Source organism: Carassius carassius, chromosome 35 (genome assembly GCF_963082965.1).
Source record: "Carassius carassius chromosome 35, fCarCar2.1, whole genome shotgun sequence".
Taxonomy (NCBI): domain Eukaryota; kingdom Metazoa; phylum Chordata; class Actinopteri; order Cypriniformes; family Cyprinidae; genus Carassius; species Carassius carassius.
The window spans coordinates 13841137-13985315 of record NC_081789.1 but is presented as its reverse complement, the minus strand read 5'-3'; the positions used below and the strand labels follow the sequence as shown (position 1 = coordinate 13985315).

General features: G+C 38.3%; 3 protein-coding genes across 5 annotated transcripts; 2 read left to right on the top strand and 1 right to left on the bottom strand.

The window, feature by feature from the left end:
* Window positions 1–57822: 57822 nt before the first annotated feature.
* Window positions 57823–64474, bottom strand: LOC132116011 (suppressor of cytokine signaling 6). Its single transcript, XM_059524519.1, has 2 exons — window positions 64104–64474; window positions 57823–59637 (listed from the first exon to the last, which is right to left on the bottom strand). The coding sequence occupies exon 2, from the start codon at window positions 59504–59506 to the stop codon at window positions 57947–57949; it is 1560 nt and encodes a 519-aa protein (XP_059380502.1). The 5' UTR covers window positions 59507–59637; window positions 64104–64474; the 3' UTR covers window positions 57823–57946.
* Window positions 64475–71529: 7055 nt separating this feature from the next.
* On the top strand, window positions 71530–133860 carry rttn (rotatin). 2 transcript variants are annotated; one of them, XM_059524516.1, is made up of 49 exons: window positions 71530–71683; window positions 72717–72904; window positions 73166–73361; window positions 73587–73664; window positions 74731–74821; window positions 74918–75032; window positions 76993–77140; window positions 77870–78035; window positions 78818–79002; window positions 79128–79243; window positions 80493–80663; window positions 80933–81145; window positions 81762–81874; window positions 81982–82108; window positions 83290–83415; window positions 83684–83800; window positions 84251–84390; window positions 84928–85090; window positions 85262–85361; window positions 85870–85958; window positions 86679–86796; window positions 88749–88845; window positions 89799–89864; window positions 90028–90219; window positions 91024–91263; window positions 92155–92299; window positions 94963–95135; window positions 98914–99133; window positions 99389–99517; window positions 99730–99840; window positions 101117–101275; window positions 102197–102274; window positions 102449–102626; window positions 102906–103003; window positions 104313–104409; window positions 104524–104719; window positions 105216–105303; window positions 107283–107433; window positions 107525–107662; window positions 108251–108447; window positions 111706–111811; window positions 113550–113647; window positions 114340–114417; window positions 114908–115034; window positions 131001–131209; window positions 131414–131690; window positions 133107–133210; window positions 133437–133506; window positions 133639–133860. In XM_059524516.1, exons 1-49 carry the CDS (start codon window positions 71653–71655, stop codon window positions 133719–133721), a joined length of 6696 nt encoding a protein of 2231 aa, XP_059380499.1. In that variant the 5' UTR covers window positions 71530–71652; the 3' UTR covers window positions 133722–133860. The 2 variants fall into 2 exon arrangements, with proteins under 2 accessions (XP_059380499.1, XP_059380498.1); XM_059524515.1 differs by having other exon boundaries at window positions 114337–114417.
* Window positions 133861–133978: 118 nt separating this feature from the next.
* On the top strand, window positions 133979–141842 carry cd226 (CD226 molecule). Of its 2 annotated transcripts, none has more exons than XM_059524518.1 (6): window positions 133979–134277; window positions 135339–135665; window positions 135837–136193; window positions 137263–137359; window positions 139450–139504; window positions 141412–141842. In XM_059524518.1, exons 1-6 carry the CDS (start codon window positions 134211–134213, stop codon window positions 141436–141438), a joined length of 930 nt encoding a protein of 309 aa, XP_059380501.1. In that variant the 5' UTR covers window positions 133979–134210; the 3' UTR covers window positions 141439–141842. The 2 variants fall into 2 exon arrangements, with proteins under 2 accessions (XP_059380501.1, XP_059380500.1); XM_059524517.1 differs by lacking the exon at window positions 141412–141842 and adding an exon at window positions 140705–140883.
* The last annotated feature ends 2337 nt before the right edge of the window (window positions 141843–144179 follow it).

Sequence of the window (144179 nt, the reverse complement as noted above, 5' to 3'; positions counted from 1 at the left end):
AAGAGAGGCTACACGCTACAGTTTTCTCGACGCCCACCGTGCTTTTCAGCGCGCGTCGAAACTACGGTCAAAACAGAAGTAGCACACATACTTCGGGCCGAAATATCAAAACTGTTGAGCAAAGGGGCTGTAGAGCCTGTGTCTCAAAGCGAGGGGGGGCTGTACAGCAGATACTTTCTGGTGCCCAAGAGAGACGGGGGTCTCCGGCCCATACTGGATCTAAGACAGCTGAACAGGCATTGATGAAACGCAGTTTCAAAATGCTCACGACCAGGAAGCTCCTCGCGCAGATTCGCAGAGGGGACTGGTTCATGTCAATAGATCTGAAGGACGCGTATTTTCAAATACAGATAGCGTTTAACCACAGGCGATATTTGAGATTCGCCTTCGAGGGCCAGGCATACCAGTTTGCAGTCCTGCCATTCGGCTTGTCCGTAGCTCCTCGTACGTTTACGAGGTGCATGGATGCAGCGCTCGCTCCTCTTAGACTCAGAGGCACACGAGTGCTGAATTATTTGGACGACTGGCTGGTTCTGGCCCGATCATGAGCGGAGCTCATGGACCACAGAGCCGTTTTACTCGATCACCTCGAGAAGCTCGGCCTCAGTGTCAATTGGGTGAAGAGTTCGCTGAACCCCAGTCAGACGATCCTGTTTCTGGGTATAGTTCTGAACTCGTGTTCCATGACGGCGCGGCTGTCACCACAGCGCGCGATGGGCATTCAGCGTGCAGCGAGTTCTTTCCGCTGTGGCGCGACTGTGTCGCTCAAACACTGTCAAAAGATGCTGGGTTTCATGGCCTCAGCATCTCCGGTTCTGCGGCTGGGCCTGCTCCGCATGCGCCCCCTGCAGTTCTGGCTGAAGGCTCGGGTGCCGCGCAGAGCGTGGGCGTCTGGCCGGCTGCATTTCAAGGTCGATCAGAGCTGTGTTGCGGCTCTAGCACCTTGGACAGTGAACGGCTGGTACCGATCAGGTGTAAGCCTGGGGACTTCCCCGAGTGTGAAAATGGTGTCGACGGACGCCTCCACTTCGGGATGGGGAGCGCTGCTCGAAGGCAGACCGTCCTTTGGCCTATGGTCAGAATGGGAAAAGCTCCATCATATCAACTGCCTGGAAATGCTGGCAGTGGAGAACGCGCTGACGCGCTTTTGTCCCCATATCAAGGATCACCACGTCATAGTCCGTTCGGACAACATGTCCGTGGTGTCCTACATAAATCGCCAGGTCGGTCTCGGGTCCCGAAACCTGTGCAGGCTGACGGAACGCCTCCTGATTTGGGCTCAGCGCAACGTGTGCTCGCTGAGAGCAGTGCATGTGCCTGGACTGCAGAATCTGGGTCCAGACAGGCTGTCCAGAGGCAATGTTCCTACGGGCGAATGGTCTCTACACCCGCAAACAGTCCGGCTGTTGTGGCAGAGATTTGGCATGGCGGAGGTGGACCTCTTTGCGTCCCACGAAGACGCTCACTGCCCCGCGTTCTTTTCCAAGAACGAAAGCGCGCTGTCACGGAGATGGCCGTGCTGCCCGCTTTATGCGTTCCCTCCTGTCTCCCTCCTTCCAGAGGTGATAGAACGGGTGAGAGAAACGAGATGTTCAATACTGCTTGTAGCACCTCTTTGGAAGAACCAACCATGGTTCCCAGATTTGATGCAGTTAGCAGATGTCGCCCCGTGGCCGGTACCATTGAGGAGAGACCTCCTCTCGCAGGCCAGGGGCTCGATTTGGCACCCTCAACCGGAGTTGTGGTCCCTCTATGTTTGGTCACTCAATGGTTACCCGCTGATCTCGCAATGAGAGTGCTAAATACCATCACTCAGGCTAGAGCTCCGTCGACACGACGTCTGTATGCCTCGAAGTGGTCGGTGTTCTCCAGCTGGTGCACAGCTCGAGGTTATTCACCCCTTAGTTGTGAGGTGACGGAGGTCCTCTCCTTCCTTCAGGAGCTGTTGGATAAGGGCAGAGCCCCATCCACGCTCAAAGTTTATGTGGCTGCCATCGCGGCGTTTTCTGAAACGGCGTCCGGTCAGTCAATAGGAAGGAATGATTTAGTCATCCGGTTCCTCAGAGGAGCTAGGAGGCTGAATCCTCCCAGACCTCCGTCAGTCCCTATGTGGGACCTCGCGGCGGTTTTGGAGGCCTTGAAAGGTCCCCCTTTCAAGCCTATCCAATCGATTAGCCTTCAGCATCTGTCGTTCAAGACAGTATTCTTGTTGGCTCTCGCTTCTGTGGAGTGTGTGGGTGATTTGCACGCGCTCTCGGTGAGCCAGTCGTGCTTGGAGTTTGGGCCCAATGACTCAAGAGTCATACTCAAACCTAGGCACGGTTATGTGCCGAAATCCCTCAACACACCGTTTCGGGCTCAGATTATTGCCCTGTCTGCCCTGCCGGTGTCAGGGGAGGATGGAGACTCGAGTCTTCTTTGCCCTGTCAGGGTTTTAAGAGCTTATGTGTCTCGCTCTGCTGCCTTTCGGCAGACGGAGCAGCTATTTGTCTCGTTCGGTGGGTGTTCCAAGGGAATGGCTGTTTCGAGACAGACTCTATCCAGATGGATAGTTGACGCCATAGCGTTAGCTTACGCTTCCAGGGGCCTTCAGTGCCCGTTGGGCGTCAGAGCACACTCCACAAGAGGCATCGCCTCGTCGTGGGCGTGGTCTACTGGGATCTCCTTGCAGGATATATGTATGGCGGCAGGTTGGGCCGCGCCGTCTACATTTATCAGGTTCTATAACCTGGAGGTTCCCGCCTTGCAAGCAAGGCTGCTGTCGGTATAGGCGAATCAGGGCCCTGAGGGGAATTCTGAGTTCACGAGCGCTATGCGCTGCCGACTGTTATATGGGCAGTATTGCGTAAGACCCGCATTGCCACATTGGTCAGGCCTTGCCTCGGCTGTGTGACGTCATATTGCCGCATCTACGGATGCTGCTAGATATGGGACGGAGGGCTTTTTCCCTTTTCTGTCCTGGACTCTCTGTGAGTCCCTCAGGTGACTGTGCACTGTAAATCCTGGGCGTTGCTTCAGGTTTATTGGTGTGTGATCCCTGCGCGCACGGCGTTTTACATTGGGTTCCCGTAGCGTCTTAGCTAAGACGCAGTACGAGAGAGCTCTCGTAAGAGAACGTACTCGGTTACTAAACGTAACCTCGGTTCTCTCTAGAAGAGCGAACGAGTACTGCGTTCTCTGCCGTGCGCACGATTCACTCTGGTTCGCTTTGGCGATGAAATAAATCAGGTGAGTCAGCCTTTTCGAGCTCCTTTTATAGGTTGGGCCACACCCGTTTCGGCGGGAAGTGGCAAGAAGGGCGCGAAGCGCCCTTATTGGTCTGATGTTGCATCAGCCCGCGCTCGATAGGCTGTGCAGTTGCCGCAGAACAAGCCAATGAGCGAACGAGCCGTCTCGCCTATGGCTGTGTACTGCTGCAAATGCGCTTTACAAAAATATAAAATTAAGGATAATTTTTTGCTTCAGTATTTCGTGAAAAGAGACTTTTCCCGTAGCGTCTTAGCTAAGACGCAGTACTCGTTCGCTCTTCTAGAGAGAACCGAGGTTACGTTTAGTAACCGAGTACGTTATTTTTGATGAAATCCGAGAGGTTTCTGACCCTGCATAGTAACGCAACTACCACATTTAAGGCCAAGAAAGATAGTAAGGACATCATTAAAATAGTCTGTGTGACATCAGAGGTTCAACTGTAATTTTATGAAGCTACGATAATATTTTTTGTGCACAAAGAAAACAAAAATGACAACTTTATTCAACAATGTGTTCTCTTCCATGTCAGAAGACGCATGTTTAAAAGAGTACCGTTTTTGGGTGAACTATCTCTTCAACAGATTCAAAGTCCTTAATTCAAGCAGCAGCTAGCCTATATATTGAGTTTATGTATCAAAAACCTGAATTGTTTTTGGCTCTAAACAAATTATAAAATGACACAATTGTTTGGAAATATTTGAAAAATATTCCAAATGTACTTTAATGTAGTAGCAATAACTGCTGGCTTAATTGTAGTTAATTTACCGTAGCGTGAAGCTAAAGCGGGATTTATACTTTCTCTTGGCTCCGCTTCGCACACCTTCCCAAACGGACAAGGCTTTTATAATTGTCGCGTTTGCCATTGTAATTGTATTGAAATGACAGGGGGCGACGAGGAGTAGTCGGGAATAACCGATGAGAAGTCATCATTTGCCGGTATAAGTCTTCTCAATGCAGCTGCCTGTCCATACAGTATACCCACACTTGCGGTCTTGGCCACTTGAGAATGCGTGTGCGTGACAGGAAGTAAGTGCACAAGACTGTCCAGATCTTGAAAATACCAAAGCACAGTGCCCTTAACACACACTAAATCCACATCTCAAATACCACTCCAGAATTAGTTTCTAAAGCAATTATTGGCTTTTTTTCGCATTTAAAACAAGACAACTTAAGCAAATAGTGTATAATTAGTATCTAAATGAATTCCAATTCTATTTTATACAATTACTTCAAATAAAAAGCCTTGGACAAACTGAATTTTCTAATTGTTTCCATCAAAGCATCAAAAAGCACCTGATTGAGTTTGAACTTCACATTAAACTGCTTCTGTTTCACACAAATGCCGGCACAGACATGCATGTTTGGCTAGAATCGCCCAGGGGAGCGTTTCCCACAACCATAGTTGCTAACTGAGTTAGCAACTTTGTTGGTTGCAATACAATTTCCCATTGCCAACCAACTAAGTTGCTAACAGGTTAGCAACTATGCTTTTGGGAAACGCACCCCTGAACTACATCTTTAGATGCGGAGCTGTGCGGAAAGTGACAAAAAAATGCCATGCATTTCACGCACACTCAAAGCAAACTTTTGGCAACACCGCAATGTCATATTTACCATGTGCACCCAAGCGAACTTGCGGACGTGTGGAGTATAAATGAGCCTTAAACCAGCCTGCCCAACAGAGGTTTATTTGCTCTATAGCTAGTAGAAACGTATCTGGCATGAACTGTGCTATAACAATGCATTCTTCCAAAAACAGTAGGGTTGAAGGGATATGAACAGTAAGGAACCCATCGTATGTCAGTGAAAAGACAACATCTCATTGAGTTTGAGGAAACTGTCATATGCTATACTGCTCATTTGTAAATTAATGAAAATATATATGGATTAATCCACCACTAAAAAATTCAACTAACTAAATAAATAAAATGTTTTTTTTTAAGCATAAAACCTTTGCTGATTAATGCTTAAAGTAAGAATCAAAATTTGCAAGTGGTATGGAAAAATAAACTTAATTCAAGTTTCTGAAAATAAATCTTAATATCCCATGTAATTTCACTTATGTAAAAACACTATCTAGTATCAAAGATGTTCTGATATTTTCACTGGAAACAAAAGAAAAGGGAAAAATCACAATATGGGATGGTTTACCACATTCCAACCCTGGATGACTTTCATCCTTCTGTGGAACACAGAAATAGATATTTAGAGAAATGTCTTAGGCGTCATATAATAAAAGTAAATGATCAACAAAATATTTGGTTACCAATATTCTTTATATCTTTTTTGTGTTCTCTAGGGAAAAAAAAGAGAAAAAAGAAAAGAAGGCTTGGGAAAACATGAGGATGAAAAAACGATTTAAGACATGGAACAAAAACAAATTAAAACTGTACCGAGCTGATAAATCACATGATTTTAATTCTTCATTAACTTCTTCCTGGAAGGAATAAACAGTGTGGCATTAAAATTCACTATATTGATCTATGAATGCACGGACTTCTTGGAAATTAACTTTCCCCTCCTTTTCACCTGTCTGCTAATTATTGAAAACAAGATTTGCTTCTGATTAAAGCAAACAGTCATTACAAAAACACATCGACATCCTGGTAAGCAGCTGAGCAAGCACTAGGTTCTTTTATTTTTGGAAATAAAACATTAATTGAGACACTTCCCTTTATTTTCTACTACATTGAACTGACCATGGTGTTTTGTCTAAATGAGCCAATTATGAGTTGTTTTGTACAAAGGCATACTGAATTTTTAGGCTATTTGTACTTTATTGAGTTAAAGCAGGCTGAAATTATATTTTCAGCACTGTAAATAAGGCAAAAATCATCACTTCAAAAGTTGATTTTAGGTCAGAGCAAAAGGTCATGCACTACTATGAACATGCCCTGCATGTACTTGGAAGTGTTTGTCAAATTATACAGAAAAAAAACACACACAAAAAAAACATCCTATTTTATAGTGACACAAATGCTTTATGTAAAGTCGAAGGCTATCCAGCAACCCTGTCTTGTTCCGGTGAAAATATCATGTCTTTCAATCACCCTATCGGCTGTAAGCTGTGATGAAGGATTGACCTTTTCCTGTTCTTTACCTTCATTTTGCTCAGGTTTCTGCTGAAATGAAGCTGATGGTGTGATTAAGACACACAAGTTTAGAATGACGAATCCAGACAATTCTGGGAAATGGAAATTGACACGGCAGCCAGAAATGAAGATGCTCTAATTGGACAGAGGACAGACCAGATAAAAGAGAGACTTTAAACATTGTAACTATTGTATTATTTATACAACAGTTAAAGCTGAAGTGTGTCATGTCCTGGATGTTAAATTACTTTTTCCTATCACAGTTTAATACACAATTAAGAGACAACTATTATTTAGCCATTGTGTGTGTTGATTCCCCTGCAAAGTGAAAATAATGTGTCTTTGTGGCATTATAAAAAGACTGAATATTGCTGTTTGTTTAAGAATGATGACCAGTTCAGCATAGCAACACTGGCTCAACCAATAGCGTGAGCTTAGGGCAGGATTATCTGAATCTGTCCAACCATTTAGAGACAGGACAGTGTTTAGAGTACTTGTTTGAAAACAGTCTTTTTTTTTTCTTTTTTTTTTGGTCTGGTGACTTTTTAACTTTAAATACTGACACAGTAACAGACTAAAATTTCATTTTAGTTATCTGTGGAAAACATATATGTATGGAGTCAATATAATGCCACATACAGTGTTGGGGGTAACGAGTTGCAAAGTAACGAATTACAGTAACTATATTACTTTTTTGGGTAATGAAGTAAAGTAACGCATTGCACTAATAATATTGGTAACTACACTACTTTACTAGACTATAGGAACGCGCTTTCCTGCGTTACACATGCCGTGTTTGCCTGTGTGTAAAGTTTCTGGGCCGGGCTTCCCAATAATGACTGATTTTAGCGCTTAAGAGTGTTTTCTACGAGTAATTTTACGATTGTTCGTTTTTGTTTGACGTGCGTTTCCCAACATTGCACGTAAAGCAATCGCACAGCTGTGCTTCAAGTGCTACGTAGGAGTCGCTCTCCATTTGTCAAGTGCTGAAATGTCATCTTATAGACGGTTTCATCGGGCGCACGCGCCTGGCCCTATAAGCTAACTTCCGGTCTGTGTTGCGTATATCGGTCTGGCCACGGTGTCTTCTACAAACGCAGTTAAAGTTAAGGTGATGAGTAGACTGAAGTTGGGCTCAGGTGGTTGTGATGTGGGATGTGTTTCCCATACATTTATTTATTTTTGGAGACTCACCACGATTTTAAAACTAACAGATTTTCCAAAAGGCTTTGTTTACAGCTGTTATTGGGGAAACCTCTATTTCTTGCGCTTTAAAGCATCTCCTGCTTAACATTTCTTCCATGTTTTATTTTTAATAGTAAATCACCTTTGTTTACCAAAAAATAAAGTTTGCTTAATTTTCAATATTTAAAAGAAAATCTAAATGAATGTTTTATGCCTTCATTTGATAACCAGAAAAATGTAAATACACAACAGAATTTTTGAGGGGAAAAAAACATTTCATAAGGCTATTTTAAGAAAAAATGAATAAATGAAGTTGTTTTTATGCATTTAAATAATTACACATGCTAAAAAAAAATCAAACATATGCTGAAGAAAAAATAAAACATTTCATAGGGCCCTAAAAATGTTTTTTTTTTATTTATTTATTTTTTTAATAAATTGCTGTGGAAATGTATAAGTGTTATGATTTAAGTTAATTAGACATGCTTTTTGATTAATACAATTAAATTTAACCATTAAAAAGGAGTTGAGAAAAAAATAAAACAGAAAACGGAATTTGGAAAAAATTCCCTAAAAAATGTAAAAAATAAAGTAAAGTAATAAGTAGTGAAGTTACTTTCAAATGCAGTAACTAGTAAAGTAATCTCATTACAATTTACAGAAGTAACTAGTAACTAATTACAATTGTTGAGTAACTACCCCAACACTGGCCACATATATATGCAAAAGAATAAAGTTTTGCAAAAGAAAATAAAGTTTTGCGAACGAAAATGAAAGTATTGTGAAAAATTAATGTGCTTTTTGCAAACAAAAAGAAAGTTTTTCTAACAAAAATAAAGAATTGCGGAATATAAATGAAACCGCGCAAAAGCAGTGATTTTGCAACACATATTTTCCATAGACATATCTGATAATTTTTTTGCAATGCTGCATTTATTTTGCATTTCAGTCAAGTTTAGCTTGCGATACCGTTTTCCCCTTTGAGCTTCACGTTTCACCTCGTCTCAATTTCTGACACTTTTTTGACATGGGGGTGGAGTCAAAGGATGGGGGCGTGTACAATATGCCTCCATGGAAAGTGATGTCATCGACCCGAGACACAGGTCACTGATCCAGGTAACCTCATGAGCAGAGGCATGCAAGTGGACTATTTCCTTTTATTCACTAGCATTAAAACATGCATGTTTTCGTTTTAATAAAAAAAGTGTATTAGCAGCGTTTGCTCAAGTTAAAGAAGTTGGTAACAAACATCTGCTGTTTATGTATCTCAACGTGCACTCTTTTATAGCATTAAAATGTGTATTGCTTCATTTAGTTTACTAAATATGCATTAATATTTAGTTTTGTGTGTGTTTATGTGCACTTTATGAATTAATTAATTAATTAATTAATGATGCATTTATATAGCACTTTGTGTATTGTTGTACACCCAAAGTGCTTTACATTCATGATCTGGCATGATAAAAGTCCTTGTGGAGATGGAAAGAATGCTATCTTCTCCTGTTCCGTTGTTGTCTCCTTTTGTAGTTTTACATAATGAATTAATTATTTGATATTTTTTTGCCGCCGTCCCAGCTATAATGCTTCTCTGACGAGTCGCTTCTTCTTCGGCTTTTGTCGTTGTACTGCAGGTTACACCAGCAACATGCCTGTGGACACTGCAGACTAGCGGTTTGCATGTGTATTGTATGTCGACGTGGACAATGACGTAGAAGTATAAACGAAAACTGATGCATAGCCTACAGCGTAGGTCCGACACAGAAGTATAAATCAGCCTTTATCCACCCATCTCATCCTCCAAGCCGTTTCTCCAAGAACACTCAACTCATACTGGACTGCTTGTAACAGTTTCAAAACCTTCTATTCTCACCACAAGCTTCAATTTCCTGACTTCTCTCTCACAACTGTTTCTTCTGTGAAATTTTAATTTTTTTCTTCTTAACCTTAATCAACCTTTCCACTACCACAGCAGTGGTTTTCCCTTCCTACAATATTTTAATTAAACAATTCTCTTCCTTTGTCACTACAGCAGTAGTGTCAAATCCTTATCCACACCAGCAACGATTCCACTCGCTGTTAACCATTGCCATTTAGCTATTTCTCTGCCGCAGCAGAGACTTTCTCTCCCACAAAATTTTAACCACTTTACTGCCACAGCAATGAGTTTTTCTTTCTTTTCTGAATTGATCTATTTATCCCAATATCTAACAGCTCATCACTGCAGCAGAGAGTCGTCCTTAAAACCCTGCAACCTTCCTTCGTGACTATCGCAGTAGTGACAAATCCCCAATAGCTTTCACACATCAGCAGCGATTTTCTTTTGTTAAGCTTTCAACTTCACAATGGAAGAGTTTTTCCCCATCGCATTTTTTGTCATTAATGCGTTAAATAAATCTTTTGGGGGGGTGAAATCAATTTTTATTCATTTTTTCTCCGGCCGGCTACGACCTTGCTGTCCTTTATAAGCCTTTTTTGGGGTTTTCTAACTCCGAGCTCCTTTCAAGCCTCCTTCACAGACAGCAAGTTCGTTTTACCATTACCTGGCAGGACTGAATGGGCAGACATTTAGACTCATGAAACATCATCTAAAGTGAAAAGTGTTTGAAAGGAAAAATCCCTAATCCATAATACTGCTTTCGCCAGTGAAAAAAGTTGTCATGTCTGAATCAGGAGAGAAAATGCACAGATCATGCACTGTTTACAAGTGAAAACATGTTGGTATTTGCTTACTATAAATAATGGAATAGCAGTATTTTGTATTTGTGGCAGAAGTTATGGTTTAAAGGCATTGTGATGTTTTATTAGCTGTTTGGACAGCACCCAATCACCGCAAAGGATCCATTCATTAAAAAGTGACGTAATGCTAAATAATAATAACTATAATCTCAAGGATACTAAAATAACACTTTACGCAAGTAAATATTAGTCAGATTAACAGTGCAGCTTCTGCACAGAGGTGGAATGATGGATCATAGAAAATGTTATTACAGTGTTACTGTTGTGCTCCAGTTGCAAAAAAACAACATCATTACATTTCCACAATTTCCAAAAAAGGAAAAATTAAGAGAGAGATGGATAACGGCAGCCAGAACTGAGGAACCTGCCAAATGTACTCTCGTGGCAGTACATGTGTTCGTAGCCAGCATTTCGAGCCTGAGGAGTTTTATCTGAAGAAGGGAAGAAAGTGAACCACACTGAAGAAGGGATGGTTTTCATCATGTTATGTTTGGAATAATTGGGATTTTTTTGTTCTATCTTAAAGGATGCAAGAGTTTAAACCTTTAATTAACAATTGCATGACCAACCTTCTGATCTTAAGACCTGTGTCTATAAATGTATACAAAAGGTGCTGAAAGGTATGTAACTGTTGTTACTTTTTGTCATCAATTTAACATCACAATTTATCTCAAAACATTAACATAAGGCTTAACCATTCATTCAGAAAATAGCTGACAAGCTAACAAATAAAACAACTAAATATTTAGTCACCCTCTTATTTGAAAAACTTAATATTAGGCAAAGTTTTGACTCTAGAAACACCACCGCAGCAATGTTGTCGCTAATCATGCTAAATTCTTGAGAAAATACATCAAACTTTGTCAAAATGTATAAAATCTATAAACTGAGACATTATTTAACTAAAGTCAGCAGTTTTAACAGTTAACAACTGTTGGCACAGCCTATAGAAAGGAGTGCCTAGCAATTAAAATTGATTCCGGTCAAAAAATTATGTGTGCTCTTATAGAACTTTCTAGTTTTTTCATTAGTAAACTCCAAACTTACTTAATTCAGTGCAATTCTCTATTGATATCCATTCCAAGAATTCTCTTCATTGACTGTCTTAAAATGGTGGTGCTGCTAACCTTTTGAAGCCAAATGTGGAATCTACATATGATTGTAGCCCTATACATATTTCTGATGCCAAACGTCAATAGAGTCAGAGATTATTGCTCATTATATATTCACAATATCCTGGCTTTTTTTGTTTCTTCCTTCTGCTATACTGAATTGAGGCATCATGGATACAGTTTATCATTACATAATTTCTTTTTTTTTCTCTTTATAATTTCTATCCTTCCCATACAGCACAATCCACCATTGACATATACTGAGTGCAAGTACTGTCTGATTTCAATAAGCTGAACTCGCTACAGCATTCAGATACATTCGCACAATGCTGGCATCAAAAGAAAACCCAGAACATTTTCTAATTAAAGTGCCAAGGACCTACTTGCACCTGCAAATGATTAAAACAAAGAAGCCATAGTCTGCCTAATTTGCACAGTCACAGATGTATTAAGATCATCTCTGTGGACATCTGCATATTCATAACACGCCATGACTCAAGGGAAATTATAATGTTCCTTAAATGCAGACATTGCAAAATTTGCACAATTAACAAATGTGTGTGTAGAATCAAGGTTTAGTAATATCAGAGAGAAAGCTGGGAAACTACCCTTGTGAGCTGTGTGCTGAGATTATTTATAGATACCATAAAAGCTGTGCACTAGGGATGGACTACATCCCTAATATTTATTTTGATCCCGTACCAAGTACTGTGAATGCCAATATTGATACCAACACTGCTAATAAAAATAAAGGAATAGTTAAACTAAAATGGTAATTTATTGAAAATTTACTTAAATGGTTATCCACAATGTAGATGAGTTTGTTTATTTATTGGAACAGATTTGAATGAATTTAGCATTTTATCACTGGTTCACCAATGGGTGCCGTCAGAACTAAAGTATAAAACAGCTGATAGAAACAGTAATCCACAAGAAATCCACACAACCCCAGTCCATCAATTGATGTATTGTGAAGTGAACAATCTAAATTTGGCATCTATCATCTAACAATGCCTTGAAAAAACAGTTAATTAAAAAAAATAAAGCATATATATATATATATATATATATATATATATATATATATATATATATACCCAAATAGGAAATAAATCAGTTATGGAATAAGCATGTGTCCTATTCTCCTAAATTAGTCCTAAACTCCTGAAATATTGGTTCTCTGTCAATACTTCACTCGTACTATGTCTTGATTAAAGGACACTATGGGAAAAAGCTTTTTTCTCCTGAACTGAAGGCTTTTTTCAATCAGGCAGTGAAATGTGTTGAATGGGCAGGGCCATCTGGCTATATAAGTGGGTGTTTCACCAAAGGATCCTCAGATTTTTTCTCCTTCAGTGACGAATGCTCCCACTCTCTGCTAATCCCAGAAGCCTGTTCGCCATTGATACTCCTCACAGTAGACCCTTGCAACCCCTGCAGCAGTTCTGGTCCTGCTTCCCCTGTGGCCATCCGGCAACTTCAAAAAGAGCTTTCTAAAAGAGCTTGGCGTTGTTTCAAATGCCGCGCCATTATTGCAGTTTGAGCAGGTGTCCCCTGCCTGTCAATGATGGCCACAGCGAGTGCGTTTCCTGCTAAGGGAAATCCCACGTGGAGGCCGTGATCACAGTGACAGACTGTTCTCATTGCAAGAACATCAGTCTCACCTCTCTGCAATGGCGGAACGCGTTCTTTTCAGCGTTTGATCGTGTGCGAGCTCACCTCAGCTCAGATCCCACTTGTCTCACCCACACCACACAGAAAGGTTTCCTCCGTCCTCTTCACCCAGCCTGACCATCATCCCTCTACCAGCGCAAACAATCTGGTCTCGTTTAGGGGGAGTGACAACGAGCTGCCCAATGACAGCATGGACATAGAGGAGCTGTCAGGCTCGGTAGCTGACCTGGCTCTCTTGCCATCGTATGCGCCCAGTGCCGCCAAAGCTGGGATGGATGCTGAACTTCTCTGTATTCTCTTGAAAATGGTTAAGGAGCTGGGATTAGAGTGGCATTGGCTAGAGAAGCCCTCATGCAGCCGTCTGGACAAATAGTTCCTGCCAGCGCTAGCGTTCATCGCCGTTCTTTCCAGAAGTCTATGATGAGCTCATGAGGTCATGGCGTGCCCCCTACTCCGCTCGCCTCTGTACTTCCACTTCATCCGCCCTCACTATTATCAACAATGCTGAAGAAAAGGGTTACGAGAAGATGCCTCTCCTAGACGAGTCAGTGGCTGTGCATCTCTGCCTGCCCATGGCTATCGGCAGGTAGGCAAAGGCTGTCCACCCTTCCAACCAGTGTAGGACCACTTCAGCACTCGCTGGATGCTCCTACTCTTCAGGTGGATAGGAGGATTTGGCGCTCCATTCTATGGCTGATCTCCAGGTCTTTCAGCCCAAGCTTCTCTCTTCCATGGACAGTCTGACCCAGCCCTGTGACTCTCAGAGAGTGAAGATTGCAAACCTGGCTTTGCAAGCCACCAAGACCACCGCTCAGGCAATCAGGAGGTCCAAGGGCCAGCCTTGTAGTACTTGAGCGCCACTTTTGGCTTATGTTGACCAGTAGTGGAAAGAGTACTGAATATTTGTACTAAGTACAAGTACTATTACATTGCTAAAAAATAATACTGAATTACAATTAAAAGTACTGGTTTCAAAATACTCTTGTAAAACACTACTTAAAGTACTAGTTACTTTTAAGCCAGCGATATTTAAGTAATTATCAAAAATATGCATTTATATCAAAGATCTATGTGTAAAATAGACTTTGAACAAAACCACTTTTATCTTATTGACAAATTACATGAAATCGGTGGTCACAATACAGGAATTTTTACTTAAAAAAAAATTATTATTAAAGTACCTGTGAATGGGAAGTTGCAACTGACTTCAGTGTTGTGATGTATTTCCAAGTGAAACGTAATATTGAATAAAGGGTGGGGTTTTATTGTGGTGCACCTCCACTCCGCCTCTTACTCACAGCAGATTCACGGTTGGATAGGAGTGGTTAGGAATATCTGCTTGTTACGTCTGACATCATGCTTCACCGCTTCTGGGTCCTAATGCTCTGCCAGACGCCCACAAAAAAACAACAAACTGTGCTAATATAAACCCACAATGACATGTAATACCGAAAAAAAATCTTTATCTCCATACTGAAATCTCAGATGGCCTGACAGTGATTCAGCTAAAATATTGGTGTCTGACACACTGTGAGCACGGAGACTGTAGTGTGCACAGCAAATGTTTAAATGCTTAGCTTAAATTTGTAATATTAAAGAAATAGTGCTCATAAATGGCTGTTGAAATAGTATTTGCAAGTGAAATGAGTAGAGGCATGGACCCGGAAACAGTAGTCCTTACATCATGACTTAAAAGGATTCTCCAATTACCACTGTTCAACCCCGGTAGCAGAGGGAAATGTGTTGAATGGGTCACGGGGATAATAAAACAAGGTTTTGAACATGCTTCAGCAGCATGGTCTCCAACTATAGAGATGGTTTCCTCAGCTCAGAGCGAGTAAGGCTTCTATAACCATTACTTCCTCATCCCTAAAAAGGATGGTGGCCTCCAGCCCGTCCTTGATCTCGGACACCTGAATGTCCGTCATTCAGGGTGACTACGCTGAAGCAGATCGTCTCGCAGAATCGCACAGGGGACTGTGCTTTTCTCTGGACCTGAAAGATGCATACTTTCACATCCAGATAACCCCCGTCACAGACAATTCTTGAAATTCACCTTCGAGGGAGTGGCTTATCAGTAAACGGTCCTTCCCTTCTGGCTGTCTCTGGCTCCCCTCACTTTTATGAAGTGCATGGACATGGCTTTTTCTCCTCTAAGGCAGATTGGAATCTGCATTCTGAACTACCTTGATGACTGCCTTGTTTTGGCCCAGTCTGAGGCAGAATTAATATCCCTCAGAACATGCTCTGGCCATGTGGAAACTCGTGGCTTCCTTTGAGATCTGTGCAACTCACCCTCTCAAAACATTTCAAAAGATACTGAGTCTCATGGCTGCAGCACTACAGCTGGGCCTGCTTTGTATGTGGCCCCTTCAGCGCTGGCAGAAACCGCAGGTTCCATCCCATGTTTTGTGTCACAGATGCCTACATATCAGGGTGAGCCAGACCTGTGTAACAGCCCTTGCCCCTTGGAAGAACTCTCACTGGATGGAACAGGGTGTGGCCATGGGAATGGTTTGCAGGAGAAAGCTTGTCACTCGACAGAAGCCTACAAGCCTTCCAGAGCATGTATTAAACACGATTTCGGAAGCTACAGTCCTGTCTACGAGACACCTCTGCACCATTAAGTGGTCTGTTTTCGCCAGTTGCCTGAAGGGCCCTCCTTTTGAGCTGCTACAGTCTACTAACCTTTGGTCATTGTCGCTAAAGACTACTCTTATTCTAGCACTAGCCTCGGTAAAGCAAACAGGAGACCTGCAGGTGTTTTCCATTAGCCCTGCCTGCTTGGAATTAGGGCCCAATGACTCCAAGGTCATCCTGAAACCAAGGCATGGTTAGGTGCTCTACACTCCATTCAGAGTACAGGGGGAACTGTCAGAGTTCCGAGGATTTACATTAGGAGTTCCGCCCCTTTTACGCAGTCGGAACATCTCTTTGTTAACTTCGGTAAATGCACCAAACGGCATCCGGTCACAAAGCAGAGGCTTTCTAGTTGGATAGTAGATGCCATTTCACTAGTGTACTCTTCCTTGGGCCTGCAATGCCCCATCAGAGTATGAGCCCATTCCACCAGAGACATCGCCTCATCTTGGGGATGGTCTAGCGGCGTCTCCATTACAGAGATCTGTGCACTGGCCGGCTGGGCCTCGCTGTCCACATTTGCTGGCCAGAGTCCTTTCTACTTAAGTTGGCACACACTTGTGCTATGCAAAACAGTTCTGACAAAGAGTCCTTGACCGTAACACACTCAAGCTTTTCAGGTCAGTTTGCTTGTATGTTTTCTGCTAAGGGAGTGCCAAAGTTGTATGAGTCTTCCGGAACAATTACCCAGGTCGGGCGTGACCTCAGTGAGTTTAGCCCGTTTTAGACTTTGAGAATGTATAATTCCCTATGGGCAATGGATGCTTAAGGAGGTTATATTATGCAGCCGTTGCTCTACCATAGCACAGCGTGATTACACTGGGATCCCATAGCATCTTTTAACCTTTTCAGTGGTGGCGTCTACAATAACATAGTATGACAGAACAATCGCTTTTATTTAGTTTTTCCTTTTTATTTAAAATATTCACAAACTTACATAACATTTTATGAACAATCTGATATTCTGATTCATAAATGTGTGTAAATGAGTGTGTTTTATTGTTTAAAAAACTTTCTAAATGATCTTGATCATGATCTGTAATGTGAGATGGGCGCCGCCATGTTTGTTCACGCTACAGTGCAGAGAGTCCTGTCAGTCAATTTACAGCACTCCCGAAATACAAATAATAAGTGGCGGGTGAACTGGATGAAGAATAGAGTGAACTTTATAGTAACTTACACCATGAATCTGTTATGAATAAAAACAAACATCTGCAAATTACATTTGAATGGATTGTTATTGTTGCTTCAATAGACATATATGTGTATTTTTTGAACTCTAAATGTATTGTTTTACTAGTATTTATGTGTATTTAAATGTCTGAAACCTAAAATATGCATTATGTGGTTAATAACACTGCATAGTGATAATATGATGAGAGCATTGCAAGTCTGTCTCTGGCTCATCGCCAGCCAACGCGCGAAAACGCTGTTTGAATTTGGCAGTTATATGACGTCAGCGAACATTCACCGGGCACGGAAATAAGAATCCCATGTGTGGGACCGTACCGCTCAAAAGGTTAAGATGGGGGCAAAGTATCAATTATTTTATTATATTATTATTAAATTAATTTATTATATTAATTAAAAAATATATTATCAAACAATTATTTAAACTCTGTGTATATCAAACAAATGTTTTCTGCATAAAGATAAGGGTAATTTTTGGATTTGGACTAGAACAAATAGCAGAAGAGCTTATTTAAAAATGCAAATGCATTCTCTCTTCATTCTTTTGATTTTCGCCAGGAATATAGCCATTTCTACAGTAACCACAGTAAACAAAGCAGCGTAGCACCTGATTTTGCAACTTGCAGTGCCCATATTTAATCAATTAAACAATAGCTTTTTGAAGTGTAGGCTATATCTCAATTTGCATGAATATTTTTTTTTCCAGCTGATTCTTCTCCTGTCCCATTTCTACCAGTGATCCTTTCCTTCCCACAGTACTCGTCATTGTTGTAGGTTGCCAAGTTGAGGGGACAAATGGGTTGAAATTTGTATGTGTCAATTGTGTGAGAAGGATGCATTTCATACAAGATCTGGCAAATGGACAACCTTGGATTTTGTTGACGTGATTATTCATATAATGAGGAAAATATTAAAATGGAATGATAGTGGGATAGAATGGTAAAATACATAAGACTCCCGGGAAAAATGGGAGGGTTGACAGGTATGTGTTGGCCGTGCTATGTAGTTGCATGAAACGCCCCTTTCTGGCGGGCTCTTGCAGGCTTTTCCGCCATAGGCTTATGCTGCTCCGCTATTGTTTCAATTTTTAATACACTGCATGAACCAATGGCTGTGCAGTTTCACTGCGTGATTGAAAAAGGCATCAGTTGACAGCTGCAAAGAACACAGAGCCGAGCCAGATAATGAACAAAAGACTGACTCGTTCACTAGTCAAGAACCGGTTGCATCGGTTTTCGGATCACCAGTAGTTCTTTCAGACAGTTCGATTCAATAAACAGGTTGAAGAAAACGGTTCACTGGTTCTTTTGCGCTCGACATAATGGCATCATTGGCGATGATTGCCCTTGATTGCTCTCAAGCCTTCGGTTTAACAGCGCTCATAACATTAGCACAGAATCAGTTCAGAATCAATCACCAAAAGAATCAGTTCGGTTCAGACGCTCTGTGTGTCATTCTGCTTCACGCTGAATCACACAACACATGCGCAGTGTCATCAGCTCCTCGGTTCTCGAATCGGACACGTCTGACAGAAACGGTTCTTGACTCGAGAGCGAGTCAGTCTTTCGTTCATTATCTGACTCATCTTCAGTTCTCTCTTCACAGCAGTTCAGTCAGTGTACTGTTTGAGTAAATTAATTACTCCGGGATATTGGTTTGTTTGAACTCAGAGGGAGTGTCAGCCATATTAAAAAAGTTAACAGCTTAAGTCATTTGTGGATTAATGCGTATTGGATAGATGATTCAGTTCGATTTGGTGAACTGGTTCAAAAAGATCCGGTTACATAGAATGATTCGTTCGCGAACCGGATATCACAAACTGCTTTGTTTTGAACTCTCTCACAACAGACACGGAAGAGAAGACAATGCTGAATAAAGTCGTAGTTTTTGCTATTTTTGGACCAAAATGTATTTTCGATGCTTCAAAAAATTCTAACTGACCCTCTGATGTCACATGGACTACTTTGAAGATGTTTTTATTACCTTTCTGGACATGGACAGTAGAGCTGAAGATCTTTACCCGAACCCGACGGGACCCGACGGGTTCGGTCGGGTTCGGGCTTAATTTATATACTCTTACGCGGGCTCGGGTCGGGCTCGGGTTTGCGCTCTGGTTTGTGAGGTAAACGAACGGTCATGTGATGTGTTTCGATTAGCGCGAGAAAGATGCGAAAATGGATGCTGAGTAGGTGTAACGGAGGCTTGCCTCTGGCTATTACGTTTTGGTTGCACCAGCAACTAAAGCAAAGTCTGAGGTGTGGAAAAGTTTTGACCATGTTTATAATGAGAATAATGACGCAGCATCAGTGAGCGCAGGAACGCGCTGAAGACATCTACAGTGGATTCAATAATTTTCCTCCACAAATACATGCAGGTTTAGCCTAATCTCTGTTAGTAAAGGTTTTCAAATGATAACTAAATATTCACTGAGTCTTAAATGCATAATGTGGACAGAGTATTTACGCTAATGTTGGCATTCTTTTATTAAATGTCAGCTACTAGTGGCGAAGCAAATCCGGCGGAGCCTTTATCTTAATTTCGTTATTGCCAAATACCAATCTTAATTTAAAATTTATCTTAATTTAATTTGTTTAAAAAAACTCATTTTTATTTGTGCGTTGGTCTATTTATAAGTTAAATGAGCCTATGCCTATTTAGAGTGCTGAGATGTTACGATGTTACAGAGGACTTATTTTATTTCTTTATTCCAACTTCCAAGTGGCCTATAATCTACGTTAGTTATGAATAAATTATGTTAAAACACGTATAAATGACTCATTCTTGACAAAAGGCAAAAGAGCTGTGTGTGCGCACATTTGAATAATGTCGGGCTGTAAACGGGTTCGGGCTTTAAAAAAGCTGTCAATCAAAATGTACTTGTCGGGCTCGGGCCGAAATCTGTCGGGCTCGAATCCTGTCGGGCCTAACTTTTAAGGCCCGATTACCACTCTATTGGACAGTATACCGTACACACAGTTTCAATCGAGGGACTGAGAGCTCTCGGACTAAATCTAAAATATCTTAAACTGTATCCCGAAGATAAATAAAGGTCTCACGGGTTTGGATCGACATGAGGGTGAGTTATTAATGACATAATTTTGATTTTTGGGTGAACTATCCCTTTAAGATAGTAACCTGTGAATGTACAACAGCACAAATTAACAAGGCTAAACCTAGTACATAATGTATATCATTGTTTTCCCCTCTTTTTTTTCTCTTTCAGATTACAAATTGGTAATTATGTCTGTTGCTCCCCCTTCCCCGTTTTTTTTTTATGTTGTTTTGTTGATTTAAAAATAATAAAACGATTATAAAAAAGAAAAAGGCTTCAGTTCAGGAGAAAAAGAGGCTTTTTCCCATAGCGTCTTTTAAGCATGTCACAGTACTTGTTCCTGTATCTCAGGGAACCAAGGTTACATTATTAGCCGAGTATGTTTCTCATATTTAAGAGCAGTCAATGCAATTTGGGAAAGAGATCAATTAAATATGTCTGTGTGTGGAAATATTCAGATGTAACCCCCTTTGTAATCATGAATATTTTCATAAGTAAATGTGAAATGTAAATGACACAATTATATTAAAATAAATTAAATCACGTATTAGCATTACATGTAACTAATGACTCCCCAACACTGATCATTACTACCATTTTAGGTCCATGTGGCATATTTCTAAGAATAAAAGGTCATTATTTATGTCTAAAAAGCAACTCTAAAAGAAATATAGGTTGGGACCCTATTTTATTGACCAAAAATCAATTCAATTGTGAAAACTGGTCTATGGGGAGAGGTTACAAAATAAGAGTGATTAGTGACAACAGCGGAAAAAGAATGAAAGTACTAAATAACAGTTAGTCATAAATAATGCTTACCATTTTCGAGAAACAGTAAAAACACCTCATTATCCCAACTCCGTGTGGTGCTTTATGTCACAGGGTACTCACACTCTCTGCTGATCTACGCAGTTTGAGCAAAGCATCATGGTGGGATGTCATCTCTCTGAGGCCCAGATGAAATCAGGTGTTCCTCACATCGCAAACACTTTCGACCGGGAGCCACTTTGACACCCTCAGTAGAAACTGAACAAAATAGAAACAAGGCCTTCCGTTAATAATAATTCAAAATAAACACGCCACTTTCTTGGGAAATTAAGACTTTTTTGGATTTTTGGCAGTATTGGCAGAATTTCCTAAACTGAATTACGGAGCGATTTGCAACGTCTTTGATGTGGTAAATATAAGGCCTGACTGAAAAATATACAGACTGCGGGGTAAGAGTGATCAAGGCTGCTTCGCAGCTCAAAACATAGAGTTGGAGTTTGCTTCCGGGCTTCCTTTCGCACAAAAAAAAAACTGCTTAGATCAGAGTCCAAAAGCATCTTCATCTGCACCGATTATACCACTGTGGATAGAAAATTTGATGACTATTAAGGAGCAAAACTGGGATGCTGACGTGGTAACCTCTAAAAGGGGGACGAGGCATTGTGGGAGGAAGGCCATGGGGGTGATAGACGTTCTAATGAGAGGATATACTGCACACATTCATCTCTGGCAGCATGTCTGTCTCTCTCCTCTGGTGCTTTCTGTTATGACCTGATCAGCGAGCTTGCTTTTCCTTCAGAGTAGTTAAAATATAGCACATTTTCAGAGAAAAACAGATTGATTTGTTGATCAGAAAATCAATTTGTGCTTTTTAATACTTTTATGAATTGTTTTCTCCTTTTTCCTTCTTTTTGGGGGCCTGTGTTGTTGCGTCAGCACTGAGCATGGATGTATCAGGAGAGTTTGTGTTATTACTGTCGATCAATAGTGGCTGCTCCATTGGTGAGACACTTTGGTATGGATGACGGGGCATGGCAGTTGTTGGGAATTAAATTAGGGGGAGGAGAGAGAGAGACCGGGTGATGAAGAGTATCAATCATCCTGTCTCGCTTGTGAAGTTATTTGTGGGTTAGACAGAATCGGCAATAATGAAAGTTCACTTGTTTTTACACACAAAGGATTTGTGGACAAATTTATTTCTCTGGGAGAGTGTGTGTGGTTATTTAGCTTTTGCTAGTGAACAAAGGACAACAAGAGGACATTTGAAGACTTCCACTTTCTACATAATATATAATAAATATATTTTAATAAGGAAATTATTTATTTCATTTGTGTATACACACACACACACACACACACACACACACACACACACACACACACATATATATATATATATATATATATATATATATATATATATATATATATATATATATATATATATATATACATTATGTATATTTGAAGCAGTAGGGTAAGAAGCAAGAAAAGATAAGGTTTGACAAAAGGTTAAAAAAAAAAAAACATTTAGTGAGAGAGACACAGATAAAGTGAGAGAGAAAACAGCCAACTTGCTACAAAAGTCAAAAAAGCTATTGTCAAGTTTTAAGTGTTCTCTTTTATGATCTCTGAGGGAGCTGTCCTTGATTCCCCACAACAAGCATTACTGGCTTTCCTCCTTAGGGTCCTACATGGCATCAACAATTCCAGTGATAAAGACTGCAGTGTCAAGGGTTTGTTTTATGACACAGGAGAGCAGAAACTCTGGCAGCATTTATGAGTCTTGAACAGAGCATTTCTATGGCATCTGATCAGCAAGACAGTTTCTTCAACTGCGGCCAAGTTTGGCCCCGTGGACTCCTTTAAACTAACTTAAAACGCAGGTTTTATTATCTCATTAGTTTATATAATTTGTCCTCAATGTCCTACTTGTATAAGAGAAAAATTATAAAATGCTTGTAATTTTTTCCTAAAACATTTCATACATTTTAACCACATTTGAAAATGTAATTGTGTGATGGAGATAATGCAAATACAAATATTCTGTTTAGAAACAGGACACATAGAATTAGAAGCAGACTGATATAAATACACTTATGTTTATTTATTTTTTTAGTTTAGATTAACAGCGTTTTTTTTATATTTTACCTTTTTATTTTATTTTAAAGACTGAAAATCTGGGACTAGGACTACTGTAAAAAAATAAAAACTATATTAAAGTCAGAAAGTCTTTTAAAGGCTTTTTGTACACTGGTTACCAAATCTGCATTTATTTGGTCAAAAATAGGCCTACAGTAAAAACACTATAGTTAAATAATAGTATAATTAAAAAAATGTATATTAATTTATTTCAAAATCCAATTTATTCCTGGAATGCAAAAAAAGTTCTAAAATTATATATTTTTTATTTTTACAGTATTATACATTTTTTTTGTTGTCAATTTTTATTAATTTATTGCATCCTTGAATGAAACTATTAAATAAGAATAAGAAAATATGATTTAGAATTTATTAGTTTGAATGAAAATCAATACCTGGGACATACAAGTGCCTATATTAAAGAAACACTCATATTTATGGCATGCACCGCCCTGTTCAAAATATGGCAATGAATGCTTCTGTTAGGCCCCACCCCTCCTCTAGCACATCCAATCACCCTCATCCTCTTTCTAAGTATTACTGTTGAATTGCTGATGAAGAGAAATGATATGTCAGTGTGCTTTGCAAGCTGGTGAGGTAATGTTTATCTAGAATTGACTGATCCCAGGCGCCCAGATATCTCAGTTTTCCAAAGCTGTGGAAGTGTTGATGGAGTCAAGCTGGGAAGAAATGGATCAGTGAGATGCTGTGGGAGGAAGTGAAGCAGAGAAAAAGAAAGAGGAAGTGATGCTGGCTAAAAGCATATGAAAGCAGGGGCCAAAGGCTATGGATCCACCCTTGGGTCAAAGACCAAAAGTCTAAGATTTTTTAATTTTTAGTTAAAAAATGAAATAAACAAAAAATAAATATTTGACACTGATCATGTGACACTTTGTACAGACAGTCAGATCAGTTTCCAGTTAAGCTCAAGATGTTCTTTGGATCATGCTGGAGAACATAAAGATCAAGTTGTCTCAGACTTTTGGATCCTAGTGTATATCTGATGACACATATGATTGTACATAAGTTGTGCATGATATTTCACATAGATACTGTGCAAGATGTGTTGTTTAACTCAACTGAATCAGCCTTATACAATGAGGTTAAGTTAAATGCAAAAAATTAAATGCAAAATTGAACATTTATGTACAAATTCCAACCCGAATTCCGGAAAAGTTGGGACGTTTTTTAAATTGTAATAAAATGAAAACTAAAAGACTTTCAAATCACATGAGCCAATATTTTATGCACAATAGAACATAGATAAAATAGCAAATGTTTAAACTGAGAAAGTTTACAATTTTATGCACAAAATGAGCTCATTTCAATTTTGATTTCTGCTACAGGTCTCAAAATAGTTGGGACGGGGCATGTTTACCATGGTGTAGCATCTCCTTTTCTTTTCAAAACAGTTTGCCCAGAAGACGTCTGGGCATTGAGGCTATGAGTTGCTGGAGTTTTGCTGTTGGAATTTGGTCCCATTCTTGCCTTATATAGATTTCCAGCTGCTGAAGAGTTTGTGGTCGTCTTTGACGTATTTTTCGTTTAATGATGCGCCAAATGTTCTCTATAGGTGAAAGATCTGGACTGCAGGCAGGCCAAGTTAGCACCCGGACTCTTCTACGACGAAGCCATGCTGTTGTTATAGCTGCAGTATGTGGTTTTGCATTGTCCTGCTGAAATAAACAAGGCCTTCCCTGAAATAGACGTTGTTTGGAGGGAAGCATATGTTGCTCTAAAACCTTTATATACCTTTCAGCATTCACAGAGCCTTCCAAAACATGCAAGCTGCCCATACCGTATGCACTTATGCACCCACATACCATCAGAGATGCTGGCTTTTGAACTGAACGCTGATAACATGCTGGAAGGTCTCCCTCCTCTTTAGCCCGGAGGACACGGCGTCCGTGATTTCCAACAAGAATGTCAAATTTGGACTCGTCTGACCATAAAACACTATTCCACTTTGAAATAGTCCATTTTAAATGAGCCTTGGCCCACAGGACACGACGGGGCTTCTGGACCATGTTCACATATGGCTTCCTTTTTGCATGATAGAGCTTTAGTTGGCATCTGCTGATGGCACGGCGGATTGTGTTTACCGACAGTGGTTTCTGAAAGTATTCCTGGGCCCATTTAGTAATGTCATTGACACAATCATGCCGATGAGTGATGCAGTGTCGTCTGAGAGCCCGAAGACCACGGGCATCCAATAAAGGTCTCCGGCCTTGTCCCTTACGCACAGAGATTTCTCCAGTTTCTCTGAATCTTTTGATGATTTTATGCACTGTAGATGATGAGATTTGCAAATCCTTTGCAATTTGACGTTGAGGAACATTGTTTTTAAAGTTTTCCACAATTTTTTACGCAGTCTTTCACAGATTGGAGAGCCTCTGCCCATCTTTACTTCTGAGAGACTCTGCTTCTCTAAGACAAAGCTTTTATAGCTAATCATGTTACAGACCTGATATCAATTAACTTAATCAGTAGATGTTCTCCCAGCTGAATAATTTCTCAGTTTAAACATTTGCTACGTTATCTATGTTCTATTGTGAATAAAATATTGGCTCATGTGATTTGAAATTCCTTTAGTTTTCATTTTATTAAAATTTAAAAAACGTCCCAACTTTTCCGGAATTCGGGTCCTCTAATGACATTGACAACTGTGGCACCATAAAATTGCCCAAGTGAACTGTGAAGAGAAATATGATTAAGCATTATTCATAATAATGATCATTTCTAAAGAAAGGTCACTCTGTAAGTGTCTCACTCTGAGAAACTTTAAAGAGCAGGTCATATGGGTTTTTGAAAAATATCTCTCTCTTTTGCAGTTTATAATGTAGCTATCCTTGAAAACAACCTGCAAAGTTGTTAATCAAAAAAGTGCATGATGAATAAAGAAATTGTCTGTCAAAAGAGAGAGTCGACTCAGAGTCGTCTTTACGAGTCGTTATATTTTTTAATCTTTTGCCTGTTACTGGTATGCGTCACTGGGTAACACATTTGCATAATTCACATTATGTTGAGCCATTGATAGCATTCTAATGCAGTTATTAATGAAGTTATTAGAAAGAGAGTGAGAGCAAAAGAGAGAGAGAGAGAGAGAGAGAGAGAGAGAGAGAGAGAGAGAGAGAGGGCGTGTGTGATTTAACTTTACCTCTTTGCGTCTCTAAACAGCACTGCCTCCTCGCTAGTGGGAAATGTCATGTGTAGCCTTTAAGTTGCTACACTATATAGGCTAACTGATAAAATCGTCAGGGCAGCGATGACAACACCTTTTTGTACAAACTGCGTGACCATTTTTACAGTATTTTTACAGGACAAAATAGTAGGCTAAATCGTGTGCATGATTTAGTAATTCATTCCCTCAATGTACTAAAACGTGCACACGATTACTATTGTGTTCCTTTGATTTACTATTTCGTTCACTCGATTTATAAATTGTGTGCATGATTTAGCAAATCGTGGGAACGCAATAGTAAATCGAGGGAACACAATAGTAATCGTGTGCATGTTTTAGTACATTGAGGGAACGAAGCAGTAAATCAGGCGCACAATGTATTTATTTTTTCTTGCATGTCATGTGCAGGGCTCCATAGCCTGGAACTACGTTCGCTGTGCGTTAAAATAATTGCACACTTCAGAACGTTCGTCAGCCAATCAGATTTAAGCATTCAACGGCCCCGTAGTATAATAATAAATAATGTAGTGTAGCACACAGACTTTATAATCAAATTGCTGTTTATTTTGCAGCACCAGCAGTTATAGGGTTAATACGGGAGAGACAAACACGTTAATTAAGGCTGGTTCTCTTGTGATACAGCTGTTCTGCATTCTGCATTAAAAGTTAAGACATGGAGCGTCTTTTATCTGTCGTTCTTCAAACATTACAGTAGACATATTTTGGTTTACAAGCTGTTTTGTTTCATCAGTTAATGTCACATTAGCATTCGGCTAACATCAACACCAAGTGTTCACAGTTTAGCAGATAAACTTTAGCTATGGGCACGATTTGCTTACATACGAAAACTTATACATCAATATCATATTGTGAAATATTATTACAATTTTAATTCATATGATTGCAAAGCTGCGTTTTCAGCAGCCATTCCTTCAGTCTTCAGTATTACATGATCCTTCAGAAATCATGCTAATATGCCAATTTAGTTCGCAAGAAACCTTTCTTATCATCAATGCAAAAAAACAGTTGTTCTGCTGTGTCGAAACGAGGATCATTCATGAATAGAAAGGTCAAAAGAGCATTTATTTGATAAAGAAATCTTTTGTAACATTATAAATGTCTTTACTGTCACTTTTGATCAATTTAATGCATGCTTGCCGAATAAAATAAATAGTTTCTTTCAAAAGGCCCTCTCATCGAATAACACAACTTGAGTCACTTTAACATATATTACAGATTTGGCTATAAACTACCACACTGATCATAACCAGGTCCTGATTTCATTTCAAAACTTCAAATCTGCAAACGCACCATCAGATTAGCCAAAATATTTAATAAACAGATGCTGCAGCTGCTAAAATCCATGTGGGTCTGCGTATGAAAATTTCTACTGGCTATATGCGTAACATAATCTCCAGCTGGCATCAAAGTCTAAATAATGTCAATCAGCACCAAGTATTTCATTCATGTGAACTCCAAGAAATACAGATGCAATTGTTAAAGGTACCATTCTTGAGAATTATCCCAACAAGACGCTACAGAAGAGAGGTGAAGAAAATTTCAGTCTCTGCGAAAGGGAGTGTATCAGGACAGAGCTGTGGGAGATGAGTGTAAATCACCTCCACGCCGTAAACAGAACAAATGAACCACTATCCCTGGTAATGCCACCCCGGAGAGGGACTTAATATGGGTTATAGAAAACTGGAGGTGGATAGAGGAGAAGAGGAATTACAGGAGAAGAGTGTTTTATAAGAACTAAAACCGCTCAGTAAAGAGATCCCCATCAGCAGGATCTGTGCCATCAGCAGTCTGGAAGTTAGAGCACTAAGTGACACCTGAACACACAGAAGATGAATGTTGCAAACAGAACACACGAGCTCAAATAATAAAACGAAAATGTGTTCTGCTTCTTCATCCTTGGTGATAAATCGGCATGTGTTTATGAAACCATCCTTACTGGAAGTAATTTTAACAAACAATGCCGCATTTTCAAAGCCATCCGCCTAATAATCCGGGAGTATGCGATGACTAGCTACTTTCTTCCCAAGGGCACTTCAAAAATTGCAGTTGATAAATTAGTCTGACTGCCACATTAATACAGAAGAACAAAAAAAATCGTAGTGGTGCAGGAGGGAAAATTACTTCCTTTTTTTCAGGATCTCTTGACAAGCCGCCTGGTGCTTTCTGACTTCTACAGAATCAATTATTATGGAAGCTAATCGAATGGAGATAATTGGTCGAAGTTTATATTTAACAGTCCTACACAGGCTCTTGTGCGAACGGATCCAAAGCCAGTGGTGCTGAGGGGCCACTCCAGGGCCAGAGGGTGAGAGGGGAGATATGATGATGCACTTGGCAGTGCCAGAGAGTGGGAGGCTCAGCTTGCGAAGTGCGCCTCACTACACGACTTGAACACTCCTCAAAGCTGGAGAGGGGCTCGTCCTGAGTGTGTATGTTTAATGGGATATGCAAATCTCTTACTGTCAGAGAGCATGTGAGCATCTGGGTGTGTTCTGTGTTTAATGATCATCATCGTCAGATCAGAAACAATAGTAAAATATAGAGCTAAAGCTTTTCACAAGTTGTCTGATGTCCACACCCCTCATCTTAGCCATTGACAACTATAATTTTATTTTATGTTTGTTTCAAGGGCAAGCATTCATAAGAGAAAAGAACTTCACAGTTTTTAATTATGTTAAAATAATGTAGGAGGATACAGTCTCCTTGCCACGAAGTCTTGTTCCTCTCTCTCTCTCTCTCTCTCTCTCTCTCTCTCTCTCTCTCTCTTTCTCTCTCTCCCTTTGTTTCTACCATAAAGAAGTTAACAAAAACACTAAGACTGAATAATCTTATTTAAATGCCATCTGTACTTTCCATACAGCGGATAAACAGAGAACCGCTTAAAAGTAATGTATGTTATTTTTCAGTGTTAAAATACTTGTATCCCATTTTAGCTATAAGCAAGCAATTTAAGCCACCATTCCACTACTTACAACAACGACGACAGACCGGATTTGTTTTTCGAATCTGAGCTTTGGCTGTGAAATATTTCAGGTAAACAGAATGCAACCCACAGGAAGTGATGTAAGCTAGCTAGTATATATTAAGTCATGATTATTTATTCATAGGCACTTATTCAACATCGTTCTATGTTCCCCACGCAAACAGAATATCAGGTCTAGAAGGGTGAAAAGCCGTACATGAAAACTGAGAGTTGTATCCGGAAGTAGCCATTCAAGAAAACCTGTTTGAAAACACTCAAGATTTTGCCGTTCTATTTGATGCTAGCAGACTGCCGAGTGATCCGTTTTGAAGAATACAGGAAAAAGCTTGTAATTTTTTACATCTAATGTACAGAGGGAAATGTGAACATGAATACACTGCATCCTGAACTTAAAACATGATAAAATATCAGTATAGCTAATAATTTTAAAGCATTGATAAAATAAAAGGAAAATAAAAAGGTTTTCAACCAAGGTTACACAAGCTCACATTTGGCAGGGTGCTTTCTGCTGACAGAAAGGCAATTCAAACATCCTTTATGTTTGAACAATAAACAATCCTTTACCTAAATTCATACATTCAAAACACTCAACAAAATTTGAGGAAAAAAAAATCTATCTAAAATTGTCGGGATGTAGCTAGTTCATAGTAGCAGTCATAAAAGACATGTTTGTCAGTTACTACATTTTATTTCAAATATACTTTTGTTATAAATTATCCATCACTTTAATTGCGTAATGCAACAAGCTTGGTTTAAATGGAATGAATCCAAATTTAGCATAGAGAAGAAGCATTTAGTGAGTGCAGTAAGACTTATTTTCTTGCACAGTTTATTAACTATTTCGACAGAACAGCTGAGAATGGTCCAAGGTGCCCTCGATAAATGAAAGTTATACACACACAGCCTTCCGGGATACAATTCCTTTGTATCCTTTGAGTGCAGTGTTCTCGGCATCCCATACAAAATCTGATTGTACAAATAACACCGGGTCCCCTGTAACAGAGACGGGAGACTCCTTGAAATTGTTGTTTGTGACTCGTGAGAAGCGAGAAAGAGAACAGCTTGGCAGCTTCCCTGGGGACAGACATCCAAGCTATTTACAGCTGGTGGTTGTTTTAAATACTCACATATTTAATGAGCAGACAGCACACATTTCTTACAGACCCAAAGTCAACATTCTGGCCAGGTCTAAGGATAGGTGAGGATGAGGAAGAGGAAGCATCTGTACAATAGCAAAACATTATGGTTAGCGAGTGATATATTATTGTATTTGTACCAGAAACCAAACGAATGCAATAGAAGAGATTATTGGGGGTTAATTTAAGACTTTTAAAGGATTAACATTTTTGTTCAGATTTTATATCCAGACTGGCTTTCTTGACAATTGCTTGCTATATATATATATATGAAGAATACCATTCTAGGATTCTGTATCAAGGTAAAATTTAATTAGACAAAAATCCTTGTGACAAAATGTATTAATAGTGAGAAGGTCATGCTTAAATCGATTATTAATTATTATAATTTTTCAAATATAATTGATAATATTTCTTGTAATTAACCACATAGAATTAACATGTTAATTAAAATAATAATTTTCATGTTCGTCAAAATAAACAATTATCTTTAATGCAACATGCATTCAGTGAAAGGCAAAGGACAGTGTATGATATGATGTATTTCGATATGATGTTAGGAGAGAAAAACCTCTCCCACTTCAGATCTTTCTCATCTGCATTTCAGTCGATCCCTCAAAGTAGAAACATCTAAAAAGATTACATCAGGTTGTCATACCTGTGTCGGTCAGCAGCTACGACAGAAATTTATTTTATTAGATGAGAAAACGGCTGCAGTGCAATACACGATTTTGCAGAAATTTGCAACATAATAATGTGATAATGAGATTTGCATTCCACTGCTCCGACTGGGGCTAGTTGTCACACAGCCTTATTAACAGTAAAGTTCTGAAATAAAAGTCAAATTAAACAAATGCATGGCTGGAATTTATATTTTGAGTGAACAACTACGTGATAATTAACCCTGTCTCTTCTATACAACGGATACTATATTTTGCAACATGAAATTTAGCATCTACAGGTATAACTCACAGATGCCACCACATCTAATGTGGAAAGAGAAGCATGGATTCATGCAACATTACAATGTGAACAAATGAATTACACAAGGTCTGAGTGATTACTCATGATATCAGAAGAGATCGAGGTTTAGCTGGCAACATCGCTGTATGCAAGGCCTCGCTCCAGGGAATAAGATACGTGCACGCTAACGATATGAAACTCGCAAAATCTCTGATACGGCAACATGAATCTGAGGCAACGTCAATTAACTGGATCTGCGGGTTTAACCTGTCAAAAGGATGTCATAACAGCTTTTATCATTGTGCACACTGTAGAGTGTGAGAGGCATCATATTTAATAATGCTCTTCCTCGCTCTTTCCCCCTGCTTTCTTTCTCTTTCTTTTACTTTTTTTTATTTTGGAGTAAAAATATGTCCCCACGCAATGCAAACTCCCCAGACACAGTGTTGTTTACTGCAGATTAACAAAGGGGAGGCAAGACGAGTTTCTGACACCAGCTCAAGTGAACAAGAAACCGTAATACCAGCAGAGTGAGAATTTTTAAGCAAAAGTTGGGCTGCATTTGGGGGAACTGTTTACTTTTGTTTGCTAGTTCTCTACTTGGACTTGTATTTATTTATCCATTCATTCATTTGTTTGTATATTTATGTATGTATGCTAGTGTGGTATAAAAAAAACTTCAGTTTTTGCCCTGGCAGTATGGCAGGAGAGCTGGATTCCTGTGGGGCTGAGTTAAAAAAAGGAATTTGTGTAGTAATCTATAATAAATTAATAAAGATTCTTTTATTTTTATTTTTTTTAAGAAATGTCAGTGGGTCCCTGCTTTTCAGAGAAGAATGCATCTGATATCTTGTACTCCTATGGGAACGTGTTAGAACTCATGAGGACACATGACTGAATGTGGTCGTGTTTGTAAAATAACAACATGTAACATAACAGCATGTTTAAACTGAATTTTCTAACTGAAAATTTTAAGTTGCTTGCTTTGGAAGTGTCTTCCAGAAGTAAATTCATATATTTTAAAATATAGCAGTGCATTTTGGTGATATATGACTGCTTATATTTAATAGATATAGTTCTCCTGAAAATTTGTATAAAATTTACTCTCCCTCATGCCATCCAAGATCAACATGAGATGTAAATTCTTCATTGGAACAGATTTGGAGACAACAATATTATGGATAGAGGACTCATATTTTAGCGACAGTGGATGCAATAGTTTGAGGTTCAAAACATCCTAATGATGGATTTGTTTCTTACAAAAATGCAATTTTTCACTTCACGATATGGAATGGAGTCATGTGGATAACTCGTGGATTATTGTGATGTTATATCAGCTGTTTGGACTTTCATTTCATTTCATTGACTGCAGAGGATCCACTGGTGAGCAAGTGATATAATGCAACATTTCTCCAAATCTGTTCCAATGAAGAAACAAACTCATTTACATCTGATGCTGAGTACATTTTCTTCGGGCACCTCAGTCGTGGTATTGAGGATGGAGAGAGCACTGTACATTCACTCCCTCCACCTAACAATCCCTGCTGGCCCAAGACTCAAACTCGCAACCTCTGGATTGCGAGTCTGACTCTCTTAACCATTAGGCCACAACTTCCCCCATAAAGACAAGTTATGACAAGTAAAACAGTAAACAGTAAAAACAGTAAAAAAAACTGCAGTACTATTTGTTTTACAAATAAATTTACAGCACTTTCTCTATTATAAAAGTAAAATCTGGACAAATGAAATGGGCTGCAGGGTAGTCGCTAGTGAAGGAACTGGAACTGTGAGCATCCTCATAGTGCCATCAGTCAATCAAAATGGTCATTTTCATGAGGCTTCAGAGTGATTATTTACAGCTGCCACTGAGATGAATCGGAATGCTAACAGATCACTTTCTCTAGGTAGACCCTCTTGGTTATTACTGTGACCAAAGTTCTTAGGTACAATAGCATTGACTGCTGATATTCCCAGCATGCAATAAAGCACACATACTGTATATCTCTGTCTACACAGGGCAACCAATAAACAACATTTCAGTTCTGTTTACATGCAATACCAATACCTTTCACCATGCTGCACTACTGTATATACTGTGTGAGCTCAGTTATAAAGATATACAGTTTAAAAAGCATTAAAGTATGGTGCAGTCACCATTGCTTGGTTAAGTTTTCACTGGTAAAATCGAATAATTTCAATTTTTCCAATATATGTTATGTCTGTTATATCTACTTAACTGTTATTTTTTATTTTTTATTTTTTATTTTTTTCAAAGTTCTAAATAAAAGATTACTGAAGTATGTTGTTAATATTTTACTTTCTGTTTATTTTTTAATTGTTTGTCAAATTTAAAGAAATGGTTCACCCAAAAAATGAACATTTTGCCATCATTTACTCACCCTCATTCAAACCTGAATGAGTTCCTTTTATTATGATCAGCAAAAAGAAGATATTCTGACGGTAGCCATGAAAAAATACTTTGGAAGTCAATTGCTATTGGCTACCATCAACTTTGGTTGCACACATTCTTCAGAATATCTTATTTTGTGTTCATACAGGTTTGGAACAAGTGAAGGGTGAGTAAATGATGATAGGTTTTTCATTTTTGAGTGAAATAGCATTAAAAAGTTTCAACGCCATTTTGTTCCAGTGTTCCTGTTGGATGAAGGCATCCTTAATGCAAACACTTTATAATAACATTCTGGTTAAAATTCCATGTTCAAAAAATGTTCAAAAATAAAGATATTTTAGCCATAAAATGATTCTTAATTAAATGGAGGCAAATAGCAGCAGGCAGCGCACTTCATGAACAAACGTTACATTGTTATTGAGATACACTGGGCAAAGTACAATGTAAGATTAGCCTTTCACATCGGGCTATAATATAATCAGCCATCGAACAGATCTAAATGACATGAGTACAATACTTAAAAACTCCCTCCGTTGGTATCAATGCTTTTCTAACCTGCCAATTCACTAAGTGGAAATTAACATTGTCCTGCAGCACTTACCAAGAAGAAAGCAACCCTTGAATGGAAAGAAAGTGCTGCATAGAAAATGATTTAACATTCTTTTGGTCAAAAACCATCCAAAGACTGAAATCAATTTTCTCAATTTTTACAAAAGCACTTTTGTGCTTAGCATGAGCATTTTGGAGAAGACGGGTGAGTCACTGTGGCCATTTTGCATGTGCAACTCATTACTCTATTTTACCTATCAAGTAGCTTTATTCATACCATTTTCATATTTTTCTTCAAAATCTCAGCTTTTGTCACTTCAAAGTAGAGATTTAAATGGGCATTGAAATGTTTGCTTCATGAAATCACTGTTGCCTTATTTCTAAAAGCTGATTATATTAGTTCTTTTAAGAAAATCATTGTTTGTTTCTTATTTCACTACCTTTTCACTGTAACTGTAGAAATACACAATCTATCAGCTCAAAGCTGAATTATTTATTCCTCTAAACACCACCTACGCCTGCTCCAGATTTCCATTCTCTCTCCTTTTCTCTTTGCATCTATTTCTCTCTCTGTCTCTTCCACGGAGCGGTTGCAGGCGCTCATGGCGCGAGATGACAGTTCTCCTCCGTAGTGATTCATGGATTCAAATGCTGCACATATTGCATATTTTGCATTGTAAAATCAAGTTTGTCAAGCAGAAAAGAAAAAGTATGTCTGACAGGAAGTCTAAGCATTCACTCTTTCCCTTCTCCCTACAGCTTGGTTTGTTTCAGCTGCTGAAAAAAAAATAGAAATAAACATTTGAAGGAGGCTAAAAAAAAATATGACAGTAGACTCCAGAATAGTTAGACAGAATGCTAATTCTTTGAAGCTGCATTCTTGATACTTGCTTGAGGAAATGATGCTTTTTCTTTTATGTATTGTACCTATATATATATATATATATATATATATATATATATATATATATATATATATATATATTGGGATTTAAATGGGCTCATTCAGTCTTTTATTTTTATTCATATATATTGTGTGTGTATGCTAGAGCAAGCGTTCTGATGTAGAATGTCCATCTCTCTTAGTCAATCATTTGTATATTCTGGTTCAGATAAGTAGGGCTGGGCAAAAATTTGCACATCATTCTCTGTTAAAATCTTCATAGGTGTTTATGAAGACTGTTTTATCTACAGAGTATGTTTTCCTTTGCTAGTAAACAAGGGACAGTGCATCGAGGTTCTACATCAGAACACATCACAATTGCATATTTTTATGATGTTTTTTTATATATTTTATATAAATATATATCATATCGCCTCAAATGTGTTAGTTGCATTGCAGTCTGGTCAGATAGCTCTCCGATTTCATCAAAAATATATTTGTGTTCCGAAGATGAACAAAGGTCTTAAGGGTTTGGAACGATATGAGGAAATTAATAAGGGAATTTTCATTTTTGGGTGAACTAAGTATTTAGTCTTTTATCATAATTAGTATTTATATACAATTAAGTCTTTTGAATTTATATTAAAGGGTTAGTTCTCCCCAAAATAAAAAATTATGTCATTAATTACTCATCCTTGTGTCGTTCCAAACCCGTAAGACCTTCGTTCATCTTCGGAACACAAATTAAGATATTTTTGATGAAATCAGAGAGCTATCTGACCCTCCATAGAAAGCAACACAACTGAAATGTTTCCAGGTCCAGAAACATAGTAAATACATCCGTAAAACAGTCCATGTGACATCAGTGGCTCAACAGTTTTGTGATGCTGCGAGAATCCTTTTTTTTTTTTTTTTGCAAAAAAAATACAAATAACAATTTACTCAACCTTTCATCTCCCCCGTATTAAGTCTTCCACCATTTTAGAGAGTATCACAATGCATACGCACACATTTGGTGAGGCGGCGGAGAGGAACGAACCAATGGGGGCGCTTCGCGCCCATTGGACGTCAGAGCGCGCCAAAATAGGCGTGGCTGGAACTATATAAGCCACCGCTTCACCATAGGGATCAGGTTTTAAATCGACTGAAGCGATCACCCGGTCCGAGCACATAGCACGGCAGGTTACGCAGTACTCGTTCCCTCATCTCAGGGAACCGAGGTTACGCTAGTAACCGAGTACGTTCTCTTTCGAGAGTACTCTCGTACTGCGTAAGCTAGCTTACGCTATGGGAACACAATGTAAAACACCGTGCTCGGGAACTTCGACCTGTCACAGCCCAAGGCGAGAGCCCGGGGCTTTATAGCAGGAGAAATCCCAGTCCCAACAGCCAACCTTAGTGAGCTTTATATAGGGAACGAAAAAAGGGGGACGTGATAAGGCTTAGCACGTCTATATAGAAAGTACCCTGGCCTGCAGGGCAGGGACTTGCAGATTATAGAATCTAATAAATGTGGACGGAGAGGCCCAGCCTGCCGCCGCACAGATATCATCCAGTGGTATCCCGCAGGACCACGCCCATGACGAGGCCATACCTCGGGTGGAATGGGCTCTGATGCCGAACGGGCAGTGAAGGCCTTTAGATTTGTAAGCCAGCGAGATAGTGTCTACTATCCATCGCGATAGGCTTTGCTTCGTGGTGGCGAGACCTCGGGTGCGCCCACCAAAGCATATGAAGAGCTGGTCCGACCTCCTGAATAAGGCGGAGCGCGCAATATAGGTTTTGAGAGCCCTGACGGGGCAGATGAAGCTCGCGTTGCTTTCGTCGCTTTGCGAGGAAAGGGCTGACAGCGAGATGACCTGCGCTCTGAACGGTGTTGAGAGCACCTTGGGGACATAGCCGTGTCTTGGTCTGAGAATGACTCTGGAGTCATTAGGCCCAAACTGGAGACAGTCAGCGCTTACAGATAGCGCATGTAAATCCCCCACTTGCTTGACTGAGGCCAGAGCCAGTAGAAAAGCGGTTTTGAACGAAAGAAGCTTCATATCGACAGACTGAAGCGGTTCAAAAGGGGGGCCCTTTAAGGCCTCTAGGACTGTAGACAGGTCCCAGGAAGGGATTGAAGGGGGTCGGGGAGGGTTCATCCGGCGAGCTCCCTTAAGGAAACGAATGACCAGTTCGTTTTTTCCCAGTGATAGGCCGGCCACCGGAGCATGAGAAGCTGCAATGGCTGCCACATACACTTTGAGCGTAGACGGGGATCTGCCCGCATCTAAACGCTCCTGTAGGAAGGAGAGTATCTCCGTCACGTCACATAAGTGAGGGTCTAGGTTCCGTGTCCCGCACCAGGTGGAGAACACTGACCATTTCTGCGCGTACAGGCGCCTGGTTGAGGGCGCTCTGGCTTCCGTAATGGTCTTTAACACTCCCTCAGGGAGGTTCCCGGGTACCCGTTGAGGGGCCATACATGAAGGGCCCAAAGTTCGGGGTGGGGATGCCAGAGCGCGCCCTTCAGCTGCGTGAGGAGATCTTTCCGCAGCGGTATTGGCCATGGGGCTGTACTGGACAGCTGCATCAGCTCGGAGAACCAAGGTTGGGTCGTCCAGAGTGGGGCTACTAGCAGCATAGCACATCTGCTCTTCCTGACCCGATCGATGACCTGCGGTAGCATCGCGACCGGTGGGAAGGCATAAAGCGGGCGTCTGGGCCAATCGAGGGCCAGCGCGTCCCTGCTCTTTGAAAAATATATTGGGCAATGAGCGTTGTCTTCTGAGGCGAAGAGGTCGACCTCTGCCCTGCCGAAGATGCTCCACATCAACTGAACCGTTTGTGGGTGAAGAGACCACTCCCCAGGGGGAACATTCGCCCTGGAAAGCATGTCCGGGCCCCGCTGCCTGGACATGCGCTGCCTTTAGCGCTGCATGTCCGGGCCCCGCTGCCAGGACATGCGCTGCCTTTAGCGAGCGCAGATTGTAATGTGCCCATGTCAGAAGACGTTCGGTCAGGGTGTGCAAGGTTTCTGACCTGACACCACCCTGGCGATTTATGTAGGCCACCACTGACATGCTGTCTGATCTGACCAGAACGTGGTGGCCCTTTAAAAATGGGAGGAAAGCTTTCAGGGAAGGTTCGACCGCTATCATCTCCAGACAGTTTATGTGTAACAGTCGCTCCGGGCTCGACCAGAGGCCGGAGGCAGACCTGCCCTCGTACAGGGCGCCCCAACCGAGGTTGGATGCATCTGTCGAGACTACTTTCCATTTCGAGACAGCGCCCGTGCTTACGCCTAACTGATACCAGTTGGCTATTTTCCAAGGGGCCAGAGCTGTGATGCAGCCGTGGGTCACCCTGATGCCCAGTTTGAGAACCGCAGAGGCTGATGCCATCAGACCTAGCATTTCCTGAAATCGTTTGAGCGGGTAAAGAGACCCGGCTTTGAACGACACGGCTAGATGCTGAATAGTGAGAGCGCGCTGTGACGTCAGACGCGCTGTACATGTCACAGAGTCTATGTCTATCCCCAAAAAGGAAGTCCTCTGGCTGGGAGACAGAGCGCTCTTGACAGTGTTGATCGTGAGACCCAGGCATTCTAAATGGCTGAGGATCCAGGATCTGTGTGTCGTCAGTAGTTCCTCGGAATGGGCTAAAACTAGCCAGTCGTCGAGGTAGTTCAATACTCGCACTCCCCGCATTCTCAGGGGTGCGAGAGCGGCATCCATGCACCGTGTAAACGTACGGGGCGCTACGGAGAGGCCGAATGGAAGAACCATGTACTGATAAGTCTGCCCCTCGAAGGAATGGCCTGTGATGGGGTGCTATTTGAATGTGAAAGTAAGCGTCTTTCAGATCCACTGAGAAAAACCAATCCCTCGGGCGAATTTGCGCGAGTATTTGTTTGGTAGTTAACATTTTGAACGATCGCGTCATAAGCGCTTTGTTCAAACGTCTGAGATCTAGGATGGGTCTGAGACCGCCATCCTTTTTTGGTACGAGGAAGTAGCGGCTGTAAAAGCCTGACTCGCGCTGCGCAGGGGGGACAGTTTCTATCGCCCCTTTTGCAAGAAGGTTTATCAGTTCGCCGCGAAGGACGTGTGTCATTTCGCTTTTCACTTTCGTTTCGACCACGGCGCGAAAGCGCGGCGGTCTGCGAGCGAACTGGAGCGAGTAACCTCGTTTTATTATATTCAAAACCCAATTTGATATGCCGGGGATGGCCTGCCATGCAGCGGCTTGTGCGGCTATGGGTTGAATGTGCTTCGGGCACTGGCCGCCTGTTATGAGGGGACCAGTAGCTCGAGTATGCTGTGCTTGTGACACTGTGGTGACAGCGCTTATTTGTAGGGTTGCGCACTGAGAAGTGGGCACGCGCGCTACATTTAGAGCACCTCTGGCGCGAGCGGGAAGGTGGGCATGAAAGGAGACCCGAGTGTGTCTTTGTGACACTTGGGGGAGTGTGTATACATGTAGGGGTGCGTACTGTGTAGTGGGCACACTGCCTACATAGAAAAAGCTCTTTTTGTGCTTTATTGAGGTCGCCGTGAAAACGGCGTTTGTGTGCAGGCGTGCGTGCATTGTAACAGGCTCATTTACTGCAGTATAGACATCTCCAACCGCCTTTAGTGAGGGGATTGGAGGAAGCATGTGAGGTTTCTTGTGTGGTGGTCCGGCCGCAGCGGGACTTAACCACGGTCTTTTCAGCCCGAAGGTCAGGAGGGCTTCGGAGGCTCGGGGTTCAGCACAATCCTGGGCCGAGGTCCCCGTCTCTCTGGCGGTTTGCGGCTCGTAGAGCGAGAGCGGTGCTGGGTTTTGGTCGCTGGGCGAGACTGTAAGTCTGGCTGCGATGGCTTCGAGGTCTGAGGGGGCGGCGCATTTCTACGGCGTCCCGCAGCAGAGCTAGAGCGTTTCGGCAGGAAGTGTCTCATTGCCTGTGACGTTTTCTGAGCCTCAGTGAAGCGTTCAGCGAAACCCTTAACCGACTGGCCAAAGAGGCCGGAAGGCAAGATAGGAGAGTCAAGAAAGGCGGATTTGTCGGCGTCTTTCATCTCCGTGAGCGTGAGCCAGAGGTGTCGCTCTAAAACAGCGAGGCTTGCCATGCTTCGGCCGATCGCTTGTGCTGTGGTCTTTGTCGCACGCAGGGCTAGATCAGTAGCGCTGCGGAGATCTTTAAAGTCATAGGTATCTGGGGCAGACTCGTCCAGGTTACGGAGAAGTCTGGCCTGAAAAACCTGCAGCACAGCCATGGTGTGTAGAGCCGAAGCAGCTTGACCAGCGGAGGTGTAAGCTCGGCCAGCGAGAGCTGAGGTGGTGCGGCACGGCTTGGATGGATGCACAGGCTTCGACCGCCATCCTGCGGCTGAGGGCGGGCAGAGGTGTGCAGCAATAGCCTCCTCGAGAGGGGGGAGGCTCTCGTAACCGTGGTCTCGGGCGCCGTCGACAGAGGAGAGCGCTGACGAGACAGAAGTCTTCAAGCGTGCGGAGAATGGGGCTTTCCACGACTTCGTGAGTTCATCGTGAACTTCCGGGAAGAAGGGGGCGTTTCTTTGCGGAGGGGCCGAAGGGCGCCCCTGCAAGAACCATTCGTCCAGCCTGCTTTTAGCGGGCTCGTCTGGAGGAGACCAGTCGAGCTGAAGGTCGCTGACAGCCCTTGTAAGCACGCGAGTAAGCTCCGCGTCGATATCAGCGCGTTGTCCGGTGCAGCTGGGTGCTGTAGAGGGGGGGGGGGTCCGCAATGGAACCCGACCATTCCTCACTACTGGACACGGCGAGAGAAAGGCTGTCGTGTCTGTCCTCTTCCGCCTCAGGTGCTCCGAAGGAGAAGGGGGCGCTGGTGAGCAGGGACTGGCGCTGCTCGTCCACGAAGAGGACAGGCGAAGGAGAGAGAGCGGGCGAGGCACACGGGGAGTGTTCCGGCGTGAGCTCGCGTGTAGCAGTGTGCTCAGGCATTCTCTGATCGCGGCGTTTCTTACGCGGCACTTGAGAGAGAAGAGGCGGAGCGGGTGGAGCATCGTGGCTGGTTTGAGCTAATCGAGCCCGCAGGGTCGATATAGCCATGTTGTCGCACTCAGGGCAGCCGCCCTTGGAGAGTGCGCTCTCAGCATGCTCGCGGCCCAGGCAGGAGACACAGATGATGTGGCGGTCCTCGCTGGGCAGAGGGCCTCGGCAGGAAGCGCAGGCCCGAGGCATTTGAAACAACGCCTCGAATTCTGGAGAAAAAAGTGTGATGCAGCGGCAAACACACTAGCTTTGTAAAGGATATAGTCACGCCGGATGGCGCAGCAGGAAGCGAGTGCTGAAGGCGGCGTCGAGATGAAGCACGAGCCGGCGTCCTCAGATCTGCGTTGCAGTGCTATCCCGCTGAGAGGCTTTTCGACGGCGTGTAGAGGCTTCTCCGGAGAAGACAGCGAAGTGCAGGTGAGATCGCTGAAGGAGATGAAATCTGATCCCTATGGTGAAGCGGTGGCTTATATAGTTCCAGCCACGCCTATTTTGGCGCGCTCTGACGTCCAATGGGCGCGAAGCGCCCCCATTGGTTCGTTCCTCTCCGCCGCCTCACCATAGGTTGCTGCAGTTGCCGCAGCACAGCCAATAAGCGCGCGAGCCGCTTCGCTTGGGTCTGCTGTGCTGCAGCACTGCGTTTTACATTATTTAAAAATTAAGGATAATTTTTGGCTTCATATTCTCGAGAAAAGGGGACCTTTTCCCATAGCGTAAGCTAGCTTACGCAGTACGAGAGTACTCTCGAAAGGGAACTGAAGTTGACCCACTGATGTCACATGGACTACGTTTTTCGGACCTGGGAACATTTCAGTTGCAATACTCTCTATGGAGGGTCAGATAGCTCTTTGATTTCATCAGAAATATCTTAATTTGTTTTCCGAAGATGAACGAAGGTCTTACGGGTTTGGAACGACATGAAGGTGAGTAATTAATGACAGAATTTTCATTTTGCAACTAACCCTTTAAGTTCCACTGAATTAATACAAGTGAAAGTGAAGTGACGTGTGGTGAAGTATAGTGTCCTATACTCAGAATTTGTGCTCTGTATTTAACCCATCCAAGTGCACACACACAGTAGTGAACACACACACCATGAACGCACACCCGGAGCAGTGGGCAGCAATCGCTGCAGCACCCGGGGAGCTGTTGGGGGTACGGTGCCTTGCTCAAGGGTCTCTCCTCAGTCGTGGTATTGTGGGCAGAAGAGAGCACTGGTCATTTACTCCCCCCACTGACAATTCCTGCCAGACCTGAGACTTGAACCCGTGACCTTTGGCCATTAGACCACGACTGCCCCCAGTAAATGATAATAAAATCCTTTCAATAAAATTATCACTGGAATTATTTATTTAAATCATTTTAATTAGCTTATTTCAATGAAGTTGAAATTAATTAAAATGCTTCAACAAAAGGTATAAACTGAATGTTTTTGTTTTTTACTTTTATTAACAATGATTACTATTTTCTTGACGAACATACACTGCAGTTTTTGAAACTTCTGGAATTGCGTATTTCTATGATGGATTTTTATATATTTCATAAATAAATCTCATTGTTAAAGAAACACTCACATGTGTGGTATAAGAAACTCCTGTTTTACAGCTTATAATCACTGTCAATCAAAGCACAAAGGAACTTAAACATCAAAAGTGAGACTAAAGACTATGATGTCAGCTCAGCTCAGATAGCAGTCAACAATGATAGGTCTCTGTTTAGGACAGTTTTTGTTTTTGCATTTTTTTTGAAGAACAACGTTGCTGTTGCCTCATTTTGACTCTAATAACCCAAAATTGGTAAGAAAATGTTTTTCATGACTCACAAAGTCTCTGTGCGAATTGCAGAGTAAAATGAATGTATCAGCGATTTTATCTCTCCCTCTCTCTGTTTTTATTTTTTTTTTTTTTTTTGTGCCAGAGAGATTAATGATTCAGATAAATGCTGGTAATGTAACATCAGCACACAAAAATGGTTACATACCCCCCATCATCTTGTTTTCTTTCTTCTCAAAATAAAGTTGAAGCATCAGGAGTATTTCAGAGCAGCTGACAGTTTGTGAAATAAATAAATCACATGCATTCTTTTATCTAACGGCCTCCCTGTAGATGTAATTCAACAGCTGTAGATATTTAACAGTCATCCTCAAACAGAATTATTTCAGTTCTGCACAAGCTGGCTCCCAAAGTTCATTATTATTGCATAGCTTATGGCTACTCCTCTTCATCAAGGCTGCATTACATTATTTACAAACCAAAAACAATTGTGGGAAAAGTATAATACAAGGCCAGGGACGCCGATAAAAAAGCAGTCTGCATAATAGATGGAAAAAGTCATTCTTTGTGCATACGTTACATAACGAGCCCAGCGTGTTGAGGTATTGTATATTTAAGGAAGCAGCACTTCCTAAACTCATCTATTTGTTTTAAGAGGGAAGTAAATGGATAGATCTAGGACAACCTAAGCAGAGTCTATATGCGGAATGGCGCTTTGTAGCTTCATGGTCCTAATGGGAAGAAAATTTCATAGCTAAACTTGTGCCTTGTGAGAGAAATGGCAGAAAAAGACATGAATGTACTTAAACAGCTGATCAAGGGGAAAATACACAGTGGAACAATGAATCTTTTGCTTTTTAGTTTATTTTCTGTTCTGCTACAGACTTCAGAGAGGTTTGAGACTGGGCAATCTAGTAGGGGTCAGGGGAAACGATGAGAGACAACTAATAATCGACCGTTTTGCTGCAGTTTACTGTGGTGAAAAGACCCTGAGGAGTGATGTTTAGGAGTAAGACGTTTTACACAAAACCAGTCGCATGATGTTAACGTGGGTTCATATTTTCCTAACAGCAAACAGACAACTTTTTTCACAGGGTGATACTTTTCAAATGTGGTCTGCAAAAACACATCTTACTTTAACTGGTCATGTGTCATGTGTTTTTTTTTTTTGTTTTTTTTTTGTTTTTTGCAAGCAATACCCAACAATTCGGTGTGACACAACACTGGCACTGGCACTTTCCTGTTACTGTCACTTTTGATTAAATTACTGCAAATAATTAACATATGTGTGTATTCATGTGCATTATATGTATACACATATAATAAATGTTCAAACAGCATTTATAATGTCTTTGCTGTCACTTTTGATTAGACTAATATGTGTATATATATATAGGCCTACATATAGTATGTTTGTTTATTGTTGTCAGTTTAGATTTCTGCTTATGCTTTTTTCAACAACAACAAAAAAAAAAATATATATATATATATATATATATATATATATATATATATATATATATATTTATTTACTTATATTTAAACACTAACTTTTTTGTTACATCCCTGTAACAATGAATCCCTAACCTAAAGAAACCCCAAAATCAAAATAATTTACTCTTCTTCACCAATTTACTCACCAATTTTGAGTAATTGTCTTGAATTGAATTGTCTTGAATTGTCTTGTATTGGAGTTCAACTCACTGACTCAGTGATTCATTCCCAGGGTAGATGGAAATGACATTTCACTGGAAGGACAATTATCAGTTAACTAAAATTCTGACCTTTTAAACTTTCATTGAGCTTCTCATTGAAGCTCAGGTTTGCTACAACATGGGGTTTGAGAATGGTTTGAATTTTCCCTTTTTATATTATCTCTGCCATAGAGAAAAAAATAATTCATTAATATTTTATATATTAGTGGTGGGCATAGATAATTTTTTTTAATCTACATTAATCTCACGGTAATCTTGGAATTAATCTAGATTAAAATGGCTCATTTGAATTCTGCCAAAGGCATTCAGAATATGTGTGCTACCCAAATAAAATAATGACAAACAGTAAGTCTTTTAGAATGGGTTTCTCAAGCCAGGTGGTGCATTAGACCAGGGGCTCATCTCCTGTTTCCAAAATGCATCACAAACTGCTTGAGAAAGCTGTAAACGAATTCCACATTGCACAAGGTGCAAACAACCTTACGCCTGTTTCACACATACTCTCTGCAGTGCGTATGCGTTTCATATTTTTTTACACAGCCATGTTAATGGATTCCAGCGTTCGCGCGGTTGCGGTCCATCAGTGTTTTCCAGTAGCGGTGCGTCTGCAGCAGTGCAGCGTTCGTTCACGTACCGAGTTGCGGACGTGTCCTGTGTGAAAGTATGAGTCTGTGCTGCTTCTGCACCACACACGTAACGCACACTGACTGCATACGCACTGCAGACGGATTATGTGTGAAACAGGCGTGAGTCTTGTCGAGGTTTCCATTGGGAAGCTTCTTAAAAAAAAAAAAAATTCCCTGAAGCAAAACGTTTGATGTGGTAATTTCACAGTAGGCATACACACAGGTTTAAAGACTCGTTCTCGCCCCCTACAGATTCGGCTAGGTATACATCCGCGCTAAAATATCAAGGTGAAAGTCATCATAGCTCGCCTAGTATAGACCCAGCTCCTAACCCAACTTTGAGAATAGATTAACTGCGATATTTTTTTTATCCCCCGTTAACACAGCACGTTAATGCCGATAACGGCCCACCACTAATATATATACTTTTTTATATATATACTAAAATGTATATTATATTTATTTGTTATTATTTATTAAATATATATTTATTTCATGCTAAGTATACTACAAATACATTTTCATATTTATGTACTTCATAAAACTACCCTACAATTGTACTTGTGTTAATATGGGGCCAAATACCGAAGGTGCACTGGGACCTATTGTTTCCGTTGGCATTCTAATTCTTCTTCCGCTCTTGAGTCTATGGCAGCCAGTAGAAGCACTTACGGGAAAGTTTGAAATTTGGCACACTGATAGAGGACAGTCTCAACATTAACCATAGCAAGTTTGGAGTCTCTAACGCAAACTCTGTACCACCACCACTTGTCCAGAGATTCACTCATGTTTATGCTAATAACTTTTGAACCGTACGGCACAGAAGGAAAATTATTTTCCCCTCTGAATCCTTGGCTCATGCCAAAAAGGTTGAGTTTTTTCGCTATTTTCAGTTGTTCAAAAAAACTGGCAAAAAGTTACGGGATTCAAGTTGATTGGTCAAACTGTTCTCGAATAACGCGTGAACGAATTCGATGAAAAGCATGCAAAAATGAATCTGAGGCTGTATCTCCGCAACAGTTTGGGGTATTGAGACCAAACTTGGTGTGCATTATAACAAGCATGACCTGAGACTACCTGCAGTGTTGCGGCGCTGAGACATAAAAAATACATACCTCTGAATGGTTTGGCCAAAAATCACAAAACTGGTCTCTTTAGATTAGGTGCAGCATGTCGAGTTGAATGATGTTGAATGATGAGTTTCCCCATGTCAGCCATTTTGGGCATCGGCCATTTTGAATTTTGAAGCACAATGCTATATTTTACGAACACATTGACGTATTGTTACAAAACTTGGTATGCTTCTTCAGCACCATGCCCTGATGGTACTCAAAAAGTACTTTTAGGTCAGTGCCACATTGTGGTCAAAAGTTGATGAAAAGTTATGAGTTAATGAAATTCTCAAAATGCTAATATCTTTTGATAGATTCCTTGGATCTTGCCGAGAATACAATACCAATTTTGATTCATGTTGAAAACCTACTTTTTCGAGCCCTTCCTAGACCGTTAGTCTGATTTTCAAATTTGACTCTGATCATCTTCAGAACAAGTTGGCAAAAAGTTTTATTTCATGTCGATATATGTGTAATGGCCTTCCCATTTAATTTGTTTTGCTTGGCGTCACCAATAGATAACGAAATACACTTATTGCATATAAGGGAGAGGAAACAAAGCAAGAGTATTTTCACGTTTGTTCTTGCGCTAACAAGCTTGAGAAAATGGTTTAAGCTTTAGTATCCCTTTGGCAAGCAGAGCGAGGTACGTTAGTTTGTTTTCTATGTATTTCTTTGGAACCATTTGTTGTTTAATTTGAACAATGTTAAATGTGTAGTGAATGTTTGTTTGCTTGTTTGTTTTTTATTGTGAATGTTTGAGTTTATTTTGCTTTGATATTTATGTATTGTTTTTTGTTTTCTTTGTAGTTTTACGGTGCCACCAGGCTGTGATACAATTGTGATGGTGCTATGAAGTTAATGTGTAAACACAGTGTTGTGATGCATGGAGAACATTTGCAACAAAGAATTGAGATAACGATCACTTCAGCAATGAAGTTTATTGCATCTTAAAATAAATCGAAGGCACCCGTCGAAAACTCTGTTTCTTTTCTATGAAGCTGAAGGGCCGCTACAATATGAAATGGTTTTCGTTTAACGCATCAACAAATTTACTGGAAAGATCCCAAACTGCATCTGAGGCTATATCTCTGCAAAGCTTTGACATATTTACACCAAACTTTGTATGTACCCTTATCACCTCACACTGACCAGGCCACATCATTTTGGTAACCATGCCACCCATTGGTCAAGAGTGATAAACCATTCATTAACCATTAATTATGAAGTTTCAAAAAAGGCTAATAATTTTTGATTGCATTAGCCTATTATAATAAAACTGGTCTTAAAATATTTATTGGATCATGCCGACAACATAGATACCAATTAAGCCATTGTGAGCCGAACTTTCTGTCTGCCATTTTGATTAATGTTGAAAAACGGATTTTCACCAAAATCTAATCAGATCATCAGACAGTGCCGACAAAAAGTTATGGATTTCGTGTTAATATACAAAAAAAAACCGTTTTTGTATAGCGCCACAACAAATTTGAGGCATAATGCCAGATTATGTCTGAGGCTGTATCTCTGCAAAGCTTTGTGTGTACCATCGTTACCTCACACAGAACACAACACATCGATTTAATAACAGTGCCACCTATTGGTCACAAGTGATAAGCCATAAAATCATATTACAAAAAGTTGTGTTTATGATTTTTCAGCCATTTTGCTTCAAATCAACCTAAACTTGCTTTAATTACTCATTGTTGCAGTTGGTCTGATGCTCCATGCCATGCTTAGCTACTCATTTCGCCTTTGGAGTGACTGGCCCCTTAATTGCTGCTTGCAGCTATATTTTTCTACTGTTTCTGTTCAAAAGTAGTGCTGAAATCCAACTAAAGATATACTAAAGTATATTTGATTGTGCTAAAGTGGACCTATTGCAAGTATACTTTAGGTACACTTTAAAATATTGTGCATTTAAAGACATATTATTCAAAAATCATACAATCCTCATCGAAAGTGATATTAAAATACATTTTAAACTTAATATTAAGAAATGTGTGCACAAGTAATATTCCAAATAATGTTTATCATATTTATATCAGTAAGTCTAAAAAGATGTCAGTAAATATGTTGATAGATTTGGACTATACTATGTATTTTAAATATATTACTTTTTTTTTTTTTACTTGGGATTATATTCAACATGACCTTGCAGTTGCTAGTGCCATGCTACTGTTACAGAGGAAATATTTACATTCGGCAATCCTTTATCCTAGTCAGCATATTCATGTTGTTCATCATTGTATGAAAAAGAACAGTCTCATGCTTTTTAATTCAGGCCCTGTCTATTTGTAATCTCTAAGACATCCACTGAATATTATTTTTGCTCTAAAATATCCATATCAAGGGATTTTCCTTAGCTAGAAAAAAAAAGGATGAGTTTAAATGCAAAGCTAGTTCCTCCTCTCCCTCTTTAGATGTATCATCCAAAGCATTCTCTTATAAAGACGGGTAGGTTTTCCTTTTTAAGACTCAGCCACCCTTCCTTTAGGATTTTCGAAACAGAGCAAACCAAGAAATGTCATTTACATAGATGTCAATGATGGATGCACACAGAATCAAGTGCCTTCTAAGAGTTAAAATACATGATTTTATATTCAGCATATACATGGCATGAATCAGGCTAAATATTTGTATCACAATAGTCTGCCAACAATTGCTGTACACTGAAAGAAACTGAGACACCTTTAGAACAGTAAACGGGCAAACATACGGCATGCTAAACAGGGCAACACCCTGCAATGTCTGCTGGTTCAGAGCATCATTAATCAGAGCCGCATTGCTGGTGGCTCGTGTGGATTGAGAGATTTGTGAATCATGTAAACGCCAATGGAGACAGAGCAGCAACGATGCAGAAAGGTAATACAGAGAAACACTGCCTAGAGGATTCACGCACACTTTGTGGTGTGAAGGCTTTGTTGGTTAAGTATTATGTGACGTGATGACAATGGATTGGTGGAGACACATAACAGTTTTTGACAAACTCTGAGGGATAAACAGACATTGCAATAAAATGTACACCTCTATGCATATAAATTATGCATGAATGAGATTTTATGTAGTGCTATAATGACAAATTAGAATACTTAAAAAAAAAACTTAAACACAAAAAAGTTAACATTTGAAAAATATTAAAACATGTTATTAGAAAGTCAGAAATACTAAAAAAGTACACAATCTTAAAGGCACAGTTCAACCAATAAATGAAAATGTGTCATCATTTATTAAAAATTAAATTTATATCAAAGGAAATTGGCTGCACATTAGGGAGCTTTTTTTGGTCCACTTAAGTATGTAATTTCTTTTTTTTTTTTTCTTAGTCTTTGAAATATTATTGTTTGATTGCAATTTAGATAAAGTAAAATATATTAAATTTAAAAGTAATATTAAATACAACACAGTTAAAATTACAGCTTCAGTTCACAAAATATCAGTTACATCTAAATATGTATAATTTATTAAAGATATTAAAATATTATTAAAACAAAAGTAGTAAAACCTAAAAATGTAGCACCAAAAGTAAACTGAAAAATTGCAACGTGCATTTTTTTAAGTGTACTTAAGTATGTCAAGAAATGAATGTGCATGCTCTTTAACTTCACTTAAGTGGCCTTTTATGTCATCAGTATTATATAGTTCAAGTTCACGTTATTTATAAAGCACATTTAAAAACAACAAGTGTGGAATATTATCTAAAATAAAAATACAAATCTGATCCTTGTTTTATATTCCTATATAATACATTTGTTATATTATTTTTCACAAGGGTGACTTCATATGTGGGAGACAAAACCAATGATTTGAAAGATGCTGGTTACCCTTTTTCCATGCAATTAAAAAAAAAGGAGACAAAAGCACCACAAATGTGGACCACATTTGATTTGTGCGACTGAGAAAAAAAGAGAAAGTCATGAAGTCGACATGATAGTGAGAAAAGGATGACAGCATTGTAATTCACAGGTGAGCTATCCATTTAATGCAAAACTAATATTAGACACTACTAAATTTTCACAATAATTATCTTTATAACCCATAATATTTTCACAGTTGCTATAATGGAAAGTGCTGTTTCATAGATTGCGAGTGATCGTGCAATCCGTGAGGCTTTCATCGTTGCTATAGTTCTAGTGAGAAAGAAACTCTTTGGATAGGAGCAAAGGGAACACATGCCAAAGATACCTGCTCTTGAGACTCTATCAGAGACTAACCTGACAAAGGAACACCTGCCTGGATTTTATCTTTCTCTACTAACAGTATGCCTCAGATTTTAAAGGACCAATAGTGGGGTGCTCTTCCTTGAAGTATGGCTACAGAGTGTTCTCCCCAACCACTTCCTGATGGGCGCCACCTGTTCTCTCTGCCACATGAGGATCCACGGATCGCTGGGAGAAGAGAATATTGTCACCATAACACTGCTGGAGCCTCTCTCTCACTCTCTCTTTATTTTTTTGTTACCTGTTGTCCTTCAGGTACCAGATGTGACTGTTGGTGCATTAAAGGCCACATTCTACAGCTCTATTTGGCAGGGTTCCAGCTTGAAATACTACTGACTTTAGTTTTATTAGTGTCTGTTTCTCATACTTAAATGGTTAGTTCACCCAAAAATGACAATTCTTTCAGCATTTACTCACTGTCATGCCATTCCAACACTTCATGACTTTCTTTCCTCTGTGGAACACACAAGAGGATATTTAGTATTTATTTTATCTATACAGTGAAAGTCAGTAGGGTCCAAGGTTGATTTGGACCCCACTGTCCAAAAATTGTTGAAACAAAAACAAACTAATATCTAAAGACTTGAATAGATGGAGACTTGTGTTTGGGCTCTTTTGATAAGCAATCACCTAGCAAATACCCAGAACATCCTAGCAACCTTATAGCAACTGCTAAAAACAACTCCCAGCTAAAAAAAAAAAAAATGTGGAATGTAAATTGTAACTAAAATATTGTATTGATGCATTCAAAATGGGACAACATATACTGTGGATATTCCATACAAATATCATTCAATATATATCCTAACCATCAATATATATTGGTTTCATATCAGTTATTGGCTAATATAGTTAACTGCACTGTGGAAAAAAAACATTATATATATAATTATTTGCAAAATTTAGAGTTTCTTTTAAAAGCACACATTTGTTCAGTATTGATAAAGGTATCAATTAATCTTTCTATTTTATTTTCCAAATTAATTTTAAATATCATATTGTGATGCTTAATTTCACTTACATTTAAAATCAGTGATTTTAGTTTTTAATATTTCATCTTGAATTATTTATTTTTAAAAAAAAAAGTATATAATTTGAATGAGATTTAAAATGTATTTATTACTGGCCATACCATAAAAATAATTAGAAAATAATTATGCATCTAAAAGGAATCAAATACAATAAAACCTGACACAGAAACAAAATTAAACATTAAAAAATAAACAAACTGGCAGCAACCCAGAACCACCTCATTGCCACCAAAGTAAAATGTAAAACGCCATTAATTGATTAATTAATTATGCTCAGTAAATAAGTCATGAGTGCAGGTTACCCATAGCTTCAGCGGTGATTAGACCTTTGGCGTTGGATCACAGACTGCTCTCAAAAGTGAACCTTAAGTACCCCACAAATAAAAACATCTGGTGCCAGCAGGCACTCTGGGTCTCATCATTATGCTGCAGATCCACAAAGTTCCTTCTGCCACACCATTTTAAAGCCATAGCTGTGTTCACTGGGTAATTTAAGTTGTCTTCATCATCCGCTGACAAATGGAACTTCATGCAGAGGACCAGATGGCAAGGCTAAGTCATAAATCTAAGAAATAAGACATTTGATTGATGACTTACGAGAGAAAGAAACACTCCCAGTAAAAAACAAACCGAACAGCCATTTCTCTCTAATTGAAACTGACGTAACAAATCTAGGGAGCTATTCAGATTTAATTTAGGCTTCTCAGCGGCATATGTCTAATGAAGTCAGTCATGATGGATACTTTTTAGTTAAATACATTTTTGACCCAACAGTAGGGAAATATGTATTGAACAACGTGGAAGAAGTTCTTAACTAAACACTGAGGAGATAACAGACGGAGGCTTCAAAAACACAATATGACCGATCCATAATACCAATTATATCCCGTAACAGAACTGAATATCACTGTATATCAAAACAAACCTACTCTTCTTTTCACACTGAAAGTTTGACTCAATCAGTTCAGCACATTTAAAAGGACGTGCTATTTCATGAGGGTGGCATCCTAGTGGGACAACTTATCACCTCCTTACCATGAATAAAACATCTTGCACCCAGAAAAAGAAAACGATATATATATTTGTCTGCTCCTTTAGACTAGTCTAAAGACAAGAACTGTAAGCATAGTCTGTATTTTTGCCATTAGGAACCCAAACAGTTCAAATACATCTCAAATACTGTATGTCTGACAAAACAACTCACAAGTCCAAAAGCAATTGTCAACCACATATCGATATATCAATAAATGAACATTTAAATATATATCTTTACATCTGCTTAATACCTGAAAATCTAGATATCTAAATAATAACTAAACGTCTAAAATAACTTCATATCGGAATAAATATCTAAATACTTGTTTAAATACCTAAATATATACATAACTATCAACATAAATATCTGCAAATCTAAATAACTAAACATCTAAAATATCTAAATAAATGCCAACATAAGTGAATATACATCTACGTCTGTATCTACATATCTAATATCTAAACATCTATTTCTAAATAAACTTCTTAATAAGTATCTATAACTATCTACATAAAAAAAACATCTTAATAAATATCTTCATATCTGAATAAATATCTAAATACTTGTTTAAATACCTAAATATATACATAACTATCAACACAAATATCTGCAAATCTAAATGACTAAACATCTAAAATATCTAAATAAATACCAACATAAGTGAATAAACATCTAAATTTGTATCTACATCTAATATCTAAATATTTACATTTCTAAATAAACTTCTAAATAAGTATCTATAAATATCTGCATAAAAAAACTAAACTATCTTAATATCTTAATAAATATCTAAATAAAAACCTGTTTAAATATATACATAACTAAATATCAACATAAATATCTAAATAAATACCAACATAAGTGAATAAACATCTACATTTGTATCCACATATCTAATATCTAAATATTTACATTTCTAAATATCAACATAAATATCTAAATAAATACCAACATAAGTGAATAAACATTTACTTTTGTATCTACACATCTAATATCTAAGTATTTACATTTCTAAATAAACTTCTAAATAAGTATCTATAAATATCTGCATTAAAAAAAACTAAACTATCTTAATATCTTAATAAATATCTAAATAAAAACCTGTTTAAACATATACATAACTAAATATCAACATAAATATCTAAATAAATACCAACATAAGTGAATAACCATCTACATTTGCATCTACATATCTAATATCTGAATATCGATTTCTAATTAAACTTCTAAAGTGTCTATTAATATCTACATTAAAAAAAAACGAAATAAACATCTTAATATCTTCATATCTAATAAAAATATTTAAATATCAGTTTACATACCTAAATATATAACTAAATACCAACACAAATATCTACAAATCTACACATCTAAACATCTAAAATATCTAAATAAATACCTACATAAATGAACATCTACACAAGTATCTAAATTAATATCTACATAAACAAATCTCTTAAATATCGAATACCTACGTAAGTAAATAAACATATACATAAGTATCTCAATATCATCATAAACAAACATCTAAATGCACAAATATCTAAATAAATATTGAAATGAATTATTACCTAAGAAAAAGAAAGAAATAATGAACGAAAGACAGTACAGAACAAAGCTTTGAATAACATTTTATTCATAATTTATACCAGCAGATACAAAAATGTTTTAACTGTATCCAAATGTGCAAGAAAACACTATTGGTACTTTCATTACTTCAAATTGACAACAAACAAGAAGTGACTTTGGAAAACTGACTATGTAAACTGGAGTGAACAGATCCCTTTTGGACAAAAAGGACTGAATTCAGAGCATTATCATCACTAACTAAAAACGTTGACTAGCATTTTTGCATCTGACTTTCTCAAGATTATACCAAAGTCATTGTGAATAGATATCTAGGTGACATTCTATCTCCCCCATTTTGAAATTAAAAAGGCAATCATAATCGTAAAGCAGCACAAATGTGTATGACACATTAAAGAAATATGTTTGTAAAATTGTACCAAGAGATATAAACAAAGAGAAACTAATCTGCACTAAATACATCATGTAAACATTCACCTTCATTCGCAGCACAAGGACAACAGACATGGATCAGAAAAATAGATATTTCAGTGAAGCTTGTTAAGTGCTCAGCTGTCATCGGTTCAAAATACTTCAGCAATCTGAACAAGCGACATCTAAGGGCATACATACAAGGTCATGAAAATGATATTGAACATAAAGGAGTCCCGGCAACTTTGCTTCATTTTTAAAACACACACACACTGAACATTTTCAGTGTTTATCTAATTATGCCACACATCTGGGAATAAAAAGAAATGAACAAAAGGATATTTCATGTACATTGCGGTCATTTCAGTTCAAGTTTATTTTTTGCATTAATCAACTTCCACATTCTGGTAAACGCGTTTTCAATTAATTGAAAATCTTGTGCCTTGCCTAAAACATTATTTTTTGTTGCTTACTCAACCACACTCTCAAACACACAATTTAGGTGATTCTGACATCCAACATCCCTTCATTTAATTGGAAAATGGCAGCTTTGCACATTCAAATACAGCGAATAAACATGAACATCATATTCTTTACCTAAACACACACAGATACAGCATTTCAAATAAGTTTCCGGGTGTGTTAAGGAGCAATTTCAGTCTCAAACTGTTCCCTCGTATGCATTACGTAAAACAAACACATTTTTCACTGAAGGAATTAACTCAATGGGTTATGTTTTCACTGATGAATATTAAAGATGGCAAACTGTGTTTATTTGACAGCTAACCTTCAAAGTCTCTCCAATGTGTCTCACGAATACTTTTCCGTGGCATTGTTCACCGGTTTCTGTGAACGCCAGTTGGCACTTTTTTAAAATGGCCCTTAAAAGCCTTAGACCATGTGTGGTGCGAAACCACAAATAGAAAGTCCTGGCACTGATTCACACACATTCAATATGCCAGCTAAAGAGACATTTATAAGCTCCCCTGTTTGCTGATTATCCTAATGTAATCCAAAACCAAGCAGCACCGACTGAACCATTTCATGACATATATTTCCCAGCATCATTTAAGAAATGTGCAAAAACCACCAACTCTAACAAAAGACAAGCATCCAATTTTTCCTATCTGAAGCCCTTAAACAAAAGAAAAGCAACCGATAATTCCCTTTCAGGTGACAGGAAAGAGTCAACTTCCGTGGTGTGGTAAAAACTAAACAGACAACAGTGTATAAATTCTCAAATGTCTGAATGCAACATTTTTGGCTTAAAGCAGAGTTTATGAAATATTGACAGGCTGACATGCTGCTATTATGAAGGACAGAGGGTGAGGAAAGCCTTCTGTCGTTCGGCAAAGAGCAAAAAAATCTTCCATATTCACTCAAAAATTTATGAATGCATAATTCCTTTGGGATACTTGCAGATTAATTGAAAGTTTGCTCATGTTCAAGTTTAAATAAGCGAATATAAAACTGTGCTTTTAGGTTTTGGATAGGTTGTCACCAATTTCATTTTCTTCTCTCAACCAGAGCAACAACGACGAGTGACTGCAATCATTCCAGCGCTAAAATATGAAATACTTAAAATGGTGTTTGTACAAGACAAATAAGACGTATATGAACCATAATAAACCTTTGCTTAATGCTTTAGACAAAAGAATACTGTATGAAACACACTATACAACAGAAATAAAAAACAAAACCTCTTTTGTTCTCTACCTGCTCCCTTTTTGTATAACATCACAAATTCGTGGCATTCTGCATGTATTCTTCTATAAGCATTCTTTTGTGTTTCACAGTCTTTTCTTTTGTGGTCTTCTCATACCTGACTGAACCGAATTTGCTGTTGCACAGATCTACAAAAGTCTAATGGACAAATAAATGTTTTACTAGGGCCTTTCGACTGCCGGAACCTTTTCATACTACCTGAACTAATTGTGGAACTACCCACTTTGGCTGTTTTCGCACCGCTGGAACTAGGTGCGATTTCAGTACCAGACTGCCTTTTTCAAGAACCAAATTAGCTCCTACTCTGGACAGGGTCTAACCAGCACAATTGGTACTATCCGTTACGTAAGTAGACATTGATTGGACAAACGTGTTCGAAAACGCCCTCAGCCGCCATGATTTAAAACGCTGTGTAACATACTGTAAACACTGTTTCAACTTATTTCAAAAGAATGGTGAACAGCGATAAATGTATGGATGCTGAAGTGGAGGCACTTGTAGCAAATGTAGCACTGCCAGTTGTCGTTGGAGATTCTTAGTCGTCTTTTCCGCTCTTTCAATCGCTTTACGTATATGTCAACATTCCATGTCCATTATTGTGAAACCCGCGAGACACAACAAAAACACAGCTCCGATCACAGCGTCCTCCATCCACCTGCTGTTAACGTTGTTCTTCTATGTTATAGTTGTTCTTCTATGTTAACATTGTTGAACACACGCACAAATGACATCACTGTCGACCGGCTTACGTCACGTCCTAGTACACACTGTCGGTGCGAATGCAACTCTTTAAATGGTACTGGGAAATAGTTCACGCAAAATCGTCCCAGTACTTTAGTACTGTACATTTAGTTCTGGAACTAAATCGGTGTGAAAGGCCCCAATGTTAACCTCTAATAAATGTAGAACATTAATCCCAAATAAATACTTCATCTCTTACAAAAGTTGTATATCGGACTGACGCACTCATTTACATTTACATTTAATCATTTGTAATTTGACATGATAACTGTATTCAACCAAAATTCAGTCATCCAGCATATTGGCAAGTTTCATTAAAAGTACCGATTTGTAGAAGGAAAACTATCAAAACATGCCAAAAACATGGCTGACATCATATTTCCAGAGAAAAGCAAATTTGCTGTAAAGGTGCGATCACATTCATCATTGTTCAGTGAATTTTTGAAAACCCAGTCATTTCAATAGGAATTGACACGACTGGGAATTGCGAAAGATTTCCTCACACAGATTTCGCAATAGATTCGCCACACTGTCCAACAGAAAGATGCTTGTTTGAAAGTGATTTCTATGTTAGCTGTGCTTCACTACTGAAAACAGACCTCTTTTGCTAAAAACAATTGCCGAAATTTTGCAAATGTGACCCCACCTTTTCGCTACAGCAAAATTTATGATGAATGAAGCACATTAACGCAACATCCAATCCTCAAATCCAAGCTATGATAAGAGTATTAGCATTACTGTAAAACATATTCAAATAATCAATATGTGTATTAGGCATGGCATTCCAATCCTAAATGGTTTTCTAGACTTACCACATTGCTCCGAAAAGACCTGCAAAATGTAAAACACTGAATCTAAGCAACAACAAATTAACCACATTTATCAGTGGGAAGATCGGATAGTCAACCTACGCAACTGATCACCTGACCTCCATGTATGTAAACTGTTTTAAGAATGCGCCATTCAACAAAAAGTGCAATTTACTACCATATCCCACTATATAGTCCATTCAGTAGTGCTTCTCCTGCAAATAATCTTTCATTTTGTTTGGTAAAGGCAGTTTCTGAATCAAATCTATCCGCGTGTACTGTCGGATGACAAAGCGGCAAAGATACTGCAGGGAACGGACTTGCATGAACCGCGAGACGGGATTGGTCAAGCGAACGGGGTACGTGGCAGACCCCGGCAGACGGGATCTGGAGTAACAGAACGCGCCGTTTTCAGAGTCTTTTATAGAGTGCTCGATGAGATCTACGATGGAAGTGTGACCTTCTACGTCGGGCTGCTCGTAAAAGCTGAATCTGCCATTCGAATGTTCGATCCTGGTGTGAAGCGTCTTCCCCTGTGACCGAAAGCTCAGGCTCAGGAGATAGCGATCGTCTGAACTGTCCCTCACTAAAAACGAGCCGTCTGGAAGGTTGATGAGCTTCTCCTCAGCCTCCCATCGAGTTATAGGTCCCCAGTACCAACCCTGCTTGGCCAGTTTTTTAAGTTCCTCCGTAAGGCTCGTTACAACCATGGGTCCACTGCTTTGGAAAGAATCGTACACCCTGCTAACACCGGGAGCAGAACTGGGGTCAAAGTTCAGGTGGTGCCTCACTCTCTCAACAACATGAGAGTCTGCACCACTGAATCCCGAGAGGGTCCTTGGAATATCGTTGTTGGAAAGAGGTGACATGGAGGGAGAAAATAAAGGTGTGTCAGCTCTTGAGTTGGAAAGGACCATCGCTGGAGTACCAGGAAGGTGTCCGTTCACCGCCTGCTCCATGAGAATGTCCGATGGCATGAGATCATGGTCATCCAGGCCCTGATCCACGACCTGATCGACCACTTCCATTGGCAAGGGACCATCCAAACAGAAGGACTGAGACGAATCTGGGTACATTCCCTCATCTAAAGGCATTGTGTACTGGATGTAGTCCTGAGGTGTGAGTCCAATAGGCACGTGATCCTCAATGTTCAAATGCAAGTTGCCACTCTGAGTATCCATGTCCTTCAGAGACTCGTTCTGATCCTGGAACAAACCTTCTAACTGGATGTCATGGAACTCCTTTCTGATGCCATTGATGGAGGGACTGGGATTGGGGGAGTGGACCATAGCTTTGACTTTCACCTCCATCTTGATGCAAGCCTCTTCAGAGACAACTGGGCGGAAAGGCCATGGAGAAGGGCTGTAATGATGGCTTCGGAGGGACGAGGATCTTAAGGGCCGCTGGGCTTTGACTTCATTAAAGCTTATCGGGACTGACGAGGAAGAGAATGTGTCATCATCATCTCCAGAGCCCACCGAGGTGGAGCCTCCTTTGACTTTCGCTTTCTGTTTGGTAGACAATCTCCTCTTTAGAGTGCCCATAAGACTTTCACTCTTCGATCGGCTCTTATGACCCTTCTCATCCTCCCCATTAAGATCGCAACCTACCAGCCCTTTGGTGTAACAGCCTCCAAAGAGAGAGTCATCCTTGGTGAACTCGGCCGCTAATGATGGCTGCTGGAGCATGACGAAATCCCCATCTTCTTTGCCCTTTATGTTAAGTGACTTTCTGATCGTCTTCAGACTGATCTTCTTCATCCTTGTACACCCAGTCAGGTACAGTCAGTCAGCATGGGACATTCCTATCTGCTGACCAAAGGATGCTAACCAAAGAGTCTGGCCATGTGACTGGGAAATGTCAATCATGTGAACGCCAAAGCCTTCATCGTCTGCAAAATGAGAGAGAAGACATCATATAAAAAGTGAAGTAACCAAAAGCAAACAGGAGTTCTTAATCTTTTTGATTTATCATGACTTTAAGTCAGCTGATATATCAGCCAGTATTTGGATTTTTTTTCATGTGTGGCTGATAGATGTCAAGAATGGGACTTGTATTTTGACCACAGCCAAAGTTCAGACACATAGGATTCCCATTTTCCATCTTCATTAGGTCACAAGCAAATGCTACAATGCTTTTTGGCATATGTTTTAAATCTGCTGACATTCAGAAAATCTGCATTAGGACCATAAACCTCGCAAATTTGGTTAAATCCAGTTAAGAGTGTATTGCATTGTGTATAAAAATGTATGTTTGTCTGTGTGTGATGGTTTGTTTGTGCGAACGATCCAAGCTGTGTGAAATGTGGACAGAAGAGATCAGCTGGCACTTGACTTATTTAGTGAGCAACTTTACACTATGCTGAGATAAATCTAGTTTCCTGCTGTCATATTTGTCACATTCACTGTGCATTGTATGTAAAATGAGCATTGCTTTGATTTGAGAAATGTGATTCCCATTCCAGATTATTGAGTACACTGGTGGTTAATGTTTACTTCCTTTTTATTTCACATCTTTATATTTTCAGTTTCTTTCTTTCTCAAAAGACCTGAAAATTGATTACAATATTATCTGCTAATTGTATAATTTCTATGACCATGAGAACCAAACAACAAATATCTACAAATATCTACATTTAACTAGATAACCATTGATAACCTAGTTTTTAATGTATCCAGTTTAAGGCTATAGCTATCAAATATTTTAGTAATCGAGTATTCTACCAAAAATTCCATTGATTAATCGAGTAATCGGATAAAATGTGTTTTTGCTTAATTATATTGACACGATATTGAAAATCTGACGGGTAGGATAAAATGTCAGGACACTGGACTTATTTTGACGGGTTGACGTACCTTTACAGTTCTGTGTATGTGATGTGACGTTAGTTCTACTTAAATCAAATGGTCAAATGATCATGAAGTGACTGTCAGAGCAGTTCTGGAGATGTTGTTCATGTGTTCACGTCCTTATTTAGTGAGACAGCAGACGCATAAATTACCGCGAGCGTCACGCGCGCTTCAGTGTGTGTTAATAAAGGAAGACGCGCTTCTGCTCCATTCATTAACAGAGACACGCAGAACATGCAGGATTTATATTTAAATAGACTGTTCCAGCTTAATATTTAGAGATATTAGTCCATATCGTGATTTGATGTAAGTGCAATGACCTTCTTTTGATTAATTCATTCAAAATTTGGCAAATTCCATGCCATTCCGCGTTAAACTGTAAATTCCGTTTTTTTGACTGGATTTCGCGATTTCCTCCGCGTTTTCTGCATAGTGGAAATCATAGGGCGTTGTGGTATGCAAGCTCTATCTTGCAATGGAAACACGCCACGACGTTCTCTTTACGTTTGCCCGCGCCCTCAAATCAAAACACTGCTGACTCCTTGCAGTATGCGATTTCCGACGCAGCGCCCTCTCGCGGCTGGAGACGGTAATGTTTTCTCTTGGTTCTAAATAAATGCGACTTATACATGTTTTTTCCTCATCATGACCTATTTTTGGACTGATGCGACTTATAGTCCGAAAGATACGGTACTCGAGGAATCGTTTCAGCCCTAATCCAGTTTGAAAAGCCAATTCCACAAAAAAACATTTATTAATAATGTTTATATTCACAAAAACACAGTTAGTACTTGTTTACTACTGGTTCACACTTTTAACACATTTAACTTACTTTAAAAAAATATTTGAGGTCTGGTTAGGCAGTCAGATGAGTCCATGTGAACATTTCAAACGTGTAACATCATATTATTGACACGGGTCAATATGATATATAATGTTACAAAACTGTCAGATCTGACATTTGATGTTTATTGTTTGACTTGAATTGTACTATCCTTAAATCAACATGATGTGCAATCACGAAGGATAACCAGGGTATTATAAATAACGTGTTGACATAAAACCAATAGATAAATTTACAAACACGTACTTGACACAAATTAATACCAAAAATTATAGCTTTTGAATGTAACGTTATTTAAAGTTACGTATAATTGTTCATGATGTTCAAAAAGAGCAGTTTACTGCAGAACTGACACAGGCCTTTATATAGGTATGTTGACATAGCAACCGCGCGCGCCGAACATTCTGTCTCAATAATTTGTGACAAACTGCGTGTTACTGTTAATATGTGTGTCATGTAATATCCACTTCTCGCCGCCTGGTGAGAGTATGTTTTCACTGAATACGACAGTAACTACGTCATGTACAACCCCCGGGAAGCCTAGACAGTTACAGCTTTCAGCCCTGAGGTGTTTTCAGTTCACCACAACTCTCGGAAACTTTGAGTGGCATTCAACCGGTCGGCGGGCTTCATCTAAGCTTTGGACGTGAATGAAAGGTAGGTGGACTTGAATATATACCTTTTATCTTGCTACTGACGAAATTTCATCGAAATCCATGGAGGAGAATGTATTTAAATAAATCGCGGAAATTTGGTAGTCACATTTGTGGTGGGTAGATTAGCGAACGTCCTGTCAGATGCACTGCAGGCGTCATTCAAAAAAAAAAAAAAAAAAACATTGTCTCGATTTTTAACCCATTCTCACCGTGTTTTCCATGAAATAATTACTGATGCTATGTAGTTTATCTCATGGTTTTCCTGACATTTATTAGTAATAGTTTACAACACTTCGAATTACATTACTGAGGACTAGCCTGTAACTAGTAAATTAAATATGCTAACAAAATAGCCTTTTTGTCCCTCACTCATATGTGTTGATGATTCTTCAAAAGTGAAACGTAACACAACACTCTGTTGGGTGGCAACAGAGTCATTTTCAATGGGAAAATTGAAACCTTCCATGCTAAAAAGAAAACCTACACTGTTGGCTATTGGGCCATGAGCGGGGAAGGGTATGAATGTGATGCACATGACACTGATGTGTCCATCTATGCAATAGTAGCAGATGTCATCTTGGATGACTTGGTTGTACAGTAGCCTGTCAATAACCAGTGATCAACCAGTCAACCAGATAACATGTATATTTGTTGTACCGATCATTCATTGTTAGTAAGAAAAAAAAAAGAATGAATATGAATGTATATTTGCAATTTCAGCATGTATAAATATGAATTCACAATTAACCCCTTAGCTGTCACCCCCCTTTTTGAGAATTGACAATAAAATACACTATTCAAACTTAAATGGTTGTAATTCAAGAATGTTTTGGTATATAAACCTAAATTTGGTCTTGTTTTAAAGATAACACTCAGCAGATTATTGCTGAATAGCACTTCAATAAATAAAAATATGAAAAAGGTATGGAAGTTTAAACTTACAATAAATCAAATATATTGTAATTAATATTTTTCTTTTTAATAAAATATATATTTTACAAAATATGTTTTACTCTAAAATTACTATAAAATCAAAGCTAAATATCTAACCAAGTTGTGTTCCAAATTTGAAGTTGATATCTTAAAAATTGAAGTTCCCATGAAATTTTGTTTAGGCGTAATGCCAAAAAAAGCCACCGGGTGCCATACATTCCATTGAATTTAATTGTATTCATTCTGCCATAACAAATTAATACATTTCTGTCCAAATATCACTTCTGTCACAAAATTTGGAACCTTGAGACTCAGACCTCACTTACAATATGTGTTTTGTCAAAATTTACACCTTAAATAGTGGTGTGTAAAGTTGTCTTTGCTTGTATTCTAAAATAAATGTTCATGAATATGAATGAACGCTTATTAATTTGAACTGTTTTCGGTGTGGTACCATGGGTCTGATGCCGATTCCAACTAAAACAGTTAATGTTCATGATGTCATTTGAAAGAGTTAACAAAATTCTACCTTCTGTTAAAATTTTATTCAAATATCTGATAAAATGAGGAAGATACAAGCAAAAACATGTGAAAAATAAGCATTTTCGGTCACATGTCTTCTATTGTAGTTAATGTACTACATTATTTTAATCTAATCCCGATATTATAAATATCATAACTTTCTCAATCCTCAACTGATTCTTACAATCCATATATCATTGTAAAGGGAATTTTCAGCCCTGTCTAGTCATGTGATCCATTTTGAGCTATGGGGTGTTTAAAAATTTTGTCAGCATACCTACTTTATATAAACATTTAGCTTGCTTACGATACGACTGTATCTAACATTAACTCAATAACCATAAAGCAACACGGGACTAAAAAATGTAAATAATAATCAATTAAAATGTATTTTTCAGTTTTTACGGTCAGATCAAACTCTGTAACTTTGTCTCGCAAAATGAACAGGCCAATGAGCCGACTTAGCTAGCAGGCAACGGGACCTTCATCGTGTTCGATACAAATAGAGACAGTGTAAATATTAAGGTACATAAAACAAATTATGTCCACTTACCACTTTAAAAAGGGTTTAATCCCCATTTCCTGCTTCAGAAAGATGGATCTGGGTCGAACGTGTATGTAAATCTGACGACGAGGGTTGCATTTAGCATTAGCGTGCTAATAATAGACTGCTAGCTGCTAAGCTAATCCAGTAACAGCTCCCTCGCACGAACAAGAGCTGCTTAACTACATAAACACCCACTGCTCGTGGTCTGTCATCATCTCATGCACGCGAAAAGCCGAGGCTGATATTCCTCAGCTGTATTTGCCAGTTTGATGACAGAAACATTCCTTAAAGTTTCATGACAGCCCCATTTCTCTCTTCCCCTTTTTTGTGCTAGCTAGCCACTTTGGCTACAGTTCGTTAATCTCCCTCTTCCTTTGTTGACTGTTGCATTATGGGAAAAGACTCTTAAAGGATAACAAGAGGGATGAGGAAGTCTGGACTGGGATTCATTCATTTATTCATTCGTGAAATAAGCAATATAAATAGTTAAATTCACAAATGTTGGACAGCAAACCGATATATATATATATATATATATATATATATATATATATATATATATATATATATATATATATATATATATAAATATATATATATATATATATACTATATATCTTAATAATATATTATTTATCATATGTTCAGTTATTATTAAACTATATTATTAGAAATATGAGATATATTATTTATGTATAATGGGAAAGGTTGTCAAGGTTGGTTATTTTATTTTACTTTGTGCAAGCCATCACATAATATTACTTGACAAGGTTTGAGACTTTGAATGCAAGATAATATTTAATATTGAAAAAGAGTGATATGAAAAGAAAAGTGTTATTTATGTAGCCTATTACATGAAATATGCAAGAGGAGGGTGTCAGAGTGTTTTTCATTCATTCATTGTAGAAATCTGCTTCAAATCACATAGGATTTTGTCAAATGTTGATCCGTTTTTTCCCTTCATCTATAATTTATTAATTTGAATTACTACTAATTTTTTAGTCAAATTTATTTATACTGAAGGCAAAACATTTTCAGATTTTTCTTGAGTTGATTTTTAATGAGTGTCAGATTTGTATATATGCGTACATACATAGATGTAGACAGATAGACGGATAGATTAGATAGTTGCAGTTTAACCTGATAATATTATATCATCATCATCATCATCATCATCATCATTATTATTATTATTATTATTATTATTATTATTATTATTATTATTATTAAAAGTTATTAAACTCTCAGTTCAGCACAGTCTTTTATTTCACATCAGTATCTTTATATTCTGAAATAATAGTGGATATTAAATATGCTTAATAAGGAAAACAAACACAGATAAAGACATACATATATTTATATTATTTTTTGAAACAAATTTAATTTACGAATAATTTGTCAGGTCGCTATCTTTTTTTTTTTTTTCTAAGTGCTACGGTGTTATTTGAGATAAAGCATGAACTTTAAAGTAATTCATTGGTGGTCTAATTAGTGTCAGTATTGTTTTAAAGTGGGTAATTGTGTTTACTGCTGTTGGGCTAATTTGAGCCTTACTCTGAGATGATGTTTTTTTTTTCCCCACTCTTAAAGTTAAACTGTCAAGTTAATAAAATGCGGTGGTGAACCTGCCGGAGCTCTTTGTGCAGAGACAGCCTCTATGCAAAGAGTCTAATTACATGCCCCTATTAGAGCTTATCAAGCTGAACCACATTATACCCAGAGAGGAGGAGACAACCTGATTCGTTAAAAGAGCACAGTCATGCTTATAAAGGGTTTCTAGAAGACAAACCAGAATCTTTAAAGATAAACAGGGTTTCTTTACATTGCATGCTTTTTCTGCCTTTTAAATCAGGAGATTATCATTTGTCATATCACATATGTTTCTTCCTATCTTGCATGAAAGCTGCATGAGCCAGAAATTATTTGCACAATATGTCTGCAGCATCTCTCACATTGATTTAGTCCTTCAGCTTGACTGTTTTCGCTAGGGGGGCGGTTGTCAGAGGTCCCTCGGTGCCCACCCTAATATCTTCAACACTTGCAGTGGAGCGGAAGACATGTATTACAGACATGTCAGACAGTGATGGTACCAGTGGGACCACTTGGGTTTTTGTTGTCTGAGATTACTTGGCTAGAGCGGCTCTTGCTCTCTGGTCAGGGGTCATTTATTGGATTGATCATGTTTACCTCTTTAGCGTATGCCCTCTTTTCCTTTCAAGTTAACAAGTGCATGTTCTGGATGCATTAACATGCAGGAGAGGCGATCAGCAAGCTAGTCCTTCAAAACCTCTGCTCGCTCCACATGGAGAGTCCTTAAAGAGTCTGAGAGAGTTTGCATTAATTACACCTGAAACAGCTGGAGCCACACTGAATGTAATGCGTCAGCCATATACAACTCGACCTGAATGTAATTAACGTTTGCAAAGAAAATACCAATAATATTTATTTAAGCATGTAAAACATGGTTTGCTCATTGCCACTGAGCTGATGCTTTTTTGGTCATTTGGGTGTAAATGTGCTTTGAAGAACACTGGATGTTGTGTAAACAGTTTGAATTAGTGTCTGTAATGTCTAAAAACTGATGCAATCATCACGTTTTCTGACCATTTCAATTTTTATTTTGATGTGACACAATGTAGTGGTAACTAAGCAGGAGAGTTATTTACTTTCTTTATAATTAGTCAATAATACTATAATGTTCTTCATTCAGCCAAGAGCTCGCATTAAAACAAGAGGCGGGATTTATCACACGAACCAATCACATTCAATCATAACTGATCATATCCCATTATGTTGATCGGGATTTCACCAAGTACAACATATTCCTGGATTAACATCCTTGTTGATCCTGGAACAAAATTCCAATCAACCTGTCAGAATTGAGATATAACTTTTCAGAAAATATCTGTTTTAGGCTTACAATCAGGGATAGGTGCTTCTACACCCTCATTAATCAGCTATCATTTCAAACTGATTTTAGGAATAAATTATGGGTAGGGTTAGGTTTAGAGGTAGGGATTGGGTTAAGTCTATATATTCGTACAATAATGTTGATCGAGGATCATCAAAAGATGTTGATCCAGGAACATGTCTTGGCAAAATCATGGCGACCATTCAATCATAGGGCAGTGGAGGCATTGCCTCCTCTCACGTGACTTTTCCCCATTCATTCTCAATAAGGGGTCTCTGTTGTAAGTCTATGGACTGAAGGGAGGTAAGTCTCCGCTGTAACTTTACCTGTAGCTGTTACTGTTGGACAGTGTTACTTTATAAAAACAAGTGACTTTTATACTTTGAATGCCATAATTAGTAATATGTGCGACTTAAGTATCGGTTATTTTGTCATCCAATTTTTTGAAGAGACAGTTCCTCCCTTCCCGCCCCATATATATATATATATATATATATATATATATATATATATATATATATATATATATATATATGATTCTTTATTGTTCGTTCATATTTTACATTAGGGCTTCATTAGTTAACATTAGTTAATTCATTAGTTAACAAACCGCAAATGAAAAATTCTTCTGAACATTCATCAATCTTAGGCATTGCAATATTTAATAACATGCTGTTAAAACTGAAAGTTGCAACTGTGTTATTTAATGAGCTAACATGAACTAAGACTTGTAGCTATTGTTCATTGTGAATAGTTAACTAATGAGGTCTTAAAGTGATACCTAATGGTCTTTATGGTTCTTTTGCACTTTAATCCGTTTAGTGTAAAACTTTTAATTTTATATATTTTTCTGTATTCCTTTATTGTATTTAAATATTCAGTTATTTCTGTTATAAGAAAAACGTTTTTAAACCTGTTATACTGTTTTATGGCAACTTTTTGTGAAACTTAATTTCATTATTGTGATAATACCGTATACCGCGATAAAAGCATTAGCAATTAATCGCAACAGGAAAGTCTGATACCGGCATTTCTCTAATAATATATTTATTTTAGATATTCTGATAGCACCCATTCACTATAGAGCATCCATTGGTAAGCAAGGGAATGACTCAGGGTGAATATGTTCTTCAAATATCTTTACTTATCTATTGTGACGAATATACCGAAAACAAATTTTGAAGCAGTCATGTTTATATTTGAAAACATATATTTTTAATAAGTAGCTAGACAAGACAGTTTGAGGAGTGACTGTGTGTAGTTTATGTAGTTTATGTTAGGTCCAAGCACTCTCAAGCCATGTTTGCCACAGGCTTTATTTTACTCATAAATTGAAAAACCCCATTATAAAAGGCCATATAGGAATTAACTGGATTGTTGTTTGCTGATTGCTGTGATTTCATGTGAGTGACAGGATGCTGGTGGGGGGGTGGGGTGGTTAATGTTTCTGAATAATAAAAAAAAGATGTACACAGATAAATTGTCTATAACAAACCCTGTTATATTCCATAAAAAAATATGAAATGTCCAATTTCATGGTGACTTGAACAAAGCAAAATCTGCATTTTTCCAGATACCCCCTAGACTAGAAAGTCAAAAGAGTTTCAAAATAACCAAATAAGAAATCGGAGTGTGTACCTCGTCTTTGCGATATCAAATGTGTTTGGGTTATGTTGCATATTGGACTCTTAGTGCGGAATATTCATGATGAGTCCGAGCAGGAGCATGGGTGCAAGCCAGGGCGATAGATTTGGTTCATCAACCAAGCACTTTATCACACAGTAGGAAAAGATGCAGCGCGATCCCCTCCGTAACACAGGTTCGCATATCAGAAAGAGACAGCCATGTGGAAAATAAAACAGGGAAATCAGTCCAAAGGTCTTCAGGTCAGGGTTGTGCTGAGAGTCATATCAACCAGTCAGACCGCTCAGGGAGGAGACCACAGCACTGTGGTGTTTTAGAAAAATAGAGTGATTTGGACAGTGAGGCTTCAGTGTACCAGAGGAGGTGATGAATCATAGCGAACCCAGGACACATTCATCTGAAGGTGCAGTCTGTTTCCTCAGGCTGGAATGCTTTGAATGACTGATCTCAGATCTAGGCTGATTACCAGCAGGGTCTATCACAGTGAGCACATGGTGAACATTTAGTTGTTTAAATCATATTTCATGTGCCACATACAGGCCTTTAGTTCTGATATAAAGACGAATGGAAGAGAGGTGAAAGACCCATCCGATGCTATCCAGAAGACCTGTCCTATGAAATCAGCCCAAAATGGTTTGCTTGCTGTTATTGATTCAAGATTGTTATTAATAAAGAAATACAGATACACAAGACATCCGTTTATTTGATGATGACGATCTTGGGATATTCATCAAGGACAATAAAATAAAATAATAAACATATCCTAACAAATACAATTGATTTATATTTCAGAGATTGAAGTAGCAGGAATAGTTCACCTAAAAATGAAAATTGGCTTACAATGTACTCACCTTCAGGCTGTTTATATAAGAATATAAGAATACTTATATCACTTGTTCACCAGTGGCTCCTCTGCATTCAATGGGTGCCGTCAGAGTCCAAACAGTTTATGAAGCATCACAATAATTCACAGGTAATCCAGATGACTCCATGCAGTCTATGAAAGAAGCTTTAATTTAAAACACTCACTTCTTTCCATAATAATAATAATAATAACCATAATAAAAAATAAAAAGAAGTCCATCCACTGTTGTCCTTTCACATAATAATCCAACAACACATTTGTTTAGAACTGTTTTGGACAGGTTTTGCTTGTAAATGGTGCTTGACCTGTGCATATTTCTCTCCTTATTCAGATGAGATGACTCTTGCACTGGAGAAAGCAGTATTAGAGTACTTGTTTAAAGCTAAAAATGTCTTCATGATGGATTTGGTTTTTATAAACACAAAGCTTTTCACTTCATAAGATGTTAATTGACAGACTGCAGTCATGTGTATTACTGTGGATTTTTGTGATGTTTTTGTTTGAGCTCTCACTCTGATGGCACCCATTCACTGCAGATGATCAGGTGATGTAGTGGTAAATCCAATATAGGATGAATTCTACATCAGTCTATATCTTGCATGGAAAGACGATGAGTAAATTTTCAGCTAATTTTAATTTGGATGTGAACCATTCCTTTAACTAATTGCAATGTATGTACGGTGCTTAGGAACATTAAAATGTCTTTATAATGTTTTTTTTTTTTTGTATATAATTTGAAATGTTTATAATGTCATAAACCTTCTTTAATACCAGTTATGCTCTGCCTGTGATGCAGTCTTTTACTGAAAAAATAAATATATGTGCAGCATTAATTTTAATATCTATCACAGCTTTCTAAAATCATACATCACAGCTTAGTCCTTTGTCACCTATAATCCATAGACTATTTTCAAGTAAAAAATGTGTGCCTGCTGAGCCATCTATCAAAATCTAGAAGTCTTTTAATTATCACTTTTGAGAATCCTACTGTGTTGTCATATGTCACCGTCCAGAGTGTGAAAATCTTAGTCACTACATAAATATAACCTATAAAATCATGTAAAGCTTTGTATAATACTATTCGGAGGTTTCTAGAAAGTTGATGGGATTTTTAATGATGCCTAAAAAATGTTTGGAAAATAAAACAGATCACTGTACTCATCTCACTGTATTTATTTATTGTGTGTAAACAGTGTGCTTTATAAAGGTGTCAGTGTTGTAATGAACAGTGACATTTCTAGCTAGTGAAAAGAGTCACAGTACAAAAATGCCACCCAGGAAATCAATAAAAGATACCTTGAAGGTCATCAAGTCCTCTAAAACTGTGGAGATCAATATGCACAATCAACAAACATGGTGCACTTTGGTGGCTCTTGACTTTTTTATAGCATTAAGAAAGGCACAAATCCAATGTTGCTGTGAGAATTAACATAAAATGCAAGTGTTAACATAAAATTAAGCTAGGTTTAAATGGGCAGTTTATCTGAAACCATTTACTCACCCTCATGTCTCAACACAAAAAAGTTGTTCTGTTGAAAGTAAGTTTTGGTAACAGGGTTGCAAAAACTGCATAAAAACCACAACCATTTTTAACCACATATAAAATGAATAGAAAATACAATAGGTCATATAATATTTAGCTTGACTCCCTGAGGCTCACCATGTGAAGGTGTTACTATCAGTTTTATCTTACAATGGTATTAATTGGTATTGAAAACATTAGTAGCTTAATAAAACTGACCCAGTTGTAAATAAAAAAAATAACATAAAAACGGATTGAGTGATCTACAACATTATACCGAAAAAAAACAAAAAACAAGTTAAACAAATTAATAGCATTATTATGCTAAAATGTACATTTTCTTTCATTCAGATAAATTATGTACAGAATACAATAATTGATTTATATTCTTTATATTGTGCGAAACATATGCTTTTTTCAAGCTGTTGTAAAGCCCAAACAAATCTGCACGGGCTCTTTGACATATACCGGAAGTGCCTGACAGTGGCGCGCTAGTTGAAAACAGACCCGCGACGCTGCCAGTGATGAAGAGGATGTGACGTTTAACTGAAAACCGCCGTTGATCTACAGCAAATGTAGTCCGTTTTGTTTTCCATCTGAGAGATAAACAACTATGGAGTTATCAGCACTCATAAAGAAGATCGGTAAGACGCTTTGTAAGAGAGACAGACGGCTTTTTGAGCGTTAAACAACAAACAGCTGATTTTGAAGTAGCCTGATTAGCTAAACAGAAGTGAGGCTGTATGTTTTGAGCAGTTAACGTTAACTGTTATTTGTCTTTTTATGCATAATTACCAGTCATGCTTATATTGCTGTTGTGTCTTGCAAAAAACATATTTCTTTAGTTTGCTTATGTCATACAAAGGCGAATATAACGTTGTTGCGCCTACGTTTTTATAGCAGCTCACTCACAAAGAATCTGACAAAGTTTTCTTTGTTGATTTTAGTTTATGATAACAACTATCAATCTGCACATTTACTTTTGTACACATGTGTAGTTGAACTGCAATCTTTGTTATAGTATCAGGAAAATGCATGCATACGCTGCAAATATAAATTTCTTGCTTAGTAGTTTTGGCTTGTTTTGCTTTACTTATATCTAAACATTATTGAATCATACATTTGCTTGTATCACACAATGACTTAAGATAACAAGTCTTGTTCACCAACACATCTATTGTTTACTTACAAGTTGTTCCAAACCTGTATGAATAAATTGTTGAACACAAAATAAGATATTTAAAAAAAAAAATTGGCAATTGAACCAAAGTTAACGGTTGGCTTCCACTGTATGAAAACAAAAATACTATGGAAATAAGTGCTTACAGTCAACTGATCCAGCATTCTTCAAAATATCTTTCCATCTGTTCAACAGAAAAAAGACACTCATACAGTTTTGGAACGAGTGGAGGGTGGGTAAATAAACTATCCCTTTAAGAAAGTTTAAATATTTGTATTGAAAAAATATCAGTGCTGTCAAATGATTAATTGCGATTAATCGCATCCAAAATAAAAGTTTTTGTTTACATAATATATATGTTTGTGTGTGTGTGTACTTTTTATATATATTATCTGTTATAAATATACACACAAACATTATTTATTTTGAAAATATGTACATTTATTTATATACATGTATATATTTATCTAATTTATATTTTATATAAAATTATTTAGGACACTCATTAGTGGAAATCAGAGTTCGGGCTCTTAAAAATATCAGAAGCAAACTGGATCATGGTCTCATCGCCGTTCCTGACCTGGTCCAAGAAAGGATGCTGTTTGTCTTCCTTCTGGAATGGTTTAATTTTCCGGAGGTTCCAATGCAGGAGGACGTTCTAGAGTTGATCGGCGCATTGTCCAAGGTAATTATAATGCACAGAAGGTACGTAAAATGTTTTGAATGTCTTTATATTGCCAGGCTGTATTTAGTGAGATGTTGTCAATGACAGGAAGTGATGTTTTAATGGGCATCCCTGCAGTGGCACTATTCCTTACCAATCAGATGGTGAAGGGGAAAAAAATGCAAGTGGATGGCAGCATCCACAGAAAGAACCAGGCAGATTATTCTACTAGAAGGCATGTTTTGAGTAGTATCTAATTTTGGTTTCCGTTCCATGTCAAAGCACCCAACGGGAGCCCAGATGCTACAGGAGGTAGGGGCTGTCGAATTCCTAACACAGCTCTCGCCTAATGTGGATCCTCGCCTCCGAACAATCGTAGACGGTATCTTCGATCAGCTCTTCCACCTCCCAGAGGCCCTGCCTAGTTGTCCACCCACAACCTCCTACGAGCCACACTCTGTTCCCTCGCTGCCGACAGGTATAAAAACATTACATTGATTTTATATCCTTCTGTTCTGCAGATTACTGTAGATATCGATGTCATTATAACCAATGTCAAGGTTGCCACATAGTCCTGTTTGAATAGCTGTCTGACAACAGCTCCGGAATGAACATGAGTAGACTGTGTGATTCAAGGCAGAGGAGAGCATGAAAGTGCTGGGCCTCATTCGCTTTTTAACTGCAGCAGCTTTTGTGTTCTCAGAAGACGACTCGTCGGCTAGGGGGTATTTCCAGTGCAGTAAACCCAAGCAGACAGATGTTCCCACCCCCAGAGTATCATGTAGGTGACATCAACATCAAATTACTTTTTGTTAACTAACTTTTAGCGGGAACTTAAACTCATTAAATATGTCAAATGGAGCGCTGTGGAATGTATGTGTTAAATAATCTAATATCAACACTGATAAGAATTGGCAGGCTTTGATAGCAAGTATTTTTTTTTGTTCTGGCAAGGTTGGGGCAATTGTGCAGATTTGCATGCAATTTATTTATTTATTAGCATTTAATTTTTTTTTTTTTTTCTGTCAAAAGGATTTTTATTATTTAAATAACTTTTTTATATGCAAAAAGGTTTTAAAATAAGCATCTTATTCTCACCAGGACTGCATTTATTTAATCAAACAAATAGTTAAAAAGGCAATGTTGTGAAATATTATTGCTATAGTTGAATTACAATAAAATATTTAAAAATGTTGTTTATTTATGTGAAGACAGCTGAATTTTCAGCATCCGTAACTCCTGATGAAACATTGCAAACATTGCTGCTTTATATTTTTGTGGAAATTTTTTTTTTTTTGATGAATAGAAACGTTCACAGGAGCAGCATTTGTTTAATAAATCCTTATTAAATAAATTGAATAAGTAATTATTAAATGCAACTTTACTGAAAAAAAAAACATATAATTTTCTTTCACAATAAATCTTACTAACCCCAAACCTTTAAAGTTGAAATGGTAGTATATTTTAAAAGAGGCTTTTAATTCTATTTACAAAAAAGGAAGAAGTTTAAGCAAATAATTTGAACCGATGCTTGTAAGACTGTCCCATATCATTCTTATGATTTTGTCAAAATCGAATCTGTTATCTAGTTATACAATGTTGCTGACATATTTACGTATCTTTAAGAACAGTTGTGTTCAACATGAAACCAAATGTTTTAGTTTGACAATTAACACCTGTACACATTGTACATAATTAACAAGATTAACTGAAAATTTGTTCCTAAAATATTGTCAGAATTTTAATTATAGCATATCAACGTATTGTTGAAATTGTTTCCTTTGTTTAAAGTCTTGAGACTGACGTCTTTAAGACCTTTAAATTCTTTTGATTTCTTTACCCTGCAGTCAGTAATTCTGTAAGGTGCTTGAAGTTCTCTGTTTTTCCATGGCTGTCCTTGAACACAACCGATCGACATATATTGTCATCAAATGAAAGGTATTTGTACCGTCTGCTTGGTGTAGTTTTACCACAATTGCTATCTAAAATCTATATCTTATTGCCTAAATGACCTGTCGCTTGTTCAATCTTTAGTTCCCTCAGAAGCGACAATCACAATTTAGTACGAACCACCTGCGAGCTGCTTCGTGACGTCATCATGCAAGACTTCCCTGCCGAAATATTCCTGCAAAGGCCAAGTACAGTTCAAGTAAGATTTAAATTTCTTTTCTATTATTATTATTTTTTTTGTTTTAACCCCTGATGGGAGCTTCATAAGTTGAGGGACCGTGATGAAAATGATAGCTCCGTAATCCCCGTTCCATTCTATAATTGAATGCCACAGAATCTGATTGGCTGTACAATGCTTTCAAATCCGGAAAATATTGGCATGACAGTGGCAAATCGTGTCTTTATGTCTAGGACTGTACCGTGGTGATTATCTGGCAAGCTGACACTAGCTGTTTTAGTACAGGCATTTAAAACCAAGCATTGCTGTATTTTTGTTAAAAATATGTTGACATGGACACATTTAAGATCATATTTCTGAGATATGTACAACCCGAATTCTGGAAAAGTTGGGACGTTTTTTAAATTTTAATAAAATGAAAACTAAAGGAATTTCAAATCACATGAGCCAATATTTTATTCACAATAGAACATAGATAACGTAGCAAATGTTTAAACTGAGAAATCTTACACTTTTATCCACTTAATTAGCTCATTTAAAATTTAATGCCTGCTACAGGTCTCAAAAAAGTTGGCACGGGGGCAACAAATGGCTAAAAAAGCAAGCAGTTTTGAAAAGATTCAGCTGGGAGAACATCTAGTGATTAATTAAGTTAATTGATATCAGGTCTGTAACATGATTAGCTATAAAAGCTTTGTCTTAGAGAAGCAGAGTCTCTCAGAAGTAAAGATGGGCAGAGGCTCTCCAATCTGTGAAAGACTGCGTAAAAAAATTGTGGAAAACTTTAAAAACAATGTTCCTCAACGTCAAATTGCAAAGGCTTTGCAAATCTCATCATCTACAGTGCATAACATCATCAAAAGATTCAGAGAAACTGGAGAAATCTCTGTGCGTAAGGGACAAGGCTGGAGACCTTTATGTGATGCCCGTGGTCTTCTGGCTCTCAGACGACACTGCATCACTCATCGGCATGATTGTGTCAATGACATTACTAAATGGGCCCAGGAATACTTTCAGAAACCACTGTCGGTAAACACAATCCGCCGTGCCATCAGCAGATGCCAACTAAAGCTCTATCATGCAAAAAGGAAGCCATATGTGAACATGGTCCAGAAGAGTCCGGGTGCTAACCTGGCCTGCCTGCAGTCCAGATCTTTCACTTATAGAGAACATTTGGTGCATCATTAAACGAAAAATACGTCAAAGACGACCACGAACTCTTCAGCAGTTGGAAATCTATATAAGGCAAGAATGGGACCAAATTCCAACAGCAAAACTCCAGCAACTCATAGCTTCAATGCCCAGACGTCTTCAAACTGTTTTGAAAAGAAAAGGAGATGCTACACCATGGTAAACATGCCCCGTCCCAACTATTTTGAGACCTGTAGCAGAAATCAAAATTGAAATGAGCTCATTTTGTGCATAAAATTGTAAACTTTCTCAGTTTAAACATTTGCTATGTTATCTATGTTCTATTGTAATTAAAATATTGGCTCATGTGATTTGAAAGTCTTTTAGTTTTCATTTTATTAAAATTTAAAAAAATTTCCGGAATTCGGGTTGTAGTCTCAATAGCCTCAATGATAGTAAAGTGTTAGAATTTTTTTGAAAGCATTCTTTTTTGTTCTTAATGCTCTTGATCTTTGTTATAATTGTTTAAAAATTGAAGGTGCCACTGATTTTGACTTAGGAGTGATCAGTTCAATTAGGTTTATTGAATCAGCCTGATTCACTGGCATTGCTTTGGTATCACTGGAGGGGTAGTGAACTTTAAATTGGTACAAATTACACTGGTTAAAAGTCAGTATCAGGTGGCCTTTTATTTAGTGCCTAATTGAATGTAGAATCATTTTGCTGTAAACACTTGCAGCATTTAGATCAGCGGTTGTGTTGTAATGTTAGAACAATTCGAAACATATTCTTGCAGGTTTACAAAACAACATCAACTTCTGTTTTCATATATTGCTGTTTTGCCCTCTAGAGTCTGCTGTCACTTCTCGGTCTGAATGTTGATGGTGATGTCAGCTACCTGACGTTTCAGGCGTTGGCCTGTCTGGAACTGCTTTGCAGGAACTTGAGGAGCCGCCTACGTTTCTACAGAGATCCAAGCTTCTGCTCAGCCAAGCAAGGTACCAAACACCATCTATTATAAATATGTTAACTTCTTCTATATATATATATATATATATATATATATATATATATATATATATATATATATATATATATATATATATACACACACACACATACACATACATACACAGTATATATAGACACATTGGCTTATTAACTATTAATATCAGTTGCATACACTACAGTTAAAAAGTTTTGGGTTCGGTAGGATTTAAAAAATGTTTTAAATGAAAGTCTGTTCTGCTCTTCTTGTACAGTAAAAAACTTTTTTGAATAGATAGTTCAAAGAACAGCATTATAAACGCAACCCCCCCTGTTAAACAGACTAGGCTTAATCCTAGTCTCAGACTGAAATGCATGCCTGGGCTGTTTTGCAATGCACTGCACTTGCACTGATTTATCTTAAAATATATCAGTGCCATTGATTGATGTTTTTTTCTTTTTTCTAAGGCACGTTTATAAAAGATACTTAGATTAACCATGCCCTGATTCTGTCTTAACTCAAGTCCTGTAAGTGAAATCAGGCCTGTAAGTGTCTTTACTGTCACTTTTGATCAAATTAATGCAGCCTTGCTGAATAAAGGTATTTAATTTCTTTAAAAAAACTTTTAAATATTTATTGTGTATCTCTATCTCCTATTCTAAATGGGATTTTACAATGGGAAGTTTAAGACTTTTAAATATGCTGAATTTATAACTGTCTTATTATTGCACCCCTTTAGACCCGGTTTCTCAGAACTCGTCCATCTCCTATCCTCAGGAGGTGAGGGCTACTCAACACTCGGGGGTCTCTTCCCCAGAGGAAATCTACACCAGACCCTCTGTGGTGGGCAGAACCGGTCAGCGGGTACGTGGGGATGGCCAAGACGGAGATGCTGCCTCTTCTAGGTGCTTTATTCTCTACCTTTAAAATAAAATAGAAGATTAAGTTTCTTTGTTAATTTTTTTATTTTTGGATTTTGATAAGCTATAAAATATGTAATTGGATAAACATTTCTCTTTGTACATGCAATTCTTTATTTTATTTTGTAAAAATATTTCTTTTAATTATATATTTTTTTTAAAACCTTGTCCAGAGGTAATTTACATTATAGAAATCTAAAAGGTGCAGAAATTTTATGAAAAGTACACTATTATTCAACTGTTTTGAAAATGTTCTGTTTTCAACTTTGATAAAACATGTTTCTTGAGCACCAAATCAGCATATTAAAATATATTAAAATGACTTATGCAGGATCATGTGACACTGAAGACTGGAGTAATGGCTACTAAAACAAAATGAGCTTTGCCATCACAGGAATAAATTACATTTTAAAATATATTAAAAGAAAAACAAACAGTTCTTTTAAATTGTAATAAATTATTTACAATAGTACCTTTTTATTTATTTTTTATATCAAGTAAATGCAACCTTTAAAAAGATCATATTCACCCCAAACATTTGACTTAAAATTTGACTTATTTATTTTTTTTAATAACTACAAAGTGTAAAATATGGCGTTTAAAGGCTATATCTACTAAATTTAGGTTTATATTGAAAAAAGACGAGAACTAAATATAGCGAAAGTATTCGTCACCACCTTTGAAAAATCTTTTTAATTTTTTAAATGTTGCTCACAACCATTCATGTCTTTAGAAATTGAGAATTCTTTCTGATGTGTGTGGTACAGCGGAAGCAGCAGTCAGAGAGGTGCTCCCCCCAGGCCAGGCCAGCAGTCTCCCCTCCCGCAGCCCCACCCGGAGCTCCCTCCAGAGATGGAAGCGGAGGACTCGCTGGAGCTGCAGCTGCAGCAGTGGAGCCTGGCTAGATTCGCTGTGGCGGCCCTGGAGCACGCTCTTCCTCTCATCAGGACAGGTGAGAGTCCTCTTAAACCCTCTTTCCTATTTCAAACGCAGCTACAGCTGCTGCCTCTCCCCTCACACGTGTGCTTCCATCGCTCATCATATTCCCCTCTTTTTTTCTCATCCCCACCCTTTCAGAGAGCCTGAAGGTTTTCCAGCGGGTGCTAGAGCTGCTGGCAGAGGCACAGGGGCTGCTGGGAGACAGCATAGCCCCCGAGGTGTGGGACGAGCACAGCCTGACTGCGACCGAGCTGGCAAGTGTCTTCAATAACCCTTCTCCACAGTGCAGATCCATAGCCACTAGGCTGATGTCTGCATTAGTGCGTACACCTGTCGCTGCTCCGTCTCACCCACTCCACTTACTCTGCGGGACAGATGGTCATTGTAGAACATTAAACTATCAGCACAAATCAGTCATGGCACAACTGTTGTTTTTTAGGCCAGTTTTACCACTTAGAAGTCCCTGTTTGCTCCTGACAACTCAATGCATCTGCTATTTCCATCTAAAATATTTGTAATGGTTTAGTAAAATGCAGTAAGACTTTAAAGCTTATGTTAAGTTACAACTCGTTTCAGTATGGCTCTGTTCAATAGCATTAGTAATGAATTAGCTTACATGAAATAAGAATGAACTTACTTTTAGAGCATTTATTAATCTTGCCTAATGTTAGTGCATAATACATTTCAGGTTGTATAAATGAACATGAATTAATGTAGTATGAATGAACATTAATTAATAATAAAAAATTCTACATTTTTAAGTGAACCTAGATTAATACATTCTGTTTAATTGCTGTTTATATTAGTTTTTTTTTAATTCTTTTATTTAATTAACCAAGGTGGTCCCATTGAGATACAATATATCTTCTATTATAGAGTCTTGGTCAATGTTACCCAGTAAGCAAAGATTTAGGTATAATTATATTATATTATAATATAAATTATATTACATTACGTTATATAATAAAAATGAAAAACATTCTTCAAATTCATGTTCATAATGCATAAACCAATGTTAACATATATATACTCAGAAAATGTTAACCTTCACAACCTTATTGTAAAGTTTTATCATTATCATTATACAATGCTTACTTGGTTTCATTCAGCTTATGAGTATTTAACATAAAATTACATCAGTGCATTTCATTACACTCATACCGAGGACTATGTAGGTCGCATCACACTGATTTACAAATTTGTCTCATCCAATGATGTTCATTGCCCGTAGAAATCTTTTTAAATGAACCCATTGTGTTTAGTGTGTGTGCACACCTATGAGAACGTTCCCCGTCGCATATGATTGTATATTTCACGGCATTTGCGTCTCTCCCTCATTGATCTTTAATGCACGCTCATGGCATTTTATCTCGAAAAACTGCTGTCATCTGAAAACTTTCTTTGAAATGCACAGGACTCTTGCTGCCCCCTGCTGGCAATAAAATGACACGAGATCAGTGAGTCTCTCAGTACTTAAGTTTTTTTTTTTCTGTCTTGTGATAGAGAGAGAAATTACAAGCATGTATAGAGACATTGGGAGATGTTATATGCTACCACCATGGCATGACTTCCTCTGAACAACCAGAATCGACTCTGATCCACCACCGAATGGTCTTCACGGGCACTACCATTTTCACAATACGTCTCCTGCAAACCTTGTTACCTGTGGAGAAGGTGAGTGAGCATATGGCTGTGCCATTCTTAGACATTAATAAGCCGTGCCTCCATCGCTGAATGGACATATGGCTGTGTCCTTCATGGTCATTATTAAAACAAATGAGAGTGTGAAACACGCCAGAAGTCGCGGTGAAAGGGTCAATTGTTCAGTTAAGCTCCAGACCATACAAGGACAGCACTGTAATTACAGACAAATTAATTAGTGTGTGTTTGTATAGTGTACATATGTGTGTTTATTACCTTATGTATGATGTCTTTACAAACAGGCTGGAGATAACCTTCCGGAAAGTACAGTGGCTGCCATTTTCCTCGTGTGTCTCAATTCATCTTTCAGTGTGGCGTACCCCCTCATCCATGAGTCAGCCGTGGCGTACCTAGAACAGGCTTGCTTTGAAAGATACAGCCTGTATCGTAGAGTATCCCGCGTTTCACACTGCATGGAGTCTACATGCACTTTTTTAAAGGATGCACAAGCTGAGGTAATGATTGGAAACTTTCGAGACCACTGTTGTTGAAAATTCTGTCATTAATTACTCACCCTCATGTCATCCCAAACCCATAAGACCTTCGCTCAGAACACAAATTAAGATATTTTTGATGAAATCCGAGAGCTCTCTGAACCTCCATAAACAATAACACAACTAAAATGTTCCCAGGTCTAGAAACGTGGCAAGGACATCTGTAAAAAAGTCCATGTGACTTCAGTGGTGCCACCATAATTTTACGAAGCTACGAGAATACTTTTTGTGTGCAAAGAAAATATTTTACGAACGTAAACAACTCTGATTACGTTGACTACGTTCTTTGCCCCATGCTCCGTCTAACCTGAGATCTAGCATGTAACCCTGGATGCTCAACAATGTCAATAACTAATTTGTTACCGATATATCGGGCAGTTCCTTAGTTAAATTTTCATCAAAAAGATAGTAATGTAACTTGAATAATGGTTTTTCTTTAGACTAATAGCTCACACAAATATTATTATTTCTCCAGCCTCATGTCATTCCAAACCTGTATGTTCTTATTTTCTGTATAACTATTACTTTAATTAAGAATTTTAAGTTAAGTTGATTTAAGTAAAATGTTTCTTCACAGGGTGATAAGAACTGGCATGAGCTTTTGGAGCTCGCTGACCAAGGAATAGATGCTTTTCCGTACCATCAGCACCTGCCTGTGGTGAAGGAATGCGTCCAGATTTGCTCCTACCTGTAAGTTGCCCACAATTATGGAAACTGTAAAACCAGCATTGACATCTGCTGTTTTGTCTGGCACTACGGAAGAGGTGTCATCATATAAAAATCGTGTCTTTTCGTAGGTGGAAATTTGCACAAGCAAGCCCGCTCCTACAGTCGGAGAGTCAGAAGATATTTCTGAAACTTTTGTCTCATCCTCTGTCCCCAGTGAAGGCAGAAACCTACTCCTGCACTCTGAGCATTTTGAAGGTACAAGATGTGTAGTGGATATTGGGAGATAGAGCCTATTTTAAGCCACTTCCAGTAGATAAGTGACAGGAAAGACAGGGAAAAGTTCACCTAGTTTTGGAAAGTGAATATTCCAACTAAACCAGCTAAATTGTCAAAGTTGGACATTAACTGATCTAATATGGTTTTAAGTGCTTGATCCAGTAGTCCAGTATTTCCTGTTCTGCAGTTCAGTGGCAAACCTCAAAGAAGAACGGCCATATTATATTACAACCAAATGACTCTATGCTATTATATTCAACAAAATTAAGCATATTCTTGTTTATTATGATTTGTGATCCAGTATATAAGTACAGTAAAAGAGTATTATGTTACTGACAAATATTTATTTATAATATTACATTTACACTACTAAGTAGTTTTATAGTTTGGGGCCAGTAAGATATTTTTTAAAAGATCTTGATTCTTTTATTCAGCAAGGATGCATTTAATTTAATAAAAAGAGACTGTAAATACGTTTATCGTGTTACAAAAGATACAAAGATTTCTATATTTCAAATAAATTCTGTTCTTTATATTTATGAAAGTTTCCACAAGGTTTTTTTTTTTTTAATACATTGATATTAATAAAAATGATACCTAAGTACCAAATCTGCATTTTATAATGACTTCTGAAAGCTCACGTGACACTTAAAGGCTGCTGAAAATACAGCTTTGCCTTCACAAGATTAAATAACATTTTAAAATATAATAAAATAGAGAACAGTTTTTAATGCAATATTAATTAACTGCTTTTACTGTATTTTTGATCAAATAAATGCAGCCTTGAACACCATAAGAGACTTCTTTCAAAAAAATTTGCCAATAAAAATGTACCAAAAATAGTATGCATGTATTAAAATCTTCACATTTACTATATATTAGCTATTATCCAAAGCACCTTTTAGAGTAGTTGGCAAGCTTGACCACCTGATGACCTGGTATTTTCAACTAGCAGTAGACCTATAATATTTTGGTCAACAGCTCCATTTGTAGGGGGTAAAATACTGTTACTCCGGCCTTTATAATGGTTGTGTGTACTATACATTGAATTTCTATTACATTGCCTACCAATTCTATTACACTCCACATAGGGTGTTGGTGACCCCTGAACTCTGTAGACGGTAATATCTCACCCTAACTTCCTGCTCTCATCCCTACAGGAGTGTTTAGGAGTTCAGAATGTGGCCAAACCTGCCTCGTCCATCTGCAGCGGAGTGCATTTCTTGCTTCATTCCCGTGTCCTGTACGAGATCAGTATGTTTGGCCTTCAAGACCAAGCAAGAGAGGTGAATTATTCATCTTCCTGTTTCCAGTGAGACACCGAAGTAATGCACAAAGAAGAAATATTTTGATATACCAATACACTACTCGCTGTTAAATAATGTATCCACGCTCCATGTTTAATGGGTTACTGAGGTCATGCTAAGCTAATGATTGACTTTGGAAGTGGCCCTGTCTCACTGCTGTAGCTGGCAGTTGGTGGATTTGGATGCGGTAGCTTGTTGTAAGTGCAATATCATAGCGCCATCAACTAACTTTATGTGTGATCCAAAGGTGAGCGCTGCTGCCAAGGATATTCTACTCTATCTGCTAAAGGGACGATTGATGATGACAGCTGCAAGTTGGAGCAGATTTAATGAGGCACTTTACCCGGTCATTCCCATATTACAGGTGCAAACAATCTCTCGTCACACACGCACACACACAAAAATGCACAGCCGCAATATAACCCTCAAACTGGGCTGAAAAAATCATTTTCAATGTAAAATGAACGTGTTTGCGAGACGCCCGAGGCTGAATGGTAATATCCATGTTACGCCACATTCTATTTTAAACAAGGTTATTTTGTTCTTTTTTTAACAAGCGAAGCTGTGTTTCATTTTTTTTAAATGACTTCCATCGCGGGGTGGGGTGGGGTTGAAATCGAATATTCATAAATCTTGTCAAGGTCATCACATTTAATTCATATTTAGCTGAAGACTGAGTAATTGGTGTGTGCTGTCAATAAAGCAGTGGTGAAATGGCATTGTGTGTTGTTTATTGTTTTTCCAAGATGGATTTATACTTGAGTCTATTTTCCTCCATGGTTGTGTTAAAATCTGGTGGGTTTTTGTATATTAGAGTTACGCAAGCACTGAGGACGCCCTAGGAAACTGTATCCTGCTGATAAGTGAAGCATCTGCTGAAAAGGGAGATGAGGTGTGCTCACTAACTGCTAGACTGCGGGCGGCCCTCCGGCTTCTGTTCACCAAGCATCATGCGTAAGTTAAACGTGCATATCGGTTTGGATATCTAATAATTTCTTTCACTTTCTTAAGGCAGTAATTACCAAAAGATGAAAAGTCTGTCATCATTTACTCATCCATTTTTTTTTGTGAAGCACAACAGGAGATGGTTTGTATAATATTAACGCTGCTATTTTTTTAAAGAAAGTGAATGGGAACTTAAATGTCAAGGTCCTCAAATTAATAGGCAACATAAAAGCAGTCCTAGATAGATATTTTCCAAATCTTCTGAAAGCATACAGTAGCTTTCCCATTTAAAAAAAAAAAGAAAAAAAAAGAAAAGTGCCCTTGTATTGAATGTGCGCTTGGACACTCTGTTTTACCGTGTCTTCGTTACATGTACTTACTATTATAATAATGATAAAATATGCATAATTACATGCAAGTAAACCAAAGTCAAACCCCAATCCTAACCCTAACCATATAGTAAGTACATGTTGTTAATTAATACTTTAGGCTTAATAACTTCTTCCCAAATTCTGTAAATATCTTGGCTCTGTTTGCAACTTTTAGTGTGAGGAATACAGCAGTCCAACATCTGCTACCTTACCTGACCAGCGCTGGTGGAGCCAGACCAACCCTGGACAGCTCCACACTGTCATGTTTACCAAATCTCTATGTTCTTAACAAAAGTGTGGACATCAAGTTGAGCAATTCAGACAAGTCATATGTTAAGGTAAATCAAAGACCTCACTCAGCTGTGTGTTAATAATGCACTCTAGTGTTGTATTGAGTAGTTGTTGGTAAACAACCATTATCGGCATCATGTGAGAAAATGTTGCTTTATTCTTGGAATTGTTGAAACGAGCATCGGTTACCGCTGTTTTTTTTTTTTTTTTTTAAACAGGTGGAGTCTGTAAATAAGTTGTACAGTATTCTGACATCAGAAACGGTAGATCTAGTTTTGCGGAGATCTGCGGCTGAACAGTTGACTATTGTTCTGCAAGGTGAGGAATCCATACTTTTTTTTTTTTTATGAAATAAAATAAAAATAAAATACGTATTGTTTTAAATAAAATTAACATTAACTGAAGTTTTATCTCATATAGTTGCTAATGAGACATTTCTCATTTTTGTTTAGTTTAAGTTTAACATAACTAAAAAAAAATAAACATGGTTAAAAATGAATTAAAAATGTAACTGGAAATGATAACAGGAAATAAAGTCTAATTTAAAATATTAACAAAATCTATAATGGTTTATCATTAATGCTAAATTAACAGTGGCACATTTAACCATCCACATTAATGGACTGTTTTCATTTGCGTCAAATTAAACTTGTTGTCTTTTCTGAGTGAGCTCCATTTTTCTCAAAACACCTCACAAACCAATTTTAAGTGTTTTGAAGCAAGTGTTTGATCTCTGAAACATAAATTGACAAAGCAGATAAAATAATTTAACATGTGCTCAAAACAAAGCCAGTCTTGATTTATATGTCATTATGTTGTTCTTTAGATTCATCAATGCATGCTGTGCTGAAGGCCTTGGGTTTATCAGACAAGCTCATATCTTTCATCACGGAGTGTGTCAACAACAGTGTGGCGGTAATCCTCATTCTCTTTTGTTTCGTGCACCTTTTATCATGAATGAAATCGGGAAACTGGTGCCTGGGCATGATGCTTCAGTTAATGCTGTCAGTCAAGAGTGAGTCACTAGTTCACATCTATTGCATGATCTGTACATCCCTAGGCTGAAAGCTGCCAGCTTTTTCAAGTATTCCGGCCAGCTAATGTGACTAATTAGTGAAAATTACGCACCGAAATGTCTGGCAATTATGCCACGAGCAGAATCCAATATGTCGCCTCCATTTGCCATGCCTAGTTAGTGCTGTTAATGTCAATTGTGACTTTGCTTTGGCTGTTTGTTTTGACTGCTTGCCTTGGCTTTGAGGCTATCTAAGTTTCTGCTGTGTGGTAGTCTTACTGTGAATGTTATGACTGGGTTTGTGATTTTGTTGACTCTAAACACTTCTAGACTCAATCGTGATGACTTATGACTTTTACCACTAGCAAGGCAGCACCAGTGGCATAACACCTTTCTAAACAACTTAGCACTTCAGTAGTTTATCCCGGATGTGGTTTTCCCTAGGTTTAATGGAGTGTGAAAGTTCTTCTTATGATTATTTAAACGTCTTTAATTATCTCACTTTATTTTATTCAGTACTTCCAAGAAGCCCAGACCTTTGCAACTCGTGTCTTGTGCCTTATCTACGGGAACTATTGACACAAGAAGGTTTTGAATTCAGGTTTTTATTCATTATGCAGAGCATGGATTGCTTGTTGGAGCCCAGCATATGCATGCTGAGGAAGCTGCTGTTTGCAGACCCCTCCCTGCGTCACAGTGCGGCTCAGCAGACGTCTCTTCTCATCATGCTGCTCAGAGGTACGGCCCGCAAAACATCCCTCAGACATTAATTCATTCAGTTTACCATAGATAATTAGTCCCAAGCACCAAAGTTTTGTAGGCACCTTTTGTAGCCTGATATTTTTCATTCTGTTGGAGTTCATGTCGGCCACTTTGGTACATTGATTAGGAAGGATTTCAATGTTCATAGTGCCAATTTTGGGTCATTCTCTCAGTCCCTCTAGCGCCAACAACAGTTCATAATTCAGTAGCACAGTCACTACTACTTCTCAAATTTTTGACATTTGGTAAGTTTAAAAAAAGAAGTCTCTTACGCTCACCAAGGCTGCATTTGTTTGATCAAAAATACAGTCATATTGTAATATTATTACAGTTTTTAAAATAAGTGTTCAATTTGAATATATTTTAAAACGTAATTTTCAGCATTTAATGGCATGGACAATAACTTAAACAGTGAGAACATGTTTAATTCATTTTCTTATTAAACCGATACTTGGTAGATGTCATTGCCATTATGTCTTACTGGTGACAGAATCACCTGCTAATCAAAATGTCATTAAACCATCTGAAACTGGCATAATTTTGGATAAAAAGTAATGATTTTTCTCTCCATATGTTTGTGAAGGCTTGATTGCCATGTTTTCATGATCTGCAATTTTTTTACAAATATTAGCTTAGACCACCTGCACATCAAAACGTATAAATATGAGTAATTAGTGAACATTTGGGCGGCATTACACAAATATTTCCACATAGTGATGTAGACATGTGGGGGCGTGTTTGAAAGAGCCATTTTAGGGGGGCGTGGCAGAGTCTTAACTTTGATAAACTTTGGATTTGAGACTTTAGTCTTTGCAACTTTACAGATCTTATTAATGCTCCAAGAGCTTGTAACACTCCAAAGAGAAAGGTAAATTTGATTCAAAGGGATATTTCACTCAAAAACGAAATTTCCCCATGATTTGCTCACCCTAAAGCCATCCTAGGTGTATGACTTTATTCTTTCATACATAAATACAATCAGAGTTATATTAAGAATTGGCCCCTAGATTCGTGTTTAGTAATTTTTATGATGGATGTTAAAAATAATTTTGGCTTCAAAATCTCAAACACTATTTACTGCCATTATAAAGAGCCAGGAAATGTTTTAATATAACATAATATAATAATTGTATTCATCTGGACGAAAGTAATATACACCTGGGATGGTTTGAGGGTGAGAAGATCATGGGGTAATTTCATTTTTGGGTGAACTATCCCTGTAATTGCTGCTCGTAATTGCACACTTTGTTTATTTTTATATTTACTGCAGAAAATGCAGAGCTGTTGACACTCTCCTTCCAGTTCGCTAGTCTAGAACACTGCACAAATGGCAAATGTAGTTTTTATGCATGCCCCACGTTCTGACATCTACAAGCATTTCCTAGTGAAGAGTTTACCAGTATGCTGTTGCTGAATGTTTGTGATCGCCTAAAGTATGGTGATGTAAAATTAGTTTTTCTGGCTCAAGCCCTTTTGGTTGTTTTGCTTTAACATATATAATTAATGAGTTGTTGCTTTCCCTGTTATAGTTTTGTTTTCATGTTTTATTTTACCTTGCTCTCAGGATGTAGCCGTTCAAGCTACCATGCCACAAATAACCATTTTTAATATATATATATATATATATATGTATGTATGTATATGTATATATATGTATGTATGTATATGTATATATATGTATGTATGTATATGTATATATATGTATGTATGTATATGTATATATGTGTATATGTATATTTATATTTATATACGTGTATATGTATATTTATATTTATATATGTGTATATGTATTTATATGTCTATAGGTGCATATGTATATGTTTATATGTATATATGTATGTATATGTACGATTCCTGCTTTGACATCTTTGTGCATTTAAATGATTGCTGTCCTTGTAATTTGACTTCTTTTGTTTCGTCTTCTTAAGCTTCTCTGTTGATAAAGGAGAAGCAGGGTGATGTGAGCGAAGCTGCTGCATTGATGTGCATTCTGCTGTTTGATGAAATAGCAAGAATGGATGTTTGGTATGTTTTCTTTGTTTGACAATCTGTGTGTCTATATGTAAAATATCTGCAGCCAGTTGCATTCAACCCTGTCAGTAAACAAAACCGTAACTGATGACCTTATAATTATGAAGAAGTGTTTTCTTTAACTTTAAAAGAATAGTTGACCCAAAAAAAAAAAAAATTGCTGAAAATGTACTTAACCGTAGGCCATTACCAGAACAAATTTGGAGATATTTATCATTGCATCACTTGCACACCAGTGGATCTTCTGGAGTGAATGGGTGCCATCAGAAATGAGTTCAAACAGCTGATTAAAGCATTGCAATAATTCACAAGTAACACACGTCTCCAGTCCATCAATTACTATATGCCATATGTTTGCAAGAAACAAATCCATCATTAAAGTCTTTTAACGGTAAACTGTTGCTTCTTTCATCCGTAATCCAAATCTGACATATTTGTTTTGTACTGTTTTAGACTTTTTTCACCTGTAAACGGTGCTTGATCTGTGCATATTTCTCTCCTGATTTGGACGAGATTACTTTTTCAGTAGAGAAAGGACTAGCAACGGTTTGAAGTTTATAATGTCTTCATGATTGTTGTTTGTTTCTTACAAGCATGCGGCTTTTCACTTCACAAGATGTTGTGATTGCAATGTTTTTATCAGCTGTTTGAACTCTCATTCTGATGGCACCCATCCACTGCAGAGGATCCATTGGTTAGCAAGTGATGTAATGCACATTTTTTTCAAATTTGTTCTGATGATGAAGCAATCTCATCTACATATTAGGTGGCCTGGATGAGAGTGAGTAAATGAAAGGAAATGTACTTATACTTCACCCAAAAAATTAAATTAAGTGGGGTGCATTGTTGTTTTGGACTTTAATGACTTTCATTATGTAGACAGAAACACATAAAAACCAGAATGCTTTGGCTCATGTTACATTTCAACATCTTTGTTTCCTGATTAGGACTGATAAAGCTGGCCCAGACACAGGCCTGTCTTCCTTCTCACTGCCTGCTGTCATTATACGGAGGTAAATCGCATCCATTATGACATTCTAGCTGTGCGTTAAAAGAAATGGCCGTTAAATTTCACCATAACCTTACTTTCAGAGTTGTCATGGTTAAATTAAATGGTGAGTTGACTATTATTTGACAGATTTTGTATAAAATTGATTATCTCATGATTTCTCACAGGTATAATCTGCCGTTTCAAGCTCCTTCACACCATTCAGTGAGTCCCTACTGTTCAGTTCTTCCTCCATACTCAGACCTGCTGAGTCTGAAGCCTGCCTGGGAAACACTGCAGATCACCTGGAACACAGCATGGCATTCTGGGATTGATGGACTGCTAGAGCATCTGAGGGGTTTTAGGAGTGATGTCCCCGAGTAAGTTGGATTTGGGTTTTCAGAGATTTTGAAAATGTAGTTTAATTTGTAACACTGTACAATAAGTTTCATTTGTAAACATTAGATAATATTACAGCATATGTTTATATGTCAACATAACAAATTCAACGTTTCCCAATACATTTTAAAATCAAAAGTTGCATTTGCTTAATTAATGCAATGTAAACTAATTTGAACAAACAGTGAACAATTATATTTTACTGACTAACAGTAACATTGATTAATAAATGCTTTAAAAATATATTGCTCATTGTTAGTTAATGTTAGCTAATGCATTTTAAAAAGTGACTGTTTAAAAATGTTTTATTATTTGTTTTTAAGCACTAAACTTGTATTGAGCATTAGAAGTTTTGGGTAGTAAATCTGGATCATCTTAAGAGTGGAGATAGATCGCTTTCTTTGTTGAACAGTTCAGAAACTTTAGCAGTGTACAATTTATGTTTAAGGATAAACGTCATTTTAATATGCAGCAGCTGTTGTTTTGTTACCAAAATTAAAATGATTACAGATCTGCTGGCAGTTAACTTGTCTGGCCTCCTTAAAGAAATAAATGGAAATTCTGTCATTTATATACTGTCATCCCAAACCTGTATGATGTTATTTATCTGTGGAAGGAAACTTGTATTTAATTATTTTGAAGAATCTTTATGTAACACTTGTAATACATCAACATTTCATGTTGACCATCTGTGTAAAACTGCAAAAAGGAATCAGACAAATTCATTCTCAATGGCTTAATGTTTTCTAGCTGCACCTCTTTAACCCTCATTTTTTACTTCTAAGGTTTCATGGTGAACTAGTGCTGTCCGAATCTCAGACGGTGGTCTTAAGAATAAGCAACTTAAAGTCGGGGTTACATGACTGTGTTCACAAGGTACAGGATGCAAGCTCCCACAGCACTGTGACCTTTGCCATGACCAGAATGCACCTGTACCTCCTCACAGACCGCCTTGCACTCAAATCCACCGCCCAGAGCAACAAGACCATCCTGCAAACCCTGAGCTGGCACAACGCTGTAGAGAGGTAAGCTCTCTGTGTGGTGCTCTATTGATTTGTTTTCCTGCACCTCTAGATTTGTGATTTGTGATCACCGGGCTTGACTTTGCATGAGCCTGATGGAGTGCACCAGCATATCACAGCGCTAAACAATGAATGAGCTGACACATTCAGACACAAAATGGAACAATGTTTTGTCTTTGGTAAAATAAAGCTTGTGCTACAACTTTATATAGTACTGTTCAAATGTTAAATTCAGATATTTATTTTTTTCTGAAAGAGATTCATTCTTTTGCTCAGCAAAGATACATTACATTGATCAAAAGTGAGAGTAAAGACATTTATAATGTTACAAAAGACTTCTCTTTCAAATAAATGCTGTTCTTTGGAACTTTCTATATATCAAAGAATCCTTAAAAAAAAAAAAGTATCATGGTTTCTGCATAACTGATAATGTTTTATGTTTCTTGAGCACCAAAACAGCATATTTGAATGATTTCTGAAAGATCTTCTTATAAACTGGGATGATTTTATCAAATGCATGCAACCTGGCGAGCAGATGAAATTTAATGTAAAAAAATCTTAGCATAAATGTAGAATAAAACAATGCAGTGCAATAAATTGTGCTTGTGTTTAACCATAGAATGCACTCAATCTAAAGTGAAATTTTAAGTATTTTGCAATAACCATTTAAAAAAATATTATACACTTGTAAGACACATATTTGTACCCTTTGAACATTGAGAAATATATAGAATATGATGTATATTGTAACAATACTTCTCAGTATAGCTGTTTTAATGTATTTTTAATCAAATAAATGCAGCCTTGGTAAGAGACTTCTCTCAAAAACATTGAAAATCTTACCAACCCCAAACATTTGAGTATTAAGGTAAACCGTTTTTATTAACCTGACAGATTTCTGATGGTGCGTCCAGCTTGCCATCAAGATGAGAGGCTCTTGGTGGACATTGTGTCATTCCTCAACACCTTCTTCAAGCAGAACCAGTCTGAACTGGACCACCAGGACTTAAAGTGGCTCTTAGAATTACTCCTAAACCAGGTATTCCTGAATAAACCACAGCTGTCTTGAATCGGTTATAAATGAGTGCCTGCATTTCTCCGAGATTACTTTGGAGACCTCGTAAAACAATAAAGAGACTTATTGTACCTTGGTAATTAAATTAGTTTGCCCTCCTGCCTCCGATTCATAGTGTGGTGAATTTATTAAGAAAAGCTGAAATAAATCACACTGCGGAGCAATACAAATACATTAATATCGTATTAACTCTTGTAACGGAGAGACATTCATCAGCAGTCATTGTTTTTGTTTCTCACACTGGGGATGAATGCCTATATTTCTTAAGTCTCTTCCTGCCTTACCTTGCATTAATGTGTATGCATGCAAACAAACCTGCCTTGACGCCTGACAGAGAACGCTGGGTTTGATGAAAAGCCTGGTGGGGGAGGTGGAGCAATGCAGAAATGCAGAGAGCATCCACAGTCACTGGAGTGTTTCTCCAACATCTGTGCTGTCTAAATGAAACACAGGCACTACAGTGTGTTTTTTTTTTTTTTTTTTATATATATATAAAGTGCCTGCTAAAGCAAGCACATGCTTATTAATATTCTTTTGCACCAAATTTTAAAATGTAACCCATCCTGCATCATTAGAGCTTCGGACACGAATGATTGCTCAAATCGTGCAGCTTAATGAGGAGGAGTATGCTATTACTTTCGAATGTTCTAGCAACCACCTGCAAGTGGAGATATTCATAACTAAATCTATTAAAATAATTTTTGTTGATTGAAAATATAATAAAGCTGAGATTAAATAAAAATTATTACATGGACAAAAAATGTTGATTACTGTAACTAAGAGTACAGAAACTGAAATCAAAATAAATTAAAGCTAAATATTAAATATTAAACAACAAACTGACAAAAAGTGAAAAAATGACCATCACATAAAATTAAAATAAACACTTTAAAAGTAATAAAAGCCAGCTCAAAATATTAATAAAAACAATAGTTTATAAATAATACTAGAAAAACACTGAACTGAGAAACCACATGCCAATGCAACCACCCACAACATCATTGCTATGCCATATCAGCCATTTAAAGCGGCATAGAAATCACTAAAACATCCTAGCAATTGACTAGAGAACCCTATGTAGGCCCCTATGATTTACGAGTACAGAAAATGTGGCTGGAATTTACAAATGGAATTTATTGTGTATCGCAAAAGGTCATAGAATTTGTCAAATTTTTAAAGAATAAAGCAAAAAATGTGATATGGACTGTGTCTTTGACTATTAAGACACAAAATACTAGGGCTGTGAATCTTTGGGAAGGCAGCGATTCGATTCACGATTCATAGGTTTTCGAATCGATCCAAGAACGATTTTTGCAAATTTAGAACGTTTCGATTCACAATTAAATTCGATTCGATTATAACGATTCGATTCTGCGTTCTTTAGGTGCGTTCACCGGATTATTTAAATGTTCCTCTAAATTCTTTAAATGCTTAGTCAGGGGGCAAACTACAGTAGCCTTTATGGTTAGAGAACCATAGGTAAAAATAAATAAATAAATAAATAAAATGTGTCCATTGTTAGATGTTAGTTTAATATAACATTTTGTCACACCAGGGGTGTAGCCATCATTTCAGAAGTGACCGAAATGTCAAATACAATCATTATATGTATGTAGCCTATATATTATCATAATTATTATAATTATAATTTTTTTTTTTTTTTTTTTTTACAAGAAATTCTCTTCTTTTTAAATTATTTTTAATATGCTGTAAGAAATCAAATACACTGCTAAAGCAATGAATGCTACTTTCATGAATCTGATTATCAGATAAACCTTGCGCTCTTATTTCAAGGTTGTTAATGCTGTGGTTATTTTAACAGTTTCCTTAATACATTAGCTTCATCAGCATTGTTACAACACATTTATCATTCAATTGAACTTTGCATATGATTTAGACACTTACACTTCTGCTCCGTCCATGCAGTAAATACGCAGCTTTCGACTGCTCAGGTAACGCCGTCTGTATGAAGCAGAGAGCCATTGACAAACTACAGAAAAGAAAAGCTACTTCACTTTAGTATTACTGGCCACGAGTCCTGAGGAGAGATCATACATCAGCTGCATCAGAGAAGAATGGAGCGCGAGCGCAATCCTGTGACCGTCTCGGGCGGTAATAGTGGAGCGTGTGAAGAACAAATAAGAGGCATTATATATATATATATAATATAAATAAATCAGTTATTTAGACATGCTTTTGATTATTAAAATGTAATGATACCATTAAAATGGAATCCAGAAAATGAATGGAAAAAAATAAGTAAAAAATAAATCTTAATGTGAAAGAGAGAGAGAGAGAGAGAGAGAGAAAAACATATTTTATAGGTCCTTGAAAATGTAATTCTTGTTAGACTTTTAACACATTGTTGTTAAATTGTGTAAGTTTCATGATTTCTTCAGAAAGTGTAAAATCTACAACATAGTCCATGTTGTATAAATTTGAAGGAATTTGATTTCTAGTGATGCCAACTAAGGAATTTGTTATAAAGCTGCTGTTTTTAGTGTCATTCCTATGGCAGATGAGGATGAGGTTGGTTTCATCAAATTGTGTTCAGCTGAATCTGAAGGTATCCGAGGGCCGTAATTGACAGATCTCATTGTTAAGCACCTGTGTGTTCGTGTGTGTAGGAGTCTCACACCCTGATGAACTTGTTGCTGAGTGGTGAAGCGCAGACCCACACACGGATCCAGTCACAGGGGGAAGAGGACAAGCTCCAGGCCCACCTCAGTCACCGGCTACAGAGAGAACTGACAGACCTCTTCAACACTCTGCTGCTTCGAATGACGCACACTTCTGACAGGTAGCACACACACACACACACACACAGCGGTGGGTGACACAAACGCAGGATAACGACTCACAAACTGAATGAGTCACTCACACACACACACACACACACACACACAAGATGACTCATTTAGCGACAGACTCACACTAACTGACTCACTCATATTCTTTAACACATGCATTGAACCATCGGACTGCTCTATCTATAGAACAAACCCACACACACTGGCACCTCAGTCCTGTTCGAGAACTATAAAAACATTTATTTCTCACCATTTCTTACTGACTGTTTGGCCATAATATACTTCAATTTCAAAGTTTGGGGTTGGTAAGATATCTTTTAATGTTTTTGAAAGAAAATGTTTTTCAAGTTTCTTACTGCTTTGTTGCTTAAAAATATTATTCTTATTATTATCAGGGTTGACAGCAGCTGGTTAATATTTTTGTGGAACCTTTTTTTAGGATTCGTAAATGCTGTTCTTTTAAGATTTTAAATTCATTATTTTTAAATCTTTTGTAAAATTATAAATGTATTTATTGTCAGTTTTGATCGATTTAATACATACTTGCTGAACAAAAATCCTGCTGATACCAAACGTCAATGGTAGGCCTATTTACCAGGGTATTCCAGTTATAGTAGCTAAATCACAGCTTGAAATTAATGTTTTTTTTTTTTTTTTACACTTGGTAGCACTGGTGCTCCCAACCAAAGACCTGTGTTGGATGGATTTTTCAGTTATATTAGTTGTTCTTGTTGTTTTTGTGCAATAACAATTTGTTTTTTATATATTTTATCTTTAGAAATTTCTATCTTATGGGAGTCCCACGAATCATTTTATTCATCCAGCACACACACGTCTTTACTCACTCGCACCTGTGCTCGCCCATCAAGAGTTGTCCCGTGCCGCATCCTGTTGGGATGGGTCCCATGGTACTCCCGCAGGAGTGCAGGTCACTACTTTTCTAAAAATGTAGAGATACTAAAATACAAAAACCACAACTACAATTAATATATCTCGGAACTGCTCATCCCGTTTTGCTGTGAGACAGGGGGATTTTTTTTTTTTTGCATTTACTCTGCTATGTACATGTAGCTGTATAAGAGGCCCAACTCCTGCTGCACAAAACATTCCCCAAATCATGACACTTTCTCCTCCATCTTTCACTAACTTCTTTACACATTTTGAGTTCAATCTTTCCTTATTTTGATGTGGAACATAATGTTTCCCATTAGACTCAATTAAATTAAACTTGTTTCCATAACTAAATTGAACTTTGGACCAGTTCTCTCTCCACACAACATGCTCCTCAGCAACGGTGAGCTTAGCCTTTTGATTCTTTCTGCTGATGAGAGGCTTTATCATTGCAGAGTGGACTTTCAGTCCGACTTCTCTTAAACATGCCAAGACAGACCCTTACCCTGTTCAGCACTGAACTGGCAAGCAATTCCAGCTGCAGTGTTGAACCGATTCCCCAGTGAGAGTCTCTGCATTATCATGTCCTCTCGTGCATTTGTCTTTTGTGGACGACCAGCCTTTTTGGGGACTTGAAAGAGTTCCATATAATACAATAACTTTTAAGTTTCAACAATAACTGTCCCTTTTAAAAACTCTCATTGAAATCTCATTAAAAAATTTTATACTGTGCCTCAGAATACAATTAATTTATCAAATAACATTTTAAAAACGCCCTTTCTACCCCTGTTAGTTTAAGTTCAGATGGGACTAAGCAGTGACCTTGAAATTTAGAAAATTGTAAGTTATTCTCTAATAATGATCTCCACTGTGTATATATAAATAAAATGAAAGATTAAAAGCTTCACCAGCCGAACCTGATGGTGAATACATTGCCACACACTGCATTTCTTGTGCTTGACACTCTCCTGTGTTTAATCAACCTCTCGCACTTAAAATGTGTGAATTCAGTAATGAATGCAATGTTACCTGCAACCTCTGTCCCACAGGCTTTACAGTGAACACAGTGCATTGAGCCTTTCTAATAGCATGCATATTCTGTGCAGTAATTAGTGAATGTTTTGTACAGAAACGATTCGGGTTGCACCACAACAATTATTTGCATTTGCACAAATACTCCAAAATATATATTTTATCACACAGATTAAATTTCGGGAGCATATGCGACCAAAATGGTCATAATTACAAACCTTTTAAATATCTTTCATTGAAAAGTTCTGTAGTACATATCAGCAAAAGATTTTGTATTAAGAAATTGTGTTGTGCTCAATCCTGCGCATATGCACACCACAGTTCAGTACGACTGAAACATGTACGCTAACCCCTACTTCACGGCCCAAGAAGCTTCTAAGATTTTTTGATAGATATCATTCTTTGACCCGAGTCTTTTTTCTAACAGAATGATTGGTTTTGCAGACCGCTGTGCATTTTAATTAAAGCTTCAAGTGTATTCCAGAGCCGTAGCTGCTATTGAGTTTAGCATGCACCTGTGGTTAGTGAGGGTGCTAAAACACTCTGTCACATCTGTTTGCTCCCCAAAACACACTCATTGAAACCATTTAGTCCAACAAGGCAGATTTGTTATTCCAAAAAAAACACTCTTCCTTTTCTCTTTGCCGTACATGCATAAAATGTTTTACTATCCTCATTGGGAGTCTTCTCCTTCTACCTGCCATCTGGGGGGAAATATGACACAAATCTAATGACACTTTTGATTTAATTTTGTTATTTATGGAATAACTCTTCTGAAGACTCCTTGAGGATCCGTAAATCGGAAACTCCCACTGTTAGTTGTTGATGTATCAAGGCCTTGTAATGCAAATCTGATTTACTAAGACATTTCCCTGCATACATTTTCAGTTTATGAGCAGCAGTCTAACAGGTATCATTAGTTTGGGGTGCTCGTTATTGCGCTTCTATATTATAATTGTTTGAAACCCATAATAGAAGAAAAGTATTTTGGAAAAACAGCATGAATGTGTTCCTTAGCAAAAAACACATGGATGGAGTGGTTTGATGCTGCAAGAAGAATAGAAAACGTAAATAATTTGAATAAATTAAAATTTAGCAAATAGATTAAATTCATACAATCAGGATGTCTTATTTTTTATTTTTTACCTTCAGATCTGAAACGTTTTGGTTACCAGCCCTTGTCTTGAAGTACTTGCACAAAACAAGAAACAAAACAGTTAACACTGAAATAAAATAAACAAAGTAATCATTACAATAAAATAAACAAAAAAATCACTACAATAATATTAACAAAATAAACACTACAATAAAATAAACAATGATCATTACAATAAAATGAACAAAATAATCAATACAATAAAATAAACAAAATAATCTCTACAATGATATTAACAAAATAATCGCTACAATAATATTAACAAAATAATCGCTACAATAATATTAACAAAATAATCACTATAATAATATTAACAAAAATATCAGTACAATAAAATAATCACTACAATAAAATAAAATAAACACATGATCCTTCAGAAACCATTTTAATATAATGATTATATGCTCAAAAAACGTTTGTTGTATTCAGATACATTGTTATTCAAGTTTCTTTGAAATTAACATTTATTTAACATTTATTTATTTATTTTATTTTTTTCTAAAATTATAAATGTCTTTTCTGTCATATATGATCATTTTAAATAGTCCTTGCAAAGTTTAAGTATTAATGTATCTTATTTACCCCATACATTTGAGAAATATTGTATATAGTGCTTCATCCTAAGGCAAAGATCCCTATAATGCTGACTCTGTTCCTCACTCGTTTGCATTTGTCATCTTTTTTTAAAGGATTTGTGAGGTTCTGTCTGGACCGTTTGCCTCTGAACTGTCTCTGCGCCTGCTACAGTGCCTCCGCTTGTCCGATGCTCCAAGTTTCTACGGCCTGCCATCTCTAGAGCGCACTCTCAGGACCATGGCCCATGTGACTGCCCTGCCTGGCTGGAGCACACACACACCCAACATGGAGCCAAACACACTCTGCCTCAAGTACCTCAGTGGCCTCTTGGAAGTATGCATACAAACTTGTGCTCAAGTGTCTCAGTTAAACACTAGAATGTATTTTGCACGGATTATATACACTTATCCAGACAGAACACATTAAACGCACACCCTCACTCAGGGTCCAAGATGTTCCCAAACACTTAAGCATGAATCACTTCATACCGACCAACTTGTGTCTCAGCTGCATCTTGCTTTGCATTATGAAATTTCTCTTTCTCCAGACTGCTAATTATGATTGTTCCTGTTTGACCGCTCTTCTCAGGTCATCTCTTCATTCTACGTAGATTTGGGAGGAAACTCAATGTCCTTCATGGGCAAAGGAGTGACAAAAAACGCAGTTATCTGCCTGCTTCATCTGTCACACGAGATGATGAAGGAAAGTAAAAATGAGGTCAGAAACGCCATTGCAATTGACACTTATATCACTTGGCTTTAAATCTGACACTAGGGGGTGCTAAGACTTATTTTAATCAATTTAGTGGAAATGATGTTGGTCGATTATATATCATATTATATATACACTAGATATTCTGTATAGTATTAAGTGGAATGGTTATCAGTACAGCAGAACTCCATAATTAGAGTGTTTGTGTGTTGTTTAAGGACTGGATATCCCTGTGGTCTCTGGGCCGTGAGCAAAGTTCTGATGGGCAGAGTGCCGCCCAGCTTGGCTTGGCCTGGTTAATTCCCCTGTGGGTGGACAGAGACCCTGAGGTGAGACCTTCATATAATGCACATTATGACTATACAGTAGGTAATTAACATAAAGTGCTGTTTTGGATACCTTTTGGAAGTTTGCATGTCCTTTGGTGTGACATCCTAAAGTTATTCTAGAACTGTTTTAAATTGCATGGTCTTATTATTTTATAATTATATTGTAATTATAATTATATTATATATTGCTGTATAAATGACAATTGGAGTTTTTTTTTTTTTTTTACCAATTTAAATACAAAATTAACAATAAAAATTGTGAAAAACAAACTAATGGTTCTTAGTTGACACTGTTTTGGTATGATAAATAGTTTGATATAATTTTTTATATTATATTATATATTTTAATTAGCCTTTAGTTTACATTTTAGTTTAGGCTTCAGTAATTTATAATAAAGTTTTTGTAATGTGAATTAGTTTATTTTTCAATATTATAATATTAAAACAATTTTAAGTATTTAAATTAATAGTAATGTTATTTATTTTCTCTTTAAGTTTAAATAATTTAGTACTTAAATTTGTTTTCAGTTAGTTACCAATGCAAAATGTTGTTATTTGTCAAAGTTTCATCTAATATTTATGTAATTTTAAACTTCATTTCAATTATTGAAAAAAAATGCATTAATTTTAGATTCAGTTAACAACACTGTCAGTTAAAGAACTTGACATATTTTCCCATACATTTATATACATTTTAACCTATGTTGATTTGGACAAAAGTCCATGGACATCTTATGTGCTGCGTTGATTAATTTACTCTATAATATAAAAAAAAAATATATATATATATAGATTATAAATGTTGATAGTGTTTCTCAAATGAAGTTCTGTCAAAAAAGTAATTTAAAAACAACATCCCGATGTGGTCTTAAATGGGTCAAAAGTACAAGATCTGAAAAAAAAAAATGTTTTAGTTTTTCAAAGCTTCACCAAATACCGATTCACCATATTTTTTTTAATTAACATTCTCTGTATATTTGCACTGAATGCAATCATAGACAATGTCAATTTATTAAATGTACCTGTCCATAATTTTGATGAAAACATTATTTAGCAATTTGTGTGCCTTGGCCTTCCGTTTTGGATAGTTTTCCCAAGTACTCGTGCATGTCCAGGCCTCCCTCAGCTCAGCAGATGCTGAGGAGTGAAAATAATGGGCATGACAAACACAAATTTGTGCCAGTGCTACACGCCAAAGAGCTCATGGCAGTTAGCACTGCCAAGCACATGTGCTGGGTCTGAACACAAGTGTGTGTGTGTGTATGTCTGGCTCTAGGTCCGCTGTGCCAGCCTGGCTGTGGGTGCGGCTCTGAGTTCGCTGGAGCGAGGGTGTGTGGCATTGTCAGAAAGTTGCCAGAATATTTCAGGAGGTCTGTGGGCCACAGTACTCAACATCCTGCTGGAAAGACAGGAGTGCAGTATGGTGCGCCGAGAGGTGAGTCCATCCAGCTTCAACTTGAAAACAACACAAAAAAACTCCCAGACTGCTTCATACTGAGAGTCTATGAACTGCCCTCAGTCCGTTCATGGACCATCTGATGCATGTTGGACTCAAAAAATGGAAAGTCATATTCACGATTATTTTGGTCAATATGGTAATCATAATTATTTAACATGATTATGAGGGGGCCATATGACCAAAACTACATGAGTGATATATTCAAATAGAAATATTATTTTAAATTGTAATACAATGTTTTACAATATTACAGATCTACTGCATTTTTAATCTAATAAATGTGTCAAATCCCTCTACAGTGAACTGATGCCTCATTCTATTTATGACGTACTCGCACTAAGTACAAATGATTGGCAACAGTCGCTTTATTGCGTCCAGTATAGACAGCCTTTAGCTTCTGCGTCTGGTGTAGTCACTTCTTTCAAAAAAAAAAAAAAAACCTAAAACATTCATATGAAATCTTTATTATCCAAACTTTTTACTGATAATGTACAAAGAAATAAAAAGTGCTTAGTAGCTTCACAAAGCAGTCAGTCAGCCACTTCCTGTCTAAGTGGGTGTTCTAGGTTAAAATAAGCTGCAATTATGATTAGATTTTAATGTCGCAAGTCAGAAGGGCTCTGCAAGTCATGTTCGTTCAGATCTGTGATCTATTTTGGAATGTTTCATTATTAGTATAGGTTTAGTACAAATACACATTCAGAAACAGGAAGTGAAAAAGAGGTTAAACAAGCATAGATAGTCACACTTTCAAGGGAATGTATTTGCATTTCTCTCTTTTTAAAGAATTTGCCACTTGCTTTGTGCAATTCCTTTGAGAATTCAACCAGCATGCATTTCCATTCATTTGCAAGAAGATGGCAGTGTTGCTGATTTTTATGTTCCCCTTCCATATAGGCAGCGTTTATTTTGCAAAACCTCCTTGTGATGCCAATGCCTGCTAATGCAGAAGAGGCCAAAGAGTGTGCCTGGCAGGTATGTTTACATGAGAATAAACTTTCAGAACTCAATATCAATAACACAGCCGCTCTTAAAAGCTCTGTAGACATAACATATCTGTCTATGGTGATTTCTGGTTTCCTCAGTATTACATTTCCTGTATTTTCTTTTTTCTTCATCTTCTATTATTCTCTTTCTTGTGTCTACCAGAGCCCCTGTGTGCATGATGAGGATTCAGGCCTGTGTCTGGTCGGGCTCCCTGCCCTGCAGGCTCTGTTGTACCACTGCCAGTTTTTTGAGAGCGTGGGCCAGATGGTGAAGAGCTGTTACATGGGCAGACATGCCTTCACCCTAAGCCCCCCTCCACCACCAGCCAATGTCACCCAGGGTACGGTGTCCACACGCTCAGAGCACTGCCAGCTATTAGTGGATGTCTGACTCGGTGGCATCCATATGTTCACACACATTATTAATACTGTTCTGTACTAGAGATCATGGCCGTTGTGCTGCATATTTTAAATGATGGTGTTTACATTTACCATTCGCTTGTTATAACAGAATTTAAATTATTAGTAGCTGTTAGAGGTAATTATTCCAGTGTATATAATTAAGTAGTACATTTTGCTGTTTTGTTTGTAAATGAAGCAGTGTGTGTTTCTTTCTGTAGAGACAGAACTGAATGATTCTCTGAAGCACTGGAGAGAGATGCTTGCTCCTCTAAACCAAACTCGGGGCTCGGGATCCATGTCAACCTCCAGTACTCTGGTCAGTGGACATAAATTTGTAGTTTTTTTTTTAAGCAGGGTTTCTGCAGGTCTTGATCACAAGCTAAATTAAGGCCTTACAACACCTTAAATCAGAGCAGAAAGCCTTATATGCATCAAATCATGGCATTAAATCTTGAATGCATTGCAAAAAAAACAAAAAGTCTTCTGTTCTAATACAAATATCTAAACATTTTTATCTCAAGTGAATGTACTTGAGATGCAAAATGTTTATATGTGTCTTGTTAATTGAAATTTTAAGTTGTATTCTTAAATCACATTTGTCAATGGGCTAGGAAGACTTGTTTTCCGTTTGAATGAAGTTAAATTTATTTTAAACTTTACATTTCATTTTAAACTTTGTCATGTCTATTCATCAAAGAATCCTGAAAAAAAGTTTTCACAAAAATATTAAGCAGCACAACTATTTTCACTGATAACAACACTGAATATAATAATTATAATAAAATACAATTAATAGTCAAATGAAACTGATATAATAAAATAATTAATGAAAAGGAATCTGAAGTACCAAATCAATATATTTGAATGACATAATGTACTGTATTTTTGTCCAAAACAAAATGCAGACTTTGTGTGTAAAAATTAGTTATTTTAACAACATTAAAAAACTTTTGAATGGTAATTTATATTATTATTTATTGTACTATATTATAATGTATTGTCAAATAAAATATCATTGTTTGTTAGAATATTATAAAATAATATAATAGTGAATAAGACAAACCAAACTGCTAAAGCAGACAGTATTTGTAATTTACATTTATGCATTTGGCATACGCTTTTATCCAAAGCGACTTACAATGCATTCAGGCTATGTATTTTTTTACCATGTGTGTGTTCCCTGGGAATCAAACCCACAACCTTTTGCGCTGCTTATGCAGTGGTCTACCACTGAGCCACAGCAACACAGTTGACAGTTGATAATCTCAAAATTACCAAATGCATGTTTGAGTGATTAATCAGCCTGTTTTGTATATGTTGGTCTTTACAATATTATAATTGATAATATTAAGTAAAATTGCTACCAAATTGCCTTTATTTGCCAAAGCAGTACATTTATAAGATAATTAGTGATGCAATTCCTTGGTAAACCCTCAACAATCAATACATTTTCATGAAACGTAAGTCACAAGTAAGTAACATTTTCTATGCTATGCTATTTCTATGATATTATAAAGTATAAGAGATCTACACACTTATAGATAGCTGCAAGCAGCATCAGTTTAGCAAACATTAGTCTGGATTATTTTCATATTGTTATATCTGACTGTCTCTATGTTCTTTAGATTCCATCAGGTAGCTCCAGTGGGACCCATTCTCCAGTTCCGACCTCAGCTAATGCTGGAATCCAGGACACTCCAGTCAACAGACTCACTGCTCAAGGTATGACTTGAGGGAAAAATGTCAAGGAATTGACAGCTTGGCCTTGGCAAGAATGTTTTTTATTCTCTGCAGTCTTTAGTAATTTGAGGTGGCTGTTATTTCTTTATGCTATAGGTCAGAGTGACACAGACAGCTCAGACTCCGCCCTCACTCAAGAGTCCCACCCAGGGGGGATGACCGAGCCTGGTGCTATAGTTACCCCTCACCTGTTGCTAGCAGTGTGCGGTTTACTGGACAACCTGCTGGCTGTGCTTCCTGAGTTTAGTCTATCTGCCCTCAAACAGAACCAAATACTTGAGAACATGACCAGGTTAGAGAGACATGTGAAGACAAACAGATGTTGTGCAAAGTTCTGCCATTATTTTTATATATATATATATAAATATATAATATATATTTTTATATTATTTATATATATTATTAAATTGCTGAATATTTATTAAGCTTCTCTAAGCTGCTAAACATGCACTACAAATGTGTATGTATGACTTACTGCAACTATGCACTATACACACCTGTCACCTAATTTTCACACTCACGCACGTATATAAATATGTTCTCTTGGTTAACCTGACAACACTTGTTTTTAACAACCACATTCTGCCTGCCATCTGCCCACTCTTTCTAAAATACCAAATTGTGGTTGTTTTGTCTCTGCTGGTTAACAGCAAGACCCAAGAAACATGTTGGAAATGACACAAACTAAGTTTAAAGTTAGACTCAAATTATGTGTCTTTTGTATTCATCTGATTAGACTGTGAGCTCACCAGCATGACTTCCTGTTGGCTTTGTGCTGTCTGTTTCAGTGTTGTTGATGCGGCGCCCATATCTCAGTGTGTCAATGAGTTAAGGACACCTCTCCTGCCAGCTGCTATGGAAGATGCCAGGAACCAGGTGCATTATGGGAGTTAGGCTATCATTTTCCACCTCCACTTAAACATAAGTCTGTCATAAGGGAACGCCTGCAGAACATTACAGAAAGCTTGGCAGATTTCCGCAAGTTTGGAACACCCATCCTTCACAAACTTCTATACATCATTAGGCTATATTTACACTAGTGCGTTTTCTTTATAAAACTTTTGCTAAAGTTACGCCTGTCGTTTACACTGCTGTTTTGGCATTTTCGGTTGTACATGGATTAATGTTATTATAAACGCCGTTTTAAAACAAAAAATGACTAGCGTAACCAGGGCTTCTTATTATATATTTTTATAATTTTTAGCAGTATTTAACACATTTTACCATGAATAAATCTATTCCCTTCAAAATCTGCACATTGATAATATGTGACATTAAATTCAAATAAATGAAATGCTAAGTCAGAAGAGTTTGCAGTTTTCATGCAAACCCTTAGCACATGCATAAAGCCGAACAGGTAGCCTTTCAAAGTAAACTCCATTTGATAGTGAGCTCGAACACAGACGAACAACACATGCATGCTAGAAAGTTTCATCCTTGTCCAGTGTCTGCTCGATTACTTCAAGCTTCAAGTAATCCCCCAAAAAATGTTGTCATCATTTACTCACCCTCATGTCATTCAAACATATTTTAATGAAACCTGAGCGGTTTCATCTCCTCCACTGAAAGTTCAGGTTACCAAAATTTAGAAGATCTAAAAAAACTGAAAAAGGGATCATATAATGAAATCAAGTGTTTTAATTCAAGTCTTTTGCAGAGACACTATTCAGGGTGTCCTTGTGGCCTTAAAAAGTATAAAATATTTAATTCAGACATGATCAGGTGCAGTATTACTGATGCTCTGTCAAGTCTGCATCAAATCAAGCACTCCATAATCACAGGTAAACTGTCTGACCAGTCAGATGTTCGTCATGAGAAGAGTCCCACAAAACAGCTATGGTTTGCAGACAGTTATAAGAGTTGATGTTACAAATACGTCTTTTGAATATATTGTGTGAACTTATTGTCCCGTTAGTACCGGAGAGCTTTATTTTCCCTCCTCAATAAGTTTTGTCAGTTGTTTTGTTTTTATTTTTCTAATTCTTGTGTCTTGGGTTGCATTGGTTAGTCAATTAATTATCTTGTTCTTCATTACCCACTTCTGAATTATGTTGAATTGATAAGGAGTTATCACAAAATAAGTGTTTAGTTGTGCTGTCTTACAATCAATATATAGTAAATATTGAATGTATGGAAAGAGTCTTGGAATGTATGGAAAGAGTCTTAAAAAGGACTTAAAAGATATTAAATTTAACTCCATGATTACTGTATATACCCTGCTATTGATTTATATAATCAGATTTACTTGGCTTTTATTCACATCAAAACACATACACAGAGCAAAACGCATATAGTAAACAGAAACTTGTGTGTGCGTCACACACTAGAACAAAGCTCATTGGTTCATGCTCATCACACAAGCATTGTTTAAATGAAGTTATTTTTGTTATTCTCATAGCTTCTTAAAATTATGATTGAACCACTGGATGTCACAGTGTTCTTACTACCTTTCTGGGCATGGAACATCAGATGCGTTGCAGTCTATGCAGGGTAAGAAAGCTCTCGGATTTCATTGAAAATATCTTAATTTGTGTTCCGAAGATGAACGAAGGTCTTAAGGGTTTGAATGACATGAGGTTGAGTAATGAATGACAGAATTTAGTTTTTTGGGTGAACTGACCCTTTTTAACATTTCAATGATGTACACACAGTCATACTTGACAAAAGCAGTTCTGCTGAAAGTGGAATACAAACAAATCATGGTTTCTGGTTCAGTTGCACTTTCTCTTGAACACAGCTCCAGTTAGTCACCTATTTGTTGTCATTTAGTACTATGAAACCAAAGTGCTGAATATGTGTTTTTCGATAGGAAACTCTGCACTCGTTACTCCTGACTCTGTCTTTCTCTCCCTCAGATGCTGAGTAGTGTGTATTATGTGCAAAGTTTGTGTAAGCTCCTGCAGTCAGCAGCAATACACAGTGAGGATATGCTGTTCCACCGAGAGATCTTCAAACCCCTACTGAACAACCTTATTTCCATCCTCACGCTGTCTGTCGCTGACTTGGGTAGTCTTCAGCAAATCCACAACCCCTGCAAATTTAAGAAAAGTGATTTGAAAGTGCTTTTTGATGAGTGTTTGCTTGTTTTGGTCCTCAGATGCGCAGGCCCAGGGTGCAATGCTCAACACCTGGGCGGATGTGTTGATGCTTCTGGCTACTTTGCTGCGCAGGAACCAAGCTGCGGTCGGCCCATCTGTCGGTGTGGCACTTGGGAAACACTGGCAGCGTTTTTCAGGTGACACACACATACACACACCAAAGGGTGGAGACAAGCAAATGGAAAGAGAAGGCAGAAAGAAACGGAAGAGTACAAAGAGAAAATGGTGGGAAACATGATGAAAGCGCAAAGGGATGGAGGGAAAAGAAAGAATAAGGAGCTTAGATGGAAGAGGATGTGCTAGATAGATGTTGAGAAGGAAGGAGACAGCTGAGGAGATGGAGTTGGAGACAGATGCAGTGGGAGGCCAGCTCATTATGCCTCTATGTGTGGTTGGGTGTCCCTGCTGCATATGACAGACTGGGACAGAGACAGGGAGAACAATCAGCCCGCTTTAGATCTGATGGATGTGGTAGAAAATCCTAAAACAGGTGGGTGGGCAGTAGACTCGCTGACTTGCCTGCAGGTATCCAGGCTTTAGAAGCTGTTTTTAAAAGCCTGTAAGTTTGGAGAGACTTTTTCGTCAGATGTTCCCTTGTGGTGAATATTGTTTGTTGTAAAGTTTTGCATCTTTTGCATCTTCTCGTCTCAGTTTGAGTTTGAGAAAACTTGGAAAAGTAAATATTAGCATTCTTTATGTTTTGTCTTTGCTTTCTCTCGCGACAGACACTCTCCGAGTGTGCTTGGACCAGTCGGGCGCAGAGTCTTCTCTTTACACATCGACCCTGCACTTTCTGTGTGTGCTTTTCACAGAGGAGGCTAAGAGGAGATCAGGAGGCCACACGGAGGATCGGGCCAGCTCCTTGCTAACTTCAGTCATTTCTTCTGAGACTGGGGAGGTCATTTGTGAACTATTACTAGAGGTAAGAGATTCGGTTTTGTGGACGCATGTCACAAAAATTCTCAAAATGCCAATCTCAGTTCTGATTGGTATGCCACCTTACAAATCCCTCAATTAGCTACTTCCTTCTATGTATGGGTCAGTGACAAAAAGTATGACTAGAATTCAGGTCTAAAAATCTAAAATCTTTTCTAAAATTATGCTTATTTTAGTTTTTCCACATAGTCTACGCTCCATACCCCATAATGACAAGAAAAAAAAATCAGATGTATAACGTTAAACGCAAACACACACATACTTTACATTAGTAACATTAGGGCTGCCCTCGACTAAGAATTTTTCTGGTCGAATAGTAGTCGTTAATTTTTGAAGCATTTGTTGACTAATTACATGTTTATTAATAAACCATTTAAAGGGGTCATATGATGCGATTTCAAATTTAGCGTTCTCTTTGGAGTGTTACAAGCTGTTCATGCATAGATATGATATTTAAAGTTGCTTTTAATTGAATTTACAACACTGTTCCAGAACAGTTCAACCCAAATAATTAGATGCTTGCAACGCATTTTATGGAGGACTATTTCCTGGGAAAGTAGCCTACAAGGCTATGTTTATGTTTCTATAAAGTGGGGCAATTCTAACTTTGCAAGGATAGTCTGGTGCTTCTGACTCGCAGCCTGTAAGTGTGTTTTTATATTTAAAGAATTTTAAACTGACAATTCAAATGCAAGTTTTGAGCAGTGTAGAGTAATTCGGCTTTTTTGTCATTTCTCCGATCACAAATGCAAACATAGTTTTATGTTTACGAGGCGCAATATGCAACACAACACGTAAAAAGACAGTATAAGTCATTATAATCAGTAATTATGTCCCAACTGGATGCAACAAATGCCTCATTTGTTATGTGTTTTATTGGTGTTGTCTCTTCACACCGGGATATGGCATCACAGTATGGTAAGGGGCGTAACATTTCCATCACATGCTTGAGGCATTCAGCCAATCACAACGCACTGAATAGCTGGCCAATCAGAGCACACCTTGCTTTTCCGAATGATGAGCTTTGTAAAAATTGACACATTTGAGAAAGGTAGGGCATAGTGAGGAAACAACAATGTACACTATGTGGAACATAATGTTTTTTTTAACCTTAAAACGCATAAACACATTGCATTATACCAAATACACAAAATAATGTTGTTTTAGCAACGTCATACAACACCTTTTAAATCATTTTAATGTGCCATTATAATGAGACTGGAGAAAGCAGTAGAAATAGGAATGTTGTCCCATTCTTGTCTAACACCAGGCTTCTAGTTGCTCAACTGTCTTAGGTCTTCTTTGTCGCATCTTCCACTTTATGATGCGCCAAATTTTTTCTATGGGTGGAAAATCTGGACTGCAGGCTGGCCATTTCAGTACCCGGATCCTTCTTCTACGCAGCCATGATGTTGTAATTGATGCAGTATGTGGTCTGGCATTGCCATGTTGGAAAATGCAAGGTCTTCTCTGAAAGAGACGACATCTGGATGGGAGCATATGTTGTTCTAGAACTTGGACATACCTTTCAGCATTGATGGTGCCTTTCCAGATGTGTAAGCTGCCCATGTCACATGCACTCATGCAACCCCATACCATCAGATAGGGGTGCTCCGATCACGATCGGCCGATCGTTATGCGCATCTCGTCAGTAAAGCCGGTTCTCTAATCAGCAGTAAATTCCATCAGGTGCGTGATTTCACATAGAGCAGCTGTTACTACACAGAGCCGTTGTTAACTGAGAAGATGCACAAATCCACGTTCATTGTCAGCGTTTATTTGCGCATCTTCTCATTTAACAACGGCTCTGTGTAGTAACAGCTGCTCAATGTGAAACCATGCACCTGAGGGAATTTACCGCTGATTAGCGAACCGGCTTTACTGATGAGATGCGCATTAACGATCGGCCGATCGTGATCGGAGCACCCCTACCATCAGAGATGCAGATTTCTGAACTGAGTGCTGATAACAACTTGGGTTGTCCTTGTCCTCTTTAGTCCGGATGACATGGCGTCCCAGTTTTCCAAAAAGAACTTCAAATTTTAATTCGTCTGACCACAGAACAGTTTTCCACTTTGCTACATTCCGTTTTAAATTAGCCTTGGCCAAGAGAAAATGCCTGCACTTCTGGATCATGTTTAGATATGGCTTCTTTTTTGACCTATAGAGTTTTAGCCGGCAACTGCGAATGGCACGGTGGATTGTGTTCACTGACAATGTTTTCTGGAAGTATTCCTGAGCCCATGTTGTGATTTCCATTACAGTAGCATTCCTGTATGTGATGCAGTGCCATCTTAAGGGCCCGAAGATCACGGGCATCCAGTATGGTTTTCCAGCCTTGACCCTTACACACAGAGATTTCTCCAGATTCTCTGAATCTTTGGATGATATTATGCACTGTAGATGATGATAACTTCAAACTCTTATCAATTTTACTGATTTCTGATATTGTGTAAAATAAACATACTTATACTTTAGATGACAAAGTATTTTTCACAAATAAAATACAGCGTAATTTAGGTCTTAAGTGAAAGCAAATAAATGAGAAAAAAACGTGTAACAGTAGATTAGATCTGGGCAGCTCTTAAAGTGACAGCATTCTAATAGTCTTGCTCTCTGTCATTCAGTTTATTCAAACAACAAAAGAGAGAAAATCTCTTACTTCTCTTGACTAAATCACTTTTGTAACTTTAATAAGAGTAAATAAATTTTTTTAATCTATTATTATTTAATTTACACAGTGAAGAATATGCTGTGTTTATACATTTGGTTAACTTTTATACAATGTATGTAGGATTTCTTATTCATTTGTTCTACTTGTAGTTAATTTTTTTTTTTTTTCGTATTTATTGTAATTGGTTTCTTATTCTTATTTAATCGCTGACTGTTTACTTGTCTTTAGAGAGCTTTTTTTCTTTTCAATCCAGTATTAGTTTTTGAGATATTGACACTGGTGACAAGAATTGTGACATTTCTATTGTATCAATAATGTTGACATTACACAGACTTTATTTAAAGCAAAAACAACTTTATTGTGATTTATATTGTTACCGTGACATAAAATTACTCAAATCTTGATATAAGACTTTGAGTAGGATTTTAAAACTAAACTGCTTCCCTATGCTTACATATGCATTCTTATATTCATTTTATATATTAAGAAATAATCATTAAATCGTTACAAAAATATTCAGTTTATTTAGAACAAGATTCAAACATTTTGTGCTTCCTGTTCAATTTACAGCAATATGAGAAGATTCCATTCCAGGACCCCTTGAAAAAGATGACGGCCAAAGCGTTCCTGTCTCTGTTAGCCTGTAGCTCCAGCGCTCAGAGTTATGCATGTAAAGGTAAAGATGACGTCACTGATATTTAACACAAACACACAAGGAGGAGCTAACTTGTGACATACAATGTAGACATTTGATAACATGCACAACCAGTGTTGAGTGTTACGCATTACTTATCCACTGAAAAAGTAAAGTAAGGGATTAGGTCTCGTTTTTAGGTTAAATACTCAGATACAGATACGACTAAAATCAATGGAATCTAAAAAGGCACTACTTTTGTGTACACTGACAATAACAACAAAACACTGCTTTTGGAAAATAAAAAAAATAAAAAAACATCTATGTCTCCGTGAGCAACTTTCTACATGTCACAAACTCAGCGAAATTTGACACAGAGACATGAGAAATATGTCTATAGAAAGCCTGTGTCTACTTTTTAATGAATTCAAATCGAAAATGAATATTCTCTGATTATGTAATCCATATGAAACTAAAGCGGTCTACAGTCTTTCCCGTATCTGAGCTTTAAGAGTAATTTTAAATGAACGAATTCATATCGAAAACTAATACTGATTATGTAATCCGTATGGAACTACAGCAAGGGAATAGGCGAAGGGTGAACCAACTCCAGGGTAAGACTATAAGCAACCAAATGTATTAAACATCATAAAACCATCTCTTTAGGCAACAGCCAGACATTGGTGTCATGTAGTCTAATAAAATGCTTAATGGTACTGAATTTGTATTGAACGTGATTACAATTTAATAAAAACATTAGAACATTAGGCACATGCCCCCTCAGATTTCTAAGCCAAGTGGATTTTAAAATGCAGCTTCCAAAAGAGAAAAAATAGCTGAATAATATTTTTATATTCAATACAATCCCACCGGTGTGATTAGATCGTTCAGTGCGGCACAGCATCAGTTGCTGAATTCAAATCTGCGTTCGCACATTGGCTGGCACTGAGCCAGCACTGTTGCCTTAAAACAAATCACACACAAATCTGTTGATCTTATGAATGCAAATGGCCATTTATGTAATTTAGTTAGTGTTATTTTTACATAAACCTGTATGGATTTTACTAGTTGGGCTTTTCTTGCCAAATTGATATGTATTGTTTAACTTTTCTTAAGCTTTTTTGTTATTCAGATATGTTGTTATTGAGAGTATTTCTATTACTTAACCAAAGAGGGCTACATTTTATATATATATATATATATATATATATATTTTTTTTTTTTTTTTTTTTTTAAAGTATTACAGTTGTTTTAAAGCTAAAAGGCTAAACTATTCTATGTTTGACTCAAACTGAAAGAATAAAGAGTTTAATTTCTATTAAGGTTTATAGGGATTTTAAGATGTAGCATAATTAGCGATTTGAATAATTATGTTACTTATTGAGTAACTAAGTTACTTTTCAGACAGAGTAATTAGTTAAGTAATTTAAATACAATACCGATGATGTAATTAGTAATAGTAATTAATTACTTTTTGAAAGTAACTTATCCAACACTGTTTACAACGCATGGCTCCCTCCCCATTCCACCCAAACCATTTATGGAAATCAAACACTATTTGTTTTAACATTTGAGTAAACTTCAAGAGAAATCCAAGAAGTATAGAATATGTCCCTTTTAAAAGCTAGCAGTTAAAAAGCTGCTGTTCCCTCAACTAGGAGGAAATCTCACATTCAGATTAATTTCATTCCCAGGTGATGCTATATTTGTGTCTAATGCCTGATGTCACTGTCTGATGGATGAGTACATAGACAGATACATGTCTCTTCTCCCTCTTCAGCTGGGGAGATTGACAGCTGTGTGGAACGCATGAAGCACATTTACGCAGAGCTTCACCTGGAGTCTGTGAAAACGGGCAAGAGTGCTCACAGGAGGAAGGTACGGAGGGTTCCAGCAACATGACAGACAGCTTCAACATCAGAAACACTGAAAACCTGTTCAGAGGGAGGAGGGAGGAGGGAGGTAGAGGCAGGTGAAGGGAGGGAGACAAATGACAAAACTGAACAATCCTCCAGTTCAGTTTATTTAACCAGTTCTTTCCTTATGTTTGTACTGTTTTATAATAACTTTAATAAAACAACAATCATTGTTATGAATATAATGCAGATTATTAGTGAAACTGCTATAAATGTCATGGAAAAGTCAAAGATGGTCTTTTTAAAGAAATCTGCAACTCCTGTTTTTTTTTTTGTAGTTACAATCTAATAGTACAGTAATAATACAGTAATAATCCTTTAATGGTCTTGGAATGACAAGACTGTTAACTAATTATGCAGTCTTAATTTAGGGGTAGGTCTATGTTGGTTATGTTTCCATTTCTAGGAATGACAAAGGATCAACCGATCCAAGAACATTCCCTATGTCAGTAAATCATGTTGCGCTACGTGCATTTGTTAGGAAACATGCAATTTTTGTTAAGACCTATTAATAAAACTTATTATGAAGTGTTACAATTATAATTAATACAAACAGGCACAAATGGATGCATTTGTAAAAAAGACTGTATAAAAATTACCACTATCAGCATGATATCTTGTTCTAACTGTTCCGTCTTTGTTCAATGTCAGCAGGTGGAGAACAGCATGAGAGAACTTAAGATGATTCTAGAGATACTGCGAAATTGCCTGTATCAACATAATGAATGCAAAGTATGTCATTTCAAATAATCTTCCCCGTGCTGATTATTTGAGTAGTTACATTCATTGTATATTATCCGCAGATGCTTTCACAGGGGTCTTGAGGGTGTGAAATCTTGCTGGCGTCATGCAGGTTTTCTTGTAAGGACCGAGGTGCAGTCTTTACAAGAAAATTTCCAAGACTGTGTGCATCAGTCATATGATCATTTCTGTGAAGTATACAAATTTGTTGACATCAGTGTACATGTAAATTTGTCACTTTTGCAGTCCTTGATCTTAGTCTTAAGTGGAAGCAAACAGCCCTGAGCTTGTGTAATAATGTTGGGTAAAAAATATTATATTCATATTAATATGAATAATATTATTCTACATGTGCCCCCGCAGATTGCAGTCCCTGACAAATTGAAAAAACTGTAGTATAAATTAATTTAGAAATCTAGTTCATTCTGAGATTTTCTAAATATGCAGTATTGACTGATATCACCACGTTTTGTCTCAACAGGCTGTGGCTACAGAGCTGCGTCTGGCTGCGGTGCTAATGGCTCTGTGGCCCTGGTTCCTGCTCGACGATCTCACCATGACGGCAGCCTTGGAACTCCTTTGTGTCTACACGGCTAACTGCACAGTGGGTCAGTCTTCTGAGAGAGCAAGAAAAAAAGGAATGACAGAGTAAATAGGATAAGAAAGTGAGAGACAGGGTGCTGAGATAATGTATGGGCTTTGTGCTCACTGTAACAGTCTCATGAGTCATGTGGCAGTACAGTAAGTGCCATTGTGTACTTAATGCAAGGCTGGCATGAGCCCGACAGCTACAGAAGGGATTGTGTCATAGTCAAAGTCTGCTGCCAGATTACTGGAAACTAGGATGTAGTATATGTGTTAAGGGGAGGTACTTGAGGTGTAAATGATTACTTTGTCTGGTTGAGCAATTTTGGCATTTTGCAGCTTATTTTATATATATATACACACACACACACAACCCCAATTCCAGAGAATTTGGGATTAGGGGTTGAACGACTTCAGATTTTTTTTTTTCAAGTCGACTTTTATGTGATGAAAGTCGAGTCGAAGTCGACTAGTCACTGATGATGTCATTAGTGACAAATAAGTCTGGAGCTGTGACAAACCCCTTTTGCACAGCTATGGCTAATGACACAGTGCTGCCAACATGGTTATTGCTCTTATAGCAGCTCATTTTTATCAGTTCTTTTGCCTTTGGGTTGTTTTATTTCTCACAGATTTCTGCTTGTTCTAAATCATATATAGATAAAGTAGCACAGTAAAGATTACATTTATATGAATGGATTAGTGAAAGCGATTGCATGTGTGAATTAATTCTACATGGCAGCGTCTCTCTAGTAGTGACACTGTGGGATTTAGTTAAGAAATATATGCTTGAATTTTTCAGTTTCTAAGCTTTTTTTATTGAGAAATCGGTGGAACAGCATTGACAGTACATTTCCACCCTGAATTATACTGTGTACGTGCTATCTGTGCGTGATGTACAAGCTACTTTCTGTAGCTTATGTGTGTGCATTACTGTGCAGCAGCGCATTACATTAGAACAGCGATTAACTTACCTGTACAATAAGTTGTTTAAAATGTGCATTCTCCCATTCTATTTTGAGCATCCAGTAATATAATCACACGTCTCGTGGAGCTTTCAAAGTATACATTTATTTGTCCTTTTAACTGTTTGAAAACGGAACGTAAATGTGGAAGTATTTCAAAGATTTATTATCCTTACCGATACCGATATTAGGGAGTAAAAAAAAACACAAAAAAAACGTACTCGGTTACTAAACGTAACCTCGGTTCTCTCTAGAAGAGCGAACGAGTACTGCGTCTTAGCTAAGACGCTACGGGAAAAGTCTCTTTTCACGAAATACTGAAGCAAAAAATTATCCTTAATTTTGTATTTTTGTAAAGCGCATTTGCAGCAGTACACAGCCATAGGCGAGACGGCTCGCTCGCTCACTGGCTTGTTCTGCGGCAACTGCACAGCCTATCGAGCGCAGGCTGATGCAACATCAGACCAATAAGGGCGCTTCGCGCCCTTCTTGCCACTTCCCGCCGAAACGGGTGTGGCCCAACCTATAAAAGGAGCTCGAAAAGGCTGACTCACCTGATTTATTTCATCGCCGAAGCGAACCAGAGTGAATCGTACGCACGGCAGAGAACGCAGTACTCGTTCGCTCTTCTAGAGAGAACCGAGGTTACGTTTAGTAACCGAGTACGTTCTCTTACGAGAGCTCTCTCGTACTGCGTCTTAGCTAAGACGCTACGGGAACCCGATGTAAAACGCCGTGCGCACAGGGATCACACACCGATAAACCTGAAGCAACGCCCAGGATATACAGTGCACAGTCACCTGAGGGACTCACAGAGAGTCCGGGACAGAAAAAGGGGGAAAAAACCCTCCGTCCCATATCTAGCAGCATCCGTAGATGCGGCAATATGACATCACACAGCCGAGGCAAGGCCTGACCAATGTGGCAATGCGGGTCTTACGCAATACTGCCCATATAACAGTCGGCAGCGTCTAGCGCTCATGAATTCAGAATTCCCCTCAGGGCCCTGATTCTTCTATACCGACAGCAGCCTTGCTTGCAAGGCGGGAACCTCCAGGTTATAGAACCTGATAAATGTAGACGGCGAGGCCCAACCCGCCGCCATACATATATCCTGCAAGGAGATCCCAGTAGACCACGCCCACGATGAGGCGACGCCTCTTGTGGAGTGTGCTCTGACGCCCAACGGGCACTGAAGGCCCCTGGAAGCGTAAGCTAACGCTATGGCGTCAACTATCCATCTGGATAGAGTCTGTCTCGAAACAGCCATTCCTTTGGAACGTCCACCGAATGAGACAAATAGCTGCTCCGTCTGCCTAAAGGCAGCAGAGCGAGACACATAAGCTCTTAAAACCCTGACAGGGCAAAGAAGACTCGAGTCTCCATCCTCCCCTGACACCGGCAGGGCGGACAGGGCAATAACCTGAGCCCGAAACGGTGTGTTGAGGGATTTCGGCACATAACCGTGCCTAGGTTTGAGTATGACCCTTGAGTCATTGGGCCCAAACTCCAAGCACGACTGGCTCACCGAGAGCGCGTGCAAATCACCCACACGCTTCACAGAAGCGAGAGCCAACAAGAATACTGTCTTGAACGACAGATGCTGAAGGCTAACCGATTGGATAGGCTCAAAAGGGGGACCCTTCAAGGCCTCCAAAACCGCCGCGAGGTCCCACATAGGGACTGACGGAGGCCTGGGAGGATTCAGCCTCCTAGCTCCTCTGAGGAACCGGATGACTAAATCGTTCCTTCCTATTGACTGACCGGACGCCATTTCAGAAAACGCCGCGATGGCCGCCACATAAACTTTGAGCGTGGATGGGGCTCTGCCCTTATCCAACAGCTCCTGTAGGAAGGAGAGGACCTCCGTCACCTCACAACTAAGGGGTGAATAACCTCGAGCTGTGCACCAGCTGGAGAACACCGACCACTTCGAGGCATACAGACGTCGTGTCGACGGAGCTCTAGCCTGAGTGATGGTATTTAGCACTCCCACTGCGAGTAACCGTTGAGTGCCCATACATGGAGGGACCACAACTCCGGTTGAGGGTGCCAAATCGAGCCCCTGGCCTGCGAGAGGAGATCTCTCCTCAACGGTACCGGCCATGGGGCGACATCCGCTAATTGCATCAAATCTGGGAACCATGGTTGGTTCTTCCAAAGAGGTGCCACAAGCAGTATTGAACATCTCGTTTCTCTCACCCGTTCTATCACCTGCGGAAGGAGGGAGACGGGAGGGAACGCATAAAGCGGGCAGCACGGCCATTTCCGTGACAGCGCGCTTTCGTTCTTGGAAAAGAATGCGGGGCAGTGAGCGTTTTCGTGGGACGCAAAGAGGTCCACCTCCGCCTTGCCGAATCTCTCCCACAACAGCCGAACTGTTTGCGGGTGTAGAGACCATTCGCCCGTAGGGACATTGCCTCTGGACAGCCTGTCTGGACCCAGATTCTGCAGTCCAGGCACATGCACCGCTCTCAGCGAGCGCACGTTGCGCTGAGCCCAAATCAGGAGGCGTTCCGTCAGCCTGTACAGGTTTCGGGACCCGAGACCGCCCTGGCGATTTATGTAGGACACCACGGACATGTTGTCCGAACGGACTACGACGTGGTGATCCTTGATATGGGGACAAAAGCGCGTCAGCGCATTCTCCACTGCCAGCATTTCCAGGCAGTTGATATGATGGAGCTTTTCCCGTTCTGACCATAGGCCAAAGGACGGTCTGCCTTCGAGCAGCGCTCCCCATCCCGAAGTGGAGGCGTCCGTCGACACCATTTTCACACTCGGGGAAGTCCCCAGGCTTACACCTGATCGGTACCAGCCGTTCGCTGTCCAAGGTGCTAGAGCCGCAACGCAGCTCTGATCGACCTTGAAATGCAGCCGGCCAGACGCCCACGCTCTGCGCGGCACCCGAGCCTTCAGCCAGAACTGCAGGGGGCGCATGCGGAGCAGGCCCAGCCGCAGAACCGGAGATGCTGAGGCCATGAGACCCAGCATCCTTTGACAGTGTTTGAGCGACACAGTCGCGCCGCAGCGGAAAGAACTCGCTGCGCGCTGAATGCCCATCGTGCGCTGTGGTGACAGTCGCGCCGTCATGGAACACGAGTCCAGAACTATACCCAGAAACAGGATCGTCTGACTGGGGCTCAGCGAACTCTTCGCCCAATTGACACTGAGGCCGAGCTTCTCGAGGTGATCGAGTAAAACAGCCCTGTGGTTCACGAGCTCCGCTCGTGATTGGGCCAGAACTAGCCAGTCGTCCAAATAATTCAGCACTCGTATGCCTCTGAGTCTGAGAGGAGCGAGCGCTGCATCCATGCACCTCGTAAACGTACGAGGAGCTACGGACAAGCCGAATGGCAGGACTGCAAACTGGTATGCCTGGCCCTCGAAGGCGAATCTCAAAAACCGCCTGTGGTTTGACGCTATCTGTATTTGAAAATACGCGTCCTTCAGATCTATTGACATAAACCAGTCCCCTCCGCGAATCTGCGCGAGGAGCTTCCTGGTCGTGAGCATTTTGAAACTGCGTTTCATCAATGCCTTGTTCAGCTGCCTTAGATCCAGTATGGGCCTGAGACCCCCGTCTCTCTTGGGCACCAGAAAGTATCTGCTGTACAGCCCCCCCTCGCTTTGAGCTTGAGACACAGGCTCTACAGCCCCTTTGCTCAACAGTTTCGATATTTCGGCCCGAAGTATGTGTGCTACTTCTGTTTTGACCGTAGTTTCGACGCGCGCTGAGAAGCGCGGTGGGCGTCGAGAAAACTGTAGCGAGTAGCCTCTCTTTATAATGCCTAGCACCCAATCCGAAACCCCTGGAAGCGCTGACCATGCATTCGCATGAATGGCTAAGGGCTGGATGTGACACGCGCTCCGTTGACTGGGCAACGGCGGCGCTCGAGTGTGCTGCGCATCTGAGGCGGGGAGCGCGCTGATCACAGCGGGCAGATCGCTCATCCTCGACCCCGTTCCGGCGCTTAACCGACTGGAGGGAGGCTGAGCGGGTCCCGTGGGACTCAATATATCTGCGAGTAACCGTGGGTTGCATGTGTGCACTTTTACCACTTTCAACTCGCCGTCTGCCTGTGCAGAATGTACGTGCACGGGCCTCGTTTTTACAGAAGCCCCGCGCCGTAAGTGACATAGTGTATGTGGGCACTGGGAAGTGGGCACGTTTACTATGCGGCGCGCTCGACCGATCTGTGTCGATCTTATGTGCGCCCGCCCTGTGTGCAGGGCTGTGCTTACATGTGGGGATGGGCACTGGGTAGTGGGCATCGTCACTGCATTTAAAGCACCATCGGCCGTGGCCGGACGAGCGTGCACGGGTTTCGTTTTTACAGAAACCGCATGACGCGTGTGACATAGTAATTGTGGGCACTGAGGGGTGGGCACGTTTACTATGTAGTGTGCGCGACCGACTTGAGTCGACATTATGAGCGCAGGCCCTGTGTGTAGGGCTGTGCTTACATGTGGAGATGGGCACTGAGGAGTGGGCATCGTCACAACATTTATAGCACCATCGGCCGTGGCCGGGACACCAGAAAAAACGCTGTTTTTGTGAAACATCTGGGTAGCCGTGATAACGGCTTTTGTGTGCAGGCAAGCGGGCACTCGTGCAGGCTTGCTCATTGCAGAAAACACTGAGGCAGTCGCAACTCCTGGAACTGCAACAGCGGCGCGCTTGGGTGAGAGCTCGGCCGCAGCGGAACTCGAACACCGGCGCTTTCCCAGCAGTGCTAGGATGCTTTCGGGGCTTCTGGCTTCACCGCAATCCTCTGCCGCGGCTCCCGCGGCGCGGGGCGACGGCTCGAAGAGCGAGAACGGGGTCCCGAGCTGCGTTGCTGACGCTGTCGTGATGGCGCAGCAGGAGGCGGTGGGCGTGACTGAGAGCTCTGTGGGGCCGGTCTAGAGCGGCTAGCTGCAGAACTGGAGCGCTTCGGCAAGAAGTGCTTGAACGCCTGTGAAGCTTTCTGGTCCTCGGCGAATCTCTCCACAAACTCGTTGACGGAAGATCCAAAGAGGCCGGTAGGAGTTAGCGGAGCGTCAAGAAACGCAGCGCGCTCAGACTCCTTGATGTCAGAAAGCGTCAGCCACAAATGCCTCTCAGCCACCGTAGCGGAAGCCATAACCCGTCCCATGGCCTGTGCAGCGGACTTAGCAGCGCGGAGGGAGAGATCCGAAGCACTCCTCAGATCCGCGAGACAGATCGCTTCAGGTCCCATCTCATCCAGCTTGCGGAGAAGATCGCCCTGGAAAATCTGTAGCGTCGCCATGGTGTGTAACGCAGACGCAGCCTGCCCAGCAGCAGAGAATATCCGTGTGAGCAGCGATGACGTCATGCGGCAGGCTTTGGATGGCAACGCCGCCTTAGTCCGCCGTCCAGCAGAGGGCGGGCAAAGGTGCGCTGCTATAGCCTGTTCCACCGGCGGAAGTGACAGGTAGCCTCTGTTCTTAGCACCGTCCAGTGTGGAGAATGCTGGCGAAACAGATGAGCGGATTCTCGCCGAGAATGGAGCGTCCCAAGCCTTCGCCACTTCTTCGTGAAGCTCAGGAAGAAAAGGGGCGTGTTTTGAGCTTGAGGAAGAGCGCTCATCCGGAAGATAGCTACCATCCAGCCGGGAACGTGAAGGGGGCGCTGGTGCAGACCACTCGAGGCCGAGGCTCGCCGCGGCCAACGAGAGTACACGCATCAGCTCCTTATCGATATCCCCCCGTCTGCTGGGCCTCTGAGCAGCTGGCGCGAGATCCACGGAGCTCGTCCAACCCTCACTGCCCGAAGCCAGCAGAGAGCACGTGTCTTCTTCCTCCGACGCGGGCCTGAGATCCACTTCCTCCGATGACGCGTCGGCAAGCAGCGGACACTGAGCATCGGGAAGCGATGCAGGGGAGACCGGCGAAGCGGAGGGAACCGGCGAGCTCGGCCGAGCTGGAGGCGGTTCTGGTAGGCGCTGCGAGCGGCGCTTCTTACGGCGCTGCGGCGCAGCGGATGATGCAGGCTTCGAGAAGTATGCCAGGCGAGTCCTCAGAGTCACCATAGGCATCAGCTCGCAATGAGGACATCCTCCATCAGCGAGCGCGAGCGCTGCATGGTCTTCACCCAGACAGGAGACGCAGATGACATGACGATCTCCTTCGCTGAGCGGGGTTCTGCACGAGCCGCACGAAGGCATCTTTAAAAAGACGCAGCTCTTTTGTGAACGTGCGTCGCAGGGCGAACACACACACAGATTATGACAGAACAAGGATTATAAAGGATATGGGCGCCGGATAGCGCAGCAGGAACGGCAGTGGAAGGCGGCGGTGCCAGCGGCTTCAGGATGGCTCGTCCTGCTGATGTGCTCTTCCAGACGGCGCTTGCTTCCTCGTGATCCAGCGATGCGTGAGCTTCGCTGAAGAGATGAAAAATCAGGTGAGTCAGCCTTTTCGAGCTCCTTTTATAGGTTGGGCCACACCCGTTTCGGCGGGAAGTGGCAAGAAGGGCGCGAAGCGCCCTTATTGGTCTGATGTTGCATCAGCCTGCGCTCGATAGGCTGTGCAGTTGCCGCAGAACAAGCCAGTGAGCGAGCGAGCCGTCTCGCCTATGGCTGTGTACTGCTGCAAATGCGCTTTACAAAAATACAAAATTAAGGATAATTTTTTGCTTCAGTATTTCGTGAAAAGAGACTTTTCCCGTAGCGTCTTAGCTAAGACGCAGTACGAGAGAGCTCTCGTAAGAGAACATATACTGATATATTGGGTGATATTCTTTATATATGTTATATTACAGTACCAGTCAAAAGTTTGGACACTTTCCCATTTTTGTGTTCAAACATTTGACTGATAAATCTGCTATTCTTTTAATCTCATAGATAAGATAAGATTTTAAGATGTCATATGGTTAAGTTACAACGTGCCCCCCAGATAAAATGTACTCCACCTACGGGCATGTGGTCTTCCATTTTTTGAGGGTGAAAGAAAACCTTATAGGCCTACACTGTAATATGAAACAAAGCTACATATTTGTACTAGACAAGTGTTAAATTACTGTGGATAAATATATTTATTCTTAACCCCATGTGGGTTAACACAAACTGAGAAAGTGAAAAGGTGTTACTTTTTGCCCCACTCTCCCCTACCATTGTAAATAAATACAATATAAATTCACTTCTCGCGCACTTAAATGTCCTCTGAATGTAACGCATACGTTCTCTTGGAACTGGAATTGTGGCAGAATTTCATGTTAAGTCCATTTCGCAGGGCACTTACGGTTGAATAAGACAACGCTTGAATGCTTGAATGCTGCCTGAACAAGAAACCTCCTTACTGAAGGGAAAGTGTTGACTGGTGTCACTATCCCACAAACATGCCGCTGGATCTCCACCAAATTCAGTGGATCCCTTCAGCTAGAGGAGCCCTCTCGAATGCCACCCTCCGCTCGTAGGTAGCCCCTCTGGATCGCTAGATCGGTCGGCACTGAACCGCGAATTTAACCACCTGTAACTCCCGTATCCTGCTGGCTATCAATGCTGAAAGGATCCCCCGAATTTTTTGTGGATTTGTTTTGGTGTGTTGACGTCAACATTAAACATTAGCATATTGCATGCCTACTAGTTGCACGCACAGAGCTAGGAAAACTTGATTTCGCATTGGTCTGAATGATAATGCAAATTCATTCTTTGCCACTAGGTGCCACTTTTGGATGTAAAATCATAGACTGTATAAAAACATGTATGTCATATTGTCCATGATGTCAACCGCAGTTTTCTGAGGAGCGTTTTTGAAGCTCAAAGTGGGCAGAGCGGGCCGTCTCCATCTTGGCTGCACGTCACTCCCAGATAATTGAAAATGGGCATAAAGGCGGGAAATGGTTGCTGAAGCCACGCCCACCTAGCTTGATGGCAGTGTCAGCAGCGGCAATCCACCTGTGACTCACATGGCCACGCCCTTAATTATGCTGAACTTTAAGGCTTAATATAATTTAAAATGGATGAGTTATAAAAACATCAAACATCCCCTCACAGTTATCATGAAGGGCAAAATTAGCTGTAAAGACCAAAATCATTTTTTGAACCTGGCAATAAACGTTTTTTTTTTCTGCTGTAAAGTTCTGCTGCTATTTTAACACAGAGAGTCTATGGCATTGACTCCCTTTTGCAGCCAGCCTCTAGCAGCCAGTTGACGAATAGGCCCTTCTCACATGACGTCACGCGACTTCCATTCTGACACGAAGCAGGGGTATTCTTATTTCCACCAGCATAGTAAAGCGCTATCGCTACCAGCATGGAGTTCACCCAGGTGCTTGTACAACTGCCACAAATACGATTAGAGGATGATGGCTGTTGTTTGTTCTCGTCCTCATTCAGGAAAAGGCGTTTGGCATCTTAAACGAACTTACAGAATACCGATCGGTGAGATTTGCCGCTTGAAGTCGAGGGAAGAGTTAAAAACGGAGCACCGCAGTTACTGATTCCCGCGTCTCTCGCGCACTGTTTGCTATCTTTACTGAAGTTGGTTAGATATATTTCTCAAATAAATAAACGTTTTTAATAAAACAAAGACATTTACATGTCAAGTCACCTTTATTTATACAGCGCTTTAAACAAAAAAGATTGTGTCAAAGCAACTAAACAACATTAATTAGGAAAACTTTGATGTTGAACAGAATGTTGAAATTTTGGGTCCATGGCCTGGAAACTCCCTAGATCTTAATCCCATTGAGAACTTGTGGTCAATCCTCAAGAGGCGGGTGGACTAACAAAAACCCACTAATTCTGTCAAACTTCAAGAAGTGATTATGAAAGAATGGGTTGCTATCAGTCAGGATTTGGCCCAGAAGTTGATTGAGAGCATGCCCAGTCGAATTGCAGAGGTCCTGAAAAAGAAGGGCCAACACTGCAAATACTGACTCTTTGCATAAATGTCATGTAATTGTCGATAAAAGCCTTTGAAACGTATGAAGTGCTTGTAATTATATTTCAGTACATCACAGAAACAACTGAAACAAAGATCTAAAAGCAGTTTAGCAGCAAACGTTTTGAAAACTAATATTTATGTAATTCTCAAAACTTTTGGCCATGACTGTAGTTAAAGCAAAATTTAATGGAGGGATTTAAGTAATTTAGAAGTCTAAAGTTCTGTAGAACTATGCGGCTGTCCTTTATGTATTGTTTCAATATTAATCCATTTTATTCTTGAATTGGATAATGAGTTTCTTTCCTGACCACTTGCCTTGTTGCCATGTGAAATTTTTCATGTAGTAAAAAAACATTTAATATAAAAAAAATGACGTGTCCATGTCATTTTTCCATAGTTAATAAAAACAAAAGCATGTTGTTTGTCTTCTTATTTTATTATTAACTATATGGGGAATTTAATTTACACAGTGTAGCCTACTCACAAATCACAAATATGACCCTTTCATGAGCCATAATAGGGGCATTTAAATTTGTGTTACAAAGATAAAGGTCATACAGGGTGGAACAACATGAGGGTATGTAATTAAAGGAGTCATACCCTCGTATTACCTTGGATACCTACTGCTGTATTATAGTCTTTCAGGCCCTTCTAAAAAAGAAAAGTGGAAAAAAAATAAACACAGAGCTCCTCAGACCCTTATTTCTATAGGCATTATTGTCTCGCGAGATCTGATGCGATATTTTGGCTGTCGTGGATGGTCATTATAATAATGCAAATGAGGGGCGCGTTGATTGGTTGCAGGAAGGGGGGGGGGGGGTTGACAACGCAGGTAACGCTTTAGCATATCATTACAAACTGACATCATGGCGCAAGTTGTGAATGAACGCGACCGGCTTCCCGGCCTGTGTATAAGTATGAGGCGCCGTTTAGGGCTTAAATCAAACTTCATTCACGCACACATATGAAACACGCTTGCATATATACTAAGTGGTCACACATACATGTATATGAACTCACGCACATAACGTTACTCATATGAGACACGAGCACAGCACACACACACACAAATATAAGACGAGCACAGCACACACACACAAACTAGACGGCGCCTCATATATAAGCGTTAGGCAACAAATAAACAATAACCGAATTCATGATGATCTCAGTCATTTGTTTTTTGCAAAGTATGTTAGCAGCCATTCCCCATACCTCGAAGCTAATACTCCTGCCAGTGTTGTGCCTGAACGCGTTCATTGAACGATAGTTCATGAACTCGTTCATATTTTGGGCGAACATGAACTGAACGAACCGCATTACTGCCTGATGAACGTTACTGTGAAGTCGTTCATTCTGGTCTCTGTGAACACCATGCTCTCTCTGTTTAACTTCGTTCAGTAGGATGCCAGATTTCTATAAAGCCTTCTAGGCGAAAACACACCTAAAACACACCGTAAACCGGCCTTAATATGTAGCGGAAAAAACACCCAATCTGGCAACGCCAGACTCTCTTGTTCAAGCTCGTTCATCAAAATGAACAAATCTTTTTTTCGAGTCATTTCGTTCACTTAAGGGGCTTTAAATGTTACTATTAACTGGCAAATTCCCCGAACACATCAACCTACGCAATCTTGATCATATTCTGAATTAAGAAATCATTATAATGCAGTCAAAAGTCCGTTTTTGCAGTCAGTTTACAGGGAACATAAATAATTACTTCACCACGAGTCTTTCGTTTATTTGTCTAGTGACAGACGCAATAGCATACAATAGCTGCATTAGCAGTTATGCTGTTTGTTACACACAGTAGAGCAATAAAAAACAGTCTTACCGTTTCAATTGCAGGCAATTTTGTTGGAATGGCGCTTCTCCCGAGCTTAGATGCCAACTTCGCCTGATATTGCCCCAAATTTGTAAAGGATTTCAGCGTACAATGTGTTTAGCACAATGACGTAACGATAAGCCAGTGGGAAGGGTTGAAGGAACCGCTTCATTAAAAATGAATTTAATCCACTGGTCTCTGATAGATAGGTCCGTTCTTGGTAGAGAAAACACATTTACATGTTGATTCTGGCAGTCAACCACAGAGCAACTCACGTGTGCACTAGTTCCAGCGTCTTTCTCGACTGAATATGAGGGGGAGAGGGGAAGGGCGAGCTTCCTGCTGCGGTGTCCATATATGGTATATCCTGCCCCGTCTTGACGTCAAGACGGGAAAGAAATCAAAATCTCGTATTTGAGTGCACGTGGGCTATTTTACAAACCCTGAGGTAAACAAACGCTTCACTTTTAAATATCGGCTTCCCGGCCAGTGTATAATCGTTAGGCAATCATAACATACATTGATTCTCGTGGAAAAGTGCAAATTGTGGGTCATGACTCCTTTTAATAACCAAATTTTAATTTTGGGTGAACTATCCCTTTAAAACCACCTGCCTAATATTGTGTAGGTCCCCCTCAAAACAGCTCTGGTGCGCCAAGGCATGGACTCTACTAGATCTCTAAATGTGTCCTGTGGTGTCTGGCACCAAGACTTAAACAGCAGATCCTTTAGGTCTCCATGGATCTGTTATGTTTGTCTAGCACATACGGATTGAGATCAGGGCAAGCTGGAGGCCAAGGCAACACCTTAAACTCTTTGTCATGTTCCTCAAACCATTCCTGAACTATTTCTGCAGTTTTTTAGGGTGCATTATCTTGCTGAAAGAGGCCATTGTCATTAGAGAGCACTGTTACCATGAAGTCTGTGTTCTGCAACAATCTTTAAGTAGGTTGTACTTGTCAGATCAATTCTGATGGCCATGTGCCCATTGCAGGTGCGTTTGCTGGTGGACATGGGTCATCATGGCTTCTCTGACTGCTCTGCAACTATGGCGCAAACGGCAATGCACTTTCAACCACGGTAATACTGGAAATATCTTGCAATTTCCAAACATTCAAAAGTAGCAAAAATAAATGTAAAGAAGTAGCAAAAATAAACGTTTAAAATAATAATTTTTATTGTTTCTCAAAGTCGAAACGCAAGTTGTGATCGTCTTTCCTTACTAGTGTAGTGTGGAATTTGTTTTTGTCTATCTGGAAATTATTGATTCGTTGTCGTTTTCCGTGACCTCCTGTGAGTGACAGGTTGCTGGATGGAGGAATTTTTATCCTGCCCTCGCACCAGTGCTTGTGAATGAAAAAAATATATAAAAAATACTGTGCACAGATAAATAAATTATAAACTGCAGTATTTAATAAATAAAATCATACATTCTGATTTCATTGTAACTTAAAGTGAAATTGATCCAATTATCTAGTAGGTATTTTTTATCTAATAGACACCCCTTTCTTATAAATATTACAGAAAAAGTCTAAAAAAAAAAATCTAAATGTTATCTGGAACAACTGCTTTGTGTGTGGGTTTTTTTGAGGGAGACAGTTACACATGAAAGCATTTGCACATGTTTCTGTGTGTGTGTGAGAAAGAGAGAGTGTTGTACATGAAAGTGTCTGTTGGTGATTTTGTTAACTTGAACACAATGATTGCTTTGTGTCATCTGAGCGCATGGAAAGCTGTGCTTTGAGACAGGATGTGGCTTCACACCTGTGAAGAGCCAGCAGCGCATGGGTGTATGTCAGTCTACATATACATCTGTGTGTGTGGGTGTATATTTGTGTTTTTGCACCTGTGTGTGCGTTTGGACTGTCACTATGATTTAACAGCCCTAAGCTACAATAGCATACTGTCATGTGTGGGGTTTCTCAACATCACCTGTTAACAGCAGGTGATGTTGAAAGTTCATGAGGCTGGTTCTTCAATTATGGAATCAGCCCTCCAGCACATTTTCCTCACCATCATATTCTGTCCTGTGTCACTTTTATTATATAATTCATTAACTTGCTACACACAACCATCATTCTTTCATCTGGCCAATTAATATTGGATTTCTTCAGCAAGCAAAACCCCGCCAAGGTCTCTCAATAATCCAGCATCATGTTAAATGATTCACCTGCAGTCTTGCTGTTCTTCAAAAATGTGTCTGTCCGCTTACCCAGAAGTAAGACGTATAGTGGTTTTGACACTTGACTAAATACAGCAGTGTTAGACCAGGAGGAAATGTTCTTTATATATATATATATATATATAGAGAGAGAGAGAGAGAGAGAGAGAGAGTTAGAGACAATGGAACAATTCTGTTTCCATTGAGTTTCCACGCTCATTGTTACACAACTGTGCAGTGATATTTTGAGACGAGATGAATAGATTACCATAAAGAAAAGACTTGTGTGGTTTTATATTGCTGGCAATGTTTCCTGTAGCACTTTTGCAGAACCACGTGGAAAAAAGAAAGAAAGAACCATTCATAAGTTTGAAATCGGTAAGATTTCCGTAGAAATAAATTCACTAATGTTCACCAAGACTGCATACATTTGATCAAAAACACAGAAATATTATCTCACAATATTATAGTTTTTACTATGTAAAATAGCTGTTTTCTAGTTTGCTATATTTTATAATGTACTTAATTCCTGTGATGCAAAGCTGAATTTTTTAGCAGTCTTGACTCCAGTCTTTAGTGTCATATGATCCCATTAGAAATCATTCTAGTATTCTGTATAATATCTAGTATTTTTTTGTATTCTTTAATAAATATAATTTTCTAAAGAACAGCATATATTGAAATCTCTCTCTCTCTCTCTCTATATATATATATATATATAGATATATATATATATATATATCTATATATATATATATATATATATATATATATATATATCTATATATATATATATATATATATATATATATATATATATATCTATATATATATATATATATATATATATATATATATATATCTATATATATATATATATATATATAGATATATATATATCTATATATATATATATATAGATATATATATATCTATATATATATATATATATAGATATATATATATATATATCTCTATTAGGGCTTTATTGTGTCGTTTAAGCATCGATATCGCGATGTACGAATCCACGATAGTCACATCGCAGGATGTGCGATGTAGACTGTCGTAGTTGATCCGTTATTCAAAAAAAAAAAAAAAAAAAACCTATCCAGTGCTGAAATGTTTTCTGTTGCCAAATTTTTGCGATATCCTAAACTGCAGAGATAATTACACAACACATGCCGTACACGTCTGATTTGTGAACTAATGATTCCTTTGAACCGATTCAATTTAATGAATGGTTTAAACACTTTACAATAATGTTCTATTTATTAAACTATTTAACTACATTATTTAACATTTACTATTACTAAACTGCACCTCTACAACATTGTTAATTTCAACTTTTGGGCTATAGCCTTCATTGTTGAAATCAAAAGTTGTACAGTATTTGTTAACATGGTTAATGCACTGTGAAGTAACATTACCAAACAATGAACAGCTGTGTTTTTATAAACTAAGATAAACAAAGATTAATAAATATAGTAACAGAAGTATTGCTCGTGGTAAGTTCATGTTAGTTAATATGTTAACAATTAAAGTTACAAAGTTACAAACAAATAATTTACTCTAATTTAAATAATACTCTGATGTTTAGATCATTTAAATTGAGAATGTAAGTGTGCTCACCCCATTTTTGTTTGTAAGAAAAAATTAGATTAGATTTCATATATATATATATATATATATATATATATATATATATATATATATATTTAATTATAATTATAAAAAAATAAAAATCTTACTGACCCCGGACTTTTTCTGTGGTATATATATATATATATATATATATATATATATATATATATATATATATATATATATTAATATAGTATTTAATAATATAGTATTTATTAATAATTACTGGTATATGAATAAGTGAAATGTTTGTTTAAAGCTGCGGTTGTTTTGTTATGCAAGGTGTTTGGCCCCATTACAGGGTTTGGGAAGGTGCCCTTCACAGATGAGAAACACTGATTAACAGTTTTGTTTCCTTAACACAGTAATTTTATCTTTCTGAGATACAGTTGCCTTGTTTCTTGTAACACTTTGTATATGTACTAGCCTTTTTCCATAATCATGGAAATCCTGTTGTCCATATTCACGTTATCTCTCTTTCGCTGTGTCTCTCTTTGGTCTCTTCCAGCATGCAGTGCTTTATGTAGCAGCAGCAGTGGTAGCTCTGGCTCAGTTCAGGCTGTTCTTCCTAAGACTGCGGTCACAAATTCACTGATGCATGGGGTGATGAAACTGGCCTCCCATGTTGCCCCTGACAACAGCAGCATCCACAGTCTGGCTTTCTCACTGCTGGCCAACCTGGCCATCTCAAGGGACTGCAAAGGGGTACTGCTGAAGGTAACTCACTGCTTGTGTTCAAAGCAAAGAATACTTTAAGGGAGGAAGAAATATAACCTTGTGAGACAGTTTGACTGAAAGTAAATATAGCTAAATAATTCTCTCCAGCAAGAAAAGCCTTATATGACTGCTTTGTTTGCATATCTTCTATTTTGTTTCATAGAGAAGTGTTAACAAAACCTTCTTTCTTGCTGTTTTTCCTAGAGTAACTTCCTGCAGCACTTCCTGTCTCTTCCTATGCCTAAGGCAGGTGGTCGAAGCGGCTGTCCGGCAGCGGAGCCTCTGTTCCTCTGGCTCAAGCTGCTGCTGAACGTGTCGTTTGGGGAGGACGGACAGCAGATGATCCTCAGGCTCCGAGGGGCTTTGGAGCTGCTGGTCGGACTGGCCCAGTCCAAACACTCCAGCTCTAAACCCACCATCCTGCTCATTCTCCACAACATCTGCTTCTGCTCCGCTAACAAGCCCAAAGTCCTAGCCAATGGTATGAACGCTGGATTTACAGGGTTTTACATTTTAATGGTTGACCAACATGTTCCACTTTGAGTGGATGATGCCAATATCTAATAAGGCTCAGTGGGCATGGTTAAAGGGATAATTCACCCAGAAAATGTAAATTCTGTCATCAATTAGTCACGCTCATGTCGTTCCAACCTGTAAGACCATGTGATGTCCATGTGACATCAGTGGTTCAACTGTAATTTTATTAAGCTATGAGAACACTTTGTGTGTGCACAGAACGTATGCATCGTGGTACTGTTGTGAAAGCGAGGTGGAGACTGACATGGAAGAGAAGAAATTGTTAAATAAAGTGTTTTTTTTTTTCTTTGTGCACAAATAGTTGTCTCATAGCTTCATTAAATAACGGTTGATCCACTGATGTCACTTGGACTATTTTAATGATCTCCTTACTACCTTTCTGGGGCTTGAACTTTTCAGTTGCATTGCTGTCTATGCAGGGTCAGAGAGCTCACGGATTTCATCAAAAATTATCTTAATTTGTGTTCTGAAGATGAACAAAGGTCTTACACGTTTGGAACGTCATGATATAAAACCCCACACATATATATATATATATATATATTAGGGTTGCATGATAAATCGCATGCGATATTTATTGCGCATCTTGTCAGTAAAACTGGTTCTGTAATCAGCGGTAAATCTCCATGTGAAATCATGCAGGTGATGGAGATTTACCGCTCATTACAGAACCGGCTTTACTGACAAGATGCGCATTACATATTGCATGTGATTTATCATGCAGACTTTATATATATATATATATATATCTTTTTTCTTTTTTTTTGCTAGGTCTATGATGTAGATTCTAGTCTTTCGAGATCAATTTGACACTGCAGGTGTAAAAATAAGCCACCACACCTAGCATTTTTGTCTAGCTACACACAAACACCGAAATCCGGATGTCACAACAGCCGCAATGTAGTGGTAATACTTTTACACATCAAACCAATGTTTCCGCCCAATTCCTTTTTATAGAAAGGGAAGATGTTTGACTTGACATGATGTGAATATGCACATGAAATAAACACTACTGAGAAATGTAGTTTTATTACTTAAAATAATTGCTATATTGCTGTAAATGTTATATATATATATATATATATATATATATATATATATATATATATATATATATATATATATATATACACATATATACATATATACATATATATATATATATATATATATATATATATATATATATATATACATATATATATATATATATACATATATATATATACATATATATATAAATGTGTAATTTGTGTGTGTGTGTGTGTGTGTGTGAGAGAGAGAGAGAGATGAGAGAGAGAGCTGTAAAAATACATAGACACATGAATATTACATTTTATCTAAATATTATATATTTCAGATAAAGCTGTTGAGCTGCTAATCTCTTGTTTGGGCAGTAGCTCATCAGAAGTATGTACCATAGGAGCTTCTGCACTTTGGGCTCTGTTGCACAACAATCAGAAGGTAACGTCATTTATTCAATGGCATCTTGTTATTATATAATGATATTATGACAACATGAATACTGAAATATTGGGATAGTTACTAGAGTCAATCAGTAGTTCTTTGGCATCTATTTAGGATTCATGATCATTTTATGAACACAAATTACATGCGAGTCTGGCGTCTCGCACATGCATAATCAGTCTCACCCTTTATCTTCCCATCCTGCATATCTCCTCTTACAAAGGCAAAGGCCACTTTGAAGTGTCCTTCCATCAGACTGAAAGTTGAAGAGGCATACATGTCTGCCAAGAAAGGTGGGAATATATTCAGTTTGATCATTGTAGAGCCTCTCATTTTTACTCTCTGATGGTACTAGAGCAGTAGTGCATCAGGAATGGATCTTTCCTGAGAATCTGAGGTAACTGTCTGTTTGTTTGTTCATACAGATGAAGAACAGACAAGTGACAAACCCCTGAACGTCTATCTTCTGAAGTGCCTGAGAAATCTCAAACACATCTTCAGCACCTAAATGCTTCTCTGAGATCATGAAAGTCACTTAATAATGTGTTAATGTTTATTTATGTTTTGGTACAATATGGAATATTTCATTCTGAGTTTTTGTATTTATTGTTTTGCAGCAAATCAATAAATGAGCTGGTTTTACAGTAGACACCTCTCCATTCTCCAACTGTAAAAAATGATCACACGTGCTGTAAAAAAAAAAACCCGTATTTTTGGGTGTACTATCACTTTCTGGATGAATAACATAAGGTTATGATTGCTCCTTTCCTTTTGTATTCTATTTTATCATAGGGGAATTCAGAAATTGGTTTCAAGCCTGCTCTTCAAGTTTCAGGTGAAAAAAAAAACTGTGTGGGGTAGAATTCTCGTTGGTTTCTAACAGTGTTTATCTGCTGGTTGAGGAAGTGATTGCAGAGACTTGCAGCTGAACACAGAAAGTGCTCTGGTCGCCTCAGTCCTCGTCAATGCTGTATTCATTCTGTCTCAGAGGAGCAAGATGGTGGCAGTACAAAAGGATTACTGGTACTTCTTGGTACTCATGATGCAGCTCTGTTTTCTAAAAGGTAATTTTTTAGCAAAGGTAAAAACTGTTGCTTAAAAAAAAAAAAAAACTATAACCTGTTGTTTGTTCTAAATTTATGTATATATCAAAGGATGTAAACATGAATGGCGGTTCTTTAGCATGATAAACATTGTTCCTGTTTAATTATGAATTGAATTGACTCTCAGGGCTGATAGGGTGAATATAAATCAGTTTTATCCTATACATTTTAAAGAAAAAATAGTCTGAAATAACTGATTTTTGATTTGTTATAATCCTTTCAAAAAGGAATGAGAATATGTGGTTACATTGAAAGTAACTTTGGTTTGTACTTGTGGTTGTTGGTTGCATATTTTTGTTAGTTTAGTTTTATACGGGAGCAAAATACAGTTTAATAACCATTAAAGTTTAGCTTTATAAGGTTCTTCTGCAATTTCAATTAACAATGTACATGGTTACAGAGAAGCCACACCAGTAATTGTATTTTGGCACTTATGCCTTTTCTTTTATTTCGGTAAAATGAATAAATCCTGGAAATATATTTAATATTTTAAATTATGTTTGTCATGGAATAGTAATTTTAATTGATACAAATCAGAATGTGTATTCGCTTAGCTATTACAAAAAATAATATCATGGTTTCCACAAAACAAACATTTAGAACAACTTTTAAAGACTGATTGAAAAAAAAAAAAGATTCCTGAGCAGCTTTTTTTATTGTAATATTTCACAATATTACCATCTAACTGTATCTTTGTTAAAATAAATGCAACCTTGTTCGAGACCTCTTTCAAAAAACTTTTTTTTTTTTTATCTTACGGACCCAACATTTTTGAACGGTAGAGTACTTCTAAAACACTTCGTCAATTGTTTTGTGAGTTAAAAATATTAAATAATTATTTTTTCAATCCAGCAATTGCAAATGACCAGAAAAAAAACAAAATGTTGGTCAGAAGGTGTGCGTCAACCCTGAAATTCTGCCAGTGTCTGTTGACTTGAAATGCTGTATATTTAGATGATTTTGTTTTCTTTTGTGTCCGTTTTCATCTGTGTCTGATTCCCCATACTTTCATAATGTTCTAGGCTCCTTTCAGATGAAAGCCCCAGAATCAAAAGTCACACTGCAGGAAGGAATGGTATTGGACTGCCTGTGTCCGTGGATTGGCCAGCTCATTATGGTCACTTGGACTAAAAAGTCTCTTTCACAACCTCTAGCTGTTTATCATCCTCAGTATGGCTCCAACTATGAGCTATCATATGACGGCAGAGTGACGTTTCTGAAGTCCAGCGTGATGGATGGCAGCATTTCCATAATGAATGTCACTGAGGGCGACATCGGCCAGTATCGTTGCTCTCTGCAGGCTTATCCTCAGGGTTCATGGACCAAAGACACATTTGTCGAAAAAGCAGGTGAATTATATTTCACCATGTTACATTTTCCAAAATTACATATAAAAACATAGTGACCCAATAGGTTTAACCCCGAATTGTGATTCCAAAGTGTACAGTATGAATTGCATACTCCTATTCTATATCAAATACACTTATAATCCTTTTTATTATTATTATTTTTTTGTCTAGCAATCACCACCACCTTCTCTATTCAACCGGACACTAATTTGGTGGCCGCAGAGAACGACAACCTGACCATTATGTGTGACCTTGTCCACAGCAGTGAAGTTTATCAAGTAAGCATTGAGAAACTGGACACTGAGGTGGGCGGTAGTAATATTATAGCAACATGTCAGGTGCTAGAACATGGTGTGGAGCTGACTGAGTTCAACAGTAGAGGACTACTGAACTGCAGTGATGCTATGGAGGTCAGTCTGCACATCACCAACATTGTCAAAGAAGATGGAGGACTCTACCGCTGCAACTTCAGCACAAATGCCGGTGTCCGGTCCACCACAATCTTGCTGACCACTCTACCTGCTCAAGGTAGGACAAGGGCTGAACTATGTTTATTTACAGCAGAGGCACCCAAACTGTTCTCTACAAACGACCAAAAAAAAACATTATGCATGGCATGATTTTTGTTGCTATTTTCCCCTTCTTGTGATCTGGTGGGCCAAATCAAAGGTCATCACGGACAAACTTTGGCCCACAGATCCTAGTTTCTGATTCACGTGTTCTTTCCTTCACATTTCCCAAAAATTATTTGGGGGGAGGGGGTGAATTAAAATAAGAAATATTTTCATTTTGACTTGTTTTAGCTTGATTGGCCTTTTATTAAAAACCAGAACAAGCCATTGATGCCCCCTAGTGGACCCTGGATCCTTGGTTGGGAACCATATCCATAGTAAAATTTAGTTTTACATTTTTTTTTCTATACACAAAATAGTAAATTGTTGTGAAAGACATGTTGTGTCGTCAAGTCGTGAAAAGTGTTAATGTCATGTAATAAACATTTTTTACCGCCTTTGCAAATACAACAATCTTTACGCAATTGTTTTCGCCTTTTGTGACCAAAACAAGTCATCATTGTCAGCAGTGTAGCAATTTAAGAAGCACCACTCACACAGAAATCACTTTGACACAATGTGTTTTACAGGTTTTTTTTTTTTTTTTTTTTTTTTGACATTGTGCTTGGAATAATGGACAGATCCAGGGTAAATGTAACCGTACCTTTGATACAAATTATTTTTTATTTTTTTTTTATTTTTTTATGATCCTACAGTATGACCACCATCATTTATATTACATTACTAAGGCTAACGTACAAGATTTACTGTGTATAAAGAAGCAAGGAAAATCAAGAAATCTCCAAAATTGTCATTTTGCATTCAGGGTTCTTAATTTTGATTCTGGATAGTAAGTATATATTTTTGAAGAACTACTTAAGCCAAACTATTATCTTTTTTTCATGCTCAGTTGTTTTATTTTGAGAAGCACAACACAAGTTACATCACTGTCCTGCTGTAGCTCAGATCATAAATGTTTCATTAATTGTTTTCCTTACTTTTGGAGAATTATGTTAATTATTAATGCTGTTTATCCCTTTTTTCAGATTTTAGGGGTTTTCATCACATGCTTTATGTGTATATTGGAGGAGGGCTGGTTGGTGTCGCTCTGCTGATGATTTTATTACTGACGTGGCTGAACAGGTGTGTCATATTACTGTATTATTCGGCAAAGCCCAGCAGATTTTTATATATATATATATATATATATATATATATATATATATATATATATATATTACAGTGGCTCAGAAGTGCACAACACAATGAAAACAAGGTGCAACACATCGAAATTAGCACACCACACAAGTCAGACCAGCCGCAACACAACGAAAACACAAAAAAAATTGCACAACAAAACGGAAACAAGTCGCAATATAACAGAAAAAAGCCACAACAGCAGATTAGCACAACACAATGAATTTACCACAACACATCAGAAACCAGAAGCAACACAACAAAAGGGGTAACGTTACAACGCAACAGAAACAAGTCGCAACACAACGAAAATTCAACCTCATTAAATTGCAAATGAAAGCCATTCACACCAAGGATGATAACCATATAGACAACGAAAAAGATAAAGTTCTCAATATTAAACAATAGCAGAGGCCACACCACAACTAATGATAAAGGCACAGAGAAACTATTTAGTTGGAATCACTTTCAGAACAAATTTTTTCCAGTTGATGTACGATACACACTGACAGCCAATCAGAATCCATCCTGCTATAACGAGCTCGTGAATTTAAAGCGGCAGATGCGTGTGCACTTAGAATAAACAAACAATATTGTTCACTGGTGTGGATGCTAATATCGTTATCTTTATAGTTATCATTCTTGGTGTGAACAGGGCTTAAATCACTTGCATATATGCGACTAAATCTTCACTCTGGGTGACTAAATGATGTCTAATATTAGGCAATGACTAATAAATTCTCAGATTTTACTCGCCAGTGTGTGAGTTGGAGACGTATAAGTTTAGCACAGAAATATTTTAACTCTCCGAACACTTACTGAGCGCTTCAGTGTTTCATTCTCCATCAAGCGATCTGTGCTATTTTTCAGTTTATCTGGATGGATGCGCAGCACACCTGTATTGAACGTACTGTGAGTGTGAACTCTAGTGTGAAGTGCGAAACTTGCCGTCGTTTTGGTGAGAGCAGAGAAAGTGAGAGCGAGTCTTAAGGTGCGTTCACACCAGACGTGAATGAAGCGTTAAGTGCCACTAATTTACATGTCAAGTCATGTATAATAAATCAGTCTGGCGATTCAATTGCCAAGGTGTCCATAGAGGGTTGGAAATTGGAAATGGAACAAAGGAAACCAGCCGCAACACAACGAAATTGGCACACAACAGAAACAAGTCGCAACACAGTGAAATTGGCACAATACAATGGGAGCCAGCCGCAACACAACAAAATTGGCACAACACAACAGAAACAAGTTGCACTCTCAACACAGTGAAACTGGCACAACACAATGGAAACCAGCCTCAACACAATGAAATTGGCACAACACAATGGAAACCAGCCTCAACACAATGAAATTGGCACAACACAATGGAAACCAGCCTCAACACAAGTGAAATTGGCACAATACAACAGATACAAGTCACAACACAACAAAATTGGCACAACACAACAAAACCCAAGTTACAACACAACGAAATTAGCACAGCACAATAGAAACAACTGTTGTGCACTACTGGGCCTTGAGGTTCAAATCTTCTTGAGTACTTGAGTATAGATGTGCTTGAGCAGGTGATAAACAGATAAAAGCATTATTTCCTGCATTAATTTCCAGTTTTTATGTGGAAATCATGAGGGTGAACAACTTAGAACAGGAAGTATGGACAGATTAATTGCTAGTATAACAGTGCAGACAGTGTTCTGTGCTTCTTGTGACTGAATTTGGATTGATGTTTGAAGGACAATGCATTTCCCATAGCTTTCATTAGGTATGAAGTAATAAGCATCTGGTTTGTCTGTTAAAAGGTCTCTCAGATAATTGGCTGTGAAATTCCATCCCCTCCTCGTCTTCACCATATGTCCAACACACTCGCTGCCAGCCTGACTAAGTTTTATACTGAGTGTGCAGTTTGTTATTTTGCAGTGAAGCGAGGCTATCTCTGCAGTGTTTGCTTTCCAGCTCCTTAATAAAATGATTAAGCGACCTTTAATGTCTGTCATATAGAGTAAACTGTCACTCAGTTTCTAAACTGGTTTTCACAGGATGAAAAGGAAGAGAGAGGAGTACAGAATCAAACTGCACCCTGCCAAAAGACAGGTAAATACATCAATCAGTTTTGCTCTGCACTGCTGAGCATGTATTGTTGCTTTGTGAAATGTCCACGACCACAGAATTGAGTGTTCAAATATATTTTTATTTTATTTTTTTATGATGCACTGTGACTAACTTTGCTTGCATTACTTCATTACTCCTCCAAAATGGTAGTGTGATTAAAAACCATCTTTTTAATACTATAATAAGACAGTAATGAATAATCTGGTCCATGCTGAAATTGTATTTATTATAATCAAAAAGTTTAAGCCAGTACATTAAATACTATAATTAAATATTAATAAGTATTTACTACAATTATGCAATTTATAACAATTATTTTTTAAACATCAATATTAGTATATTAACAGTATTGTCATATTCTAATAATACTTTTGTTATTTGTATTTATATGTATACATTTAAAAATATTTAAATATATTTTATATATTTAGATATCATATTTTTATTTTACAGTACTGTACTATAACAATATTATTGTTTTAAATATATATATATATATATATATTGTGTTTTATTTCACACAAGTATAAATTAAATATAAAAGTATAAAAACTAGTATTTAGCTTTGATTTACTGTAATTTCAGTTTTAGTAAGTTATTTTAGTACTTCAACTTATTTGATTTCAATTACAATTTTCCATCTCGCATTTATAATTTATGTATTCATTTCTAGATTTATTTTATTGATACATTCATATTTATTTAAAAAAAAATTGTTTTTTTGTTTTTTTTATATATATATGTGTGTGTGTGTGTGTGTTTGTTTGTGTGTGTGTGTGTGTTTTAGTTAATTATAACACTGAAAACGACCTGGACATATTTCATAAAATTCAGCCTGCTGAATATTCCAGCCATATTTCATTGTTGGGATTAATATGATACATCATTAACAATAATTGTATCTATATTCCATATATCCACTTCAAAAACACAAAGCAAATATACCACACATATCCATTCCAATATCTCTCTCCTGAATCCATTTTTACTTTACACAATATACTTTAGAGAAATACAGCATTTAATATTTTCTGTTATAATATTTATTATATTGTATTGAACAGTGTTGTCATGTCTGTTTAACTGCTACTAATGAAAGTCCCTTAACACTAATGTTGTGCAGTACGTCTAATGCTCAATTTTCATTCACAACTCACTCTGAATGTTTTCTCTCTATAACAGCGTAACACATATGACCATGGCTGTGTCTATGACAGGATGAAAAAAGGGACCAGAAGTGGGGCAGGAGATAAAGATATATACGTTAACTATCACATAGTGAGAGCTCATGAAAAACACAAGCAAAAGAGATGAGATATAGTACCATTCTGTAGAGTTCAAATTGAAAAATTGGAACTAGTTGGAAACTAGCTGCAGCCGAACAGCAGAAATCATAAAACACAAATCAGTGCCAAGAAATGCTTTTGCACCTGAATACTAATGGATGGATCGGAGGGGAAATCACTAATGCAGAAGATTAATGGAGCCATGCATATAATTTGTCATTTTATGAACCACTACTACCGTCATTGTCATCTTCATCATTACATTAACCATTCCAGCCTAGCCCTGAACCCAGATTACATGACATTACTTTGCATAATGGTGCTGGATGTTGGCTGCTCATGACCACATTGGGGAAAATGTCCTCTGCTCCTCTGTGAAGTCGTTTTGACAGGTAATCTTCTTAAGAAGCTTTCTGGAATGTATCAAAGCCAGATATAAGCCAAGCATGGTCACTGTGAGCAGATGCCGAAGCGACACTTTACTTTGAGCGACTCTAATTATCAAATGATTGGACCTCAGAGAGCTTTTGAGTGGATGAATCTTCTCAAAATCACATCCTTGTCTCGTGTCTCAGTTTGAGTCCGAATGCTTTCTCTCCGCAGAAATGGAAGTACCAGCCTCACGAATGAAAATGAAAAGGAGGATGTCTTGAACTAGGATAAGTGAACTGACAATGTTCAGCTTACAGGCGGAATATGATTTGCTTGTGAGATATGACTTTAAATGATTACGATCTTTCAAGAGTTCAGATGTGATGTTTGAGCACAGAGCACTTAACGTGCAGGAATAAAATGAATCACATTTTGATGCATCTACAAATCAAAAATTAGGCTTGATAGGATTTGGTCTCAAGACACTGTATTATGCCTGTATGATGTTGTTGATGTATGTTCTTTAAGACTCATATAAAAAAATAAATGAATAACATTTAATGTTGACTTTTTTCTTTTTTATACTCATTTAAAGGGGTCATCGGATGCCCATTTTCCACAAGTTGATATGATACTTTAGTGTCTTAAAAGTCTATGACACTTTGGTTAAAATTTCAAAAATAACTCTTTCCAGTAAGCCGTTTTAGTCCATGTTTAGTCCACGTCCATTTTTGTCTACATCTACTCCAGCAATGATACAATGGCGGGCTGATGACCGCTCACTCAGGGTGGGTATAAAGAAGCTAGTGTCAATCAACAATTGTGGGAGGCTTAATATGAGAAAGGGGAAATGACTTGACTTAAGAAAAAAAAAAAGACCTTAAAAAAAAAAAGAAGAAAAAAAAGAGGGCGGATCTTAATTATTATAGGGTGGTTGTGTAAACATATTTCCAACACATTGCAGTTCAAACAACATGTAAAAGTTTATGTCATATCTGATGACGCCTTTAAGTAACATGAACAACTCCTAAAGGAAAAAACACATCTAAAGTTTGGGATCCAATGACATTAAATACATTTATATTACAAAAGATTTATACTCATATTGAATGCGGTTATTGTAAACTTTCTTAAAGGTATAGTACACCCAAACATTTTGGCGTTAATTACTCACCATCACGTTGTTCCAAATCCATAAGACCATCGTTCATCTTCGGAACACAAATTAAAATATTTTTGATGCATTCCAGGAGCTCTCTGACCCTCCCATAGACACCAAGGATCCTAACATGATCAAGAAACATGAGATCGTTAAAATGTGACATCAGTGGTTCCACTATTATTTTACAAAGCTACAACAATACTTTTTGTGCACAAAGAAAACAAAAATAACTTCTTTCAACAATTTGTCTCCTCCGAGTCACCACATAGCACCATTTTGGAGAATATCACATACATAAACTATGTATGTTGTTCTGTGTAAGCAGCACCGTTTGCGAATACGCCGTTTACGTTGTTTACGCTTTGATCTTAACATAAACAACGCATCAGCATACATGGATTGTTTACATATGTGATGCTCTCCAAAATGGCGCTATGAAGTTGTCATTTTTGTTTTCTTTGTGCACAAAAAGTAATCTAGTAGCTTTGTTAAATAACGGTTGATCCACTGATGTCACTTGGACTATTTTAATGATCTCCTTACTACCTTTCTGGGGCTTGAACTTTTCAGTTGCATTGCTGTCTATGCAGGGTCAGAGAGCTCACGGATTTCATCAAAAATTATCTTAATTTGTGTTCTGAAGATGAACAAAGGTCTTACAGGTTTGGAACGACATGATATAAAACCCCACATATATCTCCTTGCTAAGTTTCTGAGCTTTGATCGTGTTAGGATCCTTGCTGTCTATGGGAGGGTCAGAGAGCTCTCAGGATGCATCAAAAATATATTAATTTGTGTTCCGAAGATGAACGAATGTTTTTATAGGTTTGGAACGACATGAGGATGATACTATCCATTTAAAGCATGGTTCCACAACAATATTAAGCAGGACTTTTTTCAGTATTTATAAAATTTTTAAAACTTATGAGCAGAGTACATAACCTTGCTATCACCACTTCTGTTACTTGTGGATTGACTGATTACATGGGTTGTGCTACAGCACTGCTGCGGGGATGAATATGAGATGGTGATATCAGATCTTTTGAATCTTGGATACCTATCTGAATCAAGCAAACAAGTGCTCAAATGATGGTTAGCTACTGAGCCATTGAAATGTCTTACCTGTTCAGCAGGGAAAGGTCTTTTAACCCTTCAGATTTTGCCAGTTGTCACCATTTCTCGAAAGCCATGCCGATATTTACTCTCGTGTTAGTACATACTTGACACTATCTTTTGCAGACTCTCCGCAGTTTGAGGTGCTTCTGCCTTTGTCGACGATGATTGCCACTTAGAACTTCACCGATTTGAAGCATCCGGATGACAATTTTATATTCAAAGCAACAGTTCTGAGAACACTCTACATAGCTCCACAAACAGGACTTATGGTAATTGTTTTATTAACGCCAATTTCCAAAAAAATCGGACCCTACACCCTTAATTCTAAATCATTATTATAAGTTTACCATTGCGAATTGAGGAAAGAAGACCGCTTTGACCAGAACATAGTTCTGTCTTATGTATGTGCCAATAACTAATTTTTGTTCATTTAACCAAAAGTTACATATTGCAGTTTAAACACCAAATGTGGAAATATTCCATTTCAATATTCAGTCAACAAAAATATTAAGCAGCGCAACTGTTTTCAACATTAAGGTATTTTTCATATTGTTATTCCCTTATATGTTTAAATCAGCAAATTAAAATGATTTCTGAAGGCTCATGTGGCACTGAAAACTGGAATAATGATGCTGAAAATTCAGCTTTGCCATCACAGGAATAAATTGCATTTTAAATATATTAAAATTGTAATAATATTTAACTATTACTTTTTTACTGT

Bases quoted from the DNA above. Each gene is read 5' to 3' on its own strand.
- LOC132116011 (XM_059524519.1), bottom strand. From the start codon at position 59,506: ATGAAGAAGATCAGTCTGAAGACGATCAGAAAGTCACTTAACATAAAG.
- rttn (XM_059524515.1), top strand. From the start codon at position 71,653: ATGGAGTTATCAGCACTCATAAAGAAGATCG. The intron at 104,410-104,523 runs GTATGACTTGAG...TTTATGCTATAG, and splicing joins CAACAGACTCACTGCTCAAG to GTCAGAGTGACACAGACAGC. The intron at 107,663-108,250 runs GTGACACACACA...CTCTCGCGACAG, and splicing joins ACACTGGCAGCGTTTTTCAG to ACACTCTCCGAGTGTGCTTG.
- cd226 (XM_059524517.1), top strand. From the start codon at position 134,211: ATGGTGGCAGTACAAAAGGATTACTGGTACTTCTTGGTACTCATGATG. The intron at 135,666-135,836 runs GTGAATTATATT...TTTTTTGTCTAG, and splicing joins CACATTTGTCGAAAAAGCAG to CAATCACCACCACCTTCTCT. The intron at 137,360-139,449 runs GTGTGTCATATT...TGGTTTTCACAG, and splicing joins TTACTGACGTGGCTGAACAG to GATGAAAAGGAAGAGAGAGG.